Source organism: Bos taurus, chromosome 16, assembly GCF_002263795.3.
Source record: "Bos taurus isolate L1 Dominette 01449 registration number 42190680 breed Hereford chromosome 16, ARS-UCD2.0, whole genome shotgun sequence".
NCBI lineage: Eukaryota > Metazoa > Chordata > Mammalia > Artiodactyla > Bovidae > Bos > Bos taurus.
In genome coordinates, this window is record NC_037343.1 from 621,707 (window position 1) to 738,414 (window position 116,708).

The following is a 116,708-nucleotide window of genomic DNA, read 5'->3' on the forward strand; positions in this document are numbered from 1 at the left end:
GCAACCTTGAACTCATTGTCTCTGGTAAGAAATACCTAAATTCTATTGAGTTCTGTATCCTTATGAGTTTATTTGTGATTAAAAAAAAAAAAGAGTTTCTGATATTTTGAAAAATTACTCAAATTCTTTCCTTGGAGAAGATAATGCTTAGAATCATGAGGAACTTAGTGAACACAGAGGCAAGAGGGGATCTGTGTACACTGAATCATGTGAGATGACTTAGGGCCTTAGAAGCTGTAGGTCTCATGTGTAGTGGCAACTAAGCCTGAAAAAAGAAATATAAAATGGATGCAAGGACTATAAATTCAAAGTTAAAGAGTTTTCCTTTTAATCTTAGAAAATGAGAAACCACAGAAAGTAACTGGAATACTAGTGGAAGAATGAAGAAGCATTTGAGAAAGAAGGAATGCTGGATATAACTCTAATAGAGGTCTTTGTGTGACTTGTATGAAGCAGGTTGAGGTTCAGGAAAGTGAAGGAGGACAGATAAGGGAACCCCAGGGCCAGACTAATTGTAATAGTTGGCATAAATTTTACAGAGCATTGTTGATGAGAAGGAAATGAAAGGACACAGTTACTGTAATCAAACGATCAGTGTTTTGCCTGATTCCAGTAAATTTATAATGCTAGCAAACATATTTTCAATGACTGACATCATTATGGCATGATAGCAACTTATGTGGATAGTATTATTTCATTTTTTGCACAGGCTTAAAAATTGTAAAAACTATTTTTAGTCATAACAATAATTATTAACTAAAACTTAATGAATACTGACTGTGTTTCAAATTTTTAACTCTGCTCTAAATTATGTCATAACAGTATGCTTGGGGCTGGTGCACTTGGATGACCCAGAGGGATGGTATGGGGAGGGAGGTGGCAGGGGGTTCAGGATGAGGAGCACGTGTACACCCATGGCGGATTCATGTTGATGTACGGCAAAATCAATACAATATTGTAAAGTAATTAACTTCCAATTAAAATAAATAAATTTAATTTAAAAAAACAATGTTTAACTAGTAAACTCTTTTGATATGACCATGATGACTTGAATTACTTCAATAACTTTAGAGGCAAGTGTATATGAAGCAAATACAACAGACACACAGGAACATACACATATACACACACAATATAGCTTTTTTGAATCCTCAAATATTAATTAATTAATGAGTTTTAGCAAGCTCCAGGAGATGGTTGAGGACAGGGAAGCCTGGCATGCTGCAGTCCATGGGGTCACAAAGAGTTGGACGTGACTGAGCAACTGAACAACAGCAACAATGACATATGGTGCTGCTTTCTTTGTAGATCCATTTTATTTTTATGTTCCCTTAGCCTTTTTGTTCTCTCTCCAATTTCCCTATAAAATATAATCTCACAGATTCTTCTGCAAAATGTTGAGAATCACAATCCCAGTGTTTAAGTATATTGTTTTGAGAATCAGAAAGACCAGATGAGAATCTTGCTTTCCCCTACTTACAACTTCTTGATCTGGGGTACATTTCTTTGCAGCTTCCATCCTTGTTTCCTCTAATCAAGACAGAACAATAGTGTCTACGTCACAGGTTGTTATAAAAAGAGATTCAGGAAACATGTATGAATATATCCACCACACTGTGGAGAACGCATAAAGGCATTTCATTTATTCTTCTATTTATGGACACAGCAGTAGGAAGAATTGATGTTTTGTGCAATAATACAAATAAATTAATCTATTAAACTGAGGAAGAGTCATTTCCAATTTTACTTTTAATGAAGTCACAGAGACCCTTATTATGCACAGCAGTTGATCCCAGGAAATGTTCTTCACATTCATGTTTGAACTAAACAAGTGATGATTTATATCACTTAATATTTACATTTATTTACATGTGTATAAATTATATTTGAGTTTTATTTTCATTCACATGATTAGTCTTCATTATTAAAAGAAGTATCTCATGGCCAAAGAATTATATCTGATATTTAGCTAGATCTTAAAAATTTCTTAAATTCTATGAGCCATAATTTTTTCATTTGTAAAATTATGTTAGTGATAATTACAAACTACCTTTGAAAAATGGGGTGAAGTTAAAATGCTCTATTACTATATTTGAAAACGGTTGCAACACAATGATTACTGTATACAGAAAATCACAATTTCTATGATCGACACTATCAAAAAACTTACCTTCTGGTCTTAGATGATATTAGTGATTTTCAAAATGTTCAGAACTAATTCCAATTTCAAATTATCCTGCCTCATCTTGGGATATGTAGCTTTTGGTATGAAAGATATGACATATTCCAAAAGACCCAGTTCAGATTATTCACAGTAGAAATATAATCCTTTTTATAAGTCTAAGTCTTTTCTTCTAGCCTCAGTTCAGTTCAGTTCAGTTGCTCAGTCGTGTCTAACTCTTTGCGACTTCATGAATCGCAGTAAGCCAGGCCTCCCTGTCCATCACCAACTCCCGGAGTTCACCCAGACTCACGTCTATTGCATCAGTGATGCCATCCAGCCATCTCACCCTCTGTCGTCCCCTTCTCCTCTTGCCCCCAATCCCTCCAAGCATCAGAGTCTTTTCCAATGAGTCAACTCTTCGCATGAGGTGGCCAAAGTACTGGAGTTTCAGCTTTAGCATCAGTCCTTACAAAGAAATCCCAGGCCTGATCTCCTTCAGAATGGACTGGTTGAATCTCCTTGCAGTCCAAGGGACTCTCAAGAGTCTTCTCCAACACCACAGTTCAAAAGCATCAATTCTTCGGCGCTCAGCCTTCTTCACAGTCCAACTCTCACATCCATACATGACCACAGGAAAAACCATAGCCTTGACTAGATGGACCTTTGTTGGCAAAGGAATGTCTCTGCTTTTGAATATGCTATCTAGATTGGTCATAACTTTCCTTCCAAGGAGTAAGCGTCTTTTAATTTCATGGCTGCAGTCACCATCTGTAGTGATTTTGGAGCCCAGAAAAATAAAGTCTGACACTGTTTCCTCATCTATTTCCCATGAAGTGATGGGACCGGATGCCACAATCTTTGTTTTCTGAATGTTGAGCTTTAAGCCAACTTTTTCACTCTCCACTTTCACTTTCATCAAGAGGCTTTTGAGCTCCTCTTCACTTTGTGCCATAAGGGTGGTGTCATCTGCATATCTGAGCTTATTGATATTTCTCCCAGCAATCTTGATTCCAGATTGTGTTTCTTCCACATATGTCTTGAAAAATTGGGTGTCTGATGAAGAATACTGTCATGAAAGTTGTGGTGATCACAGGAAATGGGAGAAAATGAGGTATAGGTTCTTTGGATTGTCCTGGGGAGCTTGCAGTAGGAAACGACAAAATTCTGGGCATCAACACTTTGGCAAAACTTACTTTGAACGAAGTTGAAATATCTTATGGTAGCCCTAAAAGAATCTTCTTTCTTATTAAGCCACTAGGAAAGTTCCCCAAGTTTCTCAGTGGAAAAACTGTGTGTCAGGGCCTATATAGTCCTCAACATTATAAAATAATTTTCTTTATCACATGATCTGTGGCATTCTGCAATATTGTTGGCATTCCAGTCTATTTTGATATTTTCCCCCAATTGCTTGTTGGTGTCTGTTAGGATACAGTCTGATTTTGTATCAGACAAATGAAATACTTCTCCCTTTGAAAAACTTTTTTCAACAATCTGTCTGGGTTCATTAACAATTTATTTTAATATCTCTCTGGCTTAGACTCTTGAACCTCAACATTTCTCCTGACAAATATTGTCCTGTAGTTTAACTTGTATTTCTTCTAATTTTTCTTTTGTTTTTTTTTTCTCACTGTACTTGTTTTAGTTATTTAAAAGCATAACAAATTCTGAAAATGAAACTATTTAGTCATTTAGTATTTAAATGAGTATTTGGCACTTACCACTTTCACAAATCTTTAAACCTGAATTTGAAATCTCTGTTTTTTAACAAAAAAGATGCCACATCACAAATAATTAAGACATCCATTTTTTAAAATGTATTTACATAATGCAATCCCAATTTCTCTGTGGGAGCATGCACAATCTGGGCTTCTCTATCTAGAAGCACTGTCAAAGCTTATGAAATTAAGGTCTTCAAGCTTTAACTAAACTACATATTGGAAGATAAAAACACTGTTTCGATCCCTGGTCTGGGAAGATCCCACATGTCACGTGGCAACTAAGCCTGTGCACCATGACTACCAAGCCTGTGCTCTGGAGCCATGAGCCAAAAATAAATAAATAAATGTTTTAAAAAAGAAACAAGTTAGTATCATATACACAGTTCTTGCTTTAACTAAAACTAGCATGCAATTCTGAACAAAATTTGGAAGAAAGGAATTTAGAATTACAAAGTAATACTCTATATAATTAATAAACTTGTTGCACTAATTATCTTTGGTCTATGTGGACTTCAACTATCTTTATCATTTACATTTGACTTACTAATAAAAAGCATACTAAGAAATCTGTAAAATACCAAAAAAGTAAAAAACCAAAAACCTTCTATTTCAAGTGATTCTCTTTTAAAATGCTCTTTTGATTGGATTTACAAGCATATTTGTTGATTCCATCACTGACAAAGCTTCAGTTGAAATACCAGGCCAACTGCACTGATGTGGTGACAATAGATGATCAAACAAGTAAGCAGATATTTTCTTTATTTCTTAGCCATATATTAAAAATAGCTTACACTTGTAAATGGGAACCTCAATTAGCTGCTGAGTTATAGGTTGCCCATTTGGCTAACTTCCAAAATTAGCTGCACCAGAATTTTCCACCACTGAATAATCTGTGGAATCTTTGTTTTCCAATGCCCCTACATATGTGTATATCATTTCCTACACAAGAAACTGCGTGTGTGCATGTGTGTGTGCATGTGTGTGCCTGTGTGTATGTGAATGTGTGTGTGTATGAATATGTCCATATGTTCATTTGTGTATTACTTTTTGAGACCCCCTAGACTGTAGCCCTCCAGGCTCCTCTGTCCATTGAATTGTCCAGGCAAGAATACTGGAGTGGTTGCAATTTCCTCCTCCAAAGAAACTATGTAGTATCATCTTATTGGGTCAATATTTTATATGGCCTTTTTTTCCTTTCTTGATATGTGATGTAAAGGAGTAGGTGCAGGGATCACATGGATGAATTAAAAATATTAGTGCTATGACCTCTGTGACTGTAGTACAGAAATATAGCTGGATCTATCAGCAATATCACTGATCAGTCAGTCAGTTCAATCACTCAGTTGTGTCTGCCTCTTTGTGACCCCACGGGCTGCAGAATGCCAGGCTTCCCTGTCCATCACCAACTTCCGGAGCTTACTCAAACTCACATCCATCAAGTCAATGATGCCATTCAACCATCTCATCCTCTGTCAGCCCCTTCTCCTCCCACCTTCAATCTTTCCCAACTTCAGGGTCTTTTCCAATGACTCAGTTCTTTGTATCAGGTGGCCAAAATATTGGAGCTTCAGCTTCAGCATCAGTCCTTCCAATGAATACTCAGGACTGATTTCCTTTAGGATGGACTGGTTGGATGTCCTTGCTGTCCAAGCTAGGATCATGACACCTAATCAATATCCACTCTACCAACCCATAGCTGATGGCACTTATACTCAGGGCACAACGAATAATAAGCCTAACTGGCTAAACGCAAAAATATGTATAGTATAATGTGTGTTATGTACAGTGTAATGTTAAGTGTGTTTCCATATCAATATACATAGAGATATATACGACTAAAAAGCACATTGTATCAGCCATATCTTGGCTTAGGTTCATTGGAAAATATACTAACATAATTTTTCATGATTTTAAGAAGTATAGCCTCTGTATGGTCTTCCCAGGTGGAACTACTGGTAAAGAACCCTCCTGCCAGTGCAGGAGACATACAGAGACAGGGGTTCAATTCCTGAGTCAGGAAGATCCCCTGGAGGAGAGCATGGCAACCTGTTCCAGTGTTCTTGCCTGGAGAATCCCATGGACAGAGGAATCTGGTGGGCTACAGTCCATGGGGTCACAAAGAGTCCAACACGACTGAAGCGACTTAGCATGCACAAACACAGCCTCTGTATGGAGGTGAATTATTTTTAAAAACATCAGCAATAGGTCAATGACAAGAGAAATCATACTGTAAATTACAGAAGAGGAATTTTCTTTTAGTTATTCTGTCTATAGCTCATGACAATAAACTCTGTCAGAATTCTTCAGGGTTTGAGTCCCTAGGGTTAGGTGATTAGATATAAAATTAAAACACCATTATGAAGTATAATTTCTAGGCCTGCCTATTAGTCAAGGACATGTTTATTCTCCTGCAATTTCTTGACTGTTGCAAAAATAACAGATTATATTTCTTGCTATTATTATTAACTATATTTTGCAAGAATCATCAACTTTCTGATTAAAGGACTGGAAACATTTAAACAAAAATTTCAATTTTGATACAAAATGTGTATGCAGCATATTAGTGTTAGCAAGGAATCCATCATAGAAATACACCAAGGATATCTGGCATTTGGTGAGTTGATTTAACCTAGGATCATCCTTTCACTCTGATCTGAGGGATGTGGAATCCAGAAGATTTTTGGCAGAGGAAACCTATATGAACTGAAAACAGCAATATACAGGCTAAATTCTACTTTTATTAGTCCCAGGATCATCATGCATGTGCAGTTATATGTTTAACCCCAGAGAAATTTACTATTATATTTTTCTTTATGTGTTAAAAATGTTTAATCTTTCCCAGGCCAATTCTGCTATTATCATATGACTGCCATAACCCAATCAATGATTTGTTTAGTTTTTTTCTTTTTATTTCCTTCTATGTGGCCTGTGTTCTCATATAATTATATTCTATCTTGGGGATATTTAATACTCTAAACATTATACTCATTCAGGAATCATTTATATATAATACTACTATTGATAAATACTATTCTTTCTTATTTTCCAGATAAAGAAACTTAAGTTCTAAAGGATAAAGCCAATTTTGTTGAGCAAAGATTTCAACCTGACACTTCAGAACATCCCTGGGTATACACTGATCACACTGCCTTCACTAGCTTAGGTTGAGCAATCTTGAGCTTCTTTTACTCCACCTTCTCATGTTTCATTGCCCAAATTTAATTCTTCTTTATTTTTATCTTTTAAATCAAGATCCATGGTTCTGAGTGAAGGAAATCAGAGCTCTGTGACTATGTTCATCCTCTTGGGCTTCTCAGAATACCCACGCCTCCTGGAACCCCTTTTTCTGGTGTTCCTGACCATTTACACAGTCACTCTGGTGGGGAACCTTGGCATAATAGTGATCATAAGGACAAGTCTCAAACTCCACACACCCATGTACTTTTTTCTTAACTGTCTATCCTTTTGGGATATTTGTTCTTCCAGTGTATTTACACCCAAACTCCTAGATATCTTAGTAGTGGAAGACAGAGTTATCCCTTTCAAAGGATTCATGGCATAGTTTTTCTTTGGCTGTGCATTTGTGATTACGGAGATGTCCATGCTAGCATTGATGGCCTATGACTGGTTTGTGGCTGTTTGTAACCCCCTGCTCTACACAGTTGCTGTGTCTCCTAAGCTCTGCAGCATCCTGGTTGCCAGGACTTACACGTGGGGTGGAATGTGTTCCTGGACAATCACATGTTCTCTTTTGGAGCTGTCCTTCTGCAGTTCTATGTCATACATCACTTTGGCTGTGAGTATTCTGCCATCATCTCTGCTTCCTGTTCTGACACCCATTTCAGTCAACTGACGTGTTTCATCATTTCTACACTCAATGAGGTATGTAGCCTCCTGATTATCCTCACTTCCTACGTTTTCATAGTTGTCACAATCATCAAGATGCCTTCAGCTGCTGGACTCCAAAAAGCCTTCTCCACCTGTGCCTCCCACCTGACCGCCATCACCATTTTCCACGGGACTGTCTTATTCCTTTATTGTGTATCCAACTCCAAAAGCTCGTGGCTCCTCATCAAAGTAGCCACTGTGTTTTTTACTGTCATGATTCCTATGCTGAACCCTCTTATCTATAGCCTTAGGAATAAAGGTGTGAAAGAGACAGTCAGAAGTTTGAGAACTATGAAACTGCTTTCTCCCTCAATATAATTCAGAAGTCCAATAGGACTGAAAAACCACTTGAATTAAAGTCAAGCTGTGTATAACTCAAATAGATATGTTATGTTCATATTATCCCTAATAATTTTCTTATATATTTCTGATGCTAGTTTACCTCTAAGTAAATATATGATCATGTTTCAAATAAATTGTATGTTGCATTTTACTTTTTTTTTTTTTTTGATGGTCAGGATGAGCTACAATTACAATTATTTCTGAGTTAATATAGAAATAATACATTATGGAAGTCAGAGTGATGAAAAGATATATATTGTTAGAGACTCATTCCTTATGCTACAGTTTATGTTGTGATTTGTAACACTGCTGCAAACACAGATGATAACTCTGTTTAGTGTCAGGGTTAAGGTTAGGGTTAGGGTTAAATTTGTACTCAGGTTCTCATAACTAACTCTTTTGATTCAGTTCTATAAAATGCAACTTTTAGCTTTTCTCAAAACTTTATTTTACTCCAGGTAAAATGAGGACTTTTGAGTTTGCATTACAAAAATATTACCTGATTTTAAGCAAGAAGATCCTGAAAATAATAGCATCACTATTCTGTATGCATCACCAATATTTGAATACCAGTATAATACAGTTCAGTAAAAGGTGTTTAAAATAATACTGAATACTGAGAAAAAGTTAAATGTATTTCTAAGGAGATATAATGATTACCCAGTGGTAAAGCCCAAGTTAAGAACTGCTGTATTTTCTCTTCTTCTGACATACATACTCATTCATGTCTCAGGTTTGCACTCATAATCCAAAGAAGAAGAAATGCTCTTTATCCATAATGAAGTATGAAAAAATTATAATAGATTAACAGAGATGTTTTTGAATAACTGGACCTAATTATGAATCTACCTCATTCAGTTTCATAAGTCTTTCTTATATTCATTTGAAGTACCTGCCATTACCACATATTCTTTATGTTAACTTTGAAGTAAATCTCACTATCCATTAGAGCAACTTCTGACATCTTTTCTTCCCTGTAAGTGGATCCTGTTTATCCTTGACCGTTTCATTTTCATACAGACTTCAGTATTTATTTTGTTCATTCTTTTAAACTCTGAGACTCTTAGGGGCTCTAAAATTTATGTCACTTGTTCTTTAGCTCTGCATGTTAAAACATGCTTGACTGTAGTAGCCATGCCCTCTCTGCTTCATTCATCTATACTCCTTCATAATGATAAGATCATATTAGCTGGGTTTATTTTACCTTTGTTTGAATTTATTTATTTTTATTTTTGGCTGTGCTGCACAGCATGTGAGATCTTAGCTTCCCAACCAGGGATAAAGCCCGTGCTCCCTGCAGTGGAAGCAAAGAACCTTAACCCCTGGACCACCAGGGAAATCCCACCATTGTTTTTATTGATGTGACTTTGCCATTTGATTTATTTCTCATTATCATTACTATGATTGATTATGTTTCTGAGGTCAAAGAGAGACAACAAAAGCATGTTATATATTGAGTCTGACATATTGAGTTAAAAACAATCCAAACTTTATCTCTTTCTTTACTGATTAGGGGGAAAAATGGGCATAGGTAATATTCTACAGGTAGGGCAGATAAGAATATATTGTGAAGAATCGCTATTAAGAAATTACAAATCTTAGTGAAATAAACACCTTCCTTGAAAAAACATAGCATTCAATCTTATACAATAAAAATAGAAAATCTAGGTAAAATCTTATCTATTAAAGTAATGGATGTCTGAGTGTGCTCAGTCATGTCTGACTCTTTGTGACCCCATGGATTTTAGCCTGCCAGGCTTCTCTGTCCATGGGATTTTGCTGGCAAGAATACTGGAATGGGTGGCCATGCCCTTCTCCAAGAGATATCCCTGACAGGAACGAACCCCTGTCTCCTGTGTCTTCTGTCTTGCAGGCAGATTCTTTACCACTGAGTCACTGGGGAAGCCCAAAGTAATGGAATTTGTTTTCAAAAACTTCCTAACAAAGAAATCCTATGCCCTGTTTATTATGTTGGTGAATTTTTCCAAACATTTAAGAAATATTGTCAATCATGCACAAGTCTTTCTAGAGAATAGATTGAGAGGATACTTAATAATGCATTATATTCACTGATTTTTAACAATCAATTCAAAAAAAGCTATTATAAGAAATAAATTTATAGATCAATCTTTCTCATGAGGTTATATAATGAATATTCAAGACAGAATATTAACGCACTGGATTTTATTCCAGAAACTGAAAAGTGGTTTAACAGTCATGAATTAATAACCACAAATCAACATATTAAAACAAAAGTGAAAGTGAAGTCGCTCAGTCGTGTCCGACTCTTTGCAACCCCATGGACGGTAGCCTACCAGGCTCCGAGATCCATGGGATTTTCCAGGCAAGAATACTGGAGTGGGCTGCCATTTCCTTCTCCAGGGGATCTTCCCAACCCAGGGATTGAACCTGGGTCTTCTGCATAACAGACAGACGCTTTACCGTCTGAGCCACTAGAGTGATCCTATTAAAACAAAGGGAAGATATATCATTCTTGCAATTTACAGTTCTAGGAAAATAATTTGGTTACATACAAAACTCATTCCACTCTGAATGGATGACTTTTCTCAACTCACACTTATTAAAATTCTTATTAGCTATAGAAACTTTAAGTAATCCTCATATTAACTACTGAAATTACTGTGATTAATTTTAAAATACTTTGGCTGTAATACTATATGTATATCTAAACTAACATCTTCCCAAGAATGTATAAATCCAAAGGCAATCCCCTAGAGTTTTAATTGAAAAGTTCATGCTTCCTAGATGGCTGTGACAAATATTTCTAGTATCCATGTGTTCAATAGAAATTGACCTATCCCTGATAAGAGTGCTGTCTTGTAGGTCTTCATAGAACTGTTCAACTTCAGCTTCTTGAGCATTACTGGTTGGGGCATAGACTTGGATTACTGTGATATTGAATGGCTTGCCTTGGAAACAAACAGAGATCATTCTGTCCTTTTTGAGATTGCATCCAAGTACTGCATTTCGGACTCTTTTGTTGACCATGATGGCTACTCCATTTCTTCTAAGGGATTGCTGCCCACAGTAGTAGATATAATGGTCATCTGAGTTAAATTCACCCATTCCAGTCCATTTTAGTTTGCTGATTCCTAGAATGTCGATGTTCACTCTTGCCATCTCCTGTTTGACCACTTCTAATTTGCCTTGATTCATGGACCTAACATTCCAGGTTCCTATGCAATATTGCTCTTTACAGCATTGGACCTTGCTTCTATCACCAGTCACATCCACAGCTGGGTATTCTTTTTGCTTAGGCTCCATCCCTTCATTCTTTCTGGAGTTATTTCTCCACTGATCTCCAGTAGCATACTGGGCACCTACCGACCTGGGGAGTTCCTCTTTCAGTATCCTATCATTTTGCCTTTTCATACTGTTAATGGGGTTCTCAAGGCAAGAATACTGAAGTGGTTTGCCATTCCCTTCTCCAGTGGACCATATTCTGTCAGACCTCTCCACCATGACCCACCCATCTTGGGTGGCCCCACACGGCATGGCTTAGTTTCATTGAGTTAGACAAGGCTGTGGTCCGTGTGGTTAGACTGACTACTTTTCTGTGATTATGGTTTCAGTGTGTCCTCTGATGACCTCTCACAACACCTACCATCTTACTTGGGTTTCTTTTACCTTGGACGTGGGGTATCTCTTCACAGCTCTTCCAGCAAAGCACAGCTGCTGCTCCTTACCTTGGACAAGGGGTATCTCCTCACGGCCGCCCCTCCTGACCTTGAATGTTATCCCCTATAATGAACCTTTTTCATTATATGGGACTGGAATGCAAAAGTAGGAAGTCAAGAAACACCTGGGGTAACAGGCAAATTTGGCCTTGGAATATGGAATGAAGCAGTGCAAAAGCCAAAAAGAGTTTTGCCAAGAGAACGCACTGATCATAGCAAACACCCTCTTCCAACAACACAAGAGAAGACTCTACACATGGACATCACCAGATGGTCAACCGAAATCAGATTGATTATATTCTTTTCAGCCAAAGATGGAGAAGCTCTATACAGTCAGCAAAAACAAGACCAGGAGCTGACTGTGACTCAGATCATGAACTCCTTATTGCCAAATTCAGACTTAAACAGAAGAAAGTAGGGAAAACCACTAGACCATTCATGTATGAACTAAATCAAAGCGCTTATTATTATACAGTGGAAGTGAGAAATAGATTTAAGGGACTAGATCTGATAGATAGTCTGATGAACTATGGATGGAGGTTCATGACACTGTACAGGAGACAGATCAAGACCATCCCCATGCAAAAAAAAAAATGCAAAAAAGCAAAATGGCTGTCTGGGGAGACCTTACAAATATCTGTGAAAAGAAGAGAAGTGAAAAGCAAAGGAGAAAAGGAAAGATATAAGCATCTGAATGCAGAGTTCCAAAGAATAGCAAGAAGAGATAAGAAAGCCTTCCTCAGAGATCAATGCAAAGAAATAGAGGAAAACAACAGAATGGGGAAGACTAGAGATCTCTTCAAGAAAATTAGAGATACAAAGGGAACATTTCATGCAAAGATGGGCTCGGTAAAGGACAGAAATGGTATGGACCTAACAGAAGCAAAAGATATTAAGAAGAGGTGGCAAGACTACACAGAACTATACAAAAAAGATCTTCATGACCAAGATAATCACGATGGTATGATCACTCACCTAGAGCCAGACATCCTGGAATGTGAAGTCAAGTGGGCCTTTGTTCATCACTATGAACAAAGCTAGTGGAGGTGATGGAATTTCAGTTGAGCTATTTCAAATCCTGAAAGATAATGCTGTGAAAGTGCTGCACTCAATATGCCAGCAAATTTGGAAAACTCAGCAGTGGCCACAGGACTGGAAAAAGGTCAGTTTTCATTCCAATCCCAAAGAAAGGCAATGCCAAAGAATGCTCAAACTGCCGCACAATTGCACTCATCTCACATGCTAGTAAAGTAATGCTCAAAATTCTCCAAGCCAGGCTTCAGCAATACGTGAACCGTGAACTTCCTGATGTTCAAGCTGGTTTTAGAAAAGGCAGAGGAACCAGAGATCAAATTGCCAACATCTGCTGGATCATGGAAAAAGCAAAAGAATTCCAGGAAATTCTACTTCTGCTTTATTGACTATGCCAAAGCCTTTGACTGTGTGGATTGCCGGGAGCCAGCACGGGAGTTCCCACCCATGACATGGTCATGCGGGAGAGCCCTGACTGGCAAGGCGAGTCAGGGCTCTAGGACCCCCCACAGGATCTGCCTGAGCGTCTACCCCAAAACCAGAATCTGTCTGTTTCACTATTTTACGACTTTCACCAACTCCTCTGACATTAACGGGGGGCTATCCCCGACCACTTTTCTCTGAAGGAAATCAACTTAGAGCTCTATTAATTAGCCTCTTGGGCATAATAGGAGTGTTTCAATCCAAACCCCTCAGATGGCTTTCTAACATGCCTGACAGGTTTACCCAGACTCCTACAGCTATGCATCCGATTGTTTACAGTCTTCCAACCGCAGGACAAGCTTAAGATATTCAAATAGTATACAGCCTCTCGGAGAGTTAGAAATTGTTAGAAAAGAACTAGTAGAAGATTTCATTGTTGAGCCAATGCTTGCTGCCAAGTTTCCACATCCCCTGTATTGTATCCTTGGAAGTGTATTAATTAATATAGTTGGTATATAGAAAAAATAAGTAGTGGCCTTGGTGTTAACAACTTTAGACCCTTAAGGTAATGAATTCTTTCCTTTGTTGTAAGCCCACTGCGTCTTTGCCCTATAGGAATGCAACTTTATCTAACACCTTCGGAGGATGCCTCCAAACCTTAAAATAATTACTCTTAGAGAAAATAAGTCTTATGTTTGACAAACCTTTATCAGGGTCATAAAATGTTAACAGGCCTTCTGGCCAGAAGATGATGTAAATCACCTAAACCATTTGTATACGATAAGTTTGCAGAAAAGAAAGCCTGGTCTCGATAAGGATCAAAGACTGCTGACTTTGCATGATTTCACACCCCCTATTATCCTCTATGCACAACTTAAGGTATATAAGCTCCCTTTAAAAATAAAGCCACAGGCCTTGCTCAAAGCTTGGTCTCCACGTGTAGTTCTTTCTTGCTTCCTTTTCTCTCCTTTTCTTCTCTGTTCTTCCTTCAGGGTGACTGATCGGAGCATGGGGGCTCTCTGAGACCACTTACTTGCCTGGGCTTCTAAGACCCACTTGAGAAGGTGCCTAAGGTGGGGGCACCTTTCCACTATTTGAGAGGGCGCCTGCGGCCTCCGTGGTCAGAGCAACCTGATGTCACAGGTTTTATTGGCTTTCCGCATAAACCAGTTAGTTCACCTCTGTCTTCTTCCTTTTATCTATCCTTTAATCACCTACGCCATCCGCCTGAGGGAATCCCTGGATCCAACCGGGGCTAGACCCCGGTAGTGGATCACAAAACTGGAGAATTCTGAAAGATGGGAACACCAGACCACCTGACCTGCCTCTTGAGAAACCTGTATGCAGGTCAGGAAGCAACCGTTAGAACTGGACATGGAACAATACACTGGTTCCAAATAGGAAAAGGAGTATGTCAAGGCTGTATATTGTCACTCTGCTTATTTAACTTACATGCAGAGTATAGCATGAGAAACGCTGGGCTGGAAGAAGCACAAGCTGGAATCAAGATTGCTGGGAGAAATATCAATAAGCTCAGATATGCAGATGATGCCACGCTTATGGCAGAAAGTGAAGAGGAACTAAAAAGCCTCTTGATGAAAGTGAAAGAGGAGAGTGAAAAAGTTGGCTTAAAGCTCAACATTCAGAAAACGAAGATCATGGTATCTGGTCCCATCACTTCATGGGAAATAGATGGGGAAACAGTGGAAACAGTGTCAGACTTTATTTTTTGAGGACTCCAAAATCACTGCAGATGGTGATTGTAGCCATGAAATTAAAAGACGCTTACTCCTTGGAAGGAAAGTTATGACCAACCTAGATAGCATATTCAAAAGCAGAGACATTACTTTGCCAACAAAGATCCATCTAGTCTAGGCTATGGTTTTTCCAGTGGTCATGTATGGATGTGAGAGTTGGACCGTGAAGAAATCTGAGCGCTGAAGAATTGATGCTTTTGAACTGTTGTGTTGGAGAAGACTCTCGAGAGTCCCTTGGACTGCAAGGAGATCCAACCAGTTCATTCTGAAGGAGATCAGCCCTGGGATTTCTTTGGAAGGACTGATGCTAAAGCTGAAACTCCAATACTTTAGCCACCTCATGCGAAGAGTTGACTCATTGGAAAAGACCGTGATGCTGGGAGGGATTGGGGGCAGGAGGAGAAGGGGACGACAGAGGATGAGATGGCTGTATGGCATCACCAACTCCATGGACATGAGTTTGGGTGGATTCCAGGAGTTGGTGATGGACAGGGAGGCCTGGCATGCTGCAGTTCATGGGTTTGCAAGGAGTCAGACACAACTGAGTGACTGAACTAAATGGCAGAGAGTTCTGACAAAGTGTGTTCCACTGGAAAGGGAATGGAAACCACTTCAGCATTCTTACTTTGAGAACCCTGTAAACAGTATGGAAAGGAAAAAAGATATGACACTGAAAGATGAATTTCCCAGGTTGGTAGGTGCCCAATATGCTACTGAAGAGTGAAGAAATAGCTCCAGAAGGAATGAAGAGGCTGAGCCAAAGTGGAAACAACACTCATCTGTGGGTGTGTCTGGTGGTGAAAGTAAAGTCCGATGCTGTAATAAACAATACTGCATAGGAACCTGGAATGTTAGGTCCATGAATCAAGGTAAATTAGAAGTGGTCAAACAGGAGATGGCAAGAGTGAACACTGACATTTTAGTAATCAGTGAACTAAAATGGATAGCAATGGGTAAATTTAATTCAGATGATCATTATATCTATTACTGTGAGCAAGAATCCCTTAGAAGAAATGGAGTAGCCCTCATAGTAAACAAAAGAGTCTGAAATGCAGTACTTGGATGCACTCTCAAAAATGACAGATCTCCGTTTGTTTCCAAGGCAAACCATTCAATATCACAATAATCCAAGGCTATGCTCCAACCACTAATGCCAAAGAAGCTGAAATTGAATGGTTCTATTATTACCTCCAAGACCTTCTAGAACTAACACACCCAATATATGTCCTTTTCATCATAGGGGACTGGAATGCAAAAGTAGGAAGTCAAGAGATACCTGGATTAACAGGTAAGTTTGGTCTTTGAGTATGAAATGAAGCAGGACAGAGTCTAACAGAGTTTTGCCAAGAGAATGCACTGGTCATAGCAAACACCCTCTTCCAACAACATAAGAGATGACTCTACACATGGACATCACCAGATGGTTAATACCAAAATCAGATTGATTACATTCTTTGCAGCCAAAGATGGAGAAGCTCTATATAGGCAGCAGAAACAAGATTGGGAGATGACTGTGACTCAAATCATGAACTCTTTATTGCAAAATTCAGACTTAAACTGAAGAAAGTAGGGGAAATCACAAGGCCATTCAGTCAGTTCAGTCGCTCAGTCATGTCCAACTCTTTGCAACCCCATGAATCACAGCACGCCAGGCCTCCCTGTCCATCACCAACTCCCGGAGTTCACTCAGACTCACGTCCATCGAATCAGTGATGCCATCCAGGCATCTCATCCTCTGTCGTCCCCTTCTCCTCCTGCCCCCAATCCCTCCCAGCATCAGAGTCTTTTCCAATGAGTCAGCTCTTCGAATCAGGTGGCCAGGGTACCGGATTTTCAGCTTTAGCATCATTCCTTCCAAAGAAATCCCAAGGCTGATCTCCTTCAGAATGGACTGGTTAGATCTCCTTGCAGTTTAAGGGACTCTCAAGAGTCTTCTCCACACAACAGTTCAAAAGCATCAATTCTTCAGCGCTCGGATTTCTTCACAGTCCAACTCTCACATCCATACATGACCACTGGAAAAACCATAGCCTTGACTAGACAGACCTTTGTTGGCAAAGTAATGTCTCTGCTTTTGAATTTGCTATCTAGGTTGGTCAAAACTTTCCTTCCAAGGAGTAAGCATCTTTTAATTTCATGGCTGCAGTCACCATCTGCAGTGATTTTGGAGCCCCAAAAAAATAGAGCCTGACACTGTTTCCACTGTTTCCCCATCTATTTCCCATGAAGTGATGGGACCAGATGCCATGATCTTAATTTTCTGAATGTTGAGCTTTAAGCCAACTTTTTCACTCTCCACTTTTACTTTCATCAAGAGGCTTTTTGGTTCTTCTTCACTTTCTGCCATAAGGGTGGTGTCATCTGCATATCTGAGCTTATTGATATTTCTCCTGGAAATCTTGATTCCAGCTTGTGCTTCTTCCAGCCCAGGTTTTCTCATGATATACTCTGCATAGAAGTTAAATAAGCAGGGTGACAATATACAGCCTTGACATACTCCTTTTCCTATTTGGAACCAGTCTGTTGTTCCATGTCCAGTTCTAACTGTTGCTTCCTGACCTACATGCAGATATTTCAAGAGGCAGGTCAGGTGGTCTGGTATTCCCATCTCTTTCAGAATTTTCCACAGTTTGTTGTGATCCACACAGTCAAAGGCTTTGGCATAGTCAATAAATCAGAAATAGATGTTTTTCTGGAACTTTCTTGCTTTTTCCATGATCCAGCGGACATTGGCAATTTGATCTCTGGTTCCTCTGCCTTTTCTAAAACCAGCTTGAACATCAGGAAGTTCACAGTTCACATATTGCTGAGGCCTGGCTTGGAGAATTTTGAGCATTACTTTACTAGCATGTGAGATGAGTGCAATTGTGCAGTAGTTTGAGCATTCTTTGGCATTGCTTTTCTTTGGGATTGGAATGAAAACTGACCTTTTCCAGTCCTGTGGCCACTGCTGAGTTTTCCAAATTTGCTGGCATATTGAGTGCAGCACTTTCACAGCATCATCTTTAAAGATTTGAAATAGCTCAACTGGAATTCCATCACCTCCACTAGCTTTGTTCATAGTGATGCTTTCTAAGGTCCACTTGACTTCACATCCCAGGGTGTCTGGCTCTAGGTCAGTGATCACATCATCATGATTATCTGGGTTGTGAAGATCTTTTTTGTACAGTTCTTCTGTGTATTCTTGCCATCTCTTCTTAATATCTTCTACTTCTGTTAGGTCCACACCATTTCTGTCCTTTATCGAGCCCATCTTTGCATGAAATGTTCCCTTTGTATCTCTAATTTTCTTGAAGAGATCCCTAGTCTTTCCCATTCTGTTGTTTTCCTCTATTTCTTTGCATTGATCACTGAGGAAGGCTTTCTTATCTCTTCTTGCTATTCTTTTGAACTCTGCATTCAAATGCTTATATCTTTCCTTTTCTCCTTTGCTTTTCACTTCTCTTCTTTTCACAGCTATTTGTAAAGCCTCCCCAGACAGCCATTTTGCTTTTTTGCATTTCTTTTGCATGGGGATGGTCTTGATCCCTGTCTTCTCTACAGTGTCATGAACCTCATTCCATAGTTCATCAGGCACTGTACCTAAATCAAATCTCTTATGATTGATTATACAGTGGAAGTGACAAATCAATTCAAGGGATTAGATCTGATAGATTGCCTAAAGAACTATAAATGGAAGTCTGTAATATAAAGGAGGCAGTGATCAAAATCATCCCCATGAAAACTTCCATAAGACCCAGCAATCCCACTCCTGTGTATATACCCTGAGAAAACCATAATTCAAAGAGATATGCAGCACTATTGACAATAGCCAGGACATTGGAGCAACCTAGATGTACACTGACAGATGAGTGGATAAAGAAGGTGTGGTACATATATATAATTGAATATTGCTCAGTCATAGAAAGTAATGAATTTGTATCCGTTCTAATTAGGTGGATGAATCTAGAGTGAAGTGCTATATAGAGTGAAGGAAGTCAGAAAGAGAAAAACAAATATTGTATATTAATGCAAATGAAATGGAATCTAGAAAAATAGTACTGATGAATCTATTTGCAGGGCAGGATAAGAGAGGCAGACATGGAGAACAGACTTGTGAACACAGCAGGGGAAGGAGAGGGTGGGGAAAATTGAGAGAGTAGCACTGAATCATTTACATTACCATGTGCAAAGCAGATCTAATGGGAAGTTGCTGCATAACACAGCTCAGCCCAGTACTCTATGACAACCTAGAGAGGTGGAATGGGGTGGAGAACGGGAGGGAGGTTCAAGAGAGAGGGGACATATGTACCCTTAGGGTTGATCCACCTTGTTGTGTGGCAGAAACCAATACAACATTATAAAGCAATTATCCGCCAATTAAAAAATAAAAATAAAAAAAACACCAAAATCTACATTCCTGAGAAAAATCTCCTGCCACAATACAGCTTTTCACCAGATGAACAGACACAAAAGAGGTACTGTCTACTACCACCAAACATTTTGAAACATTAATATGTATGCAGATATACTCTTCTTTAGAACTGTATTTAAGCCTGTGAAATAAAACACATTTGTTTGCTTCACAGAGCACTTCTGGTGGGGTGGTCTGATTAGTCTTATACTTTAAAAATAAAGACATTGGAGTATCAGGTTCCTTATGCTCTCCTGCTTTCCCATTCTTAGATATGACTTCTGCACCCTTCCAAGGATGAAAGATGGAAAAGGAAATGGCAACCCATTCCAGTATCCTTGCCTGGAAAATCCCATGGACAGAGGAGCCTAGGGGACTGCAGTCCATGGGGTCACAAAGAGTTGGGCATGACTGAGGGACTAACACAAAGGATGAAAGTAGTGGAAACAAAAGACTGAACACTTGTTGACATCTATCTTCATGTTATTAGCCAAAATTGAGTCATTGTTTCATACTCAGCTGGAAAGGAGGCTGAGAAATTGAATATTTCAAATCCTCATAGGAAAGTGAAGTCACTCAGTTGTGTCCAACTCTTTGCGACCCCATGGACTGTAGCCTACCAGGCTTCTCTGTCCATGGGATTTTCCAGGCAAGAATACTGGAGTGGGTTACCACTTTCTTCTCCAGGAGATCTTCCTGACCCTGGCATTGAACCCGGGTCTTCCTCATTGTAGGCAGACGCTTTACCATCTGAGCCACCAGGGAAGTCTCTTCTTATAGTACAGTTAAATTGGTTATGAGATTGAAGTTTTGAATTTGTATATCCTGAGCAAGTCTACACCATCTCATATTATTTTCTGTGAAAGACATCATTATCTTCTGTGTATTAGCTGTCTCTTGCAGTTTTAGTTTATTATCTTGGAGGTCTGTAGATGATAGGTCAAAACTGTTGGGAGGGCCACATTCTTTTTTTTTTTTTTTTTTGCTCTAGTGAGTATTCCATCTTTCTTGTTCAATTAAATTATTGGCAGAATTTTCTTCCTTGAGGTTGTCGAACAGAGGACTAATTCCTTGCTGGCAACTGGTCAAATGCCATGTTCACTTTATAGAGATCAGGACAGTCCTTGCTCTTTGTCCCAAAAGACTTTTGAGCCAGCACTGACAAAATGAGCCCTCCTTTTCTCTGTTCCATCTGTGATAACCCATTTTTTGAATATTGCTTTTCTTTGTTTTTAAGGCTTATGTGATCAGATTGGTTCTACCTGAATAATCTCCCCATTTCAATGATTTATGATATTAATCATATCTATAAAGTCCATTTTGTCAACTAATGTAGTGCACTTGTTTCCAGGGATTCTAATTCATTTCACCTGGAGAGAATATCTATCACAATCTCCCAATGAAATAGCATGACTGGCTTATGTGGTCTTCATTTGATTGAACCATTAACTTCCATAAATTTTTCTCTGATACACCATATGATAGTACATCCCAGGATAAAGACAGTTAGGTTATAATTGAAACTAAAACTAGAGAATGGAATAATTGTCAAAAGAACTATAGCAGAAGTTCTCAGGGACAGCTACAACAAATCATCTCTTAATGTTGCTGATTTGAGGATGGAATTGGGAAGATGGGCATTCATAATCCTAGTGAGATATGTTCACTTTCCTTGATTATATTAGTCAATGATTTACAGTTTTCAACACTAAAGGAGGGGATAAAGACATGGGAGGTTAGTCCAGACACACTAATGTAATGCGATTGTACGGACTGTGGGTAATTCTGAAAATAACTTCTAAAACTTTTCTTCACTTTTATATCCATATATATTTTCTTTTAAAAATTCAAATTGACAGACTTAGCTGTTAGAATCCAGTTATGTAAAGGATGAAATAATGCAAAGCAAATTATTTTGGATCAAATTTGCTAAGTAGAACATGCAAATATGTGCAAAATAAACCAGTTAAGATGAGTAGGAAGGTACTGTTTTTATCATGCACTTAGGAAGAGAACAAAGTCTATGACTGCTATTCTTTTGGTTTTATGATTGCAGTAATTTCATGTGAGTTTATAGTGGATAAGCAAATATGCTCCCAATATTATTGGTTCTCTGAAAAATCTAGATTTTTTTGCTAGCAGTCTGATGTTGGCACTAGCAATATTCATTTACCCATTCACTCATTCAATCCCTCCTTCAAACATTCAATTTTCAACTGCTTATAGTCATTTTCTGTGCTATAGAATCAAAGAACGCCAACAAATGCAAGTGTGGAGATAGAGATAATTATTTAGATAAATAAACATATTTTCTAGTATATTTAAGCCAAAAAACTTACTGGATTCAATTTTGTTTTTGCTTTTTTAACGTGTAAATTACTATGTAACTCATGAGGCAGGATTATTCCTTAGACATGGAGGATTGACGACTCACTTATCTGGTATTTATCCAAGCCCAGTAAATTGTGGATTAGTTTTCTAAAGTATTCATAAGTGCATCTGAGAATAGAAGTGGCTAACTCCTTAAAGAGGGAAGATAGAAGCTGAAAATGTTTCTCTGTTACCTGTTTAGAAAACAACTAAAATATTTATAATTATAATTAAACTCATCAGTAATAATTTTCTCAGCGCTGTAATCACATCCTTGTTCCGAAGGCTGTATATCATGAGATTGAACATTGGAGCCGCTATGGTGTAGAACAGAGAGAGGAGTCTGTCAGTTCCTGCAGAATGACTGGATTTTGGTCTTGAGTGGGTAATGGCAGCAGATCTGAAGAATAACACCACAACCAACAGACGAGAAGAACACGTGGAGAAGGCCTTAGCCTGTCCTCTGGCTGTTGGCAACCTCAGAATAGTGGAAATGATTTGGCTATAGGAGGCAAGGTTCAACAAAAAGGGATGGCAGCAAACAACAGAGCTACTGCATAGACCGACAGCTCATGTGCAAAAGTGTCTCCACAGGCCAGCTTCAGAATGGGGGGAATGTCACAGAAGAAGTGGTTAATCTCGTTTGAATGACAGAAATGCAGAGAGAAGATCTGGCATGTTTGCCCTATCTGCACTGGGATTCCACTGACCCAGGAGCCCACAGCCAGCTGGAGGCACATCTTTGGGGTCATGACCAGGGGATAATGCAGAGGGTCACAGACAGCCACACAGCGGTCATAGGCCATCACTGCCAGCAGGAAGCACTCAGTGGCTCCAAGGATAAGGAAGAAGCACATTTGGGTGGCACAGTCCAAGACAAATATTCTTCTCTCCTGAGTCCAAAGGTTCACCAAAATCCTAGGGAGACACGTAACAGATTTCCAAGGAGGAAAAGTTTGCCAGGAAGAAATACATGGGTTTCTGCAGAGCTGGGTTAAGCATAGTTAGTATTATTATGGGAGAAGACAATGGCACCCCACTCCAGTACTGTTGCCCGGAAAATCCCATGGATGGAGGAGCCTGGTAGGCTGCAGTCAATGGGGTCGCTAAGAGTCAGACACGACTGAGTGACTTCACTTTCACTTTCCACTTTCCACTTTCATGCATTGGAGAAGGAAATGGCAACCCACTCCAATGTTCTTGCCTGGAGAATCCCATGGACGGAGAAGCCTGGTAGGCTGCAGTCCATGGGGTCGCAGAGTCGGACACGACTGAAGCGACTTGGCGGCAGCAGCAGTATTATTATGAGACTATCTCCAGTTAAGATAATGATGTAAATGATGGAGAACACCCCAAACAGTAACCCTTGGAAGTTTGGAAGGTCAGAAAACCCCAGGAGTACAAATTGTATAACTGTGGATACATTGTCTTCTGCTTCCATCTCTTCATATTTCATCTGTGGGAATGATTCAATCAAAAGTACTGTTATTTCACTTTCTTTGGTTTTTGTTTCCTTATATATATAAAAGATGGTACACCATTCATTTTTTCCAATTCCATTAGAAAACAAACCTATAATTGCTAGGTGCCTAACAGGTTGTGAATTACATTTTTCATCATTATGAAATCAATTTGTAAGAAAAGTTATCCATTTAATCTTTATTTTCTGCCATGAATTATCACTTTTTCTGAAGATATGTGATTATAATTTGGGCTTCCCTGGTGGCTCAGATGGTAAAGTGTCTGACTGAAATGCGGGAGACCTGGGTTCAATCCCTGGGTTGGGAATATCCCCTAGAGGAAGAAATGGCAACCCACTCCAGTACTCTTGCCTGGAGAATTCTATGGACAGAGGAGCCTGGTGGGCTACAGTCCATGGGGTCGCAAAGAGTCGAACACGATTGAGCGACTTCACTTCACTTCTTCATCTGAATGCTCAAAAATGCAAAAATTTGAGTTAAATTCATTTACATTAGTGATTTTGCTCTTATAGCCTATGTTTTTCTCTTCACCTCTCAATTCTGTGTTTAATTATTGTCAGTTGAAAGTTAATTTGATTGTATGGTGAAATATATTGTAAGTGACCTAAGATAGTTTTAGGGATGAATATAGTTAATTTTCAAAGTGTTGGTTTTCCTGTGGTATTTCCAAAGTCTTGTTTGGCATTAACATTCTACATATTTCATTTTTTTCTTATAAATAAAATTGATGAGCTGACTATATAATATTATGGGATGTTACTAGTTTTCAAACATGTATATTTCCGTGTAAAGTCCATAAATCAGTAGTGATAAGTTCTATTCAGATTTCTCAGTTGAGAGAAAAGGAATTTTAAGCTGTTCTTTTGGTCCAGGAACACTCAAGATGAAAGAGGCAAGTACATCCAGGTTTATGTTCACAAAAGCAGTTCTGGCTAGAATGTTCACCTCTAATTCACTTACTGCATGAAAGAGACACCACCCACAACTCATCTGTGAGATCTTCCTAAATTACCCACATCCTCAACAATTGTTGTTTTACTGATGATCCCATTCAACTTTTTCATTCTTCCTTTTTTGCATGTGTTTGTGTTAATCATGCATGTGAATGTGATAGGTTGAGATTTCCCACCTTTTTTGCATTAACTATATTACTAGCTTCTTTCATTTTTTCTGTAGATCTTTTTGGGCAACGCATAGTACATTTCTTCCACTAAATGTGATTCATTAACTTGTAGAATACATTAAAGATGAATCAATTTGATTGCTTCTTTGGAATTTCCCCCAAGGTATAAGAGCCCGGATAGCTCAGTCAGTAGAGCTTCAGACTTCTAGTCTGAGGGTCCAGGGTTCAAGTCCCTGTTTGGGCGGAGGTTATTTCAGGCTTCCCTGATAACTCAGCTGGTAAAAAATCTGCCTGCAATGCAGGAGACCCCTGTTTGATCCCTGGGTTGGAAAGATTCGCTGGAGAAGGTATAGGCTACCCACTCCAGTATTCTTGGGCTTCCCTTGTGGCTCAGCTGGTAAAAAATCCACCCACAATGTGGGGGACCTAGGTTTGATCCCTAGGTTGGGAAGATCCCCTGGAGAAGGGAAAGGCTACCCATTCCAGTATTATGACCTGGAGAATTCCATGGACTGTATAGTCCATGGGGTCACAAAGAGCCAGAAGCAACTGAGAGTTTCACTTCACTTCATTTCCAAAGTATAAACATGGATTCCCACTGAAAATGTAAATCTCTCCTTCCTCTCTTTCCTGTTAGAGATCAAGCATACTTTTTGTGGGGCATGCATGTGTGTATATTTGGAGAAGGAAATGGCAACCCACTCCAGTGTTCTTGCCTGGAGAATCCGAGGGCCCGGGGAGCCTGGTGGGCTGCCGTCTATGGGGTCGCTCAGAGTCAGACACGACTGAAGCGACTTAGCAGCCGCAGCAGCAGCATGTCTGTATATTTAGAAATTATACTCTTTTTACTCATTCTTGCAGAAGTAGTAAATTGCTTCATTTTTTTCAGCATGTTATACATGTATTTTCATATTATGTGTTAACTTATTTGAAAGTCAATAGAAAACAAGTCACTGAAAATAAGATACACAACTAATTACATATTCTAAGGATATTAAGTGAGGACAAAAGTCAAGATTTCTGCTGCAAAAATGTAGACAAACATGGGGTAGAACCAATAGTCCATACAAGAGCAAGAATACTGGGGTGTGTTGCCATTCCCTTCTTCAGAGGATTTTCCCTACCCAGGGGTCAAACCCAGGTCTTCTGCATGGCAGGCAGATTCTTAATCATCCGAGCCATCAGGGAAGCCATATAATATTTATATATGTACCATCTACAATATCTTAAACTACACATTACAGTAGTAAAGGTATTCAAACTTTTCCATTATTATACAATTCTGTCAATAAAAATGTGATTGTTAGAAATGCAAAAATGCTATGAATGAGTCTTTTAAACGGTCAGAAGCTAGTGGCTGACAGATGCATTATATATGAGTCTATGCAATCATGCCTCCTTTTTCAATACCTTGTCCCAACACCTTTACCAAATTTTATTCACATACTTAAATCAATGTAGAGTCTAGTACTTGGATACTGATTAAAACTGCTTGTTGAATGAATCATCAATCTTTTTAGCAAGCAGCATGCACCTACATTTGTTGAGCCACCCATTTCCCGCAGAAACTGCCTTCTGCTTTATTCTTATTATTGTATCTGCTGTTTATGTATGTAAAGTTTTCTATCATTTTTTAATCCCCTTTATAAATTATTCCTTGCTGTTCGGGTAGGATAGTACATTTGAAAAGCATACTGAAACTAAGATGTCAAAGAAAAGCCAGAAAAAGTAAGAAAGCAAAACTTAATATCAAGAATGGAGTGCTCCACATTTATTAAAATATTTTTTGTCTCAACTTTTTATTTGTGAAATGAAAATTTTTTATGAATAATAAATAGAATTGTCTGTATAAAACCATTTCTAAAGTAAGAAATATTACAATTATTCAAATTCTGTACAAACTGTATTTATATTCTAAACTCAATCTCAGGTTCAAAGATTTCCTCAAATCTTGTGACATATTTGTTGGTTTCTCTGACTTCTGAAAACTGTCAATGCTTCTCGTTATACAACTCAAAGAGAAAATCACTATATAATTCATCTAAATAGAGCCACTTGTGTTTTTGCTCAAATAATTCATGTTTATTGTTCCAGTATTTCCACTGAAATGACAATTTTATTTGATGTAGGGATTATGATATGTAAATCAGCTATATCATAATGCATTTAATACTGTTTAGAGAAAGTTTATGAAATCAATTTGAAATAGGAAATGAAAACCTAAAATTGGTGAATGCAGTTCAGAAGCCTGCTTCCTTTAGGATAAAAAGGAAAACATGCCAATATTACTTTAATATTTTCTCATTCATTTGACATAGAATTTAATTTTAACAAACAAATTATTCCCTTGGTATTGGATGAGAACACATTTTAATAATTCCTTTTACTACCGTACAACTTAGTTAAATAATTTTTAAAATGTTTTTGTGATATATCCTGATTTAATACTACATGCAAACTACTTAAATATATGCTTACTATGTAGTAATCACTTAATAAATCTTAATACTTAAGATGACTGATGATAATGATAATGAGGTTTTAATCTTTGATATATTGGCCAAATATATCATAAGACATTTCCTGTGGCTCAGTGGTAAAGAATCTGCCTGGAATGTAATAGATGAGAGACATGGGTTCGATCTGGGGCAGAAAGATCTCCTGGAGGAGGGCATGGCAACCCACTCCAGTACTCTTGCCTGGAGAATGCCATGGACAGAGGAGCCTGGTGGGCTACAGTGCATAGGTTCCCAGAGAGTCAGAAGACTGAAGCGACTGAGCACACACATGCATATTACAAAGTACTCTGTAATTTCTCATTTGATAATATAATGATGAGAATAAGAAAAGTAAAAAGATTATCTGAATCAGGGTTTTCTAAATTAATTAACAGTAAGAAGGCAATGGCACCCCACTCCAGTACTCTTGCCTGGAAAATCCCATGGATGGAGGAGCCTGGTAGGCTACAGTCCATGGGGTCATGAAGAGTCGGACACAACTGAGCGACTTCACTTTCACTTTTCACTTTCATGCATTGGAGAAGGAAATGGCAACCCACTCCAGTGTTCTTGCCTGGAGAATCCCAGGGACAGGGGAGCCTGGTGGGCTGCCGTCTATGGGGTCACACAGAGTCGGACACGACTGAAGCGACTTAGCAGCAGCAGCAGCAAGAGGAAAGGATCTATTTTTAATTCTTCTGAAACGAATGCCTTTTTTGCTGATGCTAAATGTACATAGATATTTGTAAAGCTAAATTTGCTTTGGAAAAAATGATTCATGCCTATCTGTTTGAATTGAAGCTAAATGCATGCTTACCTTTATAGATAGAGTTAAAAGAAAAAAAGTGAAACCTTTTTTGTTTTGGCAATTAGGCAATTTACATTTATTTGGAACAGATGCTAACCACAGTCTATAATCTATTCCTTGTCATAAAAAATAGTGCTCTTTAAATATAAAATATTCTTTACCCTTGGGATCAGCTTATTCCCCATGTCATTTCTTAATTAAACTAAACCTTTCTGTCTGCCACTGGAGGAGTTTCATACGACAACCAAAATCATATCTGTCCATAGTATTCCTTAAAATTTTCTACCTCTTTTCCTGTATTTTGTTATTATTAATAAATAGAAGTATTGTAAAATCAGAAATTTATGATTACATATTACTGATGCTATAAAATAAAAATAAAGATGTTCTAAAAAAGATTTAAATGAATAATGTCTTGAAGAGAATTGTCTTTGTCATTAAAAATTCAAAAGTAAGAAATCTAGAAGACTTGGGAGAATTAGGTCATGTTCAACATGAATTTTCCATCTCCACATTCACACTAACCAGGTAGACCTCACTGTCTCCTAGACTACAGAAAGGGGAGTGAGGGGAAGGGGAACATACACTTATTCCTTTTCAGGTGTACAAGCTGGAAGCAGGAACCCGGTGGGCTACAGTCCAAAGTGTCGCAGAGATGACTAAGCATGCACACATGTAAGCAGGAATAAACAGACTTGTATAAAGAATAATAGAAAGAGAGTTAGCACAATACATTTTAGAAATATTTTGTCCATGGATTGAAAGCTATCACTATTGAAGAGCTATATGTTATGTAACTTTTCAAGTAGAGGTCTTTTCAAGTGGAGGTCTTCCTCTTACTGATCTACATTTTTACTTAGTATAAATATCACATATCACAATCTCTGAGATGCAGCCAAAGCAGTACTTAACCAAAATGTTATAGTACTGAACATTTAGAACATTAAAATAACATATTAAGTCAATAAATTAAGTTTTCACCACAATAAATTCTAAAAGTCATAATGAAATAAATCCAATCAAACAGAAGGAAGAAAAAACAAAAAGCGTAGAAATCACCAAAACTAAAAAAAAAAAAAAAATACAGAAAGGCAATCAAGTAAAAAGCAGATACTTCGTAAATTTTATAAAGTAGATATTACTTTTAAAAAATAGACAATGAAAAAAGACATATCACATGTATTAAACACAAAGAATGAGAGTTGGCACATTGAAATCTATAGATATTATTAACGGATTAATAAAGATGCTTTTACTAACTCTGTATCTATAAAATTGCCAATAAGATGAAATGGACTGATTCCTCAAAACTCACAAACTATCAGGGGATCTTTCCAACCCAGGGATTGAACCTGCATCTTTTAGGTCTTCCATATTGGCAGACGGATTCTTTACCACTAGCGCCACCTGGGAAGCCACAGGATATTTATACCTGTATCTGTATCTGTATCTGTATCTGTATCTGTATCTAGATGTCTAGTCTATGTCTGTACCCACTCCAGTGTTCTTGCCTGGAGAATCCCAGGGATGCGGGAGCCTGGTGGGCTGCCATCTATGGTGTCGCACAGAGTCAGACACGACTGAAGTGACTTAGCAGCAGCAGAAGCAATCTATGTCTGTGTCTGTTAATATATATTAATTTTAAAATATCCAATTGTTAAATTTAATGAGAAACTGCTGCTAACTGGGATTCTCCAGGCAAGAGCACATTGATACGGGAGAGAACTAATTCCCAAGGCTGAAAGAAATCTATTTCTACTTAAAGACCACTATTTGCTTTGGAGGGAAAAAATGATTTAGACATTTGCAACACCTAACATTCAAATTATTTAAAGTTGAATATCAATAAAACAACATTTAAAATACTCCATATCAAAGAAGGAAATAACTTCATTCCAATCCAGGAAGGTAAGCGTGAACTCTTACATCAAAAGTGTTCTTTACACTTTAGATTGATACTCTTAGTTAATCACATCTTAAATATCAAAGTTTATAAACCTGAATATTTACAGGCTATTAAGATAATATATTAAATTTGACAAGTTAGACTATATGTCAGGCAACATCTTCATTATTCTGTTAGAAAATTAGTGAGATAAATGACTAAAAGAATTTTGAATTGTTAGTTTTGATGTAACAAGTTATTAAAATAGTTGAGGCAGTTTTGAAGAAAATTCTAAATGTAGAAAAACTTACTGAAGAAGGCAGTAATTGGCTTATTTTTAAACGTTTTAAAAGTGTTTGCATACTACAATCAATGAAATACAGTATTATTTCTGAAGAAACACTACTTTGAAAAGTATTAGTTGCTCAGTTGTGTCCAACTCTTTGTTCTCATGGACTGTAGCCCGCCAGGCTCTTCTGTCCATGGAATTTTCTGACAAGAATATTGGAGTCGTCGGTAGCCATTCCCTTCTCAAGGGCATCTACCTGACCCAGGGGTCAAACCCAGGTCTCCTGCACTGCAGGCAGGCAGACTCTTTACCATCTGAGCCAAAAGGAAAGTCCTCTTGAAAAGGAATCTAACATTTTAGGGCATTAAAAGAAAAATCATTGATGTTATACTTTTCTGATTAAACAAATACTACAAAATCAGACTACAAATATAACTGTCTTTGTCCTCATCCAGAGGGAGTTAGAGCCCTGAGGTCATTAGCTAAGTAAAAGAGAAATTGGCATATGTCCCTAAGAAAAGAAGCCAACCTAAAGGAAAAACAAACAAACAAACAAAAAGCCTCAATTAAAAGAATCAAGCTTGTTTACTGTTCACTTGGAAGGACTTCTGCAAAAGAAAAGTTTGAGTAGAATTAATTTCAGAGTAGTGACGTGACACTGCCTTTCTCTATCTACAGTGAAGGGATGTAAGTATACAATCAAACCACAATACTAATCTCATCTCCAGTATTAGGCGGAGATTGAAAACACTGGTGGTGGTTTAGTCATTGCCCTGTCTGACTCTTGCGATCCCCATGGACTGCAGCCCACCAGGCTCCTCCATCCAAGAGAATTCCCAGGCAAGAATATTGGAGCGAGTTGCCATTTCTTTCTCCAGGGGATCTTCCTGACCCAGAGATTGGACCCATGTCTCCTGCATTACAGGTGGATTCTTTATCGCTGAGCCACCAGGGATTCACTAAGGTGAATATTTTGTTATGAAAATACTGAGAATAATTCATAGGTTGAATTTCCATATCTCTCTCTCTCCCTTCTTTCCTTCCCTCCCTCTCTCCTTCCCTCCCTTCTTCCCTCTTTTTTTCCTCTTTCCTCCTCTCTTCCCCTCTCTTTCTCTTGTCCTCTTCTTTATTTTCTTTATGTTGCTTGAATTTAATCCAGCTCATAATCGTTTTATTGCTTAAGTATCATTTGAGAAAATAAAATGTGGAGAGCCTTATAGTAGATGTGGTGGATAATACCACCATCTCTGTATTGCATGTGTGAATGCGTGCTCAATTGGGTCTGAATCTTTGCAGTCTCCTAGACTGTAGCCCATCAGGCTCCTCTGTCCATGGAATTTTCCAGGCAAAATGCTGGAGAAGGTTGCTATCTCCTCCTGCAGGCGATCTTCCAGACCCAGGGATCGAACCTGCAACTCTTGCATCTCCTGCACTGGCAGGTGGATTGTTTACCACTAGTGCCATGTGGGAAACCCCTTGTGTTGCAGAACACTGTAATTTCAATTAAATTGTTTTGGAAAGTAAACATAAAATCATTTAACACAAATAGAAACTGTTAAAGTCTGAAATAAATAGTGGACTTAGAATGGAATTTGTAGTCACCAACTGTTTGGTTTGTACACTTTTTCTTTGTAACTCCATTTTCAGTGTTTTAGATTATTAAAACAGAAATAATATGAGTCCAACACAACGTGCGATCAGTATATACATCTTTCACTGTCATAGATGAATACATAATATTTTTCAGTATTATAATAAAGCCATGCATGAATGGTATCCCTGACACCACCTGGAAAACATTTCAAATTCATGGAGAAAATCCTCAGTATTTTTATATGAAGGAAAGATTTTATGCTACTATAATATTTAAGGAGGGAATTAGAAATTGGATAGAAATTGCTTAATAACTTCTCTACATTTGAAAAGGTTTTATCATGCAATTTCTATTTAATATTCACAATACGTGTGGAAGTTTCAAAAATTACTTATCATTGCATCTTATTAAGAACTTGTCTCAAATCTTAGTCAAGCAAATTAGTACTCAGTTATAGACTGCTAATTTCCAATTTGTTTTTCAATTGTTATTTTTACTTTTCTCTGATTTGTTTTCCCCAAATTACTTAATAAAAATATGGAAGAAGGATATTATTACAATATTGGAGAAGAATTAAGACAAGACTTCAATGTGCAGAGAGAGAGAGGTGAACACAAAACACAATAATGAGAATAGTGCATCCCATACCAATCCTTAGTGGAGGATATAGTAATCTAATTTCTATTGGCTATTGTTATCCATTCGTAAATCAAATACTCATCGGGTTATTTATATATGTTAGTTCCCAGGAAGGAGAAGTATATATAAATGATACATTCTATGTTCCCCTGAAATTATCGGTTTGCCGTAAAAGTAACTTGGATTTTTGAGTTGTACATGCTTAAAATTCAGTCTTAATAATGCCTTTTATTTACTTTGATCTTAGTCAATTTATATAACATTTTTATGTTGAAATTTATTGAAAGCATGGCTGCCGATTGCAGGAATTATCACTCAAATGCAAAATCAGTGTTTGAGATTTGATAAAAACCTTTTTTGGCTGAGTTCTTTTTGACTCTTTCAATTGAAATAAACTGACTATACCAAATATTATAACAAAAAAATCACAAAGATCATCCCCCAAATCACTTTTTCTGGCTTATTTTTTAATTATAGTTGCATGATGACTCAAAAATATTTGGATAGCTTAAATCAAAATATAAATAAATGCAATTAATTTAAAAGAAATAACATGAGAAAGAATTGATGGAAAGGTCATTCTAAATAAAATTGTCAGATTTCTTGCTATATATTCGCCTCACACAGCTGAATAACAAAATGCAGCATCAATTATTTCACTATCAGTAAAGGGAAAATACAGCCATGTATCAGCAGACCTAATTCCTGATATTACTCTTTTCTGATGGATTATTTTTCGTGAAAGAATGAACTTCTTTAAACTATGGCTTAATATCAAATTTAGATGCTTTTCTAGGACTCAAATTAGTGAGTTTTGAAAGTGCAGTGCACACATTTTATCACTTGGCAAACTGCAACTCAGAGAGATAGAGGATTTTACATTGATTTTATATGTGTGTGTGTGTGTGTGTGTGTGTGTGTGTGTGTATATATATATATATATTGCAGATGCTTCCAGGAGATCAAACAGCATAAAGCAATTTCTCTTCAGTCATGGCATTTGTTCTCCTGGGATTTTCGGATCTTCCAAACGTCCAAGGACTTCTATTTGGAACTTTCTTTCTCATCTACATATTCATCTTAACAGGAAATAGTCTTATCATAATAATCACGAGGGTAGACCCTGTGCTCCAGACGCCCCTGTATTTTTTCCTTGCAAATTTCTCGTCACTGGAAATCTGTTACGTATCTGTCAGTCTCCCTAGGATTCTAGTGACCCTTTGGACTCAGGACAGAAGCGTTTCTTCGCTGAGCTGCACCATCAGACGCGCTTCTTCCTTGCTCCGGGGGCGCTCCTCCTGGGGGCGAGGCCCGTGTCCTGTGCGTCCATGTGCAGCCTCTGCGCCGCCCTCTGCTCACGACCCACAGGACGGGCCTGCAGTCGGCTGCTGGCGCCTGGGTGCGGGAATTCCGGTCCCCACAGCACAGACATGCCGGGTGTCCTCACTGCCCTTCTGTGTTTCACAGCAGATCGACGGCTTCTTCTGTGATATCCCCCGTTGATCACCCTGGCCTGTGGGGACACTGCGCTTAATAAATTTGTGTCTATGCGGTTGCTGCGCTGTTTGCCATGATTCCTTTCCTCCTGATACTGGGCTCTAATGTCAAAATCATTTCTGCCGTCTGAAAGCTGCACTCAGCCACAGGCCGGTCCAAAGCCTTCTCCACCTGCTCTTCCCATCTCAGCCTTGTGCTTTTATTCTTTGGCTCCGTGACTATTGCCTATTTACGCCCCAAATCAAATCATTCCGCAGGAACCGACAAAATGCTGTGTTTCCTACACTGCTGTGACACCAGTGTTTAACCCCTTGATATACAGTCTAGGACTAAGGATGTGATTGCAGCTTTGAAAAAATTATTACTTAAGAAAACACTGAAGATGTGAAAGGTCACTTTTTAATGTTTGTCTCAGAGGGCTCACAGAAATATGATTTAATTTCATTCTTCCCATGTTTACTGATAGTGTAATTATTCCCAATTATTATACTGTCATTTACAGTTATTACGTATTTTGAGGTTTTCTGCCTGAAGTCAGTTTGACTGCATTTTAAATAAGAAAATTAATTAATTGTGTTTTATTCTTTAAAACAAATCCAATTTTTCATAGCCATTTAAAATTTACCCAACTCTAACACTTTCAGATAAGCAAACCGCTAGAATTTTGCTTAAAATGTGTAGAAAAAAAAATACTTTGCCTTGATAACTGGTAAATTATTTACAAATATGCTGGTACCACCATTTGTATTTGTGACTCATTTCTCATGGGAGAATTTTTATTAGATATGTGATGAGGAATGAACCCAAGCCTAAATTATAAGTCATATGTTTGTGAATAATAATTTTAAAATAGAATAAAAACCTTTCATTACATCCACTTTCTCAGTGTAAATTAAGAAAATTATTCCATGTGTAACCAGAGGGAGCTGAATACCTGGATCTTTTCTTCCCGCTTCTTCCAAGAGTTATAAAAACTGAATATCAAACATCTGACACAGCAATGTCATACTGCTCTCATTACTGTGCTTCATACCGATTTCCAAAATGCATTTCCTACTTAGAATCTTTGCTAGAGCTTACTTGAATTAACAAAGTTGCAATGAAAAAAAAAATCTATGTATGCATTCTTTTTTTACACTTAATATCAAGGAATAGATTAGTAATTTAGATGAAAATTAAGAGCTTCCCCGATAGCTCAGTTGTTAAAGAATCCACCTGCAATGCAGGAGACCCCAATTCGATTCCAGGATCAGGAAGATCCTAGAGAAGGGATAGGCTACCCACTCCAGTATTCTTGGGCTTCCGTTATGGCTCAACTGATAAAGAATCTGCCTGCAATGCAGGAGACCTGGGTTCAATTCCTGCGTTGGGAATATCCTCTGATGAAGGGAAAGGCAACCCATTCCAGTATTCTGGCCTGGAGAATTCCATGGACCCTATAGTCTATGGGGTTGCAAAGAATCCGACATGACTGAGTGACTTTCACTTTAAAAGCAAAGATTCACACACAATTACTTAATATCACAAATAGTAATATATCCTTTAAAAATGCCTAACACTGCCTGCCTATAAGCTGTATTTAAATTAGTATGAATATAACTAATCCTTACCAGTTGATCTTTCAGTAATGTATATGAAATTAACCAGAGGGTACAGATAAAATCTGCTTTTGGACTGTGGTGTTGAAGCAGACTCTTGAGAGTCCCTTTGACTGCAAGGAGATCTAATCAGTCTATCCTAAAGGACATCAGTCCTGGGTATTCATTGGAAGGACTGATGTTGAAGCTGGAACTCCAATACTTTGGCCACCTGATGTGAAGAAGTGACTCACTGGAAAAGACCCTGATGCTGGGAAATATTGAGGGCAGGAGGAGAAGGGGACAAAAGAGGATGAGATGGTTGGATGGCATCACCGACTCGATGGACATGGGTTTGTGTAGGCTCCAGGAGTTGGTGACGGACAGGGAGGCCTGGTGTGCCTATCATTCATGGGGTTGCAAAGAGTCGGACACAACTGAGCGACTTAACTGAACTGACAGATAAAATCAAGAATTAATCCATCATAAATATCCTAACAGGAAAGAAAAAAGAATCAACACTTCACTATATACCTGCTTCTCTCTTTCAAATGCGTAACTCAAGGGATACTCAGTCTCTATAACTAAAAATTATTACTAATACTTGTAGACAACATCATTTATTTATCTAATGATAATGTCACTTTATAGGTTTAATTTCTTTTGTAGATTTTGTTCCTTCAGGTTAATTTCTCTTTAAAAGAGTTAACAGTTTAATTAAAACATTTGATTTATAAATTTGGATTTTTATTTTTCTAGGGCTTGTGGGGATTCCTAGGTGGTGCATTGGTATAGAATTTGCCTGCCAATGAAGGAGATGCAGGTTCAATTCCTGGGTTGGGAAGATCCCCTGGAGAAGTAAATGGCAACTCCCTGCAATATTCTTGCATGAAAAATTCCATGGACAGAGGAGCCTGGTGGGCTATATAGTCCATGGGTTAGCAGGAGTCAGACATGACTGAGTGACTGAGTACACACACATGGCACACGTGAGTGTAAATATCTTAACCTCCTTCATCTATTTTTTTATGTCAAAAATTAAATACATTACTGATGGTGATAAAGAAAGTGAAGATATAATGGTTATGGGAGTGCTATTCTTTCCCTTTCAAACTGTGATGCTAAAGAAGTCTCTTGGATGCAAGGAGGTCAAACCAGTCAGTCCTAAAGGAAATCAACCATGAATATTCATTGGAAGGACTGATGCTAAATTTGAAGCTCCAATACTGGCCACCTGATGCAAAAAATCAGCTCATTGGAAAAGACCCTGATGCTGAGAAAGATTGAAGGCAAAAAGGAAAAGGAAGTGGCAGAGGATGAGATAATTAGATAGCATCAGGGATTCAATGGGCATGAACTTGAGCAAACTCTGGGAGACAGTGGAGGACAGAGGAGCCTGGCATACTACAGTCCATGGGGTCGCAAACAGTTGGACATGACTTTGAGACTGAACAACAATAGTAATTCTTTCCCTTAACTCTTAGCTAAGCAAATTGAAATGAAATAGTATCAGTCCTATAATCAAGATAACTGATTTTTGTTTTGAATTTATTATAATCTGTGCATTCTCAAGTATCTCAACTGTTCTTTTGTACTAATTTCTTTGTCTATAAAACAGCAATAATGCCTACTATGATTAAGTATGTCAAAGCAATGAACACAATATCTTGGATTCAAGGAGTCTTTTTGGAAATTTTAAAAATCTTGGAGAAGGAAGCATTTGCCAACATCTAGTTTTCCATAGAATGAAGGCTATTCATTTAAATATTGGAATTATTTTAACAATATTATTAATATAAATTCTCTTACAACAACGTTCATACTTCCCTGCCTTCTTAAACCTTCAGACAGAGTTCATTCTGTCTTGATGTCTCATGATACGCATGCATGAATAAATGCTTGCTCTTATCCTTGGCTTACAGCACCTGCCACTATTTGCTGACATGGAACATTTAATTTTGCACTGAATTTCCATAGAACACATATTCTTCTATCTCTTTTCCTTTCTTGATTCTCATCACTTGATTTTCAAGATTCTAGAAACATTCTTTAATTCAATTAACTATTTTTCCTAATATGTTTTTCATTGTCATCTATCATTCTTTATCTCAGTGAAAAAGAGTAGTTTTTTGTTAGTCATTTGATTTTACTTACAATTCTAAATGAGACCTCACTTGAAAGAAAGGAACAGAGATTATCTCAAGGCTCTTTCCCTTTTTATTTAAGATATTCAGTGGTTTGTTAATGTTTACACATACTTTCAGTATGGAAATCCAGTATATGAAGCAGTTACTAACTGATTCTCTGTTTTGTCAAGTATGTTGGCTGTCACAGAATGCTGCTGCTACTGCTAAGTCGCTTCAGTTGTGTCTGACTCTGTGCAACCCCATAGATGGCAGCCCAACAGGCTCCCCCATCCCTGGGATTCTCCAGGCAAGAATACTGGAGTGGGTTGCCATTTCCTTCTCCAATGCATGAAAGTGAAAAGTGAAAGTGAAGTCGCTTAGAGACCCCATGGACTGCAGCCTACCAGGCTCCTCCATCCATGGGATTTTCCAGGCAAGAGCAACTGGAGTGGGGTGCCATTGCCTTCTCCGGCTGTCACAGAATAATGACTCTCAAAGATACACTTTATAAGGAAGGCTGAGAGCCGAAGAATTGATGCTTTTAAACTGTGGTGTTGGAGAAGACTCTTGAGAGTAGCTTGGACTGCAAGAATATCCAGCCAGTCCATCCGACAGAAAATCAGTCCTGAATATTCATTGGAGGGACTGATGCTGAAGCTAAAGCTCCAATACTTTGGCCACCTGATGCAAAGAGCCGACTCATTAGAAAAGACCCTGATGCTGGGAAAGATTGAAGATGGGAGGAGAAGGGGATGACAGAGGACAGGATGGTTGGATGGCATCACCAGTTCTATGGACATGAGTTTGAACAACCTCCGGGAGATGATGAAGGACAGGGAAGTCCATGCTGCAGTCCATAGGGTCACAAAGAGTCGAACACAACTGAACAACTGCATAGCAACAAAAATATAAATATGTGACAACCTTGTATGTGCATGCTAAGTCACTTCAGTTGTGTCTGATTGTGCCACCCTATGGACTGTAGCCAGCCAGGCTCCTCTATCCATGGGATTCTCCTGGCAAGAATACTGGAATGTGTTGGCATGCCCTTCTCCAAGGTATCTTCCCAATCAAGGGATCAAACCCACGTCTCCTGCAGCTCCTGCACTTCAGGCAGATTCTTTACTGCTGAGCCACTGGGGAAGGCCATATATGATAACCTTAATCATTCTAAATATAATTACTTCAATGAATCCACCTAGAAAAGTTTGCATCTGTGTTACTGCATGCACAAACACAAACTAGATAGATAGATGTATCTATCATCTATCTAAATGCTTTAAACACAAAATATAAATGTACATATATAAATATGTATATCTTTTGTGTGTAAAGCTTATTATGGCAAAGCTCAATCATCTTCCTTTTTGAAACTTCAACATTATCTCTCTAAAAGTTTGCTTCATAATTTATTTTTTTCCAATTCTTCCCTTAGACCATATGTTCAACTTCTCTTTATCTTCCAATTCTACTAGTCCATGTCTATATATGTTCTCTATACTAATTATATGATAGTGAAATAAGCTTACATGCTTTCATGTCACAGCTAAAGAAATAGTTTATCGATATAAAGCAAAACACTTTTGCTTTATCGATATAAAGCAAAACACTTTTGCTATCGACATATAGCAAAACACTATTCCAAGAAACAATTTTACGTATGATACCTATATAAATATAAATATGCAGATATCTTTAAAAGAAGGAAAGAAAGAGAAGATGTCTACCATTATTCCCTGAAATTCTTTTCCACCAAAGAATCCATAGCTATTAATACAATCCAGGTGCACAATGAAGACATAGTCACTTTTCACTTTCCCCAAATCAGGCTATTAATCTTGGAAAGATTTTGCACGTATTATTGACCTTCCCATCCTTCATTGTCAGTTGACTTCAGTCCACAAGAGCAATATTCTCCTAAAGTACACACACAGACAAGCATGTATACCTATGTAAATGAATATCTGTTTTCATGTTTCTAAATAATAAAATTGTGTGTGCTTAGTTTCTCAGAATTAAAAGTGACTTGCTCTGGAAATAGTACAATGCAAAGTAGTAACAAAAGACTATCTTGCTAATAAAGATATTTATAATAAAGATAATTTATAATTGGAGAAGGAAATGGCAACCCACTCCAGTGTTCTTGCCTGGAGAATCCCAGGGACGGGGGAGCTTGGTGGGCTGCCATCTATGAGGTCCCACAGAGTCGGACACCACTGAAGCGACTTAGCAGCAGCAGCATAATTTACAAAGCAGTGGTAGTATTTGCACACATTCATTGTGTTTTAAAAACAAGTGATACAGATACAGATTTTTGGCAAGCTATTACCACTGAATGTGGTAACTAGTTTAGATATGGTTTGTTAGTTGCCAAGCCAAAGAGAAAATACTTTCTGAAGCTGTCCACTGACATTTTTAGCTTGTGGAGCTTTAGTATCTACCCAAAAAAGTCATAATGCTCCAAGACATCACTCTTATTTGCTCTTCTCTATAAAAGGAGAGAGATCAAGTCACATCTGTTTGATCTATCAATATTTTTAAATGTTGCCCACCGCCCACTAGTTATTTCTTCTCTCTAAAAAACTTTTTTTTTTTTAATCGGGCAGGAGGGAGAGCAAAAAGAGAGGATTTCTTAATTTCTGTCTCAATCTTTTCAACATATGATAGTTTCAGGATTTATCCAACTTCTGCCTAGAAATTTTCCTGGAATTTTGTTATTGCTGTTAGTATAGTTCTCTTTCTCTTAATCTCCCCTGTATTCAATCATTCCCATTAGATTTTAGTAGATTGTGATGGCTGTATTATCTGAGAATCTTGGTGACTTATTGTTTACTTGGTTCTAAGAGTTGGTTTTTCCTTCTTCACTTTATTATCAGAACTGGTCACATTTCATCTGGTTGCTTTCTCCCAAGGGGAAAGTGGTATTGCACCTCCCTATCCATCTGGAAATAGCCAGCTCCATAGAAATGTGACAAAACTGACATATATTTTTATGGGAATAAACTTTAAAAGCAACAGTTCAAGCTTCATCATATTTTTTAACTTTGAGTACTGGTTACAGGTCATATTTCTGCAATGATCTGTTGCCTGTCTATAGGAAGGATTATTATACATATATATGGAATTTTGAAAATTATAAAACTACAGAAATAGCACACACAAGTAATAATTGTGATTTTCCTTGTCCAGAATGAATACAAATTGTTATTTTGATTACCTGAATAGCACAAGCTTATTGTAATAAACTGCACAATTTTAATAAAACAAAGGGGAAAATAGAATGATTTACCCTGTGACTTCCGTAATTAATGATAATTATTTTTGTATTGACTGTTTCTAATATGTGTATGTATGTAAGGTTTAAGGTGTACAATACTTGTGCTTTTATAGCAGATACTTACTTTTACAAAAATTTAAATCCTTTCCCTTTTCCCCTAACTTTCCTATCCTCACTATCATCTCTAGGAAAATATATTAAAAAAAACCATGACTTGTGAATATTCCCATCACTTTTTCCAAGCTCATCTTATTATATGTAAAGATTTCAATAATATCTTTTATCAAATCAACAAATCATATTATTATTTAATCTTATATACACATAAATAATGCCTAATAATTACTAATATCATTGTACAACATCATCTATTAAACTACATTCCCAATGAGAGGCACTTTTCACTCTAAGAAATTATTTCTCTGTAGAATAATTGCTGGCCAAACTATACATAACATTTTAATTAATGCCCATTATTAACTTCGTTTTAAAAATTTCTGTGACAACTCTATGGAACTGAATAATATGCTTTCAAATAAGTGATATAACAGTCTGTATTACAACTAGGCCTATTATAGCAATTCTTGTCTAAAGTTCTTACTACAAGAGAACATTTCACACTAAGATTATAGAATTCCCAAGTGAATGATTTGCTATTTGTTGACCCATACACAACTGTATAACTGGAGACAGAAAGGTTTCTCAGTGTTACAAGTAATTTTTATTTTGGTAATAATTACCACTTTATAGACAGATAAATTGAGTTTAAGATAAATATTGAAAATTTATAACAAATATATAAAAAATCAACTTCTGAAATACAAGTCAGTTTTTCAATGAATTAAGGTATTTGCATGGCCATTGTCTCAGTGCCATCATGACATCCTTGTTCCTTAGACTGTGTATCATGGGGTCAAACACAGGCGTCACAATCAGGTAGAAGAGAGAAAGCACTTTGTCAGTTCCTGCTGAGCCTTGGGTCCTGGGTCTTAAATATGTGACAAGGCCTGATCCAAAGAACAACGCCACAACTGTAAGATGAGAGGAGCAGGTGGAAAAGGCTTTGCCGCGACTTGTAGCTGATGGCAATTTAAGGACTGTGGAGATGATTTTGCCATTAGAGACAAGTATCAAAAGAAATGGAACCAAAACAAACAGTGCAGAAACTGTGAAGACCAACATTTCTTTCAGAAAAGTGTCCCCACAGGCCAGCTTGAGTATGGGAGGGATGTCACAGAAGAAGTGGTTGATGAGGTTAGAATCACAAATGGGCAGAGAGAAAATCTGGCCTGTCTGGCCTATTTGGATTGGGATTCCACCGATTCAGGAGCCAGCCACTAGCTGGATACACACCCTGTAGTTCATGACTCTGAGAAGGCAATGGCATCCCACTCCAGCACTCTTGCCTGGAAAACCCCATGGACGGAGAAGCCTGGTGGGCTGCAGTCCATGGGGTAGCGAAGAGTCGGACACGACTGAGCGACTTCCCTTTCACTTTTCACTTTCCTGCATTGGAGAAGGAAATGGCAATCCACTCCAGTGTTCTTGCCTGGAGAATCCCAGGGTCGGGGGAGCCTGGTGGGCTGCCGTCTATGGGGTCGCACAGAGTCAGACACGACTGAAGCGACTTAGCAGCAGTAGCAGCAGTTCATGACTAGAGGATAATAAAAAGGGCTACAAATGGCTGCATAGCGATCATAGGCCATCACAGGCCATCACGGCCAGAAGGACGCACTCGGTGGCCCCAAGTATAAGAATGAAGCACATTTGTGTGGCACAAGCAACTAAAGAAATTGTTCTTCTTTGTGTCCAAAGACTCGTGAGCATTCTGGGGAGCGTAACAGGCACATAGCAGATTTCCAAAAGGGAAAAATTGCCAAGGAAAAAATTCGCGGAGGTCTGGAGACCAGGGTCTAGTTTTGTTATCAGAAATATGATGCCATTGCCCATCAAGATAATTATATAGATGAGTAAGAACAGTTCAAATAAAAACCCCTGAAGATGAGGAACATCAGCAAAGATCAGGAGAACAAATTCCATCTATTTAGTGAGATTACCTTCTGGTGCTTTTTCATGGTGTTGCATCTGTGAAAAGGCAGAAGTGTATTATCTGCTTTTTATTTTTAAAATAAAAAAATAAAAAACAGGGGTCAGTGCCTGTTTTATAAATTGTATCAGGATATCCAGATTGATTTCCATGATCAATGCAATTATTTCTAATTTAAGAATGTATTATTTATGCATTTCTCTTTTCTCAGTTTATAATCCATGTGTTATCACCATACACTCTCCCTTGAAATATCTTTTAGGGCATTCTTTTCGAATACAGTCCGAAGTCAAAAAAGTTAAAGTGTTAGTCATTCAGTCTTGTCTGACTCTGTGATCCCATGGACTGTAGCCCACCAGGCTTCACTGTCCATAGGATTTCCTAGGCAAGAATACTGGAGTGGGCTGTCATTCTCCTCTCCAGGGGATCTTCCCCACCCAGGGATCAAACCCAGGTCTCCCGCATTGCAGGTGGATTATTTATCAGCTGAGCCACCAGGGAAGCACCAAATGCCCTGATCAGCACAGACATTGGACAAATTGATAATCATTGAAGATACACCCACAGTCTTGCTATTTTATCTCAGTTTTAAATACTTACAGTATTTTGTGGCCGTGTCTCATGACTTATGGGATCTTAGTACCTCAACCAGACTGAAGTGAAAGTACAGAGTCCTAATCATTGGACTTCTAGGGAATTCCCTTAAACATTTACATTTTTTGGCAATTTTATTGTATTTCTCTATAATTTTTCTTTACATACTTCAGTAGAACTATTAATATAACAGAAATTATCTTCCTTATATATTTTCAGCTACATATTTCAACTCTTCATTTCCCTCCCATCACTTGATGATCTTGATCATACATGTTCTTATATACAAAAACGAGAGAATATTTTACTTAATTGTACATAGGGGAATAAAATACATATATTTCAGTAAGATACTATGTGGGGGCTATCAGAGGGTTTTACTCTGGAAAAGTTGTGTGGGAATAGATACAGATAGAAGCAATTAAGAGGGTCACTCTGGGAAAACAGAGGTCACCTGGACTGTGTTCACCAGCTGTGTGAGATACTTCCTGTCATGCTCTACCCCGTGTTCTGTGTGCCTCTCTGATGTCTTTGTTGTTCCTCAGAAAATAATAATAATAATTCAGATAGCAGTTTCTAAATTCACTTTTCTTGAGCTAGGATATTGAGATTTAGCAATGATGGATACATTGATCATTTGCACATTGGTTTTGTGATTGCAAATCAGTGCCTATTTTTAAAATCATACTTAAGTTTGAATCCTAACTCCGTTATTTATCATCTGTTATATTAAGTGTTTAAATTTTCTTTGCTTTCTTATTTTAATTAAAAATGATATTATTGATAAAATTACCTATCACTTTTAATATGTTTATGTATAAGTTATGGTCCTATAATTATAATTATTAACATGGTATAATGTTCTTAAGTCTTTAGTTGCCAGGGTTGTAACAACTCCCTAGAAAAATTGTTTTTGGTAGAGTTACTGAGTTACTTGTTGATGATTACATTTTTGCATTTTTTTCCTTTCATCAGAGCCAGGAGTAGAATACGGTCTTAGCTAAATAAGGAATGAGACTCCTCTAGTACAGAATCTCAGAGTTTCAGGGCTGACTCTGCATTGTACATTGTTAAAGTGACTGCCTCCTTAAATATTACACTCCAGGCATCACTTGACTCAACATGACTCCCAGCCTTGCTTCTCATTTCCCCATCTTTTATGTTTTGAGTTTTTCCATGCAAGCATAGTCTAAATATACTGTCATGGACAAAAAATACAATCCTGACAAGATGGCCTGCAATCGAATCGGCTTCACTTGCCTGCTTTGTGACAATGTGAATTGCTTAATCTCCCTGTGCCATAGATCACTTGGCTGCAAAACTGACTAACAGTGGTACCAACAGTTAAGATTCCTATATGAATCAATTCATTTGATACATGTAAAGTGAATTAAAGATGTTTTGGCATTCATAGAAAGTCTATTCAAAAGCTAGCTATTATTTTTGTCATTAAAAACTAAATTTTATTCTTCTAAATTTCACTCTCTGTCTTACCACTAGGAAAAACTACTCTCTAATTTACCTTGACTTTGTATCACATGGTTAATGAAGGAATGAAATAAGATATTAAAACAATCATCACAGTGATATAAAAATCCCAGACTCTTAGATGTGAGTTCTCCAAGAATTTTCTGCCAATAATTTCAATATTATCACCTCCACTCTGTAGAACTAATAGGGAGAACACACACAACTTTGTAGCACATAGTGTTCCAATTTGGCTCATTTCTTTGATTTACCTTCTATTTTCCCACTGATATTACATGATCTGGGATTGAAGTACTGAGACTATTTTCCTACTTGGGAACAATATAGAACTTAGGAAATGCTTGTTTACTTAATATGGTGTTCATTATTTGATTCTGAAATTGAGAAAAGAAACAGACACTTTTAAAATTGTCAATCTGAAAAAGAGAAAAGATTAATATACAAAATAATAGAATTTTAATCTTTTATCGTTTTATGAATAAAAACGTTTAGTATGAGCAATTTCACCCATTACTTGAATAAAATTATTTCCAGTGCTATATAAAATACAATTTCTAATTGTACAGATATGACTTTTTGGCGATCAAATCTTGTATGACATGAAATAGGTAAGATTTGAGTTTGAATTTTTCAAGAGTAGAACAAGGTATATTTCAAGTATATTTGTATATCTGATAAAAATTAGCAACATAATCCTTGCAAATAATTTAAAAACTATGTTGGACTTAAAGCTATCTTTATTATTTTATAAATCCTGAATTCTAAAAGTTTCTTTCTTCAAAATAGTTGTTCTTTGAATTCCCCAATGGTTGTAACTTTATGTGTGATGTCATTTTAAATCTCTTATTATAATATCAAACTGAATAAACATATATAACTTTTTTGATACAATGTGTTGACTCAAATGAAGTTTTCTTTAATATCATCTATACCTAGACTTTAATTATTACATTTTTTGACATTTCAAAGGCACTCAGTACCATTATTTATTATTATTATTTAATTGCAAATTTTAATAGAATAAGAAATATATAGAAGTTGCTTTAATGAACCAAAACATTTGCTACCATATTAAAATTTATAATTTACACATTTTCTGACTTGTGTTTTTTTAAAATTTTCCCAGATAGCTCTCACTGTACTCAGAATATTTTTTTCTTCAGCCTCTCCAGGGAATAGAGGACACAGAGCATTTTATTTCTTAGATGTGAACAGGGTGCTAAGTAATATTATTTGTGGGCTCCCCAGGTGGTACAGTTGGTAAAGAATTGGCCTGCCAATGCAGGAGATACAAGAGGCCAATGCAGCAGATGCAAGAGACACAGGTTTGATCCCTGGGTCAGGAAATTCACCTGGAGTAGGAAATGGCAACCCACTCCAGAATCCTTGCCGGGAGAATTCCATGGACACAGGAGCCTGGTGGGCTACAGAGGCATACATAACAGGGCATGCACACTCACACAGCATCATTTGGGTTGATCCAAAACACACATGCATCCAATTCTTAACTATTATGAATGCATTATGCAGAGTCTCTGTATGATATGTTTCTTGACTCCTAGTTAGAGGACAGATCTGTGTAATAGTTATAATACATATTCTGATGGCAAACATTTTTATGTGCAAAATTAGTGTGTTATTGATCTCTTCAGCAGCCTGAGATTTAGCTGATGAATGTATTAAACATATATCAAAATTTTAAAATTTAACCCAAGATTAATCATAGTAGGAGAAAATTTTTCCTCTCTTTTGCAGCCTACCACCAATCTTCCCCAAATTTATTTCACATGTTCAAGGTGTGAATACTTTCAGATTCTAGTTACAATAAAATGAGAATCTGGAATAAGTCCATCTGAGATCATAGGAAAGATGCTAAGCAAAAAGTTTGTGAGTTATATGTTTCAACTGTGGAGAAATTTCTCCAACAGAAAGATTGTTTAAAAATCTTAGCTTAGAGCCAGTTTCTCATGACCTGCAAAATTGGATATTTGTTCCTGCTGCTGCTGCTGCTAAGTCACTTCAGCCTGTCCCACTCTGTGCGACCCCATAGACGGCAGCCCACCAGGTTCCTCTGTCAACAGGACTCTCCAGGCAAGAACACTGGAGTGGGGTGCCATTTCCTTCTCCATATTGGTTCCAATTATTTAGTAAATAGTGGTTTCTTAAGGTTTATGATTTGGAGAAGGCAATGGCACCCCACTCCAGTACTCTTGTCTGGAAAATCCCGTGGAAGGAGGAGCCTGGTGGGCTGCAGTCCATGGGGTAGCGAATAGTCGGACACGACTGAGCAACTTCCCTTTCACTTTTCACTTTCATGCACTGGAGAAGGAAATGGCAACCCACTCCAGTGTTCTTGCCTGGAGAATCCCAGGGAGGGAGGAGCCTGGTGGGCTGCCGTCTATGGGGTCACACAGAGTCGGACATGACTGAAGTGACTTAGCAGCAGCAGCAGCAGCAGCAAGGTTTATGATTACGAAGAGAAAACATTTACAAGAGGGAACACATATAGTAATGTGACAGTGCGAGTGATTTGGAAGGTTAATTAAAACGTATCAGGAGCCTCACGGCAAATATCACGGAAGGCCCGTGAGTAGTGGCTGGTGGGACAGGCTTCTCACAGGGACCAGATGTGATAAAGGACAGAAGGGGAGTGAGAGGCCAGCCAGGCTGAGCTCCTGCAGGGGCTCATCCAAGAAATAGCTAGTGCTGGGAAGGAGTTACAAGACCTCGTGATTTGCAGAGTGCAGTATTATGCATGGGCTTCTCAGGTGGCTCAGTGGTAAAGAATCTGCCTACGAAGGCAGGAGAGGCCAGGGGAGCCTGGCGGACTATCGTCCATGGCGTCTGACAAAGCGTCCGACACAGCTGAGCGACTGAGCACAGCTCAGCGCAGTATCATACGTAAATAAAGAAGCCTTCTGATGGAATAGAATAGAAATTCCAGAAAAGGCTCAAATATACATGAACATTTGTCACTGACTAAAATAGCCTACTAAATTGGTAAGGCGTGGGCATTTAAAATAACTGTTATTCGGACAACTGGGCAGCCTCAGAGGGAAAAAAACAGTATATGTATTTTTGATAACTATCCCACAGCAAGATAAATCCTAACTGATACACAATTTTGTGTATTTTAGAGTGAAATGATGACATTATTCTAAGAAATGGGTTTTATAATTTTGGAGTAAGGAAAGTTTAACTCATTAAAATTTAGAATGCAGGACACACACACACACAAAACTGTGTAAAAATAAATGATTCTAGATGCTAAAACGTAGCAAACCCCATAAGTATCTAATATAATTAATATAATGGAAAAAATGTTACAACTGATTTCAAATAAAGTGATCTTGGCTCCTTTAATACAGAGGAAAAGTCCAAAGTATAAATTTTAAAAATGAGTAAAACAGATGAATTAACAATTCACAGAAGAAAATTATTCCTTCAACTACAGACAACAGCTTCATTTGTAGAAAAAAATAATAAGTAAATTGTAATCTGAACAATGATACAATGTTAAAAATCTGAGACATTTTCCTATGCATTATGTATGTGTGGAGAGGAATATCCAATTGTCCAATGTCACAATTGTGCTCACTCTTTGAATTAATCAGTAAGCATGCACACATACTAAGATATGCAGTGGCATGGTATTGCAACAAATTTGTGCTTGAAAAAGTGTGAATATTTTATGACTTAATGAGCCTTGATTTCGATATTGTCATCTATTCTTTTTTCTCCCACAGTTATATGATACCTTTAAAATATGTTGTATAATTTATCAAAAATTTCTAGTGCTTGAAAGTAAACTGGCTTATTGTAACCCAGTGCCTCTTAACCGCAAATGAAAGTTATTTGTTTTTAATTGTTTTAGAGGTTGGAAAATTAAACTTGGCTTTAAGTATGTCCTTTTATAAAGATGTTGATTTATTTTTCAAAGCAATTCTGTAACATCACCAGTCTTGAATCATATTTTTGTTGCTTGATTACTACTTTTTTATAAAAAAGGTAATTCATTTTTCTAAACTAGTTTCATAAAAAAACTAAAAGCATAGCCAAAAGTAAGAAAGAGTATTATGCTTTTTTCCATGATAGAATATGCTCATTAAATACAATTTTTTTAAATACAATTTAAGAAATGGAATTATGTATATAGGTATGATCAATTCGAGTTTGATAAAGATTTGACATTATGATGTGAAATGAGCATTCTCAGATGTGTGCCTTGGCACACATGTCCACACATTTCTTCCGGTACATGGCTAAGGGTAAGCTTTTCTTGATAAAGGCAGGCTGTGTGTTAATATGCTGTACAGTTCACACACCAGCATCAGGGGAGAGCTTTCATTACTCCATGTCCTTTATGTATGTGATAGGGTGAATCTTTCTGTTTATTTCTTCCTTGTAATGAATGTGTCATAGACTTCATTTGATTTTTTTTAAATTTAATTTTTATTTTTTTTTTTAACTTTATTGTATTAGTTTTGCCAAATTTCGAAATGAATCTGCCACAGGTATACCTGTGTTCCCCATCCTGAACCCTCCTCCCTCCTCCCTCCCCATACCCTCCCTCTGGGTCGTCCCAGTGCACCAGACCCAAGCATCCAGTATTGTGCATCGAACCTGGACTGGTGACTCGTTTCATATATGATATTATACATGTTTCAATGCCATTCTCCTAAATCTCCCCACCCTCTCCCTCTCCCACAGAGTCCATAAGACTGATCTATACATCAGTGTCTCTTTTGCTGTCTCGTACACAGGGTTATTGTTACCATCTTTCTAAATTCCATATATATGCATTAGTATACTGTATTGGTGTTTTTCTTTCTGGCTTACTTCACTCCGTATAATAGGTTCCAGTTTCATCCATCTCATTAGAACTGATTCAAATGTATTCTTTTTAATGGCTGAGTAATACTCCATTGTGTATATGTACCACCGCTTTCTTATCCATTCATCTGCTGATGGGCATCTAGGTTGCTTCCATGTCCTGGCTATTATAAACAGTGCTGCAATGAACATTGGGGTACACGTGTCTCTTTCCCTTCTGGTTTCCTCAGTGTGTATGCCCAGCAGTGGGATTGCTGGATCATAAGGCAGTTCTATTTCCAGCTTTTTAAGGAATCTCCACACTGTTCTCCATAGTATATTAATCTGGTTTTAATTTGCTTTTACTGGTTGCTAATGGGTTATTTCCTTCTTTTTTCTGGGCATTTAGATTATTCTGTCTTGTGAAGTGCATCTTTAAGTCTGTTGTCAATTTTTCTCCTGAATGTTTGATGCTTTTGATTTAGAGCACTCCTTTAACTATAGTGTATTTAAACATTTTATGTTGAAAAACTTCACTCTGAATACCAGTATTTCTTAGTCCAGGAAGTGCAACAGATTAATGTTTACATTATGATTAATAATTTTATCAAAAACAATTTTCTCGCACCGTCATGAAGTTAATAAACATTATCTTGGAAAAGACTCATTGTTATGCATTTTACTTAAGTTTACAAATTATCTGAGATTACATTTTAAAATAAATTTTGTGAAGTGAGGGTCAAGCTCTCTTTTTATGCACCATTATTAATTAAATTAATATAATTTATTAAAATGCCATCTTTTCTACATTTTCTGCAGTATGAACTTTTGCTTATTCAACTGTGCCCACATTCTATAGTCATTCAACAAATATTTTCTAAAGCTTTCCATATGCACTAATCTTTGCTAGCTGAAATCTTTTGGTTTTAAGTAAGTTGTAACAATACAGAGGGAGACAAAATAGAATATATATTATAAATTTTGGATGAAAATATTGGGAGGCCAATTGATAGATAAAATATATTATATTGTTTTAGTACTTTGGCTACCTGATGCAGAGAGCCAACTCAATGTAAAAGACCCTGATGCTAGTAAAGATGAAGGCAAAGTGGAGGACAGCAGAGGATGAGACACTTGGATATTAATTGTATCACTGACTCAATGGACATGAAGCTGAGCAAATTCCAGACATAGTGGAGGACTGAGGAGCCTGGCATGCTACGGTCCATGAAGACACAGAGTCGGACATGACTTACCAACTGAACAACAACAAATCAAATAAGCAGTGAATTTTTGCTGACAGAGACTAGTCCATTAAATATGAGATCAGCAAAAAAAATAATTTCTTATAAATACAAACACTAGGGAGATAATCCTGATATCAGAAAGTTAAGCATAAAATGGCAGGATCATGAGGATAATCAATTTATATTAATACAGGAAGCAAAATTTCAAATAATGTCTGATTAAGATAACTGCAGAACTAAGTGGGGGGAAAGATCACTAGCTCAAAGCAGTGGATGTTAAACATTAATGCAGTCATTTTCTCAAGGCTGCTGTGACATCCTTATTCCTTAGAGTATATGTCATGGGATTAAACATCAGGGTAACATGGGATAGAAAGCAGAAAAAAATCTTTCCTGTAAAAATGTTGGAATCATGTCATAAATATGTAATGGTTCTGGGTCCACAAAATAAAGGCTCAACTATGGGTCTTCCCAGGTGGCGCTAATGGTAAAGAACCTACCTGCCAATGCAGGAGATGTAAGAGACACAGGTTCAATCCCTGGGTAGGGAAGATCCCTGGAGAAGGGCACAGCATCCCATTCCAGTGTTCCTGCCTGGAGAATCCTGTGGACAGAGGAGCCGGCTGGGCTACAGTCCACTGGGTTGCAGAGAGTTGGGCACAACCGAAGCAGTTTAGTGCACATGCATGATGTGAGGTGAGCAGGTGGAGAAAACTTTAGCTCATCCTGTTGCTGATGGCAACACAGGATGGAGAAGTGATTTTACTGTAGGAGCCAAGTGTCAACTGAAAAGAGATTATGATAAACGATTCACTAATGGTACAACTACAGGGACTGACATCTCATTCAGAAAAACATCGCCACAGGCCAGCTTGTAGTTAGATCCAAAAATGACAGAGGGAAAATCTGGCCATGTTTGCCTTTTCCTGACTGTAACACCACTGATCCAAGAGCCAAGCGTCATCAGCTGAATACAGAGCTGTTGGTTTATAAGTAGGGGAAGTTGTGGAAGTTACAGTTGGCCACATAGCAGTCACGGGCCATAACTGTCAAGACCAAGTATTCTGTGTCCCCAAGAATACAAATAAAATATATCTTTGTAGTGCATGCATATATATATATATATATATATATATATATATATATATATATATATATACTGACTGTGAAATTTATGAATATTCTAGATTTCTAGGAAGGAAAAGTTACTGAGGAAAAAACACATGGGAATTTGAGAGCCTGGTCAGCTCTGATTATAAAAGTATTGTTGTTGCTTCTCACCAGGATAATCACATAAAAAAGGAAAATATTACAAAGAGAAACACTCAGACACTGGGAATACAGAAAAATTGAAAAGAACCGGTGTTATCACTGAAGTGAGATGTGCTTCTTGGTTGTGTGTGTGTGTGTGTTTGATGTTCTCTCTGTGAAAAGAGTGAAATCAGCAATTTTTATTTTTATTTTCTATAGTAATTTTATTTTATATAGTATAGCTATATATAGCTATACTCCACTGGAGAAGGGAATGGCAAACCACTTCAGTATTCTTGCCTTAAGAACCCCATGAACAGTGTGAAAAGGCAAAATGATAGGATACTGAAAGAGAAACTCCCCAGGTCAGTGGGTGCCCAATATGCTACTGGAGATCAGTGGAGAAATAACTCCAGAAAGAATGAAGGGATGGAGCCATAGCAAAAACAATACCCAGCTGTAGACGTGACTGGTGATAGAAGCAGGGTCCAATGCTGTAAAGAGCAATATTGCATAGGAACCTGGAATGTCAGGTCCATGAATCAAGGCAAATTGGAAGTGGTCAAAAAAGAGATGGCAAGAGTGAATGTCGACATTCTAGGAATCAGCGAACTGAAATGGACTGGAATGGGTGAATTTAACTCAGATGACCATTATATCTACTACTGCGGGCAGGAATCCCTCAGAAGAAATGGAGTGGCCATCATGGTCAACAAAAGAGTCCGAAATGCAGTACTTGGATGCAATCTCAAAGACGACAGAATGATCTCTGTTCGTTTCCAAGGCAAATCATTCAATACCACAGTAATCCAAGTCTATGCCCCAACCAGTAACACTCATGAGACTGAAGTTGAACGGTTCTATGCAGACCTACAAGACCTTTTAGAACTAACACCCAAAAAAGATGTCCTTTTCATTATAGGGGACTGGAATGCAAAAGTAGGAAGTCAAGAAACACCTGGAGTAACAGGCAAATTTGGCTTTGGAATACAGAATGAAGCAGGGCAAAGACTAATAGCGTTTTGCTAAGAAAATGCACTGGTCATAACAAACACCCTCTTCCAACAACACAAGAGAAGACTCTACACATGGACATCACCAGATGGTCAACACCGAAATCAGATTGATTATATTCTTTGCAGCCAAAGATGGAAAAGCTCTATACAGTCAGCAAAAACAAGACCAGGAGCTGACTGTGGCTCAGACCATGAACTCCTTGTTGCCAAATTCAGACTTCAATTGAAGAAAGTAGGGAAAACCACTAGACCATTCAGGTGTGACCTAAATCAAATCCCTTATGATTATACAATGGAAGTGAGAAATAGGATTTAAGGGCCTAGATCTGATAGAGTGCCTGATGAACTATGGAATGAGGTTCGTGATATTGTACAGGAGACAGGGATCAAGACGATTCCCATAGAAAAGAAATGCATAAAAGCAAAATGGCTGTCTGGGGAGGCCTTACAAATAGCTGTGAAAAGAAGAGAAGTGAAAAGCAAGGGAGAAAAGGAAAGATATAAACATTTGAATGCAGAGTTCCAAAGAATAGCAAGAAGAGATAAGAAAGCCTTCTTCAGTGATCAATGCAAAGAAATAGAGGAAAACAACAGAATGGGAAAGACTAGTGATCTCTTCAAGAAAATCAGAGATACCAAAGGAACATGTCATGCAAAGATGGGCTCGATAAAGGACAGAAATAGTATGGACCTAACAGAAGCAGAAGATATTAAGAAGAGATGGCAAGAATACACAGAAGAACTGTACAAAAAAGATCTTCACGACCCAGATAATCACAATGGTATGATCACTGACCTAGAGCCAGACATCCTGGAATGTGAAGTCAAGTGGGCCTTAGAAAGCATCACTACGAACAAAGCTAGTGGAGGTGATAGAATTCTAGTTGAACTATTCCAAATCCTGAAAGATGATGCTGTGAAAGTGCTGCACTCAATATGCCAGCAAATTTGGAAAACTCAGCAGTGGCCACAGGACTGGAAAAGGTCAGTTTTCATTCCAATCCCAAAGAAAGGCAATGCCAAAGAATGCTCAAACTACACACAATTGCACTCATCTCACACGCTAGTAAAGTAATGCTCAAAATTCGCCAAGTCAGGCTTCAGCCATATGTGAACCGTGAACTTCCTGATGTTCAAGCTGGTTTTAGAACAGGCAGAGGAACCAGAGATCAAATTGCCAACATGCGCTGGATCATGGAAAAAGCAAGAGAGTTCCAGAAAAACATCTATTTCTACTTTATTGACTATGCCAAAGCCTTTGACTGTGTGGATCACAATAAACTGTGGAAAATTCTGAAAGAGATGGGAATACCAGACCACCTGATCTGCCTCTTGAGAAATCTGTATGCAGGTCAGGAAGCAACAGTTAGAACTGGACATGGAACAACAGACTGGTTCCAAATAGGAAAAGGAGTTCATCAAGGCTGTATATTGTCACCCTGTTTGTTTAAGTTATATGCAGAGTACATCATGAGAAACGCTGGACTGGAAGAAACACAAGCTGGAATCAAGATTGCCGGGAGAAATATCAATAACCTCAGGTATGCAGGTGACACCACCCTTATGGCAGAAAGTGAAGAGGAACTCAAAAGCCTCTTGATGAAAGTGAAAGTGGATAGTGAAAAAGTTGGCTTAAAGCTCAACATTCAGAAAACGAAATCATGGCATCCGGTCCCACCACTTCATGGGAAATAGATGGGGAAACAGTGGAAACAGTGTCAGACTTTGTTTTTCGGGGCTCCAAAATCACTACAGATGGTGACTGCAGCCATGAAATTAAAAGACGCTTACTCCTTTGAAGGAAGGTTATGACCAACCTAGATAACATATTTAAAAGCAGAGACATTACTTTGCCAACAAAGGTTCGTCTAGTCAAGGCTATGGTTTTTCCAGTGGTCATATATGGATGTGAGAGTTGGACTGTGAAGAAGGCTGAGTGCCAAAGAATTGATGTTTTTGAACTGTGGTGTTGGAGAAGACTCTTGAGAGTCCCTTGGACTGCAAGGAGATCCAACCAGTCCCTTCTGAAGGAAATCAGCCCTGGGATTTCTTTGGAAGGAATGATGCTGAAGCTGAAACTCCAGTACTTTGGCCACCTCATGCGAAGAGTTGACTCATTGGAAAAGACTCTGATGCTGGGAGGGATTGGGGGCAGGAGGAGAAGGGGACGACAGAGGGTGAGATGGCTGGATGGCATCACTGACTCGATGGACGTGAGTCTGAGTGAACTCCGGGAGTTGGTGATGGACAGGGAGGCCTGGCATGCTGCGATTCATGGGGTCGCAAAGAGTCGGACATGACTGAGCGACTGATCTGATCTGATCTGATAGCTATATATAAATATGTATTTGTTGTTGCTGTTCAATCTTCCAGTCATGTCAGACTCTTTGCAACACTATAGACTGCGGCACTCCAGGCATCCCTGTCCCTCACCATCTTCCAGAGTTTGCCCAAGTTCATGTCCATTGCATCCATGATACCATTCAACCATCTCATCTTCTGATGCCCTCTTCTCCTTCTGCCTTCAATCTTTCCCAGCATCAGGGTCTTTTCTAATGAGTTGGCTGTTTGCATCAGGTGGCCAAAGTATTGGAACTTCAGCTTCAACATCAGTCCTTCCAATGAATATTGAAATATATGCCTTTACATTATATAAAATATATGTTATACATATGTAAAAGTGCCTATGTACATATTATCCTATGATACATATGTATCATAATCTTAAATTTATCTCTGTTTGTAACTATTATTAAAGCCATTTTAGTCCTTTTTTAAAGACATGACCAAACATAGATTCTGGCTCTGTTTAGTTCATAAAAAATGTGCTATTTCTATCAAACATCTAATATTATTTGGCTGATATTTAAATTTCTCTTAGCTACTAAATATTCTGTTAAATGTTGGGAGGCAATAAGAAAAGAAGAAATGCAGTAATATTCTTCCATATGTAGTTTTTATTTTCTGAATAAAATTTATTATTTTTGTGATGTGCATATTATTCTCTTTGTAATAAATCCATACTACAAAAAAGTATAAATAATTAAATAAGTCAGACATTATCTGAACTCCTGTCACTGTAAAGAAGCCCATTCTCTCTTCTAATACACATCCAGATATTGCTGACATACATACACACCAACTAGAAATATGCACGTGTGAAATGTTATATGAATATATGGATGCTATCTCTCTTTGTTTCACAAAAATAGAGTTATATTTATACATACATTTATGTACTTATTAAATGCCTGAAAAGCTTGGGATTTCCTCACTGGTGTGGCTCTAAAACATTGTCCTGAGAGACTGTGCAGCATCACATGGTAAACGGGCACCCGTGCCTACTATGTTCCAAATGAGAACAGCTTCCCTTTGCTTTGCTAGTGTTGTCTTTTGCAGTATTAAAAAAGCTTTTAATAAACATCCTTGAACAAACACGATTAACCATCATTCTTGGGCACATATTTTTATAAGGCTTCATTGATATAGTTTTTAAAGTAAAAAAAAAAAAAAAAAACTACATATTTTTTAAATCACTGTTCCCAAAATACAGAATTTATTCCAGATGATTAGAATATAAACAGCATAATAAAAAGACTGCTTACACAGTGTATTCCTTTCCTAGATCTATTGTAACAAATTATCACAAATTGAGTGGTTTAAGTAACAAAAGTTGAGTTTCTCACATCTTTAAAAACCAGTGTACCAAATCACAGTGTTGACAGGGTTTTCCTCCACAGACTCTAAAGGGATAGTCACTCCTCACTTCTTTCAGCTTTTGGTGGTCCCTGACCTCCTTCGCTTCATGGCTGTGTCATGTGTCACTCCCGGTTGCTTCCTCCATCTTCACGTGATATTCTTCTATGTGTTGCTGCGTCTCTATTTTTAACTTAATCTCTCTTCCCACCTTATAAGAACTAAGAACACTGATCATAGGATATAGTGCCCTTCCCTTAAATTAAGATAATCTTATTCGAAAGTCCTTAACTGAATTACACCTGCAAAGGCTTTTGTTTTCCTAATAAGTTCAGGTTTGCAGGTTGTAACCTGACATATATTTAGAGGGATCAACATTCAACCCAATGCAGTTTATAGTTTAAATTCCTAATATTCCTAATACTAAGGAAACACTACAAAAGTGAAACATGAAGCTACAAGCCGGAGGAAATGACGTCACTAGGAATAGTCAGCATTGAGGTAACAAAGAATCCTTTCAGGGTTTGTACTCTGAAAGGGTTATGGACACTTGCAAAACAGACAAAGAAGGAAAAACTGCAAGAAAGCACTCAGATTCCCCTACTCCCACCAACTTGGATGCGGTTGTTATTTTCTCATCGTCTAAATCCAATCGTAAGTACAGAAAAAGACAGTGAATATTCCTGAAGGAATTGTAAGTTTCAAGCAAATTTCTTACAGTCACGACCATGATCATTGGTTATATTGCAGTTAACTATCATTTTATTGCTCAGGAAATCTCTTAACTCACTCTTTCCCAGTGAGAGGAAAGACAGGTCTTCAGAATAGATCATTGCCATGGAGATAATTTGTGTTTTGATAACGCAGAAACCCTTAACTCTTTGAAACTAAGGTCCTTTCACATAATGTGAGATGGCAGTGATGATACTAACTATCAGTTTATAGGAACATAGAAATAAACTAGATTAATATTTTCTGATGTATTTACATGGGAAACATAGAAACAAATTGCTTCTGTAATTTCAAGCCTTCACGTCAAGTTGATAATTTACTTAGTAGTTTTCTCAGTGCTACAGTGATATCTTTGTTCCTCAGAGTAAATATAATGGGATTCAACATTGGGATCCAAACTGTGTAGAAAAGAGAGATCAACTTCCCAGTTTCTTCAGATTGATTTGGTTTGGGCTGTAAATAAGTGGTAGAGGCTGTGCTGTAGAATAAGACCACCACTGTGAGGTGAGACGAGCAAGTGGAGAAGGCTTTAGCCCTCCCTCTGGCAGATCGCGGTTTCAGAATGTTGGAGATGATTTTGCCATGGGAGACACCAATCAACAGAAATGGAACCATGATGAACACCGCTGCAACTGCATAGACTGCTATCTTGTTCACAAATGTGTCCCCACAAGCAAGCTTGAATACTGGGGGGAGGTCACAGAAAAAAATGATTAATTGTGCTAGACCCACAAAAGGGCAGAGAGGAAACCTGCCATGTTTGCCCCATTACAACAGGAGCTCCACTGACCCAAGAGGCAGTGACCATCTGGACACAGACTAGGGGCTCATGATCAGACCATAGTGAAGAGGGTTACAAATGGCCACAGAGTGGTCATAGGCCATCACGGCCAGGAGACACTCTAAACCTCCAAAAAGAAGGACCAAACACATTTGTGTAGCACAGGCAATGAAAGAAATGTGCCCTTTCTGGTTCAGAAGGTCCATGAGCGTTCTTGGGATAGTGACAGTTACCTAACAGATTTCTAAAATGGAAAAGTGGTTGAGGAAAATGTACATGGGGTTCTGGAGAGTAGGGTCAGTTCTTGTTATCAGTACAATGACACTACTGCACATCAGGATGATCAGATAGAGCACTAAAAATATCCCCAAAAGAATCCGTTAGAAATTAGAGATATCGGAAAACCCCAAGAGGATAAATTCCATCACTGTAGTGATATTTGATTTTTCTGTTCTTAATTTGTACTCCATCTGTAGATATGGCAAATTCAAGATGGTTAATTCATTAATGCTTTTGAGCAACGTTTCCCTTCTGTTAACTGGATCAGATGCGTGAATCTATTTACATAGTCTATGCAAGTACTGCTGCCTTTGCCTTGCTCAGTTTCTAAGAAATGAGATTTGAAACCTCAGCAATGAACTGACATGCAGTTAAAATCAATTAGAGAAATAAAATCCGTATTTTTTACACTTGGATGTACTGATACAAGAGGGCTTCCCTGGTATCTCAGCAGTAAAATAATTTGCTTGAAATGCAGGAGATACAGGAGATGTAGGTTTGATCCATGGGCAAGGAAGATCCCCTGGAGGAGGGGATGGCAACCCATTCCAGTATTCTTGCCTAGAGAATTCCATGGGCAAGGAGCCTGGTGGGCTACGGTCCATGGGATCACAAGGAGTCAGACATGATGGAAATGACTGAGCAGCAGCAGTAATGATACCAGAAACAATATGATGTATGCATTTTTATTTAGAGCTATTGTGCAGCAATAGTATTAAATTGTTTCACCCCTTTTAAGAGTGAAATTATATATGACACAGCCTTACTATTGTTTTTCTTTGGGTTCATCAATTTCTTTTTCTGTACCTATTGACTTTCAACTCAAAGCTTTTCACTTAAAACTTTTGCCTAATTTTTATTCATAACATTTTAAGCCCTCCCATTTCTACTCCACTGAGAACTGACTTTCTTAAACTCAGTCCTTGTTATTGGGGGAACAGATACGTGTAATCATATTGTTCTCGTCTGTGTACCTCACCCATCAGTTATGCTACACATGGAAAGCATGTTACATCATGGGGTCCAGTAACATTCGCTATTCATACCCACTGTATGCTGCATTACAAATACCAATTAACCTTTAACTCAGTCCATACATATGACTTCATGATATTTGGAGTTCCCTGATAGCTCAGTTGGTAAAGAATCCACTTGCAGTGCAGGAGATCCTGGTTTGATTCCTGGGTAGGGAAGATCCAATGGAGAAGGGACAGACTACCAACTTCAGTATTCTCGGGCTTCCCTTGTGACTCAGCTGGTAAAGAATCTGTCTGCAAGGCGGGAGACCTGAGTTCGATCCCTGGGATGGGAAGATCCCTGGAGAAGGGAAAGGCTACCCACTCTAGTATTCTGGCCTGGAGAATTCTATGGACTGTCCATGTGGTCACAAAGAGTCAGACATGACTGAGTGATTTTCACTTTCATGATATTTTAATATAGTCTGTTCTTAACCTATGTGATTCTCTGATCCATTGTCATCTACTTCTCTTACAACCAAATAAAATACTTCCTATATAATTCCTTTGTAATTTTATCTAATAAATGTAACTTTATTTAAACCCTATGATTATTTATTTTAGGAATGCAAATGGCAAAAGCAATAGATGGGGAAACAGTGGAAACTGTGTCAGACTTTATTTTGGGGGGCTCCAAAATCACTACAGATGGTGACTGCAGCCATGAAATTAAAAGACGCTTACTCCTTTGAAGGAAGGTTATGACCAACCTAGATGGCATATTCAAAAGCAGAGACATTACTTCGCCAACAAAGGTCTGTCTAGTCAAGGCTATGGTTTTTCCTGTGGTCATGTATGGATGTGAGAGTTGGACTGTGAAGAAGGCTGAGCGCCAAAGAATTGATGTTTTTGAACTGTGGTGTTGGAGAAGACTCTTGAGAGTCCCTTGGACTGCAAGGAGATCCAACCAGTCCCTTCTGAAGGAAATCAGCCCTGGGATTTCTTTGGAAGGAATGATGCTGAAGCTGAAACTCCAGTACTTTGGCCACCTCATGCGAAGAGTTGACTCATTGGAAAAGACTCTGATGCTGGGAGGGATTGGGGGCAGGAGAAGGGGACGACAGAGGGTGAGATGGCTGGATGGCATCACTGACTCGATGGACGTGAGTCTGAGTGAACTCCGGGAGTTGGTGATGGACAGGGAGGCCTGGCGTGCTGCGATTCATGGGGTCGCAAAGAGTCGGACACGACTGAGCGACTGATCTGATCTGATCTGATCAGTTTAATTTCTAGAAGACTGCTTCTGTTCGGTGATCATCTGGGTTTGTGTTTTAAGACTACTTTTTCTGTAGATGATTTGTCCTCTGAAGCTCCTTCTTGGCATAAAGGTTCCCCTCTGTGGGGGTGGAAAGATGACACTTAATTATCTAGTATCAATAGTGGGAAAATGACACTTAATTATCCAGTATCAATAGTACTTTCTGGAAAAAAATTAAAACTTTCAATTTATTGCATTCCAGACCATTAGTAATTGCTGTAAGTTTGCCTTCCTTAATTTTATTCCCATAATTCATTCCGATCTCATCTTTCACATCTTTAGAAAAGTGTATAACTTACTAATACACAAACGTGATATTGTTGTTCTTTCCAATATACTGCGGGGAGGATTAGATCCCTTTTCAGAAGTGGAACGCTGTTCCTAGATAAACTTTTGTAGAAATTAAAGCATGTTGTATCTGCTGACAAAAATCTAGGTACTTTTATTCATGTTAGGATATCTAGTTGGTCATCAGTGTAGGTATCTAGCAGATTCAAAATGAAAGGCACCTTAAAAATAACCTAGAGCCTGTTATGCACAGTGAAGTAAGTCAGAAAGAGAAAGATACCTATATTAACACACATGTGCACATAAATATATGTGTGTGTGTGTGTGTGTGTGTGTGTGTGTGTGTTCGAGAAAAATAATACTGAAAAACCTATTTGCAAGGCAGGAATATAGACGCAGACATAGAGAACAGACTTCTGAGGGAAGGAGAGGGTAGGACAAACTGAAAGATTAACATTGAGACATACACACCACCACAAGTAAAGCAGATAGCTAGTGGGAAGTTTCTAAATATATAAAACAGGGAGCTCAACCTGAAGCTCTGTGACAACCTGTGGGGGGACGGGGTGGGGTGTGGGAGGGAGGTTAAAAACAGAGGGGATGTATGTACACCCATGACTGATTTACTTTGTTGTATGGCAGAACCAACATAACACTGTAAAGCAATTATCCTCCAATTAATAATTTTAAAAAAAAATTTAAACCCAATTATTTAAGACAGAAAAAAAAAAAACCCCTCCTACAAAATGCTTTTTCTATTTCAGCTACTTCCAGGCAGGTATGTAGCTAAAATGATCAGGAATGAGGTTACAAGGCCAATATCCACTTCTTCTCTTAAGCACATTTTTTCCGTTTAGAGATTCTTTGACAATTTGAAACACTATTCATGTTTCTAAAATAGTGTTTCTTTTTTGTCTTTGACTTTTTTGTCTTGACTTATGAACTCTTTTTAGGACTGATGTTGTACCCATCATGACAAATGTAAATAAACATTTGTCATATTTATTTACAAATGAGAATTGCACTGATGACTTGTTTAAACTAAGTTTTACTTACAGGATGGAAAAAACTGCATGTCTGTCACCAATCACCCATGTGAGTAAACTGATCTAATCCTTAAATCTATAGTTAGGATAGTGAATTGAATGTTTCTGTGTTCAATTCAATATCATCACCTGCCGGGGTCCAGCCCCGGTGGATCCAGGGAATTCAAAGCGGGGACGGCGTCGGCGAGGATCAGGAAACAACTGCTTAATTAAATGTTAATTAAGGATATAAAGAGTAATAGAATAAGGATAGCTCAGTAGGAAAATTCAGTGAAGAAAAGAGGCTGAAATAAGGATAGCTCAGTAAGGAAATTCAGTGGAGAAAAGAGGCTGAATAATTCAGCCAGAGGGTGAGAGAAAGAATGACATGGGGAGACCAAGTTTCGGTGAACAAAGCCCGCACTTTATTTTCCAAAGTAGTTTTTATACCTTAAGTTATGCATAGAGGACAATGGGGGAAGGGGTAGAGTCACGAAGCAAGCCAGGCTTTCTTCCTGCAAACTTACCATATGCAAAAGCTTAGGTGATTTGCATCATCTTCTGGCCCGGAGGCCTGTTAACATTTTAAGACCCTTTCTTCTCCAAAAGCATTAGATAAAGTTGCATTCCTACAGAGCAAAGGTATGGTGGGCTCAATCAAGAAAAGAATTAACTCAAGGGTCCAAGGTTACAAACATTAAAGCTACTACTTACACCAATTATATTAATCAATACACAGCCAGGGACACAGCAGGTAAGGGATATGGAGACTTAGCAGCAAACATTGGCCCAACAAGTGAAAAACCCTTCACAAATACAATTTCTAATCAATCTTTTAACTGCTCAAAGGACTCTGTATTCAGACAGTTTAGAACATCTCATGCCTCTCACGGTTGGGAGGCTCTGAGCGATCACATGTGGCCGGAAAAACCTATTCAGGCAGGCTAGAGGACTTCCAAAGGACTTTGTAGGTTGAAACACTATCACACCCAGGAACTTTATTAACTGGAGCTATAAGTTAACTCTTTTTTCAGAGCGAGGTAGTGGGGGACAACGCCCCCCCCCCCTAAAGTCAGAGGTGTAGGTGAGAGCACAAAGCAGAAAGTAGGCAGACTCTGGTTTTGGGGGTAGATGCTTGAGAATTTCCAGGGGGACTCCTGAGGCTCGATCCCGCCTTTGCGTATGCCGAGCCTCCTTCCTCATGACCTTTGCCATGGGCGAAGTTCCTCACGCTGGCTCCCGGCAGTGACAGAATTCTAGTTGAGCTATTCCAGATCCTGAAAGATGATGCTGTGGAAAGTGCTGCACTCAATATGCAATATGCACTCAATATGCAATATGCACTCAATATGCAATATGCCGGCTCCCGGCAATCACCTGAAAACAAATCTACACTCTGAGACAATACCTCAAATATACCAGTGTAACAAAATAAAGAAACATCTTGCCATCATATTACAGTACAAGTTTGCAGTCAGTGAAGAAGAAACTCTGGTTGTTTCCATCTAGGAGTCCCACTGTTCCTACTTCTTCTTAGTAGTTCCTACTGGATCTTCAGCATGCAGAAACCTGAGACGGCAGACAGACAGAACATAAGGAAACAAATACACTATTCAGAGCCTCTATACGTAATAAACACATCACTTCTACCCATATGTCATTGTAGAAACCAATCACCTGGTCCAATGTAGTTCTGAGGTTAGGGAATGATGTTCATTGTATGTCGATAAAACAGATGTATTTGAAGAGCATAAAGCCAGACTCTGTCAGAGTCCTCACTTTTGGTCACTAAAAATAAGGTGTTATAGCATGCTGCAACATGTATATCTTTGGACTGATGATTTAGCATGACACATAATGGAATAAGTGTTCATGGTACACATTTATGCATATTAATGTTTTATAGATATATTTGAGCCTAACAACACAATGCCATTATTATTTTCATTAGGCTTTGATGCTTAAATTAGCAATAGTGGTGAGGCATAATTTACATAACATAAAGCACGACCTTTAAAATTCAGTGATTAGTTGAGATATACTTGACTTTATAGCATTATATTAACTTCTGAACAACATAAATATATTTTAAATGATCATCACAATGTCTAATGTTATTATCCATCAATGTTAATATCCATCACCACCCAAAGTTATGCATTATTTTCTTGTGATGTGAATTTTTAAAAATTTCTCTTAACAACTTTCAAATATGCAAAATTATTTAACTATAGTCACCATGCTCTATATTATTTTCTTGGGCACCATAATCAGTGTGGACAGTGAGCAGTCATGAAATCAAAAGGCATTGGTTTCTTGGAAAAAAAGCTATGCCAAAACTAGAGTGGGTATTAAAAAGCAAAGACATCACTTTGCTAACAAAGCTCCATATAGTTAAAGCTATGGTTTTTCCAGTAGTCATGTATGGATATGAGAGTTAAAATATAAAGAAGGCTGACTGCCAAAGAATTGCTGCTTTCAAACTGTGGTGTTGGAGAAGACTTTTGAGGGTCCTTTGAACAGGAAGGAAATCAAACTGGTTAATCCTAAAGGAAATCAACTCTAAATATTCACTGGGGGGATTGGTGCTGAAGCTGAAGCTGAAGCTTCAATACTTTGGTCACGTCATGCAAAGAGCAGCTCACTGACTAAAGGAGAAGGGGACGATGGAGGATGAGATGGCGTCACTGACTCAATGGACATGAGTTTGAACAAACTCCAGGAGATAGTGAAGGCCAGGGAAGCCTGACATGCTGCAGTTCATGGGGTTGCAGGGTCAGACGAGACAGCTACTGAACAACATCAGCACCATGCTGTACATTGATTGGATTGCTATGCATTTTAATAGTGGTTTTATAAATACAACTAAATTTAAATTTACTGTCTTGCTGTTTGTGTTTGTTTCTCTTATACATATATTTTCTCTTATACATCTATATTTTCATTGTTTTTTATTATTTTGTGATTTTAATATACTTTTAGTACATATGTATCCTTAGACACCATATTAAAAAGGAGAGACATTACTTTGCCAACAAAGGCCCGTCTAGTCAAAGCTATGGTTTTTCCTGTAGCCATGTATGGGTGTGAGAGCTGGACTAAAAGGAAAGCTGAGCACCGAAGAATTGATGCTTTTGAACTGTGGTGTTGGAGAAGACTCTTGAGTGTCCCTTGGACTGCAAGGAGATCCAACTAATCCATCCTAAAGAAGATCAGTCCTGAATATTCATTGGAAGGACTGATGCTGAAGTTGAAACTCTAATATTTTGGCCACTTGATGCAAAGAACTGACTCATTTGAAAAGACCCTGATGCTGGGAAACATTGAAGGCAGGAGGAAAAGGGGACAACAGAGCATGAGCTGGTCGGATGGCATCACCAACTCAATGGACATTAGTTTCGGTAAACTTTGGGAGTCAGTGATGGACAGGGAGGCCTGGTGTGCTTCAGTCCATGGGGTCACAAAGAGTTGGAAATGACTGAGCGACTGAACTGAACCATTTTTTTATCCAATGTTCCTTATTCATTTTTAGCTGTAACTGTAGAGTTTGCAAAATAAATATCTGCTTAATGCAATCTAACATTAAATAAATTATATACTTTAATATGCAAAATGTTGAGATCCTGAAAATACTCCTCTTTGGACAATCTTATCTTTTGTTTTGTATTATTGCTTTACACTTACTCTTTTTAAATTAATTTTTATGAGAAAACAGTTGATTTCCAATGTTATATAGCTTCTGTTATGCAGCAGAGTGAATCAGTGATACATAAGCATACTTTGACTCTTTTTAAGATTCTATTCCCATATAGATTACTGCAGAGTATTGAGTAGGGTTCCTGTGCTATACAGTAGGTTCTTAGTTAGTGAAGTCACTCAGTTGTGTCCAACTCTTGGTGACCCCATGGACTGTAGCCTACCAGGCTCCTCTGTCCATGGGATTTTCCAGGCAAGAATACTGGAGTGGGTTGCCATTTCATTCTCCACACAGTAGGTCTTACTACCTATCTATTTAGACAGGTTAGTTTGTATATTTCAACCCCAGTCTCTCAGTGTACCCCTCCCCTTCCACCTTTCCCTCTTGGTAACTTTAAGTTTGTTTGCAACGTGGGTGATTCTATTTTTGCTTTGTTCCAGTTCCAGTTCAGTCGCTCAGTCATGTCTGACTCTTTGCAACCCCATGAACCTCAGCACACCAGGCCTCCCTGTCCATCACCAATTCCCAGAGTACACCCAAACCCGTGTCCATTGAATCCATGGCGTCATCCAACCATCTCATCGTCTGTCGTCCCCTTCTCCTCCTGCCCTCAATCTGTCCCAGCATCAGGGTCTTTTCAAATGAGTCAGCTCTTCACATCAGGTGGCCAAAGTATTGGGGTTTCAGCTTCAGCATCACTCCTTCCAATGAATACCCAGGACTGATCACCTTTAGGATGGACTGGTTGGATCTCCTTGTAGTCCAAGGAACTCTCAACAGTGTTGGAGAAGCATCAAAAGCATCAATTCTTCAGTGCTCAGCTTTCTTTATAGTCCAACTGGCACATCCATACATGACCACTGGAAAAACCACAGACTTGACTAGATGGACCTTTGTTGGCAAAGTAATGTCTCTGCTTTTCAATATGCTGTCTAGGTTGGTCATACTTTTCTTCCAAGAGTAAGTCTCTTTTAATTTCATGGCTGCAGTCACCATCTGCAGTGATCTTGGAACCAAAAAAAAAAAAAAAAGTCTGCCACTGTTTCGACTGTTTTCCCATCTATTTTCCATGAAGTGATGGAACCAGAAGCCATGATCTTAGCTTTCTGAATGTTGAGCTTTAAGCCAACTTTTTCACTCTCCTCTTTCACCTTCATCAAGAGGCTTTTTAGTTCCTCTTCACTTTCTGCCATAAGGGTGGTGTCAACTGCATATCTGAGGTTATTGATATTTCTCCCGGCAATCTTGATTCCAGCTTGTGCTTCTTCCAGCCCAGCGTTTCTCATGATGTACTCTGCATATAAGTTAAATAAGCAGGGTGACAATATACAGCCTTGACGTACTCCTTTTCCTATTTGGAACCAGTGTGTTTTTCCACGTCCAGTTCTAATTGTTGCTTCCCGACCTGCATATAGATATCTCAAGAGGCAGGTCAGGTGGTCTGGTATACTCATCTCTTTCAGAATATTCTAGTTTGTTGTGATCCACACAGTCACAGCCTTTGGCATAATCGATAAATCAAAAATAGATGTTTTTCTGGAACTCTCTTGCTTTCTCGATGATCCAACGGATGTTGGCATTTTGATTTCTGGCTCCTCTGGCTTTTCTAAAAGCAGCTTGAACATCTGGAAGTTCATGGTTCACATATTATTGAAGCCTGGCTTGGAGAATTTTGAGCATTACTTTACTAGCATGTGAGACATGTGAGATGAGTGCAATTGTGAGGTAGTTTGAGCATTCTTTGCATTGCCTTTGTTTGGGATTGGAATGAAAACTGACCTTTCCAGTCCTGTGGCCACTGAGTTTTCCATATATGTTGGCATATTGAGTGAAGCACTTTCACAGCGTCATCTTTTAGGATTTGAAATAGCTCAACTGGAATTCCATCACCTCCCCTAGCTTTGTTCGTACTGATGCTTCCTAAAGGCCACTTGACTTCGCATTCCAGGATGTCTGGCTCTAGGTGAGTGATCACACCATCGTGATTATCTGGGTGATGAAGATATTTTTTTATATTGTTCTGTGTATTCTTGCCACCTCTTCTTAATATCTTCTGCTTCTGTTAGATCCATACCATTTCTGTCCTTTATTGTACCCATCTTTGCATGAAATGTTGCCTTGGTATCTCTAATTTTCTTGAAGAGATTTCTAGTCTTTCCCTTTCTACTCTTTTCCTCTATTTCTTTGCACTGATCACTGAGGAAGGCTTTCATAAGTCTCCTTGCTATTCTTTGGAACTCTGCATTCAAATAGGTATGGCTTTCCTTTTCTCCTTTGCTACTGGCTTCTCTTTTTTTTCACAGCTATTTTTAAGAGCTCTTCAGACAGCCATTTTCCTTTTTTTGCATTTCTTTTTCTTGGGGATAGTCTTGATCCCTGTCTCCTACACAATATCATGAACCTTTGTCCACAGTTCATCAGGCACTCTGTCTATCTGATCTAGTCCCTTAAATCTGTTTCTCACTTCCATTGTATAACTGTAAGGGATTTGATGTAGGTCATATTAGGTCATATCTGAATGGCCTAGTGGTTTTCCCTACTTTCTTCAATTTAAGTCTGAATTTGGCAATAAGGAGTTCATGATCTGAGCCACAGTCAGCTCTTGGTCTTTTTTTTTTTTTTTTTTGCTGACTGTATAGAGCTTCTCCATCTTTGGCTGCAAAGAATATAATCAGTCTGATTTTGGTGTTGACCATCTGGTGATGTCCATGTGTAGAGTCTTCTCTTGTGTTGTTGGACGAGGGTGTTTGCTATGACCAGTGTGTTCTCTTGGCAAAACTCTATTAGCCTTTGTCCTGCTTCATTCTGTACTCCAAGGCCAAATTTGCCTGTTACTCCAGGTGTTTCTTGACTTCCCACTTTTGCATTCCAGTCCCCTATAATGAAAAGGACATCTTTTTTAGTGTTAGTTCTAAAAGGTCTTGTAGGTCATCATCGAACCATTCAACTTCAGCTTTTTCAGCATTACCGGTTGGGGCATAGACTTGGATTACCATGATATTGAATGGTTTGCCTTGGAAATGAACAGAGATCATTGTGTTGTTTTTGAAATTGCATCCAAGCACTGCATTTTGGACTCTTTTTTTTTTTTTTTTTTTTACTATGATGGCTACTCCATTTCTTCAAAGGGATTCTTGCCCACAGTAGTATAAATAATGGTCATCTGAGTTAAATTCACCAATGCGAGAGGAAACCCGAAGTCCCAGTCACCTCTTGAGATGAAGAATGAGTTTCCCACCGCAACTCAAGAGGAGGCTTGACTTCCCTGTTGCAACTTGAAAGAAACCCGGAGTTTCCCACTGGAACTAGAGAGGAACCCCGAATTCCCACTGTAACTTGAGAAAAGACCCAGCTCCCCTGCTGCAACTCAAAAGGAAACCCGAGGTCCACACCTCAACTTTAGAGGAGGCCTGACTATGCTGTCTCAACTCGAGAGGTATGCCCGGAACTGCTTCACAACTCGAGAGGAACACCATGTTTCCCACTTCCACTCTAGATGAGCCCTGATTCCCATGCAGTGACATGAGATGAATTATGAGGTCCCTGTTGCAACTCTAGAGGAATCCCAAGTTCCCCCACAGAAACTTGAGAGGAACCCTGAGGTTTCTGCCATATCTCGAGAGAAACCCCAGTTTCCCACTGCAAATAGAGAAGAGGTCGGATTCCCCTGCATAGTCTCAAGAGAAACACCAAGTTCCCCCTCACAATTCGAGAGGAATCCCGACTCTCCTGTTGCAATTCAAGAGGAACCCCAAGATCTGTCACACAACTCGAGAGGAATCCCGAGATGCCTGCCACAATTTGAGAGGAGGCCCGACTCCCCTGCTGCAACTCAAGAGGAAATCAGAGATCCCAGTTGCCTTGAGAGGAAACCCAAGTTTCCCACCACAAATCCAGAGAAGGCCTGGCATCCCTGTGGCAACTCGAGAGGAACACTGAGTTACCCCCTGCAACTCGAGAAGCCCAACTACCCTGTAGCAACTCGAGAGGAAGGCCGAGTTCCCCAGCTCAGTCCGACAGGGGCCTGACTACTCTGTTGCAACTTGAGAGGAACCCCAAGATCCCCATGGCAACTTGAGAGGAACACCAAGTTTCCTGTTGCAACTTGAGAAGAACCCCTAGTTCCCCGCTTCCAATCTAGATAGGCCCAATTCCCCTGCAGCAAAATGAGGTGAATCCCAAGTTCCCCATTACAACTTGAGATGAATCCCGAGTTCCCCCATTCCAACTCCAGAGGAAAACCGAGTTCCCTGTCGCAACCTCAAGATGAACTATGTGTTTCCCAATGCATCTCGAGAGGAATCCCAAGTTCCCTGCTAGAACTCAAGAGGAGGCCTGACTCCCCTGCTGCAACAAGAGAGGAACCCTGATTTCCACCTCACAACTCGAGAGAAGGACTGACTCCCCTGTTGCAACTTGAGAGGAACCCCAGGTTTCCTGCCACGAGTCAGAAGGAGCCACGAGTTCCTGGTCTCAATTCAAGATGAAACCTGATTGACCTGCATCAACTCGAGAGGAACCCCGAGTTCTCCATCGCAATTTGAGACTCGACGCAAACCACTATTGTAACTCCAGAGGATTCCCAAGAGGGGCCTACCCCAGCACAATTTGAGAGGAGCACTCTACGAAACAAGAGAAGTCCCATGCTATAACTTAAAAGGAGGCCCTCAAGCCACAAGTAGAGAGTAGCCTCCTGCACACCATAAATGGAAAAAATGCCTCTTCTCATCATAAAGAGGAGTCACCCCATCACAGTTTGAGAAGAGCACTTTATCACAACTAAAGAGGAACCCAACTACCACAAATGAAGAGGAGCCCCCAGCCAAAATTAGAGAGGAGACTGCAAATGACAACTAGAGAGGATCTGACCCACCACAAATCAAGAGTGGCCCATCCCTACAATACCAGTGGAGACCCATGACACAACTAGAGAGTAGCCTCCCGTACATTGAAACTAGACTGGGGCCAGCCTGCACATCGCTACGAGAGAGGATCTACCCCACTGCAGCTCAAGAGGAGGCACCATTACAACTCTAAAGGAACACTGAATCACCTGCAGCAACTCAAGAGGCACCGGGAGTTCCCCACTGCAATTTGACAGGAGCCCTAGACTGTAACAAGAAAAGGGGCCACTGGAAAAAATGACGGATGGGCTCACCAGCCAAAGCTGAAGTGGATTCCCCTGGCATAACTAGAGTGAAGGCCCCCAAGAGAGAAGCTCTTAATGCCACAAATAGAGAGGAGATCCCTGAAGTAAGTTGAGTGGAGTCCCTCACAACCGGAGAAAAGCAATCCCACTAATATTAGTAAGGAACACTGAGCACCAAAAGTAGAAAGGACCTCTCCGCTAGAGCCACCCACACCCGAACCAGACAGGACACAGCCCTGCACCTCGAGAGGAGCCCTCCACAACTTGACAGGGGTCCCCTGTATATCACGCATAGAGAAGAGCCACTCTGCTGCTAAAAAAGACTAATCCCACACCACAAGTAGAGATAAAGTTTCACATCACCACTAGAGAATGGAACCCACCACAACTACAGAGTTGAATCTGACCACAAAGTTAGAGTAGTCCCATGAAAATCCTAGTGAGTAGCCTCCAGACATTGCAACAATACAGGAGCCCCCCTTCACATCCCTACTGGAGATGAGTCATCCCAAAACAACTCTAGAGGAGGCCCCACTGCAAGTGAAAAGGAACACTGAGTACCACCCCAACTCGAGAGGAACACCAAGTTCCCTGCAACGGCTTGAGTTGAACACTGAGTGGCACACTGCAAATCAAAGGGAACACTGAGTTCCAAATGAAACGCAAGAGGAGCTCTGAGACACCTCTGGCAACTCAAGAGGAACCCCGAGTTTCCCGGCCCAAGTCGAGAAAAACCCCGAGTTCCCTGCTGCAACTCAAGTGGAGGTCCAACTCTCCACCTGCAACTCGAGAAGATCCTCTAGTTCAATCTTGCAATTCGAGAGCCCCCCCCCTCCCAAAATCCCCTGTTGCAACTCGAGAGGAACCCCAAGATGCCTGTCAGAAGTCGAGAGGAACCCCATATTTCCCACTGCAACTCGAGAAGACCTCAGTTCCCCACCTGAACTCGAGGTGAAGCTTGATTCCCCTGCAGCCTCTCGAGAGGAAACCCGAGTTTCACCCTGCAACTCAAGAGGAGGCAACTCTCCTGTGACAACTCAAGAGGAAAGCCAAGTTCCCAAACTCTACTCGAGAGGAGGCCTGACAACCCTGTTGCAACTCCAGAAGAACCCCTAGATCCCCATCACAACTCAAGAAGAAAACCGTGTTTACCATCACAACTTGGGAAGAAACCTGAGTTCCCCAATCCATTCTAGATGAGGACGAATTCCCCTGCAGTGACATGAGATGAATCCTGAGTACCCCATCACAACTCAAGAGGAACCCTGAGTTCCCCACTGCAACTCTAAAGGAGGCCTGATTGCCCTGTTGCAGCTCAAGAGGAACCCCGAGATCCCCACCACAACTCACCACCCCCGAGATCCCAGCCACATCCCGAGATGTCTGCTGCAACACGAGACAAACACCAAGATCCCCCTCGCAACACCAGAGGATGCCTTACTCCCCTGTTGCAACTCGAGAGGAAACCTGAGCTACCGCCTAATCTCGAAAGGAGCCTGACTCACATGTTGCCACTTGACAGGAACCACAAGATCCATTTGCAACTCGAGAGGAACCCGAGTTTCCTGCCACAACTCTAGAAGAACCCCAGGTTCCCTGTCTCAAATCGAAATGAGTCCCAATTCGCATGAAGTGACTTGAGAAGTACCCCGAGTACCCCACTGAAAGATGAGGGGTACTCATCTCGAGTACCCCTCGAGATGAGGCCCAAGCCCCCTGATGCAACTCCAGAGGCTACACAAGAGGAGCCTACCTCACCACAATTCGAGGGGAGAAATCTACCACAACAAGAGAGGAAATCCCATACAACAACTAAGCAGGAGCCCCCTCTCCCTTCCAAAACTAGTGAGTATCTTCCTGCATGTCACAACTAGTAAAAGCTACCCTTCTACCACAACCAGAGAGGAGTCACCACCATCAAATTTCAGAAGAGCACTCTACCGCAACTAAAGAGGAGCCCATCTACCACAAGTCAAGAGGAGCCCCACTGCCAAAGCTAGAAAGGAGTCTGCAAACGACAACTTGAGAGGAGCCGAACCATGACAAATAAAGAGTTGACCTTCACTGCAATTAGAGTTGTGACCCATGCTGCAACTAGAGAGTAGCCTCCTGCACTTTGCAACTAGACAGGGGCAGCCTGCAGATTACTACCATAGAGGATCTGCCCCACTATAGCTCAAGAGGCTCCACAACAACTCTAAAGAAAACCCGAGTCACCAGCTGCAACTCAAGAGGCACCCCGAGTTCACTGCTGCAATCTGATAGAAACCCTAGGCTGTAACAAGAAAAGGTGCCACTGGCCAAAATGACAGAGGGGCTCCCCGGCCAAAACTGAAGCAGATTCCTCAGGCACAACTAGAGTGGAGGCTCCCAGAATATCACACCTAAAGAGAAGGCTTTCTGCCATAAATAGAGACAAGCTCTCTGAAGTTAAGTCGAGCAGAGTACCTCACATATAGAGAAAAGCAATCCCACTAATTTTAGTGAATTACCCGTATCAGCCAAAGTAGGATTTCCCCTGTGGAGCCACCCACACCCCAGAGAGGATGCAACTCCACACCCAGAGAGCCCCGCACTTCCAGCACAACTCCAGAGGAGCCTGCTAGACATCACACATAGAGAGAAGCCCTTCTGCTGCTAAGAGATGAATCTCACACCACAAATAGAGAGGATCAAACCCACAACAACTACAGAGTTTACCCTAAGCAAAGGATAGAGAAGTCCCATGCCAAAATTCGTGAGTAGCCTCCCAACATTGCAAAAAGACAGGAACAACCCTGCACATCCCTGCTAGAGATGAGTTGCCCCAAGACAACTCGAGAGGAGGTCTGACACTCCCGGTTGCAACTCGAGTGAAAACCCAAGTTTCCCATCACAACTCGAGAGGAAACCCAAGTTCCCCATTGCCACTCGAGAGGAAACCCGAGTTTCCTACCACAACTCGAGAAGAACACCGAGTGCTCCGCCTCAACTCGAGATGAGGCCCAATTCCCCTGCAACAACTCGAGTGGAACCCCAGGTCCCCCTCGAAATTCAAGAGGAGGCCTGAATCCCCTGTTGGAATTCGAGAGGAAACCTGAGATTCTCGTTGCCTCTTTAGAGGAATCCCGAGTTCCCCATCACAACTTGAGAGGAGGACTGTGTTTCCTGCTGCAACTCGAGAAGAATCCAGAGTTCCCCACCTCCACGCTAGATGAGGCCTGATTCCCCTGCAGTGACTTGAGATGAATCCGGAGTTCCCCATTGCAACTCTAGAAGAATCCCAAGTTCCCCATCACAACTCGAGAGGAACCCCGAATTTCCCATTGTATCTCAAGAGGAACCCTGAGTTCCCCACTGCAACTCGAGAAGAGGCTTGATTCCACTGCAGCATCTCAAGAGGAACCCTGAGTTCCCCATTGCAACTCAAGAGGAGGCCCAATTCCCCTGTTTCAACTTGAGAGGAACCCCAAATTTCCATCCACATCAAGAGGAACCTCGAGTTACCCTGCTGCAACTAAAGAGGAAGGCTGACTGCCCTGTGGCAACTTGAGAGGAAACCCGAGTTACCCACCTAAACTCGACAGGAGGCCCGACTACCCTGTTGCAACTCAAGAGGAGCCCCTAGATCCCTGTTGCAACTCGAGAGGAACACCAAGGTTCCTCTCCCAACTTGAGAAGATCCCCAAGATTCCTGCCTCCATTCTAGATGAGGCCAGATTCCTGTGCAGTGACGTGAGATGAACCCCAATTTCCTCATCACAACTCGAGAGGATTCCCGAGTTCCTCATCGGAACTAGAGAGGAACCCCGTTTCCCACTGCAACTTGAAAGGAACCCTGAGTTTCCTGCCGCATCTCGAGAGGAACTTCGAGTTCCCTGCTGCAACTCGAGATCAGGCTCGATTACCCTGCAACATCTCAAGAGGACCCCTGAGTTCCCCTATGCAACTCAAGAGGAGGCCCAACGACCCTGCTGCAACTCAAGAGGAAGCATGACTTCTCTGTTGCAACTCAAGAGGAGCCCTGATCCCCATCGCAATTCAAAAGGAGCCCCAAGTTTCCTGCTGCAACTCCAGAGGACAGCTGACTCATCTGTTGCAACTTGAGAGGAACACTGAGATCCCCGTTGTAACTCTAGAGGAACCCCGAGTTTCCCACCACAACTCGAGAGGAGCCCTGAGTTGGCTGCTGCAACTTAAGAGGAGGCCCCCCTTCCTTGCTGCAACTTGAGAAGAACCCCAAGTTCCCCCTCGCAACATCAGAGGACACCCTATTCCCCTGTTGCAACTAGAGAGGAAATCCGAGTTTTACACCTCAACTCAAGAGGAGCCTGACTCACCTGCTGCCACTCAGGAAGAACCCTAATTTCCCCCTCGCAACACGCGAGGAACTCCTAGTTACTCAATGCATGTCTAGAAGAAACCCAGGTTGCCTGCCTCAACTCGAGATGAGGCCAGATTCACATACAGTGACACAAGAACCCTGAGTTCCCCGTTGAAACTCGAGACGAGCCCCAAGCCCCCTGATTCAACTCCAGAGGATACCTAAGAGGAGAGTAACCCACCAAAATTCGAGAGGAGAACTTTACCACAATAAGAGAGGAAGCCCCATAACACAACTTAGGAGGAGGCGCCCCCTTTCACAACTAGAGAGTATCCTCCTGCACATCACAAGTAGAAAAAGCACCCCTTCTCATAACCAGAGAGGAGTCACCCCCATCACAATTTGGAAGAGCACTCTACCACAACTAAAGAGGAGCCCCCCTGCCACAACTAGAGAGGAGTCTGCAAATGACAACTAGAGAGGAGCCCACCCACCACAAATAGAGTGGACAAATAAAGAGATGAACATCACGCCACAAATAGAGAGGAGTTTGCACAACACCAGTAGAGAGAACCAAGCCCACCACAACTGCAGAGTTGACCCCAACCACAATGATAGAGAAGTCCCATGCCAAAACTAGTGAGTAGCCACCCAACACTGGAAAAAGACAGGAGGCACCCTGCACATCCCTGCTAGAGATGAGTCACCCCAAGACAACTCAAGAGGAGGCCCCACCACAAGTTGAGAGGAACCCTGAGTAACCTCCAACTCGAGAGGAATCCTGAGTTCCCCACCAGGGCTCAAGTGGAACTGTGAGTCCCACGCTGCAACCCGAGAGGAACACTGAGTTCCCACAACTTGAGAGGAGCTCTAAGTATCCTGCTGCAACTCAAGAGGAACCCGTTTCCCGCCACAACTGGAGAGGAACCCCGCATTACCCACTAAACTCGAGAGGAGGCCTGACTGCCCTGCAGCATCTCGAGAGGAAGCCCAAGTTCCCCCACGTAACTCAAGAGGAGGCTGGAGTCCCCTACTGCAACGTGAGAGGAAATCCGAGTTTTCCCCCTCAACTCGAGAGTAGGCCTGACTACCCTGTTGTAACTCTAGGGGAACTCCGAGTTCCCCACTGCAACTCGGGAGGAGGCCCCACTCACCTGTTGCAACCCGAGAGGAAACCCAAGACCCCCATCAAAACTCGAGAGGAATCCCAAGTTTTCCACCACAAATCGAGAAGAACCCCCAAATTCCACGCTGCAACTCAAGATGAGGGCTAATTCCCCTGAGGCAACTCGAAAGGAACATCGAGTTACCCGTCACAGCTCGAGATGAGCCACAAGCACCTTGATGCAACTCCAGGGGATTCCCAAGAGGAACTTACCCCAGAAAATTCGAGCAGGGCCCTCTTCTGCAAAGAGTGGAAGCCCCATGCCATAACTAAAAAGGAGGCCCCCCTGCTACAACTAGAGAGTAGCCTCCTGCATATCACAACTAAAAAAGCATCCCTTCTCATCACAACCAAAGAGGAGTAACCCACCTCACAATTTGAGAACAGCACTCTACCACAACTAGAGAGGAGCCAAACTACCACAACTGTAGAGGAGCCCCCTGCCACAACTAGAGAGGAGTCTGCAAATGACAACTAGAGAGGAGCCAACCCACCAAAAATAAAGAGTGAACTCTCCCTGCAATTAGAGTGGAGCCCCATGCCACACATAAAGAGTAGCCCCCTGCACATTGCAACTAGACACAGGCCAGCCTGCACATCACTACTTGAAAGGATCTGCCCCACTACAGCTCAAGAGGAGGCTCCACCATAACTCTAATGGAACCCTGTTGCAACTTGAGAGGAAATCTGAATTCCCTGCCTCAACTCGAGAAGAGGCCTGAATCCCCTGTTGTAACTCGAGAGGAACCCCGAGTTTCATGCAGCAACTCAAGAACCCTGAGTTCCCTGCCTCAACTTGAGATGAGACCCGATTCCCCTGCAGCGTCTTGAGAGGAATACTGAATTCTCCATCGCAACTCAAGAGGAGCTCCAAGCCCCCCGATACAACTCCAGAGGATTCCCAAGAGGAGCCTACCCCACCACAATTCGAGAAGAGCACTCTACCACAACAAGAGAGGAAATGCTATACCACAACTAAAGAGGAGGCCTCCACTGCCACAACTAGAGAGTAGCCTCCTGCACATCGCAACTAGGGGAACCGTCCCTTCTCATCACAACCCGAGAGGAGTCACCCCCTTATAATGTGAGAAGAGCACTCTACTACAACTAGAGAAGAGCCCAAGTACCACAACTAAAGAGGAGAACACGGTCCTAATATGGCAGAGAAACAGCATGGGGAGACAACTTTCTCCCCCACAAATCCATCAAAAGATCATTTGAATGCTGAGCAACTTCCACAGAACAACTTCTGGACGCTGGCAGAGGACACCAGTCACCCAGAAAGGCAGCCCTTTCTCTTGGAAAGTAAGTAGTGAAATGTTGTTGCTGAACCATGAAAGATGCCAGGATTCTTGGCCTCCGGACGAGAAGAAATCAATCCGGGGCCAGAGACAAGGCTTGATCACTCAGAGCTTTTGTGTAGTAAACTTTTATTAAAATATAAAGGAGATAGAGAAAGCTTCTGACACAGACATCAGAAGGGGGCAGAAAGAGTGCCCCTTTTGCTAGTGTTAGCAAGGGAACAACATACTTTTAGTTAGTTATTACAATGAATCAAAAGAATGTCTGGAGGTTGTAAAGATCGTACTAGACCCACTCCAATAATTTACATTTTAAGATAACAGGATTAGCCAGAAGGTTTTCAGGAAGGAGAAACCGTCCTCAAGCAGGATACATTGTTGTTATATAATCCTTCAGTTCAGTTCAGTCGCTCAGTCGTGTCCAACTCTTTGCGACCCCATGAATGACAGCATGAGAAGCCTCGCTGTCCATCACCAACTCCAAGAGTTCACCCAAACTCATGTGCATCGAGTTGGTGATGCTTTCCAGCCATCTCATCCTCTGTCATCCTCTTCTCCTCTTTCCCTCAATCCCTCCCAACATCAGGGTCTTTTCCAATGAGTCAACTCTCCGCATGAGGTGGCCAAAGTATTGGAGTTTCAGCTTCAGCATCAGTCTTTCCAATGAATACCCAGGACTGGTCTCCTTTAGGATGGACTGGTTGGATCTCCTTGTAGTCCAAGGGACTCTCAAGAGTCTTCTCCAACACCACAGTTCAAAAGCATCAGTTGTTCAGCGCTCAGCTTTCTTCACAGTCCACTTCTCACATCCATACATGACCACTGGAAAAACCATAGCCTTGACTAGATGGACCTTTGTTGGCAAAGTAATGTCTCTGCTTTTGAATATGCTATCTAGGTTGGTCATAACTTTCCTTCCGAGGAGTAAGCGTCTTTTAATTTCATGGCTGCAATCATCATCTGCAGTGATTTTGGAGCCCCAAAAAAATAAAGTCTAACACTGTTTCCACTGTTTCCCCATCTATTTCCCATGAAGTGATAGGACCAGATGCCATGATCTTCCTTTTCTGAATGTTGAGCTTTAAGCCAACTTTTTCACTCTCCTCTTTCACTTTCATCAGGAGGCTTTTGAGTTCCTCTTCACTTTCTGCCATAAGGGTGGTGTCACCTGCATACCTGAGGTTATTGATATTTCTCCCGGCAATCTTGATTCCAGCTTGTGCTTCTTCCAGCCCAGCATTTTTCATGATGTACTCTGCATAGAAGTTAAATAAGCAGGGTTGACAATATACAGCCTTGATGTACTCCTTTTCCTATTTGGAACGAGTCTGTTGTTCCATGTCCAGCTCTAACTGTTGCTTCCTGACCTGCATGTACGTTTCTCAAGAGGCAGGTCAGGTGGTCTTGTATTTCCATCTCTTTCAGAATTTTTCACAGTTTATTGTGATCCATGCAGTAAAGGCTTTGGCATAGTCAATAAAGCAGAAATAGATGTTTTTTCTGGAACTCTCTTTTTCAATGATCCAGTGGATGTCGGCAATTTGATCTCTGGTTCCTTAGTACAGAGTTTAAACTGAGTTGTTTGTTGTGTAATCATTCAGTTCTTAAAGACAAAAATGTTTTATGTGACTAAGACTAAGGAATGTAGAGGGGAAAAAAACCATTTGTCCTTTCCTCCTCCTTGAGAATTACAGACCCCTATCTCTTCCTCCTTGAGAATCCCAGACCCTTCTCTCCTTGGGGACACCCGGACTTCTTATCAACCTGCCTAGGAATTGACTCTCTCAGTAGGACAAAATCTAAAAGACAAAAAGAGAGACAACCATTAGGGATGAAGACCAGTTCAGGGGAGGGAGTCATGAAGGAGGAGAAGTTTCCAAACAGCAGGAACCCCTCTCACTGATGGGTCTGTGGCAAATTCTGTAATCTTAGAGGGCAATATAACCAGGGGTGGCAGGGAACAAAGAATGCATGCCTAACCGCAACTCCCAGCAGAGAAGTAGCCCAGAAGCTAACGTCTGCCACCAGCGAGCTGGGGCTGGACAGGGAGGCGCAGGCAGATGTTTAGGGTAAGGACTGGGGCTGAATGCCCTGAGGACAGTCTGAGAGAGCTAACGTGAGATAGCAACCCAAACTGTGGGTTAGCCAGAGAGAGAAAAAAAAGAGAGAGAAGTTTCTTGCAAATAGCTCTAACCTAAGACACAGCCTGGCCAGATCACAGAACAAAGGATTGAGCCAATACCAATGGAGAACTAGCCAGCTGTGAACAGGCCCCTTCCCCCCGACAAGAGGCAGAGAGACAGGCAGGCAACAGCCAGAGCCAGAAGGCAAGGTGCAATCTTGGCCCCAGAGACAGCATCCTCCTTCAAACTGTGAGCAAGCTCCCAGTTGCTAACCATGTCTTCCTGGGATCCTGGACAACTGACATTTGCCAGGAGGCTTGGAGCCAGAGATCAGCATCCAAGAGGAGACACACAGCACACCTGAGATGGCGCTTTCGTGGCGCACCCAGGAAACCAAGGGGCCGGGATTGGGGAGGTGATTAAGATACACAGCCCACTTGGGACAGTGCGCTCCCCAAGCACCTGGTCACCTGAGCTGCTCAGACCTAGGAAGGGCACAAAACGCACAGCCAACTTATTCTGTACCCTTGCGGAGTACCCAAGAACCTGAACCTGAGCAGCTTAGACCTGGGAAGTGCACGAAATGCAGGGTCTGCTTTGGACAGCACCCCTGCAGAGCAACCTGGAGCCTGAGCAGTGTAGACCAGGAAAAGAACACGCTGCCATGAGCTGGGGTAAACCCAGTGTGGTCCAAACACTGCGAGCACTCCCCACACATGCCAGTGATATTTGTTTGCAGTGTTCCTCCCTCCCCATAACACAACTGAACAAGTGAGCCTAAATAAGTGACCACCTTCAGTGGCTCAGAGGTTAAAGAGTCTGCCTACAATGCGGGAGACCCGGGTTTGATCCCTGGGTCGGGAAGATACCCTGGAGAAGGAAATTGCAACCCACTCCAGTATTCTTGCCTGGAGAATCCCATGGATGGAAAAGCTTGGTAGGCTATAGTCCATGGGGTCGCAAAGAGTCGGACACGACTGAGCAACCTCACTTTTCACACCCATGTGTCAGAGAGGAAATTAGACACTGAAGAGACCTGCAAACAGACAAAGCCAAAATAAACAAAGAAGAGGGAACCACTATGGAAATGACAGGTGCAACAGATTAAAACCCTGTAGTTAACATTGACTAAGCACTGGAAGAGGCCTATAGACCTTGAGAAGAAGTATAAGCTGGAACAAGGAACTATCTGAAACAGAAATAACCGCACACTGCCCTCAACAGCTCCAGAGAAATTCCTAGATATATTTTTACTAATATCATTTCTTAATTTTAGCTTTATTATTCTTTTATTTTTACCTTCTTTATTACTCCTTTAATTTTCATTTTTATAACCTACTATTAGCTATTTTTGAAGCAAATTTCATACAGATAAATTTTTTATAATTTTCATGATTGACTTTTTTTTGGTATTTCTAATATTGTATTTTTGAGACTCTAACTTCTAGTCTAGATTTTTAATCTTTTCTTTTTGATATTTGTCATCAGTTTTGTACTTTTAAGAACATAATTTTCAGTACCCATTTTTATTTAGGGGTTTGATTACTGGCTTCATTGCTCTCTCCCACTTTGAACCCTCCCTTTTCTCCCCCAGGTCACTGCTATCTCCTCCCTCCCCGTTCTGTTCTCTGCTTAAGTCTATGAATCTCTCTGGGTGTTCTGGGATGTGGAGGACACTTAGGGAACTGGTTACTGGCTAGATTGGTCTCTCCCCTTTTGACTTCCCCTATTCTCCTCCTGGACACCTTTATCTCCCTCCTCTCTCTTCTCTTCTCTATGTAACTCTGTGAACCTCTCTGGGTGTTCCAGACTGTGGAGAGCACATAGGGAATTGATTACTGGCTAGATTTCTCTCTCCTCTTTTGATTCCCCCTCTTCTCCTGGTCACCTCTATCTCTCGCCTCCCTTTTCTCTTCTAATGTAACTCTGTGAACCTCTCTGGGTGTCCCTCACTATGGAGAATCTTTTCACCATTAACCTAGATGATTTATCATCTGTGCTGTACGGATGGAGAAGTATTGAGGCTACTGTAAGAATAAGACTGAAAGCCAGAGGCAGGAGGATTAAATCCAAAACTTGAGAACACCAGAAAACCCCTGACTCCAGGGAACATTAATTGACAAGTGCTTATCCAAAAACCTCCATACCTACACTGAAACCAAGCTACAACGATTTCAGAGTAAGCCATACAATACCAGAGTAAGACATACCATGCTGTTTCTTCAGCAATGCAGGAACACAGCCCTGAGCATTAAAATACAGGCTGCCCAAAGTCACATCAAGCCCATAGATACCCCAAAATTCACTAATGAACACTTCATTGCACTCCAGAGAGAACAGATCCAGCTCTACCCACAAGAACACAGAGGCAAGCATCCCTAACCAGGAACACTTGAAAAACCACTACTCCAACCCCACCCATAGGGAGCAACCTCCACAATAAAGAGGAACCACAAACTCCCAGCCTATAGAAAGGTGACCCCAAACACTGCCATATAAACAAAATGAAAAGGCAGAGAAATATTCAGCAGGTAAAGGAGCATGATAAATGCCCATCAAGCCAAACAAAAGAGGAGGAGATAGGGAGTTTACCTGAAAAAGAATTCAGAATAATGATAGTAAAGATGATCCATAATCTTGAAAACAAAATGCAATTACAGATAAATAGATTAGAGACAAAAATTGAGAAGATGCAAAAAATGTTTAACAAGGACCTAGAAGAAATAAAAAAGAGTCAATCAATAATGAATAATGCAATGAGATCAAAAGCACTCTGGAGGGAACCAACAGTAGAATAACTGAGGCAGAAGATAGGATAAGTGCGGTAGAAGATAGAATGGTGGAAATAAATGAAGCAGAGAGGAAAAAAGAAAAAAGAATTAAAATAAATGAGGATAACCTGGGACAATGTTAAACGCCCCAACATTTGAATCATAGGAGTCCCAGAAGAAGAAGACAAAAAGAAAGGCATGAGAAAATACTTCAGGAGATAATAGTTGAAAACTTTCCTAAAATGGGGAAGTAAATAGCTACCCAAATCCAAGAAACCCAGAGAGTCCCAAACAAGATAAACCCAAGGCAAAACACCCCAAGACACATATTAATGAAGATCAAACACAAAGAGCAAATATTAAAAGCAGCAAGGCAAAGGCAATAAATAACACACAAGAGGATTCTCATAAGGATAACAGCTGATCTTTCAATAGAAACTCTTCAGGCCAGTAGGGAATGGCAGAACATACTTTAAGTGATGAAACAGAAAAACCTACAACCAGATACTATACCCAGCAAGGATCTCATTCAAATATGAAGGAGAAATTAAAAGTCTTACAGACAAGCAAGAGCTGAGAGAATTCAGCACCACCAAACCAGCCCTTCAACAAATGCTAAAGGATCTTCTCTAGACAGAAAACAGAGAAAAGGTTTATAAACTCGAAACAAAGACAACAAAGTAAATGGCAACGGGGGTCATACTTATCAATAATTACCTTAAATGTAAATGGGCTGAATGCCAAAACTAAAAGACAAAGACAGGCTGAATGGATACAAAAACAAAACCCCTATATATGCTGTCTACAAGAGACCCACCTCAAAACAAGGGACACAGACAGACTCAAAGTGAAGGGCTGGAAAAAGATATTTCATGCAAATGGAGAACAAAAGAAAACAGGAGAAGAAATGCTCATATCAGGTAAAATAGACTTTGAAATAAAGGCTGTGAAAAGAGACATAAAGGACACTACATAATGATCAAAGGATCAATCCAAGAAGAAGATATAACAATTATAAATATATACGTACCCAACATAGGAGCACCGCAATATGTAAGGCAAATGCTAACAAGTATGAAAGAAGAGATTAACAGCAACACAAAAATAGTGGGAGACTTTAATACCCAACCAGATAATTAGCAAGGAAACACAAACTTTAAATGATACAATGGACCAGTTGGACCTAATTGATATCTATAGGTATTTCACCCCAAAACAATGAATTTCACTTTTTCTCAATTGCACACGGAACATTCTCCAGGATAGAGCACATCCTCGGCCATAAATCTGCCTTGGTAAATTTAGAAAACATGAAATCATTTCAAGAATCTTTTCTGATCACAATGCAGTAAGATTAGTTGTCAACTACAGGAAAAATAGTATTAAAAATACAAACATATGAAGGCTAAACAACATGCTACTTAATAACCAACAAATCACAGAGGAAATCAAAAAGATATCAAAATATGCATAGAAACAAATGAAAATGAAAACACGACAACCCAAAACCAATGGGATTCAGTAAAAGCAGTGTTCAGGGGAAGGTTAATAGCAATACAAGCTTACTTCAAGACACAAGAGAAAAATCAAATAAATAATCTAACTTTACACCTAAAGCAACTAGAAAAAGAAGAAATAAAGAACCACAGGGTTAGTAGAAGAAAATAAATCATACAAATTAGGGCAGAAATAAATGAAAGAGAAATAAAGGAGACTATAGAAAAATCAACAGAACTAAAAGCTGGTTCTTTGACAAGATAAATAAAAGGGACAAACCATTAGACTCATCAAGAAAAAAAAAGGGAGAAGAATCAAATCAACAAAATTAGAATTAAAATGGAGAAATCACAACAGAGAACATAGAAATACAAAGGATCATAGACTACTCTTGGCAACTATAGGACAAAATAATGGACAACTTGGAAGAAATGGACAATTTCTTAGAAAATTATAACCTTCTAAAACTGAACCAGGAAGAAACAGAAAATCTTAACAGACCTATCACAAACACAGAAATTGAAACTGTAATAAAAAAAATCTTCCAACAACAAAAAAAAAGCCCAGGACCAGATGGCTTCACAGGTGAATTCTACCAAAAACTTACAGAAGAGTTAACACCTATCCTACTCAAACTTTTCCAGAAAATGGCAGAGGAAGGTAAACTGCCAAACTCATTCTATAAGGCCACCATCACCCTAACACCAAAATCAGACAAAGATGCTACAAAAAAAGAAAACTACAGGCCAGTATCACTGATGAACATAGATGCAAAAATTCTCAACAAAATTCTAGCAAACAGAATCCAGCAACATATTAAAAAGATCATACATCATGACCAAGTGGACTTTATCCCAGGGTTGCAAGGATTCTTCGATATTCACAAATCAATCAATGTGATATATCACATTAACAAATTGAAAGATAAAAAGGATAATATTATCTCAATAGATACAGAGAAAGCCTTTGACGAAATTCAACATCAATTTATGATTAAAAAAAAAACCTCCAGAAAGCAAGCATAAAAGGAACATAAATCAACAGAAAAAAAAGCCAAATATGACAAACCCAAAGCAAACATTATCCTCAATGGTGAAAAACTGAAAGCATTTCCCATAAAGTCCAGAACAAGACAAGGGTGCCCACTCTCACCACTACTATTCAACATAGTTTTGGAAATTTTACACCACAGCAATCAGAGAAGAAAAAGAAATAAAAGGAATCCAGATTGGAAAAGGAGAAGTAAAACTCTCACTGTTTGCAGATGACATGATCCTCTAGAGAAAACACCAATACATCACCAGAAAATCACTAGAGTTAATCAATGAATATAGTAAAGTTGCAGGATATAAAATTAACGCTCAGAAATCCCTTGCATTCCTATACACAAACAATGAGAAAACAGAAAGAGAAAGTAAGGAAACAATTCCATTCACCATTGCAATGAAAAGAGAATAAATCTACCTAATGAAAGAAAACACATATATATAGAAAACTATAAAACAATGATGAAAGAAATCAAAGATGACACAAATAGAACAGTCAATACAGTGAAAATGAATATACTACCAAAGCAATCTAGAGACTCAATGCAATCCCTATCAAGCTACCAACGGTATTTTTCAGAGAACTAGAACAAATAATCTCACAATTTGTATGGAAATACAAAAAACCTCAAATAGCCAAAGCAATCTTGAGAAAGAAGAATGGAACTGGAGAAATCAACTCACCTGGCTTCAGACTATACTACAAAGCTACAGTCATCAAGACAATATGCTACTCGCACAAAGACAGAAATATAGATCAATGGAACAAAATAGAAAGCCCAGAGATAAATGCATACACCTATGGATACCTTATCTTTGACAAAAGAGGCAAGAATATACAATGGAGAAAAGACAATCTCTTTAACAAGTGGTGCTGGGAAAACTGGTCAATCACTTGTAAAACAATGAAACTAGAACACTTTCTATCACCATACACAAAAATAAACTCAAAATGGATTAAGGATCTAAACGTAAGACCAGAAACTACAAAACTCCTAGAGGAAAACATAGGCAAAACACTCTCTGACATAAATCACAGCAGGATCCTCTATGACCCACCTCCCAGAGTAATGGAAATAAAAACAAAAATAAACAAATGGGACCTAATTAAACTTAAAAGCTTTTGCACAACGAAGGAAACTATAAGCAAGGTGAAAAGACAGCCTTGAGAATGGGAGAAAATAATAGCAAATAAAGCAACTGACAAAAAATTAATTTCAAAAATATACAAGCAGCTCATGCAGCTCAGTACCAGAGAAAAAAATTACCCAATCAAAAAATGGGCCAAAGAACTAAACAGACATTCCTCCAAAGAAGACATACAGATAGGTATTAATCACACGAAAAGATTTTCAACATCACTCATTATCAGAGAAATGCAAATCAAAAACCACAATGGGGTACCATCTCACAACGGTCAGAATGGTTGCTATCCAAAAGTCTACAAACAATAAATGCTGGAGAGGGTGCAGAGAAAAGGGAACCCTCTTACACTGTTGGTAGGAATGCAAATTAGTACAGCCACTATGGAGAACAGTGTGGAGATTCCTAAAAACAGGAAATAGAACTGCCATACAACCCATTAATCCCACTGCTGGGCATACACACTGAAGAAACCAAAACTGAAAGAGACACGTGTACACCAATGTTCATCGCAGCACTGTTTACAATAGCTAGGACATGGAAGCAACCTAAATGTCCATCAGCAGATGAATGGATAAGAAAGCTGTGGTACATACACACAATGGAATATTCAGTTCAGTTCAGTTTGGCCACTCAGTCTTAAGACTTAAGAGCCACTCAGTCTAAGACTTAAGAGCGGCTCAAGCTCTTAAGACTTTTGGCTTCAGTTTAGTTCAGTCACTCAGTCGTGTCCGACTCTTTGTGACCCCATGAATCGCAGCATGCCAGGCCTCCCTGTCCATCACCATCTCCCAGAGTTCACTCAAATTCACGTCCATCAAGTCAGTGATGCCATCCAGCCATCTCATCCTCTGTCGTTCCCTTCTCCTCCTGCCCCCAATCCCTCCCAGCATCAGAGTCTTTTCCAATGAGTCAACTCTTCACATGAGGTGGCCAAAGTACTGGAGTTTCAGCTTTAACATCATCCCTTCCAAAGAACATCCAGGACTGATCTCCTTTAGAATGGACTGGTTGGATCTCCTTGCAGTCCAAGGGACTCTCAAGAGTCTTCTCCAACACCACAGTTCAAAAGCATCAATATTACTCAGCTATTAAAAAGAATTCATTTGAATCATTTCTAAGGAGGTAGATGAAACTGGAGCCTATTATACAGAGTGAAATAAGTCAGAAAGAAAAACACCAACACAGTATACTAGCACATATACATGGAATTTAGAAAGATGGTAACGATGACCCTGTATGTGAGACAGCAAAAGAGACACAGATGTAAACAACAGACTTTTGGACACTGTGGGAGAAGGCGAGGGTGGGATGATTTGAGAAAATAGCATTGAAACATGTATATTACCATATGTGAAACAGATTGCCAGTCCAAGTTCGATGCATGAAACAGGGTGCTCAGGGATGATGCAATGGGATGACCCTGAGGGTAGTGAGGTGGGAGGGGGGTTCAGAGTGGGGGACACACGTACACCCATGGCTGACTCACGTCAATGTATGGCAAAAAGCACTACAATATTGTGAAGTAATTAGCCCCCAATTAAAATAAATTAATTTTTTTTTAATGTCTGACACTTGCAGCCTATTTCCTCCATTTGGAGACCCCTGGCCTTCCTGCCTGTTACCCTCTCACTACCACACAACACAACTCAACAGGAGCCAGTGTGCTAATCGCTACTAGAAAGGAGCTGCCCCACGCAGCTCGAGAGGAGGCCCCATCACAACTCTAAAGGAGTTCCAAGTAACCTGTCGCACCTTGAGAGGAACCCCAAGTCCCCCACCACAACTCGACAGGAGCCCTATGCTGTCACAGGGAAGGAGACCCCGGCGACAAACAGAGGAGCTCCTTGCCAAAACTGGAGAGGATTTCCCTGCCAAAAGTATGGAGGAGCCACCAGCACATTGCGCCTAGAGAGGAGCCACTCTACCGCAAATAGAGAGGAGGCCCATGAAGTAACTCGAGATGAGCCTGTCACAACTAGAGCGGAGCAACCCTGTGAAAACTAGTGACGAGCCCCCAATGCCACAAGTAGAGAGAACAGCCTCCCCACAGAGAACCCCCAGAGGAGGCACCGCCACTACTAGCTAGGAGCCCCGAGTCCCCTTCTGAACTTGAGAGGAGGCCTATGCCACAACTCAAGAGAAGCCCATGGCCACAATGAGAGAGGAGCCCCACCAGTCCAACCTGGAGAGTGTCCCACCATCACAGCTGGAGAGGAGAACCCGACATCGCACCTGAGATGAATTTCTCACAGGAGGTGCGAGCAGCTTCTCTCTTTCAGAAAACTCAAGAATGAGACCTGGAAGTGATCAATCAGAAGCAAAGCAAAGCCACCACAAGGTTTGTCAGTAACTTACAATGTAAAATCTAAGTAGTATTCTGAGGCAGAAAAGAGGCTTTAGAAAGCAAGTTCTGACTTCCTGGTTCACAGCATGATTCGGAAGAATGTGAAAACACAACCTGGGCACTCGGATCCTCCTGTGAGATTACTGGTTTTAAACAGAGAGTTCTGTGAACAGAGAATACTCTAAGTCTACCTAGCCTGCTTAAGTGAAAATGTACCCTGAGATGACCCTCTAATAAGGAGTTACAGACAGCTTGCTTTCATTTCCAAAACGAACAGGATTTGGCTAACAAAGATGTGGAACTGAATAACACACAAGGAAGGAAAGTTTTTCCAAGTAACTTTCAGTCTAAAATCAACCGGGCTTCAGATGCAGAAAATAGAGCTTTAATCCAAAGCTGGGGTTCAAGGATCACACACAGCATGTTTCTGAAGAACATAAAGACACAAAAGGGCTGAGTGGATCCTTCTGGGAGAACCATTGTTTGAGCAGACAGTAAACTATAACATTTTTAGGTGTACTTGACCTCTTAGAAGAACCCCTGCCAAGGCATGACAAGCAGCTTCTTTCTTTCAGAAAGCTCAAGAATTAGACTAGGAACCTGTCAATCTGAATAAAATGAAGGAGATGGCAGTGTTTTTCCAGGAAATGGGTCAAAACCCAACTTGTTTGCTGATTTGCAATGTTACAGCTTGAGCCAAAAGCTCAGTTTGCTATGTCCCCACACAGCATGAGTCTCGGATTCTTCTCTAGGTGTACTGGTTTGAGCAGAGTTCTGTGACTTGCTAGTTCTCTAACTATAACCTGCATACGTGAAAATGTCATCGGAGATGGACCTCCTAACAAGGATTTGCAAGCAGCTTGGTTGTTTTGAAAAACTCCACGATTAGACTAAGGCAGTTGTTGAAGAGAATAAAACAAAAGCAAGCAAGGCATCTCGAGGTTGCTTTCCATCTCAAATTAACTCGTTCTCTGAGCCAGAATGTATGTCTTTGACCAGAGCTCAGCCTCAAGGTTCACATGGAGCATGGTTCCAAAGATTTCAAACACACCCAGGGCCCACAGGATCCTTCTGTGAGAACACTGATGTGGGCGGGGAGGTCTGTGACTAGTTAGTTCCTTAGCTATAATAATGTGGTTAGGTGCAAATGTTCTGAGATGACCTCCAAACCAGGATGTTCATGCAGCTTGTTTGTTTCAGAAAAGTCAAGGTTTAGACTAGGAAGTTGTTGATATGATTAAAACAAAAGTTGACCGAAGCATTTTTCAAGTAACTGACCCAAGGCCTAAGAAAAGACCCAAAGAAAAGCCCTAAGCAAGAGCTTGGTTTTCCAGGTTGACACACAGCATGATTCTGGAGACTGCAAAGACACAGACAGGGCACACAATTCTGTGGAAACCGTGTTTCAAGCAGGGAGTTCTGGGTCTCTTTAGTGCTCTGAACGATAACTCACCAGGCTGGGTGAAAATAGACTCAGAGATGACCCTGGAGCAAAGAGTTGCAAGCAGCTTGCCTGTTTCAGACAACTCAGGGATCAGACTAAGGAAGCTGTTGAATGGATTCACCCAAAGCAACCAAAGTGTTATTCGGGTTACTTTCAGTGGAAAACGACCTCCTTTTCCAAGGCAGATAATACAGCTTGAACCCAAAGCTCGGGTTTCAAGATTCACACACAGCATGATGTGCTTGCTGTGTCTGAACCTCGTAAAATGTCACAACTTATGGATGCCACTGAACTGAATAAAACAATACTTAAGGAATTTGTTGACTGCAATAAAAGAAAAGCACCATTGTGTTTTGGAGGTCAATTTCAGTCTAAAATGGACTAGTTTTCCGAGGCAGGAAATAGAGCTTTCACCAAATGCTCAGTTTCAACATTCACACATAGCACGTGCCTTCCTAAGGTAAAGACACAAACAGGCCCATTAGATCCTTCTCTGGAAACATGCTTTGGGTTGGGAGTTCTGTGACTAGTTAGCACTCTAACTATAGGAAACCTGGACAGATGAAAATGTACTCTGACATGACCTAATGAGGAGTTGCAAGCATCTTTTTCAGTTCTGAAAAGTTGAGGATTAGAGTAGGAAGTTGTCAATTTCCACAAAGCCAAAGTGAGCAGCAAATCGTGTTGCAAGAGGCTAGTTGCCTGAGGCAGGAAATACAGCTTGAACCAAAAACTTGGTTTTCAAGGTTCAGCAGGCACATCATGTTTCCAAATCAGAATGTAAAGACACAAACAGGGCACACTGGATCTTCCTGGGAGAGCGCTGCTTTGAGCAGAGAGTTCTGTGCGTAGTTACTTCTGTCACTACTGCTAAGCTGCTGAGGTACACATGTGCTCTGAGATGAATTCCTCATGGGAGGTGCAAGCAGCTTCTCTCTTTCAGAAAACTCAAGAATCAGATCTGGAAGTGATCAATCAGAAACAAAGCAAAGCCACCAAAGGGTTTGTTGATAACTTACACTGTAAAATCTAAGTAGTTTTCTGAGGCAGAGAAGAGGCTTTAGCCAGCAAGCTCTGATTTCCCAGTTCACAGTGTGATTTGGAAGAATGTAAAGACACAACCTGAGCACTCGGATCCTCCTGTGAGAACACTCGTTTTGAACAGAGAGTTCTGGACCAGAGACTACTCTAAGTCTACCTAGCCTGCTTAGGTGAAAATGTACTCTGAGATAACCCTCTAACAAGGAATTGCAAGCAGCTTTCTTTGGTTTCCAAAACCAACAGGATTTGACTAAGGAAGTTGTGGAACTGAATAACACACAAGCAAGCAAAGTTTTCTAAGTAACTTTCAGTCTAAAATATACTAGGTTTCAGATGCAGATAGTTCAGCTTTAAGGAAAATGTCAGTTTTCAAGGTTGACACACAGCATGTTTCTGACCAGTGTAAATGCACCAACAGGGCATACTGGATCCTTCTCTGAGAACACAGGTTTGACCAGAGTTCTGGACTAGTTTGTACTCCAACAGTAACTAACCTGGTTAGGTAAAAATGTACTCTGAGATGATCTCCTAACAAGGAGTTTGCATGCAGCCTGTTTCTTTAAAAAAAAACTCAAGGGTTAGACTATGGAAGTTGTTGAACCTAATAAAATAAAAGCAACTGAAGTGTTTTTCATGTAACTTTCAGTCTAAAACTACCAAGTTTTCAGAGGCAGAAAATACAGCTTTTGTCAAGAGACTCAGAGTTTCAAGTTCACACACCACATGTTCCTCATTAGCTTAGAGACATACACAGTACATGCTGGACACTTCTGTGAGAACACTGGTTTGAGCAGAGAATTCTGTGACTAGTTAGTACTATACCTATAGCCAACGTGGTTATTTGGAACTGTACTCTGAGAAACCTCCTAACAAGGAGTTTCACAATTCATATGGAAACATGAAAGACCCCGAATAGCTAAAGCAGTCTTGAGAAAAAAGAACAGAGCTGAAGGAATCAACCTTCCTGACCAGATTATACTACAAAGCTACAGTCATCAAGGAAGTATGGTACTGGCACAAAAACAGAAATATAGGCCAATGGAACAAGATAGAAAACCCAGAAATAAACCCATGCGCCTATGGGTACCATATTTTTGACAAAGGAGGAAGAATATACAATGGGGCAAATATAGCGTCTTCAATAAGTGGTGCTGGGAAAACTGGACAGCTACACGTAAAAGAATGAAATTAGAACATTCCCTAACACCATACACAAAGATAAGCTCAAAATGGATTAAATATCTAAATGTAAGATCAGAAACTATAAAACTCTTCAAGGAAAACATAGGCAGAACACTGAATTACATAAATAAAAGCAATATCCTCTATGACCCACCTCCTAGAATAATGGAAATAAAAAAAAAAAAAAAACATGTGGGACCTAATTAAACGTGAAAGCTTTTGCACAGCAAAGGAAACTACAAACAAGGTGAAAAGACAACCCTCAGAATGGGAGAAATTAGTATCAAATGAAACAACTAACAAAAGATTAATTTCCAAAATAAACAAGCAGTTCATACAAGTCAATACCAGAAAAACGAACAACCCAATAAAAAAAAGGGGGTGAAGACCTAAACAGACATTTCTCCAAAGAAGACATACAGATGGCTAACAAACACACGAAAAGATGCTCAACATCACTCATTATTAGAGAAATGCAAAAATCAAAACTACAATGAGATACCATCTCACAGCAATCAGAATGGCCATCATAAAAAAAATCTACAAACAATAAGTGCAGGAGAGGCTGTGGAGAAAAAGGAACCCTCTTGCATTGCTGGTGGGAATGTAAATTGATACAGCCACTATGGAAGATGGCATGGAGAGTCCTTAAAAAACTGGGAATAAAACCCTGAGGAAACCAAAATTGAAAAAGACATATGTACTCCAATGTTTATTGAGGCACTATTTACAAGAGCTAGAACATGGAAGCAATCTAGATGTCCATTGGCAGGTGAATGGATAAAGAAGCTGTGATATGTATACACAACGCAATATTATTCAGCTATAAAAAGAAATGCATCTGAGTCAGTTCTAATGAGATGGATGAACCTAGAGCCTATTACACAGAGTGAAGTCAGAAAGAGAAAGATAAATATAGTATGCTGCTGCTGCTGCTAAATCACTTCAGTCGTGTCCGACTCTGTGCGACCCCAGAGACGGCAGCCCACCAGGCTGTGCCATCCCTGGGATTCTCCAGGCAAGAACACTGGAGTGGGTTGCCATTTCCTTCTAATGTAAATATATGGAATCTAGAAAGATGCTACCGATGAATTTATTTGCAGGGCAGCAATGGAGAAACAGACTAGAGAACAGACTTATGGACATGGGGAGGGGGAGGAGAGGCTGAGACGTATGACAAGAGCAACATGGGAACTTACATTACCATATGTAAAATAGATAGCCAATGGGGATTTAATGACTCAGTGAACTGATGACTCTGACAGGGGCTCAAACAGGAGCTCTGAATCAACCTGGTGGAGTGGGATGGGGAGGGAGATAGGAGGCAGGCTCAAGAGGGAGAGGACATATGTATACCTATGGCTGATTTATGTTGAGGTTTGACAGAAAACAACAAAATTCTGTAAAGCAATTATCCTTCAATTACAAAATAAATAAATTTTTAAAAGTATAAGATATTTTTGTCCTTCAGTCATAATGTTGTGTCTGACTCTTTGTGACCCTTTGGACTGCAGCACACCAGGCTTCCCTGTCCTTCACTATCTCCCAGAATTTCCTCAAACTCATGTACATTGAGTTGGTGATGCTATCCATCCATCTCCTCCTCTGCTACCACCCGTCTCCTCCTGCACTCAATCTTTCCCAGTATCAGAGTCTTTTCCAATGAGTATGCTCTTCAATTAGGTCACCAAAGTATTGGAGCATCAGCTTCAGCAACAGTCTTTCCAATGAATGCTCAGGGTTGATTTCCTTTAGGATTGACTAGTTTGATATCCTTGCAGTCCAAGGGACTCTCAAGAGTCTTGTCCAGTAACACAATTCAAAAGCATCAATTCTTTGGTGCTCAGCCTTCTTCATGGTCCAACTCTCACATCTATCTGTACATGACTTCTGGAAAAACCATAGCTTTGACTATACAGACCTTTGTGGGCAAAGTGATGTTTCTGCTTTTTAACACACTGCTCAGGGTTGTCATAGCTTTCCTTCCAAGGAGCAAGCGTCTTTTAATTTCATGGCTACAGTCACCATCCACAGTGATTTTGAAGCCCAAGAAAATAAAATCTGTCACTGCTTCCTAAAAGAATAAGATACCTTGAAATAAATTTAACCAAGGAATGAAATACCTCAAACTATAAATTACTAATGAAGGAATTTGAAAGTTATAGAAAGAAATGGAAAGATATCCTGTGTTCTTGGATTGGAAGAAATAATATTGTTAAAATGTCCATACAACCCAAAGCAATCTAGAGATTTAATGCAACCCCTATCAAAATATCCATAACATGTTTCACAGAACTAGAACAAATAATCCTAAAATTTATTGAAACCGCAAAAGATCCCAAAGAGCAAAAGCAATATTGAGAAAACAAGAACAAATGTGGAGGTATCACACGCCCAATTCAGATCATACTATAAAGCTACAGTAATAAAAACAGCACAGTACTGGCATAAAAACAAACCCATATGTCAAGGGAACAGAATAAATAAATGTAATTCCAGAAATAAACTTGCAGACTTATGGTCAATTAATCTACAACAAAGGAGGCAGGAATATACAATGAAAAAAAGCTAGAATATGTACACTATTCAGTAAATAGTGCCAGAGAACTGGACAGCTACAGGTAAAACAATGGAATTAGAATATTTCATCACATCATATACAAAAATAAACTCAAAATGGATTAAAGACTTAAATGTAAGACTAGAAACCATAAAGCTCCTACAAGAGAACATAGGTAGAACACTCTGACATAAATTGCAGCAATATTTTTTGGATCTGTCTTCTAAGTCAAAAAGAAATAAAAGCAAAAATAAACAAATGGGACCTAATTAAACTTAAAAGCTTTTGCACAGCACAGGAAATCATTGACCAAACAAAAAGACAGCCTTTATTTATGACTAATAAAGGATTAACATCAAAAAATATAAACATCTCATACAACTTAATATCAAAAAAACAAATAGCCCAATTTAAAAGTGAGCAGAAGACCTGACTAGACATTTTCCCAAAGAAAAAATACAGATGACCAACAAGCACATGAAAAAATGCTCAGCACTAGTAATTATCAGAGAAATACAAATGAAAACCATGAGATATCACCTCACACCATCAAAAAGTCCAAATATAAATTAATATGTATATATGTGCATACACACACAATAGAATAGTATTTGACCATAAAGAAAAGAAATTCTGCAATTTTCAGTAATGTGGATGGACCCAGGGAGTTTTACACCCAGTGAAATAAGTTACACTGAGAAAGACTAATACTGTATATTATCACTCATATATGGAATCTAAAAACTAAAACAAATAAATGTAGTAACAAAACAGACTCACAGATATAGAGAAAAAACCAGTGGGGAGAGGGAAGGAGGAGCAGCGAGATAGGGGTATGAGATTAAGAGATACAAGGTACTTACACATAAAATAAAGAAGCAACAAGGATATATTGTATGGCACAGGGAAACATAGCCATTACTTTTTAAATGGATTATAACATATAAAAATATTGAATTACTATGTTGTACACCTGTAACTAATATAATATTGTGAATTAACTAAACTTCAACAAAACATAAAGAAAAACTGACAAGAACAATAAGTCTGAGTTAAAATAATTAAGGGACTTAGAAGATTTTATTAAATGGAGATGCATTTCCAACGGCTGAGTGGAAAGACTCAATAGTATATAGATATCAATTTATCCCCAAATTAAGTCTATAAGTTGAAGGAAATTTTAATTTAAAAAATTCAATAAAAATTTTTGGAACTTGAAAAAATAACATCTCTTTTAGTAACTTTTACAACTTATCTTACTAGAAAAAAATGTGTATCTTCAAATATGGACTCTGACAGTGCCATTAATTTAAAATTGCTGCATTTTAGTAAAAGCCATCTCATCCTCTGTCATTCCCTTCTCCTCCTGCCCCCAATTCCTCCCAGCATCAGGGTCTTTTCCAATGAGTCAACTCTTCACATGAGGTGGCCAAAGTATTGGAGTTTCAGCTTCAGCATCAGTCCTTCCAATGAACACCCAGGACTGATCTCCTTTAGAATGGACTGGTTGGGTCTCCTTGCAGTCCAAGGGACTCTCAAGAGTCTTCTCCAACACCACAGTTCAAAAGCATCAATTTTTCGGTGCTCAGCTTTCTTCACAGTCCAACTGTCACATCCATACATCCACTGGAAAAACCATAGCCTTGACTAGACGAAACTTTGTTGGCAAAGTAATGTCTCTGCTTTTCAATATGCTATCTAGGTTGGTCATAACTTTCCTTCCAAGGAGTAAGTGTCTTTTAATTTCATGGCTGCAGTCACCATCTGCAGTGATTTTGGAGCCCAAAAAAATACAGTCTGACACTGTTTCCACTGTTTCCCCATCTATTTCCCATGAAGTGATGGGACCAGATGCCATGATCTTCGTTTTCTGAATGTTGAGCTTTAAGCCAACTTTTTCACTCTCCTCTTTCACTTTCATCAAGAGGCTTTTTAGTTCCTCTTCACTTTCTGCCATAAGGGTGGTGTCATCTGCATATGTGAAGTTAGTGATATTTCTCTCGGCAATCTGGATTCCAGCTTGTGCTTCTTCCAGCCCAGCGTTTCTCATGATATTTCTCATGAAACTCCAATACTTTGGCCACCTCATGTGAAGAGTTGACTCATTGGAAAAAACCCTGATGTTGGGAAGGATTGGGGGCAGGAGGAGAAGGGGATGACAGAGGATGAGATGGCTGGATGGCATCACCGACTCGATGGACACGAGTTTGGGTTAACTCCAGGAGTTGGTGATGGACAGGGAGGCCTGGCATGCTGTGATTCATGGGGTCGCAAAGAGTCGAACACAACTGAGCGACTGAACTGAACTGAGTAAAAGGTGAAATAAAAGATCTACATGTGTTCTGTTCCACTGATGTGACCAAAGGAACTCAAGAAGAGCTTTGCTTAAGATCTTCATATTCTTTTTTTAGTCTTTATTGAATTTGTTATAATATTGCTTCCATTTATTTATTTATTTATTTTGGTATGTGGCATCCTAGGTCCCTGACCAGGGATCCAAATCAACATCCCCTGCAAATTTATTACTGTTGTGAAATGAGAAGGTTTGGAGATTTACCAGCTGCATTTTGACTACGAATATAAATTACATGGAAAATTATTTTAAAAATAAAACAAATTTCTTTTAGTTCAGTCTGTTAGACCCTTGTTCATGTTATTACTTTAGATAAATTAAGTTTGACTATTTCATGACTACAATTATATTTAATTTCTAACACAATTCCTGATTCAACCTTATTAGCACAATCTCTAGTGTTACACAATGTTAGTAAAAGGCCCGTGGTTTGTGCCTAACAAATGTCTATGTTTATGTTTAATTCGACTAAAAACATAAGTCGGATCCTAAACATGTTAGGATGGCACTGTCTGGTGGGTCCTGGTTGGGTTCCTGGTCCCTAAGTACCATGCTTCTCAAGGCAGGGATTAGCACCTTTTGGTAGCTGCAAAGAAGTTAGAAGGACAAAGAACCTCATTTAGGACCCACAATAACTTATTCCTACTGGATACTAGACCAGGATCCTGCTCCGTCACAGTTCTATAACCTTAGTTCCGTGAAGTTTTTCTCACTCAAAACAAAGGAGACACCATTCTTTCCTCATCAACCCTACTAGTATTTATCTTGGTGGTGGTGGTGGTTTAGTCGCTAAGTCGTGTCCGACTCTTGAGACCCCATGGACAGTAGCCTACCAGGCTTCTCTGTCCATGGCATTTTCCAGGCAGGGGTACTGGAGTGCGTTGCCATTTCCTTCTCCAATTTATCTTGGAGGATGGTGTAAATCAATAAACTTTTAAGAAACCTTCCCCCAAATTTCAGAATTCAGAAATGTATAGCTTTAGTATAAGAAATTAGAGTGAAGGCTTACCCATGTTAGACTATGCCTTTGTGGCCTGAGAGATGAGCACGAGAATGACAAACGCGCTTTGGGTGTACTGAAGGGAACCTGGCGGATGGACAGAGACAATAGCAGAAAAACTGGGGAGACAAGAAGGTAAACTCAGTTCTAATCGACGGGGTTGTGGGTTTCGGTCTGAGACACAAAATTACCTTATAAGACGTCTGACAAAACCAACACGGCCCATAAAGACACACTCCCAACCACTTAGGAACCCAGACGCAGGGTTATCTGCAGGCGCCAGATGATGACGTACTCCCTAAACCAGAGGGTGATTGGTTTCTGAAGAGGAGAGTTGGCGGCCGATGAGACGCGGAGCCGGGGCCTAAGTCCTCGCGGGAGCTGCGGTCTCTGGAGCGGGATGGCAGCGGAGCCGGCCGGAGTTGGCCCTAGGCTCACAGATCCCGCTCTCTGGCCTGAAACATGGCCCGGGGACCTGGCCCTCTAACCCGGCCTCGCCCCGACACGGTCGCCATGCCCAAGAGAGGGAAGCGACTCAAGTTCCGGGCCCAAGACGCCTGCTCAGGAAGAGGTGGGCGAGGGGCAGGGGCGTTGAAAGACGGGGCTGGAAGCAGGGCTGGAAGCAGGGCTGGAAGGCACCGTGGCGAGTGCTCGCCTGTCTGCAATGGGAGGGCGGCTGGGGCCCTCTGGGAACTTGGAGTGCGCAGGGAATTTTGGTGGGGAGTAAGCTGAGGAGGGACGCCTTTTCCTTTGAGGGTTGGTACTGTGTTTCAGTGACCGTGGCGGATTATGCCAACTCGGATCCGGCAGTCGTGAGGTCTGGAAGGGTCAAGAAAGCTGTCGCCAATGCTGTTCAGCAGGAAGGTAGGCTTCCAACGAGTCTTTTCAGACTCAGACAGTAAACTAGGTTTTTTATTTTCCTGGGGTTCTGCCTCAGTGTTTTTCTTACAGTCCTTTGGGGATCTTCCTGTAAACGTGTTTGCTGTCCTCCGTTGTTACTTAATATTCAGAGGAGGGGAAAAATTAGCCAAGAGCAGTAGAAGTTTCTGTAGCGGTAATATTTTGTCTTTCTATTAAAAAATAAGTCCTTGATTACTCTTCTGTGGTTTCCACTGCTTTCTTCCTGCTTATTAATCTTCTTCCTATTGTTCACATATATTATTCTTCACTTAACTGCTATTTGTGTAATAACCTTGAAGCATTTTTTTTTCCTTTTTCCATGCTTCTCTTACTTTCAACCTTGAAACTTGTGTTTTTATAATAAGTACTGTCTCTCGCCCAAGATTAAAGTTAAATTGGATTTAATTCCTCTCAACATTCTCCTCAGAAATTATGCAAATGAAAATAGCATTCACTTTTTGCTTTTATCCTGCGGGGTTTATAGTGGAGAATAATTCACTCCCTTATTTCAGGTCTGATGTGTTTCACTCCCTTATTACAGGTCTGATGTGTTTCTGCAATTTTGGAATCAGTTTGCCCATTGCTTTCCAATTTTTTGTATTTAAAATGCCTTTTTTTTTTTTTTTTTAACATTCTCAGCTTTCTTTAGCAGACTCCCACACTGCTTTTGCTTTTTTGTTTTTCTGTTTTCTTTTCCTCATGTATGCTGACACCGTGCCTAAGCCATAGGCTTAGGCTCTGCTGTCTCATTCTCTTATTTTTTTCTAGTAAAATCTCTCTGTGGCTTGGAAGCCTCCCAGGTTCCTGCAGTGGAAGCTCTTTCTGGGGCTGGTGAGCCCTGTGACATCATCGACAGCAGTGGTGAGACTGATGCCCAGGAGGAAAGCATCCATGAGAGAACTATCTCCAGAAAAAAGAAAAGCAAGAGGCACAGAGGTACAAGGCTTGCTTTCTTTTGGATTATTAGTCCTATCTGTGGTGATAACTTGAAGCTGTCACTTCTCAGTAACACAAGAGGTGATACCAGTAGGGAACCCGAGTTTGAATGTTAGGAGTAGGACAGGACTTTAATATACCAGGGCTTTCCACTTATATCTAAATTTGAGAGGAAAGGAGAGTCGTAACAGTCAGTATATTTCTGGAGCTGTAAACTGTAGTAGCTGTTCATTGAGAACGTATTATGATTGAGAACATTATCAGGTAAAATCCATTTAACAACAGGAGAACAAAAAGCCTTTGCATTTCTGGATTTCTGAATGTGTAAGGAAGAAAACTTTTGACAAAAATGTTCTTGTAAATATTTGGATTTTTATATAACCAGTTTCATTTCAGTTAGATATGTATGTACTCTGCAGTTGTTAATGTCTGCTTTATGTCTACTAGGTACTGTAGTAAATAGAAACATGTGATATTTATGTATTAGTGGTGATAAAACTTACACAAGTGAAACAAAGAAAGTTAGATTAATGGTATATAATGTGCCAATCCATCATTCATTGGTTTGCTCCAGAATTAAAAACTCATACTCTTGGAATGGAGCCCAGAATACCTATTCTTTTTTATTTGTAATTTTTGAAAATTATTTACGTATTGGCTGCACTGGGTCTCTATTGCTTTTTGTGGGGGCTTTCTCTAGTTGCGGTGGGTGAGGGCTACTCTTTGTTTTGGTGTGTGGGCTTCTCATTGTGGTGGCTTCTCTTGTTGTAGAACACATACTCTAGACACGTGAACTTCAGTAGTGGTAGCACACAGGCTCAATAGTTGTGCACAGGCTTAGTTGCTCTATGGCGTGTGGAATCTTCCTGAATTAGGGATTGAACCTGTGTCCCCTGCATTGGCAGGCAGATTCTTATCCACTGCACTACCAGTGAGGTCTCAGGGTACCTTTTGATAAAGCTAAAGTGGTTCTGATGATCGGCTAGAGTCAGGGGGAAGTTAAAATAATAATGTGTAGTTTTGGTCTCAGATCTATGAGAACTTTCACCTATACTTGAGAATCAGATAACAGACTTTTGCATTTGTTAAAATATTTTGAAATAATCAGCAAATTTGGAAAACTCAGCAGTGGCCACAGGGCTGGAAAAAGGTCAGTTTTCATTCTAATCCCAAAGAAAGTAGTGCCAAAGAATGTTCAAACTACAGCACAATTGCACTCATTTCACATGCTAGCAAAGTAATGCTCAAAATTCTCCAAGTTTGACTTCAGAGTACATGAACCAAGAACTTCCAGGTGTTCAAGCTGGATTTAGAAAAGGCAGAGGAACCAGAGATCAAATTGCCAGCATCTGTTGCTTCATAGAAAAAGCAAGAGAATTCCAGAAAAACATCTACTTCTGCTTTGTTGACTATGCTAAAGCCTTCGACTGTGTGGATCACAACAAACTGTGGAAAATTCTTAAAGAGATGGGAATACCAGACCACCTGATCTGCCTCCTGTGAAACCTGTATGCAGGTCAAGAAGCACCAGTTAGAACCAGACATGGAACAATGGACTGGTTCAAACTTGGAGAAGGAGTACGTCAAGGCTGTATATTGTCACCCTGCTTATTTAACTTATATGCAGAGTACATTATGTGAAATACTGGGCTGGAAGAATGATAAGCTGGAATCAAGATTACTGGGAGAAATAGCAATAACCTCAGATATGCAGATGACATTACCCTTATGGCAGAAAGTGAAGGGGAACTAAAGAGACTCTTGATGAAGGTGAAAGAGAAGAGTGAAAAAGCTGGCTTAAAACTCAAAATTCCAAAAATGAAGATCATGGCATCCAGTCCCATCACTTCATTGTAAATAGATGGGGAAACAATAGAAACAGTGACAGACTATTTTCTTGGGTTCCAGAATCACTGTAGATGGTGACTGCAGCCATGAAATTAAAAGACACTTGTTCCTGGGAAGAAAAGCTATGACCAACCTAGATAGCCTATTAAAAAGCAGAGACATTATTTTGTCGACAAAGGTCCATCCAGTCAAAGCTTTGGTTTTTCCACGTATCATGGATGGTTGTGAGAGTTGGACCATCACGAAAGCTGAGTACCGAAGAACTGCTGCTTTTGAATTGTGGTGTTGGAGAAGATTCTTGAGAGTCCCCTGGTGACTGCAAGGAGATCCAACCAGTCCATCCTAAAGGAAATCAGTCCTGAATATTCATTGGAAGGACTGATGTTGAAGCGGAAACTCCAGTATTTTGGCCACCTGATGCGAAGAGCTGACTCCTTGGAAAAGACCCTGATGCTGAGAAAGATTGAAGGCAGGAAGAGAAGGGGATGACAGAGGATGAGATGGTTGGATGGCATCACCAACTCAATGGATGTGAGTTTGAGCAAGCTCCAGGAAATGGTGAAGGACAGGGAAGCCTGGCATGCTGCAGTCCATGGGGTTGCAAATAGTTGGACACGACTGAGCAACTGAACAATGACAATTGAAATAATCAGTAATAAGTGAACTGACATTGCTTTGCAATTATGCCAGTTATTGTCAGTTATACCACTCTTTTCCAGAACCAAGGATGCTAATAGACATTCTTCTCTCTCTCTTGCTTGAAATCCCTGCCTATTGTCACCATTGTATCAATGTTAGATATTGCTCTTGATTTTCTTCTTTGGTTTTGAGCACGTTCCACAGAAGACCTTACAGATTTTTAAAACATCTTTATTGAGACAAAATACATCCCTTTAAAGTGTGCAATGTATGGTTTTAATATGTTCACACAGAGTTCTGTAGCCATCAACATGATCTAAGTTAGAACATTTCTGTCAACCCAAACCTAATTCCCTCCTAACACTCTTTCCCACCCATCCCTTCCTCCCAGGCAACCACCAAACTACTTTCGGTCTTTATAGATTCGCCTACTCTGGACACTTCATATAAATGAAATCATATATCATATAATATGTGGCCTTTTGCATCTGACTGCTTTGACTTAGCATAGTGTTTTCAAGGTTCATCCGTATTGTAGCGTACATCAGTGTTTCATTCCTTTTTATTTGACTATTATGAATAATGTTACTAACTCATGGACAAGTTTTTGTCTGAAGTATTTTCATTTCTGTTGGGTAGGAGTGAAATTGCTAGATGACATGGTAACTGTGTTTAACTTTTTGAGGAATTACCAAGCTTTCTTTATGAAGTTTCCATTTTATGTCCCACTAGCAATTCCACATCCTAGCCAACACTTGTTATTTGTTTAACTTTTTAAACTATAGCCATTCTAGTGAATGTGAAGTGGTATCTCATGGTTTTCATTTGCATACTAATGTTGAATATTTTATGTGCTTATTGGCCTTTTGTATATCATCTGTAGAGAAATATCTAAATCTTTCACTCATTTTTAAATTAGGTTATATTTTTGTTACTGAGTTGTAATAATTCTTATGTATTCAGGAGCCCAGTTACTTATCAGACATATGACTTGTGGTTTACAAACTCTTAGCTATAATTCATCTTTTACTTCCTTGCTCCACTTTACCCTCATTAAGGTCCTTTATTCTCATCAAACCAGTCTCCCACCCCCCTGCCTCTTTTTTCTTTTAAGAAAGGAGCGTATACAAAAGAAGAATGAATAGTATAATGAATCCCATGTGGCTATCACATACCTTCAACAGTTATCAACTCATGGCTGTTTTTGTTTTAGCCACTACCCCCTCACCCCTAATCTCAACACACACACGTGCACAATTAGTTTGAAGGTTTCCAGACATCCCATTATTATATCTGTAAATATTTTGATAATTATCTCCAAAAGATAAATGCTCTTTAAAAAATTATCACATGTAAAAAAGTTAACAGCAGTTTATTAATATCATCAAAATCTTGCTCAACTTATCTGCTTATTGCCTTCACATATGTTTTGTTTTTCTGAATATTCAGGCTTCATGTTAGCTGTTTATTTCACTTGGAATACTTCCTCTTAACCTATGCCTATCAAATTTTCTATGTCCTACATAACTTACCTACATGAAGCTTTCCTTTACTGATTCCATTTATGTTTTGAAATTTCTTAATAATTAGGTATAAAATATTTGCAAAAAAAGAATATTGGCCATTTTTATAATCACTGAATTTTGTCCCTAAAGATAGAAAAATTTTAACAGTACTCTGCTTTGTAAAAGTCATCACGATTCTCAGTGGAGGAATTACTGAAAGTTGTTTGCCTTCTGAGAGAGAGATTTAATGTGGGAGAAGAGGGCCCCAAGGGCTGTAGGCTGAGCCTTAAATGGTTGCTGGAGATTTCAAGAAGCATAGGAACCACAAGAAACAATGTTTTAGAAGCATTGGTCTCCATTATGAAGAACCTAATGCAAGAACCTAATTGACTTATAGAGCTGCAGGAAGCGACTAGAAAAGCAGATGCAGCTTCAGGGCTTTTCCCTGGAAACAAAGAAACCTTGGTTTTGGATAGCTATATGACTAAGTCTCAATTAAAGTTTAGAGTTAGACCAGATTCTGGTGTCTCTATGGAGTGTGGATTTTTACTTGAATCTGACATGTATTATGGACCTCAGGGTCAAGAGAATTAACACTAATAAGGTCTGAAGGAGGAAGAAGTGAGGATATGTCCTCACAGGGTGTCTTTGATTACTGGATGCCCGTGGCCAGAAATGTAGACCAAGCTGATAGTGAAACCAGAAACTAGAAGAAAAAAAAACATATGTGCAAGCAATTATTGAGTAATGAAAATACATTGTAATTTACTTAGTTTTTTATTTTGTACTTTGAGGATTCCTTATACTATATAAAAATCAGTTTTGTTTTTTAAATGACTGAACTGAAGAAAATGATGGATGGGGATTGCAAGGGAAATCAAGGGTAGAATTTATAGTGTAAAGTTGGAATTTGGAGAAAACTGGATTTTGTTTACCTTGACTACATGCACAAAGTAATATGGGCCACAATAATATAGTAAAATGGGCACCGTAATATTTTCCTTATTTTCATATTATTGGAGTTGAGTGGTATAATGTATGCTAAGGTACTTTGAAAACTTCAAAATAGTGTGTAAATACTGGATAAATAAAGGCCTTAAGAACACAACCTATTCACTTGGGCAACAGGAAACCAAAAATTTTAGCAGCTGCAATAAGCAGGAAATGTGAGTTTGAGAGACTTCCTTGGACCTATTTAAACTATTTTCTTAACTATGCAAGCCCTGGGAGAATTGAAATGATTAGGGATCTTTATATGTGCATATAATAGAAGGTCAGAAGTTATAGTTCTTTTTTCTATTTCAGAAGACCTGAACGGGACTGGAGGAGAAGAGTATCCCATGGATATTTGGCTATTGCTGGCCTCCTATATCCGTCCTGAGGACATTGTGAATTTTTCCCTGATTTGTAAGAACGCCTGGACTGTCACTTGCACTGCTGCCTTTTGGACAAGGTTGTACCGAAGGTGCGACCACAGAAAGCTCACTATGTTATCTGTGTGGCTGATTTCATTGTTTTTGATTTGATGCTACTCCCTGGATGGTGACCTCTTCACTTTCTCTAATTCATGCCTGGGCATGAACGTAGCTTTGACTTCCTTGAGCTCCTCTTTAAAATTGATATTAATTCATTCAGGTAATTGTCTTCCCTATGATTACCTCCTTACCCCCAAGCAGAATATTTATTAGGTTGGTACAAAAGTAGTTGCCGTTTCAGGCAGTGAATTTTAAATCATTGTAACTAGGCTCAAACATATCTTTGTTAATCAAAATAGAAACCATTACATTCAAAACATTTTTGCCAACAAGAAATAAGTTTGTTTATTCCTGTAGCATGAAAATCTACGCCTCCGGATTCAGTGAACTCTTGGAACGCATTTCTGCCTCCTGCTGCTTGTGGAAGCGTTTTACCTGCAAAAAGTTGTTGAGATGCTTGAAGAAGTGGTAGTCAGTTGGCAAGAGGTCAGGTTAATATGGCAGATAAGGCAAAACTTCATTGCCCAATCATTCAACTTTTTTTTTTTCTTGTTCAACTTTTAAAGTGTCAGTTGTGCAATGTGCATTCAGGCATTGTTGTAGAGAATAATTCTTGGGCCCAATCTATTCACCAATGCTGGCTGCAGGCATTGCAGTTTTTGGTGAATTTCATCAATTTACTGAGCATACTTCTCAGGTGTAATGGTTTTGCTGGGATTCAGAAAGCTGTAGTGGATCAGATGGGCAGCAGACTACCAAACAGTGACCATGACCTTTTTTGATACAAGTTTGGCTTTGGGAAGTGCTCTGGAGCTTCTCAGTCCAGCCACTGAGCTGGTCATTGCTGGTTGTTGTATAAAATCCACTTTTTATCGCATATCACAATCCGATTGAGAAATGGTTCATTGTTGTCGCGTAGAATAGTAATGTAAAGTGAAATCACTCCGCTCAGTCATGTCCGACTCTTTGCGACCCCATGGACTGTAACCTACCAGGCTTCTCCGTCCATGGGATTTTCCAGGCAAGAGTACTGGAGTGGGTTGCCATTTCCTTCTTCAGGGGATCTTCCCGACCCAGGGATCGAACCTGGCTTTCCCGCATTGTAGGCAGACACTTTACCCTCTGAGCCACCAGGGAAGCCCTAGAAGACGACAATTCAGAATGACAATTTTTTTTATTTTTGGTCAGGTCATGAGGCAACTACTTATTGAGCTTTTTCACCTTTCCAATTTGCTTCAGATGCCAAATGACCATAGAATGGTCAATGTTGAGTTCTTCAGCAACTTCTCCTATAGCTGTAAGAGGCTCACCTTTGATGATGGTTCTCAATTGGTTGTTGTCAACTTCCACTGGTTGGCCGCTACACTCCTCATCTTCAAGGCTCTCGTCTCCTTTTCAAAACATCTTGAACCACCACTGCACTGTGATTGGTAGCAGTTCTGGGCCAAATGCATTGTTGATGTTGTGAGTTGTCTCTGCTGCTTTATGACCCATTTTGAACTCAAATAAAAACCGCTCCAATTTGCTTCTTGTCTAACATCATTTCCATAGTCTAAAGTAAATACAAAATAAACAACAAGTAATGTCATTAGCGAAAAAAAAAAAGTGAGAAATGTACACTAAAATGATGTATAATATATCCACATTTATTTAAGAATGTATTCCAATATGAAGTGGCAAAGTTCAACATTGTAAAATCCCAGTTACTTTTGCACCAACCTAATACTTTCAGCAAAAGTAAGGTCTCAAAAATAACTGTTTTTGACTTTGCTTCAGAGGTTTATCTTAGCTAGAATTCTCAGAAACTATAGATGCCCATCTGTTTATCTTTCCAACTGGGTTGGTTGTTTCTTAGATTTGCTAGTCATCTTGATTGCATAGTCTTTGCATTTATGTGGCTCTGTATAGTTGCAGTGGTGAGGAGAGTGAATGATGTGATTAATAAGAGGGCTAACTTTTGATGCTGGGTTAGTGAAATGAAGATTATAAACTGTCGGTAAGAGTATGGTGGAAGGGCATGTTATCAGGGAGTAGAGAACTTTCTGAGACATGTGACAAGAGAACCTGGTGGATCTTCTCCAGTGCAAGTTCTTTTGAGTAACTGAAGTATATTGTACTAGTATCAAGTCAGAGACTTGCCCTTTTTAAAGTGAACTAGGATTTAAAAATGTTAAATGAATAGAGAAGTGCAGGATTATAAGGTATATATGAATTGGGTTTTGCATAACAAAGAAAAGTAGCTGAGAAGTGAAGGAGATGGTGATTTGTGTGTGTGTGTGTGTGTGTGTGTGTGTGTGTGTGTAAGAGAGAGAGACCACATGAGAGCACTAGGGACAAACTAACTACTGCCAGTGGACTAGAAATGTAAAGTTTGTACAGAGCCCAGGAGTCCTAGGAGACGCCTAGAACAGAAGAGACAGGTCGCTTACTGGTAGGAGTAATGTGTCATGTTTCAGACACTACACACTGGATGCCTCTCTGCCTTTGCGCCTGCGACCAGAGTCAATGGAGAAGCTGCACTGTCTTCGGGCATGTGTGATCCGATCTCTGTACCATATGTATGAGCCATTTGCTGCTCGAATCTCCAAGAATCCAGCCATTCCAGAAAGCACTCCTAGCACATTAAAGAATTCCAAAGTAAGTGGGTATTAGTGGTAGGGTTTAAGAAATGGACTCTTGTATGACGGGCCTGTTATGATGGCTTGTTTCTAGCTTTCTTAATGGGGTGGTCTGGGGCTGTAGATACCAGGCTGCTCGGGGACTAATATAAACTTTCTGGGCTTGGGGGTATCGTTTCTCCAGGACATTCCTGCTGTGCTGGGCTGGCTTATGTTATCTTTACCTTAAAGCTTTCTTGTGCTTTTAGCATATTCCTTATTCTCTTTAATTTATTTTCATGCCTTATACATTGAACCACTTTAAATGGTTTGATGGTTTGAGCAAGGAAGAACACAGTTCTTCCTTGGTAGATGTAAACCATAATTCTCAAAAGGTGCTTTAAATCATGATATGCTAAGTAACTTCAGTCATGTCCGACTCTGTGCAACCCCATAGACTGTAGCCTCCCAGGCTCCTCTGTCCACGGGGTTTCTCCAGCCTAGAATACCGGAGTGGGTAGCCATTTCCTTCTCCATTAAATCATACAAAAATATAAAACAACTTACTAATTTTCTTTTTCTAATGTGACCTTGACATCTAGAATGTCACTTTCTCATTGACCTTCTTAAAAGATTCTGGTGTAGACTTCTTCAGCATTTGCAAAGTGCCTATTGTTGCCAGGCTCTGGGATGGATTGTTTCAGAGACTATAAAGTATTCCCACTCATAGACTTTAGCGCTCTAAAATTCTTCCTGTGTTCTAGGCCATTATTTATATCTCTGGATTTCCCCAGTAGTTTATATTCATTTATACATTGTATTCAAGTTTCATTGTATTTTTCTGATCTGTAAGTAGGTCTGTAAGCCTGTGGTCCATTTTGTCCTTTGTTCCACCATGAGGTATCTGTGAACACACCTTTGCCAAGCTAGACTATTATAGCATATATGATTATTTAGGCAAGTCGATGTCTCCAACTTTTTTCTCATTCAGCTAATACTATTGTCCAAACTTTGTATCTTTTGAGTTTGTGAATTATTTTTTTTTTTAATTCTGTTCCTACCCAAAGTCTGATGTTCTTTAGTACTTCGTAATTCTATTTTGTTTTTTATGCTTTGGATGTTAATGATTCTTTTTCCCTAGTTCAGCTCTAGTGTAAGAACATTCTACCTGATACATATTGATTAAAAGAGTACTGTTGATTTCAAGATCATCATGGTTCTTCCCAGGATTGTAAACTGAGGTGATCAGGGTCATTGGCTGAGCTCAATTTAATGTCACACTAGTTGATGGACTTAGGGCAGGGTTAGAATGCTGAGGGGGTAGAAATTTATTCCTTCTCATAATATGAGTAGACAGAGTATCTTTTCACATTTATAGTTTTCCTTCTCCCAAAGACCTTTGATCATCGCAGGTTAACTGTGGTGAGGTGGGATCACCCCAAAGCTGACCGTGGCTGGGTGCTAATCAGTTGCTGGGAGCAGAGCAGCACTGGGCAGACTTCATGCTGGACATCCTTGCGGCTCCAGTGCACAATGCAAGTGCTACTCCTAAATCTAAAATGCCCATGTCTTCATATTTTTATAATTGTATATTAATTTTTTAAGTGGACTACTAACAGTGGTGATAACAAAAATCTTAACCGAGACAGGAAGCCTAGGCCACCTGTCTGCTGTTTTTGTGTCCATTGTTTAGAGATCTGGAGGATGTGGGACCTGCAGTGGCCTATGTCCCATGCATTGCCTTGCTAGTATAACCATAATCGCATGGCATTCAGGAAGTTGCCAGCATGCCTGAAGGAAGTTGTCACATGTTGCTGGACTCCACCTTTTCGTATTTGATTCTCCCTCTCTCTCTTTTCAGTAGCATAGCTTGTGTGGGACACTGGAGCCGTTGTGTTGGCAGCAGAAGTGTTTGCCCCTTAAAGCCAAGCCCATTATTTTTGATGGAACAGCAGGACGTACAGGGCATGTCTGAAGGGCAGGACAGCTGGCACGGCGGACGACCCACCCCTTATCCCCTGGGAGGTACTTAACTTCTTGTGTTAACCCTAGCTGTAGCCTGACTTTCCTTCAGGGGCTTACTCTAGATTGAATTCAGCTCAGCTCTGTAGTTTCCATACTGGCTGTCTGCTCCCAGAAGGTCCTGAGTGGTTTGCTCCTATTACATTCAGGGTTGGCTATCTCTGCCTGTTTTATGGCTTTGTTATCATCTTATCTGATGGCTACTGACTGCCCTTATATTTTAATATAGAGTAGTGGCCTGCTGAATGCCCCAGTCTCTAGAGACCGTGTTTCTGTCTTTAAAGATGAGAACAATAGGGGTTGACCTTAATAGCATCTGAGGTTGACTTTTATCGGTACCTCTTCTCTTTACTGAACAGCCTTGGGGTTATCTCTTCTCATGTTGCACCAATGTCAAATTGGGGGGTGAGGGGGCAGGATATGGGGGTTTCTATCTGTGCCAAAGTAAAATCTCAGCATTGGAGCCATGGCTGTCTTTAGAGCTAGCAACAGAAAGGTTATTTTTATTTTCTTACAGTGCTTACTTTTCTGGTGCAGAAAGATTGTTGGGAACAGACAGGAACCAATGTGGGAATTCAACTTCAAGTTCAAAAAACAGGTATGCGTTTTTATCATCTCTTTGCTTTTCAGATAATACCTTGCTCTGATTTTACTAAACATAAAACTGCCTTTTTAAAATCAGATACTACACATTAAAACTTATAATAATGTCATGAAAAGAAAGAGGGAATTATTTTATATTAAAGAGGCACAAAGATTTAATAGCTCAATGCATAGAGTAAACCTTGAGCAGATCCTGGATTAATGAACAATGAGATACGTCTTTATGTATAAAAGACATTTTTGGTACAATTAAATTTGAAGATTCTGTGGATATTAGATGATATGAAATTATTGTTAATTTTTTTAGGTGCCAATGTTACTTTCAAATGACTTTGCCTCCCCCACCTCAGAGCTGTGATTTTTTTTTTAAACATGTGAATATATATATATTTATAAAATGAGAGATGTGAGAGGAAAGAAAACAAATATGGCAGAATATCCAATGGTAAAGGGTATACAGGAGTTTATTGCATGGTTTTATTAATTTTTCTGTATACTTGAAGACTTAAAAGTAGGGGAAAGGAGAGAACTTGTTAATGTATTGAGGTTATTTGCCTAGAATTTTTTTTCAAAGAAAATGTATTTGTAAACAATAATAATTCACATGGTTGTATATATCTGAGGCAATTTGAGGAAGCCATGGGGAGAGGGACTGCCAAGAGTGTTTGCAGGAAGAGCAGATACTATTGTACCTTTCTTTCTGCTTTTTGCTTGGACTGTACCTGAGATCTTGGCTACTGAGAGGACCTGTTCTGCATGTGCTTGCATGTGTTTCCTCATCTTTCAAAGGGCTTTCCTTGATCTGTGTAGAAGCTGATATATATATTAAAGAGAGAAGAGATAACAGAAAAATGGATCTCAGCAGCTTTAGTTAAGCATTTTCATTGGTGGAGTCTTAGAGCCATAACATTTCCTCTAATCCATGAGAGTAATTCTTAATTCTTCTCAGTCCCCAAGATTAAAGAGCAAGTGTATGGGAGGATTGCAGCCTCCCATTCAGTACGAAGATGTTCATACCAACCCAGACCAGGACTGCTGCCTACTGCAGGTCACCACCCTCAATTTCATCTTTATTCCAATTGTCATGGGAATGATATTTACCCTGGTAAGTGGAGACAGGATGTCATCCTCAGTTCTTTCGTAGACTGTCACTGTACCTAGGGTTTGAAAGATTTGTATATTTAACCACTGAGGAAGAAATATTTGAAAAAAATTATTGTTTAAAATAATTTTAAATAAAATCTGAAAACTGACTTTTATATTAGGACTAGACTTATTTGTGGAGAAGTTAGTTATGTCTGAGAATATTTTACCTCTGTTTCCTTCTCCATAGTGAATAGAATGGTTTTATATCTCCTGTGTTGTGCTCGTTAATGTTTGAGAAACATTATCCCATTAAGGTTAATGGTAAAGCATGGGCACTATATGTCAGGATCTGAAGTATGCATGTGGTATCATAAATGGAATATTAAAATGTAGGGTTACAGCTCTGTCCTTTGTGTGATTCCCTTGACTATTCAAGGTTTAGCTAAGAATTAGATTGGTAAACAACAAATATGCCTCTGGTGTATTTTCCATATTTTTAACATTTTTAACTGGATTGGCAACTGGAGAGTTCATGTAATTTATCTTTTCTGTATTTTTGGCTTATTTTCAGAGATACGTTCCCCTCCACATTGAAAATAGCTTTATTCTTTTTTTAATGGTAAAATAAGTAATGCATACTTCATGTGAAGAATTAAATAATACATAAACATGTTGAGACAGTAAAGGTAACTTAGACTTGTATCCTATAACTGCACTTAACTTCTGGGGAATTGTTCTTTAATGTTTCTGTTAATATATACATGTATATACCCACTGTCTTAAATAATTTTGTGTAATTCAAAGTATGTCATATATCTGTTTTTATGGTACGCATCTCATTAAGCCACATTAATGACTTATTTATATACTCATATTCCATATTCTTCCTATTCATACAATTCTCTATCCATCTATATATGTTGATATATAAACACATTTAGAGATTTTGTGGTTTATTTTCCAAAAAAAAGTCATCAGATGTATCTCATCAAAATCCCTTCAAATCATCTCTTATAGCTCCAATCCAGTTTTTAAAAATTGTCACTGATGGTACTCTATGTGCACATATCCTAATATGTGCAGCCATTTGAGAGGCTTTCTTTAGCACAGTTTAAATATATGAAGCTAAGAAAAACTTATAAAAACCACTGTTAATTTTTAATATTTTTGCAAAGGTGCTGGTAGTGTAACTTAGAGATTATTTTGTGGCCTAGTCCATATCAATTGTCTAGACTGTTTCATTTCAGAGTGTGTCATAGGAAAACAAGGTTGTTAAATTTGGGTATTGAATTTACTTTTCCCTCCCAGTTTACTATCAGTGTGAGCACGGACATGCGGCATCATCGAGTGAGACTGGTGTTCCAAGATTATCCTGTCCATGGTGGTCAGAAACTGCGCAGTGAACAGGGTGTGCAAGTCATCCTGGACCCAGTACACAGCGTTCGACTTTTTGACTGGTGGCATCCTCAGTATCCGTTTTCCCTGAGAGCATAGATACTGCTTCCTGTCACTGAGGGCAGCCTTGAGCTAGGCCAGTCCATTTGTAATCAGATTCCAGTTTGGAAGGGGCAGCTGGATTGTATATCTAGTCAATAATCACATGCTCTTTAGGTTTCTGGGGTTCCTGGTAGAAGAAAGAGAAGGATTGAATCAGGAGGAAAAACAACTATGATTTTTAAACATATTTTAATGTAAAATTTTGCATTTGAAAGGAGAAACCTGGCCCTATTTTCTGTGTTAAACCCCATTTGGTGCTACTGAGTTTGTTCTTTATTCTTTTACCCCAGCCAAAGTGGATGATCTTGCTTTAGGGGAAAATTAAACTCTTAAGTCTCCAAACAAGGAAATTTTAGCATTCCTTTATGGATCAGAGTAACCTTAGAGGCATAAAATTGTTGCTACTCTTGCTTTCAGTTTAGCTGCCCCTCAAATTCAAGTGAATATTTCCTTGTTTCCCTTTACCCTTATCTAGAAATAAAGCAGGTGACAGGGTTTTCAGAATCTTAATGAGATTGACTTGTGTATCTTTCTTTAAAAATATTTGTTGCATAAATTTTTTTGGCCAGTTTTGAATTTTAGGTTTTTTTTTTTGCATGAAGCTGATAGTGGTGATGATAATGATTTTGTGCTATATTAGGAACTTTTCATAATATCTCTAGTTCTCACGACCCCACAAGGTGGGTGATACTGTTCCTATTCTGTGGCTGAAAAACGCAATCAGTGACTTACCCAAAGCTATCCTGTGCTGTGGCTTAAGTTGCTCAGTTGTGTCTGACTCTTTGCGACCCCCATGGACTGTAGCCCGCCAGGCTCCTCTGTCCATGGGGATTCTCCAGGCAAGAATACTGGAGAGGGTTGCCGTACCCTCCTCCAGGGGATCTTCCCAACCCAGGGATCAAACCCAGGTCTCCTGCATTGCAAGGAGATTCTTTACCACCTGAGCTACCAGGGAAGCCCACCAAAGCCATAATACCCAATAAATGGCAGAGCCAGGACTCTGACCCTTTGCTATGCCACACTTAAAATGGTCAGTCTCATTATTTTTATGGTAGATGTCAGCAAAGGGAAGCAGGCAAGTGAACACAGATGGAAAAAATAAAAGGATGAATAAAAAGCTGATTGTGGTAAACCTTATTCCTAATCAGCCTAAATAGTATATAAGATCCATGAAAGAATCTTATAAATATATGTTTCTAAGTAAAATGTAAAACCATTTAAGTTACTGCAGGAAGAATAGCGATTAAATTGTTAAAAAGGCATTTATTATGCTGAAGGTCCTTTAAAAAATGCATTCCCATATGGGAACCAGACTTCAGCACTCTAAGAATTTAGTGCCTCCTTTGTTGTGCTCTGCCCTGTGCTACCTATCAGAGCCTGGTCTTTTCATCCCTGCAGAAAAACTAATGTCCTCTTGGTGAGAGGACTTGCTATAGCCTGTGTACTCTGAGAAGAAGACCATGTTTTTGTTTTGTTTTTTGCTAACAAGATAACTTTGCTGTTTGTCTCCTGCCCCGCCCCCTACCCAAATCAGCTGGGGAGGGAATGGATGTTAGCTAGATAGATATTGCCACAAGGTGGGCATTAAGACCATATTCCTTAAACATGAAAATCCCACGGGGGCAGTACAGTCCTGCGCTTGACTGCTAAATGAGTGTTGTTTTTTCCTTACCATTCTCCCTACCCCCTGCTATTTACAGAGTGTTCTTAGGAAGGATCTGCTTAATACTGGTGCTAATAGCTAACCTTACCCCACAGTGAAGTGGGTACTAAAGCTGTTCATGCAGAAAGTGAGCTAGGTCAGTGAAAAACAGAATTTGGGCATTTAAATGATAAAAACCCCAAGGACAATAAGCACCTTAGAGATTTCTACAATCCAAAATTGCCTCTGAGGCAGAAGGAGAGAAACACACAGTTCCTAGTGTCCTTATAAAATGCCATGGAGCAGAAGGGAGATGTCTAGTGAATTTTGTGTCCCCTATTTAGGAGTTACTTTTAAAAGGGGAGTGAAGTAAAATTGGCTTAATAATTGTGTCCTGACTGAACTTCCTGGTTTTTGTATCAAACTCCATGGTATGATAGATACAACATTAAACATTGCCTCAGCTTTTCTCTTAGTAAAACATTAATACTTGGTAAAGTATGTTATACTTTACCTCTGCATTGACTGAGTTGCGTTTTAGTGAAAGGATATAAAGTGTCTCAGGGATTTCCTTTTGATGGGAACCGAAACCATCTGGAGAAGAGTTGGAACTTTCTGGACTGCTTTTATAAAAACTGCTATGTACTTTCCACTTCTTTAAATATGTACCTTGAATTTGCTTGGAGGGTCAGACAAACAAAATATTCAGGTTCATTTCTTACCTCTCAAGTAAGTCAGAATTACTCAGATTTTCCTTCCTTCTACCAATGACATAGAATTAATTAAGCCAAATGGTGAATATATTGGAGGAAAGAAAAAAAATGGTTATACATGCCATTGATGTCAACTACAGCATTTGTTGCTGATATAGAACTTATGTGTTTATAAGTCTGTACACGTTCAGTTCAGTTCAGTCGCTCAGTCGTGTCCAACTCTTTGCGACCCCATGAATCGCAGCATGCCAGGCCTCCCTGTCCATCACCAACTCCCGGAGTTCACTCAGACTCAGGTCCATCGAGTCAGTGATGCCATCCAGCCATCTCATCCTCTGTCGTCATCCCCTTCTCCTCCTGCCCCCAATCCTCCCAGCATCAGAGTCTTTTCCAATGAGTCAGCTTTTCCAATGAGGTGGCCAAAGTACTGGAGTTTCAGCTTCAGCATCATTCTCTCCAAAGAAATCCCAGGGCTGATCTCCTTCAGAATGGACTGGTTGGATCTCCTTGCAGTCCAAGGGACTCTCAAGAGTCTTCTCCAACACCACAGTTCAAAAGCATCAATTCTTCGGCGCTCAGCCTTCTTCACAGTCCAACTCTCACATCCATACATGACCACAGGAAAAACCATAGCCTTGACTAGAAGGACCTTTGTTGGCAAAGTAATGTCTCTGCTTTTGAATATGTAAAATCCTTACATTTCTAGCAGTGCTTACTGGGCAATGTAAAAGACTGAATAGATACTGTGATGAAACTTCACAAACCAGATGGGAAAGATGCATTAATTGTCACAGGGTACAGGGTACGGTGCAATTAAAAGAAAATGGTCAGATTTAACCAAAATTTGGCGTGAATTTTGGCATTTAAAACTGTCTTACTATTCTGTACATACTATAGACAAACATTTCATTTTATAGTAACAGTGTTAGCACAGCCAAGCGACACAATTCACTTAAGCTTGCAGTATGGAAATTTATCTTGCTTTCAAGTTTCTCCACTTAAAAAATGGGCGCA

At 39.7% G+C, this 116,708-nt stretch overlaps 1 protein-coding gene, 1 long non-coding RNA gene, 1 other non-coding gene and 5 pseudogenes across 9 annotated transcripts; 4 read left to right on the forward strand and 4 right to left on the reverse strand.

Annotated features, from left to right (window-relative positions):
- OR5D85P (olfactory receptor family 5 subfamily D member 85, pseudogene) lies at positions 7,139-8,088 on the forward strand (annotated as a pseudogene).
- OR10AG89P (olfactory receptor family 10 subfamily AG member 89, pseudogene) lies at positions 21,996-22,787 on the reverse strand (annotated as a pseudogene).
- Positions 24,561-24,633, forward strand: TRNAR-UCU (transfer RNA arginine (anticodon UCU)). Its single transcript has one exon. It is a non-coding gene; the product is annotated as a tRNA-Arg (tRNA).
- OR10AG90P (olfactory receptor family 10 subfamily AG member 90, pseudogene) lies at positions 33,096-33,987 on the forward strand (annotated as a pseudogene).
- On the reverse strand, positions 41,405-41,944 carry OR10AG65BP (olfactory receptor family 10 subfamily AG member 65B, pseudogene; annotated as a pseudogene).
- Positions 57,766-58,668, reverse strand: OR10AG78P (olfactory receptor family 10 subfamily AG member 78, pseudogene; annotated as a pseudogene).
- Positions 62,512-98,530, reverse strand: LOC132342429 (uncharacterized). The gene is made up of 2 exons (XR_009490795.1): positions 98,241-98,530; positions 62,512-63,678 (listed from the first exon to the last, which is right to left on the reverse strand). It is a non-coding gene; the product is annotated as an uncharacterized lncRNA (long non-coding RNA).
- A 75-nt stretch (positions 98,531-98,605) lies between these two features.
- TMEM183A (transmembrane protein 183A) lies at positions 98,606-113,849 on the forward strand. 7 transcript variants are annotated; one of them, XM_059875445.1, is made up of 9 exons: positions 98,606-98,802; positions 99,006-99,095; positions 99,900-100,067; positions 105,365-105,524; positions 106,774-106,998; positions 107,991-108,171; positions 110,671-110,751; positions 111,706-111,861; positions 113,151-113,849. In XM_059875445.1, the coding sequence occupies exons 1-9, from the start codon at positions 98,694-98,696 to the stop codon at positions 113,334-113,336; spliced, it is 1,356 nt and encodes a 451-aa protein (XP_059731428.1). In that variant the 5' UTR covers positions 98,606-98,693; the 3' UTR covers positions 113,337-113,849. The 7 variants fall into 7 exon arrangements, 6 of the variants coding, with proteins under 6 accessions (XP_059731428.1, XP_059731429.1, XP_005216681.1 ...); XM_059875446.1 differs by having other exon boundaries at positions 105,368-105,524; XR_009490762.1 differs by lacking the exons at positions 111,706-111,861; positions 113,151-113,849 and adding an exon at positions 109,993-110,156.
- Positions 113,850-116,708: the final 2,859 nt, after the last annotated feature.

What these genes read in the sequence shown, in the direction of transcription:
- TMEM183A (XM_059875445.1), top strand. Translation starts at nt 98,694, where the DNA reads ATGGCCCGGGGACCTGGCCCTCTAACCCGGCCTCGCCCCGACACGGTC. An exon ending in AGACGCCTGCTCAGGAAGAG is followed by an intron (nt 98,803 to 99,005) that starts GTGGGCGAGGGG and finishes ACTGTGTTTCAG; the next exon opens with TGACCGTGGCGGATTATGCC. An exon ending in TGGACAAGGTTGTACCGAAG is followed by an intron (nt 105,525 to 106,773) that starts GTGCGACCACAG and finishes AATTTGCTTCAG; the next exon opens with ATGCCAAATGACCATAGAAT.